Source organism: Lepidochelys kempii, chromosome 12, assembly GCF_965140265.1.
Source record: "Lepidochelys kempii isolate rLepKem1 chromosome 12, rLepKem1.hap2, whole genome shotgun sequence".
NCBI classification, from domain to species: Eukaryota; Metazoa; Chordata; order Testudines; family Cheloniidae; genus Lepidochelys; species Lepidochelys kempii.
This window is the reverse complement of record NC_133267.1, coordinates 11,115,088-11,232,670: the sequence shown is the minus strand read 5'-3', so window position 1 is coordinate 11,232,670 and position 117,583 is coordinate 11,115,088. Positions and strand designations below refer to the sequence as shown.

Below are 117,583 nucleotides of genomic sequence, written 5' to 3'. Positions count from 1 at the left end.
ATGTCGGTTCGCCCCTCGAAACCTCAGTTAACACTTCTCTTAAATAATGTTCCTTTTACAGGGCTGGTGGACACTGGAGCTGACGTTACGGTGATTCGTGATCCGGAGTGGCCGGTCGGTTGGCCAACAGTTCCTTCTAAAGAGTTGTGGGGGATCGGGGGTAGCAAACCCGGGGCCAAAGTTTGTCTTGGGTCACGGTCTCTAAACCAGGAGGCCGTGCCCTTGCTATAATCCACCCCTTTGTACTCCCTGTCCACCTCAATATTTGGGGCCGTGACTTACTTGTAAAGCTGGACACCACCCTCGATATTAATATATAATGGCCCAAAATCCTCCCTCACCCACCTTGCCATCCGCATTACCATTGGTATGGCAATCCTTAGAGCCCATATGGATTGACCAGTGGCCCCTCCCCCTAGAAAAGCTGAAAGCGCTTCATTCACTTGTACAACAATATTTGCATGCACAGCACTTGGAGAGCTTCACTAGTCCTTGGAACTAGCTACTGTTATTTTGGCCTTTCAACTTTTTGCTGATTGTCCCTTTAATTTGATCGTGGACACCCATTATGTTTATCAGGTAATTGATCATTTACCCCTTGCCCTCATCACCCCTCAGGTCGATGCAGACCTTCTTCGCCTGTTTTTGTCCTTACAGTATCTCCTCACCACTCGTAATTTCCTTTATTTTGTTGCTCATATTCGCAGTCATACCCCTCTGCCTAGGCTACTCACTGAAGGCAATGCGCGCGCTGATCGCACGTTACGTGGTCAGGTAAATTCCCTTTTTTCTGACCCCATTGAAAGCCATTCCTTTTTTCATCAGTCTGCCTCTGTTTTGGCCCGACAGTTTCACATTCCTGCTGATCATGCACGTTCTATTGTTCGTTCCTGCCCCCACCGTGCCGCTGCTGCCCCTACCTTTTCTTATGCCGTTAACCCCAGAGGTACCGCAGCGAATCAGCTGTGGCAAAGGGATGTCACTCACGTGCCACAATTCCGCCCCTATTCGTTTTTACATGTTTCCATTGATACCTATTCGGGATTCCTCTGGGCAACCCCACAGCGTGGGGAAGCCACTCCCAAAGTTATTCACCATTTGCTAGCCTGTTTTGCTGTTATGGGTCGCCCGAGCCAGATAAAAATGGATAATGCCCCAGCCTATTGCTCCACAGCCCTCTCCACCTTTTGTGCCCAATGGGATGTCTGTCTCAAACACGGGATCCCTTATAATTCCACAGGCCAAGCTATTGTTGAACGTGCAAATCGCACGCTAAAAACCTTGCTCGACAAACAATTAAAACAAGGGAAGCTGCGTCTCTGAACCTTAGGAGACATTCAGCAACAAATGCATATCCTTTTGTTTACTTTAAATAATTTAACTCTGAATGTAGATCAGCAGACCCCCACGGATTGGCATTTTCATAAGTCCGAGGTACTGGAAAGACTGGAAAGTCTATTACTGTCAGCTGCCCGATCTGCAATGGCTGGGCCCAGTGCCTTTAATCACTTGGGGTCGGGGATATGCTGCTGTGTTTCTCCCTGCAGGAGCGTTGTGGGTTCCGGCCCGGTGTGTGCGACCAGCACTGAAACAGCATGGCGTGGCACCAGGGGCTATTGAACCCCATACCGGAGTTTCAGCTGACCTTGGAGGAGAACGCGGTGCCTCCCGGGTTGACAACGGCGAGACGGAGACGGAGGAGGCGTAGCATCCCAAGCCAGCCCATGACATGGGGAGCAGTAAAAGCATTGGTCGCTGCGGCTCAATGAAGACTGGCAGCAAACCAACAGCCAGAGACTCCTGAGACTTTGTTTGTGGCAATTCTCACCCAAATTACTGCTAATTCTGTATTGATTGTATGCCTTTTGTGCCTGCTATTTCCTGTAGGGGTTGGCTCGGGAGCGCTTCCTCCGTTACGGGCCCGAATGACATATAACCTATGGGAAAGATTGGCTTCAAATGTTACCCACTTTTGTTTATCTGATTTTGTAGCAGCTGAAGAATTGTTAGGTACGTGCCTTATTCCAGTATGTCATCACCCTGAGGAAACTGGGAATGAGATGATGCTCGCTGCTTACACGAACCTCTCTTCCCAGTACTCTAGCATGGCTAATTGGGGCCCAGCCAATTACACTTTACCTTCTTAAGCTTATTTTTTGCTGTTGCTGTGTGCAATGTATTTCCTTTTTGTTAAGGCTTTGTCAAGACCCGCCCTGGCAGGCTCCACGAGTTATGACCTTGTCTGTCCGGGAGTTAATTGGCTTGCAAAAGCAAATTGATGGCTACCATGAGATGGCCGAGCACAAATAAAAAAAGAGGGGATGTAGGATTCATACAAGGTTCAGGCACTCGGCAACATTCAGGGCACACCCGGAGTGTTGCGTAGGAGCTGTGCACACACAGCTCCTCTCAAGGGCATGAACCTTGGAATCTCACCCAGATGACATGAACCGTGGGAAGCCTCCCAGGTCTGGGCTCAAGGCCCGAGAGCAAGGAATGCGGTAGATAGAAATTGGTAAATAAGAATGTTAAACAAAGCCGCTGTATTCCTTTGATCTGTTGGAGAATGTAATGCGCGGGGGGAGAGAAAGAATAAAGGAGAGGGTGGAAAGCTGACAGGACCAGTCCGTTGGCAGACCAGCCTGTTTGCTTACTTAAAGCTCTGTGCTGTCTTGTATTTGAACCGCAACAGAACCTGTCTGCCTGAGCTGCTGTGGTGTCTCCCAGGAGTTGGAATCTGGGTGCCACATGCCCCCATTCTCCTCCATAAGCCTGACAACCCAACCAGACAACATTCCATGAATGATCCACCACTGTGATTCAGCCAGAGAGGAAATTGGTGTACCATGTGAGTTGTAGCATGGACAGTGCACCCAGCCAACAGAAGAGAAGGAGGACATAAGTCACCTGAAACCCCATAAAGCACCGTGGCATCTCAGAAAGATGAGAGATGGTGTTAAAATGACCCAAAAGTTAAATGGTTCAGATTTTCTCCAACAGAAATCTGAAAGATATTGGCAGAAAGAGGTTTCTCCAATGGAAACTTTTCAGTTTTGTAGATGTAACCCTTCTGCCTGTCAAAGTTGGCAGCAACAAGGGCCGAGTTCAATATCTAGGGGATCCATTCCAATAACACAATGCAAACTGGCTCGAGCCCCCACCCAGTGACCTGGGACAAATATATACCACCCCCGCTGGGCGCCTCCAAGAGGCAATACTTCCCCTCTCGCAAGCACATAGTCTGAGTGTAGCAAAAAGCCTTTTAATAACAGAGAGAAACAATGTGGCATTATGTTGGGGAAACAGCACCAACAGGATTCATAACACTACCCATGAGCAAAAAACCCACCCCAAGGAAATTGGGGCATGCCCTTTCCCTTTGGTTCTTGAGTCCAGCAACCCCAAATCACCCAAAGTCCCAAAAGTCCAATGACCCAAAAGTCTCTGTCCCTGGTCAGGGCAGCCCCAGAGTTCGAAATTTTATCTGCAGAGCTTTACCTCCCAACCTGGGTGGAGATGGCGGGGGGGGGGGGTAAGAGGCACCTTACAGGATCTGAAGCTGACCGCCCCACAGCTCCATAGGCCTTCACTCCGCTCCGCTCCACCAGCCGCCCCACGAACTGCTTCGCTCTGTCCGCTCTGCGGCCTACAAGCCGCAATAACAGAGACACTGAGGATCCCACAGCAGCCAAAGTGACTATTTGGGCAGCTATGGCCTCATTCTAGGTGGGGTGGGTGTGCCTATGCAAATGAGATCGGCCCCTGAAGTTCTTTTCCACAATTTGCCACCACCAGATGTCAGGGTGGAGCTCATCCTGACACTGCTTACATAGAAACCACATTTTCCATCAAAAATCATTGACAGAAGATTCCATTGTGGACCAGATCCTCATTTAGTAGAGGTCACTTTTGACGCCACTTGTCAAACCAGCATAGCTCCATTGAGGACTTGGGCCTGCTTCTCAGTGCAAGGTTGAGTGCCAAGCAGCATGTTCATGGCCAACTACATAGGGACAGATATTGTGTCAATAGTATGTCATTGAGCGCTTGCAGTTAAAACTCCCTCCATTTTGTGAGATTACCATTACATGGTGAAACTGGTAAGTTAGGGAATCTCAAAAAGATAAATGTCTTCTAGTTTGAAAGACTCTAAACAGGCCAACAGCTACTGTGGTCATATTAGAAATCTCCCACTCCCCACCCAGAAAAGGTATATGGGAACATACGCTACATCTCTGCTTCAGTCTCAACTCGCATACATACTCACATGAGGGTCATTCTGCTCTGTAGCCAGCTTATGCAAGTCCAGCAGGGCCTGGTTCAGAGTCTTCTCCAGCTGGAGGGCACATTGCAGAGCCTCCAGGCTGTTCCCCCACTCATCCCACTCTGGCTTCTGCACAAGCCCAAACAGAAAATTATGTGCCCTTTCACAAATGGCCTTCTAGCTTCACTTACTGAAGTCTGTGCCTTCTGTAGTATGCAATACCTCTGTTTGGCCAAGCCCCACTGCTTCACCCATGTGCTTCACTGGCACAGGGAGTTCACTCCCCTCACTGGGCTTTTGTTTAACTTGTTTTCTTAGTTATTCCTACTTAAAGATATATCCTCAATGCTGTATCAGACTGTGGTAACACCAGTTAGAGCTAAAATTTACTCAGGCTGGTGTGCTGCAAGCGTCTTGCACTGGTAGACCTGTATGACTATCAACTTGGCAGGACATTTACCTTGGTTTTCTCATCCAAACACTTTCCTCAAAACACCGCCTCTTTACCACAAAGATTAGCAGATGCCAGCCACCCCTCTCCTCCAAGAAGAGACACGAATACACCTATTTCTGAAGCCCATACCTCTTGTCAGAAAGCTAGGCAAATGGGTCAGACAGCTTTCTAAATATTTGGCTGTTACTTTAGCTCATCGGTCACATTCATGTAGGAGTCCATCAATTACAGCCAAAAAGTATACCTAAAACAAATATTTAAACTCCTTAGTTCCAGAGATCCTTCTCTTACATCCTGATTTGTTTCTCACCTTTATGTCCTGCAGAATAATACGTCCTCCTCGTCTGTTCTGGTATTTCAGGAACTTCTCTGCATGTTCCCTTTCCTTGTGGGACTGCTTCCTCTGGAACTGGGCCATGTACCTCAAGGCCACGTCATCACGGTCAAAGTAACAGGACTGGGGAGAGGGACAGGAAATCAGTGGAGGAAATTAGACCTAAAGGGAGAGACTATATATTCAGATCTGTCATTAGACATGGATCCAGGTGAGGCACGAGTTGTCAGTTAAATGTTCAGCTACCTATTGAATGCCATGTGTAATAAGGTGTGTACGCAATGGACATTGTCTGAACACTAGTGTAGGAACTGCCTAACTCTATAGCCCATCTAATCCAGTATCTCGTCTCTGACAGTAGCTAGCATCAGTTACTACAAAGAAAGGTCCAGGGACCCCACATTAGGCACGGGTGATGCAATCTGCCTCCCCATGGATGTCTCATCCTAAAACTAATAAGAAGAGATTTGTTTAAATGCTGAAGTATGAGGTTTTTATCCATTCCAAAACTTCTGTATTAACTGTTTCAAACTCTAGGTATTCTTGTTATCCATATAACCATCCAATCCCTCTATGAATAATAATAAATTCTTGGCCTTGACAACATCTGTGGTAATGCATCCCACAGTCTAATTACACATTCAGTGAACAAATACAGCCTTTTAAATCAGTTCTGAATTTGCTACCATTTGCTTTTGTTGAATTATGTCCCCCATCTCCATATAAGAACACTCTGAGCTGCTCATTGAGCAGATAGCTTCATCAAGTTATCCACAATGCACGCAGCCACACCATTTTAAAAGCAATTGAAACATTAAAGTGCAATAGGCACATATATTCTTAAGTGATTATACAATGGGAATTACAGTGACAGCCCCTTCCCTGCTACTGCCTCAGCCACCTCAGATTTAGAGCTCTCTTTTCCCTACTTCCTCCTTCACACTCTGGCCAACCACTTGCTTGGAAGTGCTGAATGGCCACAGTGTAACATGGGAGATGTAGTTTTCTATTTCAGACTCCCAGGGTGGACTACAACTCCCATGAGGCAGCTCAGGCAGATGCAGGTCATTGTCAAACCAACCTGAAACAAAACATTTTGAGTGTCCAGGCAAAATGTTACAGTGTTTCCTAATTGAGGCTTTTTGTTCTACAAAAATCTCACAGTTTCATCCTAATTCAAGACAAAAAACAAATGTTGAAATATCAGTTTCTCCTCAGAAGAATAAAATTCTCATTTTCAAAAAGGCTTCCTACCTGGTAACTGCATACTGCTACATAGTAACAATATACAGTTCAAATCTAAACTACACTTGTAACTGGATAGTATTTCCCCTCTATATATGTGTGAGCGCCCCATGCCAGAAAGTGGTGCTCAGTTTTGAGCTGCATATTTTTCAGAAGTTGTAGGAAAACTAGCCTGAGTGGAGTGTAAAGCAATAAGTATTTTGGGGGGACTAGATTAATTAAATTAGAAATATTAGAAGGGCTGAATATCTACAGTTTGCTTTAGAGAGGACCAAGCTAGGGCAGACAGACATAGCAAGTCTATAGATATTTGACAAGTATAGACATCAAGTACGACAAGACATTTAGGCTGGTGCCTTGGAGGATAGCTAGGAATTATGTACAGACATAGACTGAATATCACAAAAGACTTTTGATAAGATTTATTAGCCTGTGGAAACTATGATTTAGGGCTTTGAAAGCTGTACAAACTATCCACCAAATTTAAAAAGATAGAAGTATGATGAGAAACCATCCTGATTTAGCAGAGAGATCTAACAGGTCTCCCCCCCCCCCGCAGTACTTTTTAAAAATTAAAAAAAATTTAAAACAAAAAAACAGCTTCTAAATTTTGCCCCAGACAGCTGCAGTTCAGAGCATTGCTCAGGAAAAGAACTTTTAGAAGTGCTTCTGTTTTAAACCATTAAGCATACAGCCAGCACTCACCATAGAGAGATATATATAGCTAGCATACAGTTCCAAGTTCACATCTGACTGATGGCAGCCATGCATTCACGATGAAAGTTTTGACGCAACTGGGACTCCATTACACTACTACTCATAGCTAGATATAAATTTCCGTATAAACTAACAATTTAAACACCACTGAACCCAGAGTTTGGGTTATGTTCCACATCTGGCATTAATACTCTTCAGAGTAGGATGGGTGTTCTTGTCATGGGCTCTCCAACCAATTGAAATTTCACCCCTCAGCCAAAAACCAGTCAGCGTTCTGGGGATGGTTTGTAACAGCATTGCCCCAGCTGAGCGGATGATTCAGAAATACAGAGCACCTGTTGTCCTGTAACTTTAGGGATTTACTGATACTTTCTTAGAACAGCAAAGTCACTAAAGGAAAATCTCTGGTTTTCTTGCACTGAGTCCAAAGAAAGGGAGTTAGTAATTACACCCAATTTCCCAAGGAAGAAGTGCTAGCATGAGAAGTTTGAAGGAATTATGCCTGTAATGAAATGTCTTATTGTTTCCAATACTATCTTTTGAATGGTGTCAAGGTTACTTACCTACTAGAAAAGCTGTTTGATAATCTGCCTATTATATAGAAAGCTCTGAAGTCCTACTTCCCCTGAACCACTTAGTTCAGGGGTCTAGATCTGGAATTTTGGATTGACCCATTCTAGAGTGGAGCCAGCTGCAACATCCAGACCCAGATCTGAACATCCTCAGAGTTCAGGTATTTTTGGATGTGGGGTTTTGGTTCAGACCCACCTCTAGTTTCTGTAGGTTCAGATCAGCTGATGTCTGTCACAGAACACAGAGCAGTGATAGCAGGGATATCAGAGAGTAGTGATGTGAAATCTGTGGAAGGGACAAAGGAAAGCAGCAAAAACAAGAGGAAGTGGCAGAAACAATCAGGAACTGCTGAAACACTAGTAAGAATCTGATGTAGCTGACAGGAGCATCTTCAGAACACAGAGGAGTAAGAACAGTCAAGACACAGAAGGACAGGGGAAAAAATCAAACTGAAGTGGGAATAAGAAGAACGTGCCATGATGTGACATGTGCTAATGCATTTGTAAATATCAGTAGTTTAAGTAAGTAGAAGTGTAGTGGCCACAATGGTTCACACACTGGGGATTGAATTGGAGAACCTCCAGAACTTAAAAATTGAGCGACTACAGTTTGAGTTTAAAAGCTAAAGCTTTCTCAGTGCGGCTGTAACAGACTCACATCCTCTATGAAAGGGACACTGTGCAGACCTGTAACACACGCTCACCTGGGGGTTACATGGCTGTGTTTGTAGTTCTTGATATTACAGATGAGTTCTTCAGAGGGTACGCTCTCTTTTTGGATTTTCTGATGGTCGCTGCAGAAACAGAAACATCCATGGCCAATTTTCTAAGAACACCAGAAAATGGAGCTAATGGATCTATTGGAGAAAACACACTCCAATATATTTTTGCAAAAAAGGCACCAACTCAAGGAACCCTCATTTCATTTATAAAAACATTTTTATTTATGTGTATTATGCATATGCTGGAGAAATTGTTCACCGGGCACATGGTGCCATTGGATTCATTCTGCACTGTAATTTCCTCAGCTCCCCACTATTTGATTTCCTTTCTCAGGAAACATCCGTTCACCCAATAAGTCCAGGCCTAGTTTTCAGGAACAAACTCTACAGAACTCACTTAAACAATACAATTCAGACTTCTATTTAAATAGGTTATAGACCGTGTGAAGTAAACAGCTGGGTGGAAAAACTCAGCTGCCTACCCAACCCTCATTTCTCCCCCAACTCTTACATATGCTTTGGGGTTGTATGATTACATAAACCTTGAGTTTATGCCATCAGAGCCTCAGAACTTCCACGTCCCTGGAGTTAATCATGGATTTCCCAGAATTCCATCATGTAAGGAATTCTCCCATATGGAGTTAATAGTACTTGTCTTTCTATTAAGAGACCTGGATGTACAAGTTACTGTAATTCTGTGTTTGTTGATGTATGATTTTGGTACAAGCCATTAGCAGAGGAGTTTTTTAGTCAGTGTAGTTCTCCTCAACAGTGTCCTTAAATAGCGATTGAAAATGAGCTGAGTTTGTTTTGTATCCTGAAAGATCTAACCCAACAACCTCCATGTCCTTACTAAGGAGAGCACACCTGTATTCACTTACATGCTTACACCATTAAGAGCTACTAATCAAAGAGTACTAGCCCTAACAAAACTTGTTATCCTCAACCAAACATCTTTACAAGAATTTTCTTTTTGTCACATGTCTACAATGCATTGTACTCTCTATTTTAGAATACTAAAAGAAATAAGGCCTTACCACTGACAAGTAGATATAGCTAGCATATAGCTCTAGGTTCACTATGTGATTAACAACAGCCTCACACTCAGAGTGAAAGTTCTGACACACCTGGGAGTCCATATCTCTGTCTAAAAAAAATATAGGTATAAAATACAAACTTAGAACCTGTTCTAACACTACTGAATGAAGAACACATCCCCAGAACAAATGTAGATGCCTCTACCCTAGCACAGCTGGTACTAATACCATCCCCAACAAGGTGGGAGTGTGACTGGCAGCTACTGCCACCCAATGGAAATATCCTTCTTCATCAATGCCACTCAGCATTGTGGGTGGGGCTATGACAGGATTTCCATTGAGGAAAAAAGGACTCCACTGTATAGTTAGCTTGTTACAATGACACGGCTGAGGAGAGAAGGACCATATCAAACAGAATGTTCTCTGGTTTCTTGGTTCTTTTTTAATGCATTATGCAGGTAATGATTACAAGTCACCTAATAAATGTATCTGCCCACAGTGGGCTGCAATGAGATAACTAAAATGTAGAGCGTGGGAGTGTGCATGGCGTTTTTTGTGATATTTCCGAGGCATCCATACAGTTCCTCTATATGGTTGGTAGTTCTCTGAAACTTTGCTTCCCTGTTGCAGTGGAAGCTCTGGAGGGTCTTCACTGTTAATTTAGCTCTCCCTACAGTAAGGCCCCTTACACACTCATACCCTGGGGTCATGGACGGTCCACAACCTGATGACAAAAGGGACAGTTGGCAGCTAGCATGCCAGAAAACTAGAGCAGAGATAAGTGCTGGCAAGACTCCTTAAATTCTCTAGTAACAAGGATGATGGGGGAGGAGACAGTTAGCAAGTGGGTTTAATCTTACCCTACTACTTGCAGGAGAGGGACATCTGATATGGCTGTGATGTTAGATGTGACATTGGGGATGGACCATATGAGTATTTAAGGTAAGTAGGAGATGAGAGAAAGGTGTCATATTAATAGCCACGACAGAAACATTTATATATAGTTTTAATAGATACCACCCATCTGGGATAGCAGGATTTTGCTGGTACTAGCGCCCAAAGACAGTGTGGGAGGAACGGGCCTGGTATTTCCAAATCTGAAAGTTCAGATCCCCCTAACAGAGCACAAGCAACAAGATGCATTTACTCCAGTCTGTGTCAATCACTTGAGCAAAAACCTTTTGAGAATGTTTTCCTGGTTCCATCCATTTGTAATGTGTCTTGGTTTCTGTTGGTTTACTGATTCTGTAGAGTATGAGGTTAGGCAGGCACAGGATAGTAGACTAGCCAGGAGCTAGTGGGAATTATTTACATATATTGGCTGTATTTTTTTAACCATTTCTGAAATAAGTATCTGCTTTCATGAAGTGAGTAACCTGAAGAACTAAAAAGACAGAAAGCTACAATATATAGAATTTAGCATAGCAGAGAACAGTACAGTTTGATATTAGCATATACACTAGGCAAGGTTTGGCACTCTAGCACCTTGTTCTCTGTAAGGTCCCAGAGCAGCAAACACATTGAACTTTACTAAGTGACAGTGAAAGCAATAGAAGTACTCCTGGTAGTAAAGTTAAGCACGTACGTACGTGTTTGCAGACTGGGGCCTTCATCATAACTCACTGGGGGGAAAAAAAAATCTGTGCTTTGGAACTGAAAGTCTCCATCTTTAGTCTTAGCCCAAAAAGTGAGTTTCCATTTTCATGGAGGGAAGAAGAGTGGGGAGTTCAAGGAAAATGCCCATTTTCCTTTGTATTATGGGACATGGAATAAAAATTTAAAATTATACACAAAATGTTAAAAGAGACCCAACTTTCAGACTTGGGTGCCTAAATCTGTACTTTGGCCTCAATCTTGCAACAAGCTCCCCTATTTCCACACACAACCTCATGGACCTCCATGGTGTTCTACATGGGTAAAAGGATTCACCAATGCAGGAGTGGGAACTTAAATACATAAGTTGCCTGATATTCCGGAGTACTGGCCATCTACAACTCTCTTTGGCATCAAGACATGAGCCATGTACAATTGAAAATTACACCCCCATGTTTTATAGATACTCATGAACCCAAGAAGAATTTTTCACTGTGCACACATATCCTCTTGAAACAGTTTAAACAACCTTCTGTCACCATAGCCAGCATTGTGCTGGCTGTGGGTATACATTTGACCCAGGAAGACAACACACACAAGTGGGATTTGATTGAAGTTCTACTTTGAAGATTTCTTTTGAAGAGACAGAATATTAACTGAACAAAGTAAATGAAACCAGAACAGCCACAAAGTGTGATCTAAAGGTTAATAGCAATAAATCATATTATCAAGAGATCAAACACTTTAAGAAATAGAAGACAGCATTCTATAAAAGTCCATAAGGGATAGGATAGAAATTCTATATATAAGTGAAGGGAGTATGAACAGCTAGTATAGTTTTACAGCCCAGTTAAGTTTATTTGTTAAATTACCCCAATAGTGATTTTAAGTGGAATGGGGACTTATGGATTATCTTCCAGCTTCTTCAATCCATGTCCCTTATCCACTCCACCCTATTCGCCTTGTAAAAGGGAACTACAAAAAATGGATTCACTTCTACCACTAAGAAGTCTATTTCCACTTATTGCAATAATTGCACTACAGCACACTGAGTGGGGAAACAAGAAAGTAGTAACAATGAACCAGGTTTGAGAGAATGAAACTACAGTAGGGATACTACATGCCCACCAAAAGCACGGTCCCAAGGACAATCCATGCAGCTATTGACTTCCCCAGGGTTATACTGGGCAAGAAGGCCCTTCTTGTAGCTATACCCTGTAGAACATTCTCACTGCCAAAAAAAAAAAAAAAAAACCCACACACACCACACTTGCTTTATTTCATGAAAGCAAATGACCTCACCCCTTAACCTACAGAAACCAGAGGAAGTTGTTCTTTCAGAAAGGCTCCTGATCTGATCCTCAGTGCACAGCAGAAGATAGGCCTCATGTGTGTTACTGTTAATTAACAAACTTTTATTAAAAAAAAGAAAGTATGGTTCATTTAGATGAGTGGAAATAGGTCTCATCCAACCCAGGAGTGCATTTAAAGGATGATGGCCTAGTGTGGAAGGAAAGTGAGGGGGTAGAGCCCAGGAGCAGGAGAGAGACAGACTGCCCCAGGGCAAGAATTGTAGTTCCTACTACCACAAGTCTATGCTGCAGTTAGATGAGAGTCTCTCCCATCTCTTGGGGAAGACAGTCTCTCAGTGAAGATGAGCTCCAGCCAGTGCTGGACTTCAACAAGATAAGGCCCCATCCTGCTGTGGGTTCCAGAACAAATATCTGATGAGGCTCAGCACCTCCCTTTGCTGCTATGCCTGTCAGGTTTCCTTCTGAGGAGGTTGGGGGGGGGGGGGGGTTAGAACTCCTTTGGAGGCAATGAGTCTCAGCCCACCCCTTCACTGAGTCAGATTCCAAGACTATAAAGGAACCATTGTGATCATCTACTGTGGTCTTCTGTAGAAGACAAGCCCAAGAACTTCCCCAAATTCCTGGTGCATCTCTCTTTTTCAAAAAAAGACCCAATATCTTCTAGAAGTTGTCAGTGATGGAGAACCTACCACAACCTTTAAGTTGTTCAAGGATTAATTATGCTCACCATTAAAAGTGTACACCTTATTTCCTGTTTGAATTTGTTGTAGCTTTAACTTTCAGCCATTGCTGTGCCTTCTAGAGGTATTGTGCCAGCACCCACCCCTTCCTGCATTTGTCTTTTAGGGTAGGAGTGGACCTGAGTAACAGCCACAAGTGGCTTCACTCTGCAACAGGTGCCCAGGAGGGGAGGTGGTCCTACACCAGAATACACCCTTTTAATGCATAGTTAGGGCAGGGAACATAGGTTTCCACCAGCCTACCCTGGTCAGAAAACTGGAAGCTGTTGATTTGTTCCATCTAAAAATCAGAAGGGGCAGGTGTCCCTTCTTGGTATATAACCAGCTGTGCTATTCCAATGCAGCCCTGATACAAGGCCTCTCAAACACTGAGTGACCTGCCAAATTCTGGTTTTATATGGAGGACACTAGCTAAAGTGCTACAAGACTCTGCAAGGAATGTGGAATCTTCCCTCCATCATCCCCCATTTAGGTTGGGTTTTTTCCTGGTACCTTAAAGAGTGTATCATAAGGGACAAACCCTGTATTTTAGGTCATTTCCTGGAATTAGTTTGCTTTGTACTAGTTCCTAGGGAAACTCTTCCTCTTCAACACTGCTCTCCCAAATGAATGTTGCCATTTGTAATCTGAGCACCATCATTCAAACCCACTTAGGAGCATTAAGTCTCCACCCCATTTTCTGCTGCCACCACTACCCATAGCCAGTCCCACTCCTGGGATTTACATTTCTATTGCTGGCTGATCCAATTAATACTTCATTCACAGGGATTCCTCCTGATCTTCTGAAAGAGGGAGGTACACACACACTTGCTAAAAATCTATCTGTGGAGGTAGACTGCATGAATAAATGCCTCACAGGGTCACGTCTGTTGCTGTATAGAATGTTAGTTGAATTTCTTGGTCCCTCATTGTTGTCACCTTATGCCCTCCCTTGCTTTGTTCCAATACAATTTAGAGCATCCTATATATGCCAGTGAATGCCATGTTACAGCCAAAACAGCTGTTATTCCTCTTTATTTTGAGCTCAGGTAATACATATTCCTTCTAAACACAAGAACCTGCACTGCATTCAGCTGCTCTCCCCCAGGGTGAGCTTGTCAAACAGGTACTCTCCCATGCCATTCTGGGGCACTCCCAGGCGCTTCAGGTTGGTGACATGGTCTCCCAGCTGCTTGATGGCCTTCACCTGCTCCTCCAGGTACTCAGACTCCAGGAAGTCACAGAGCTAGGGGAAAAAGACAAAAGGGTTGGAACAATCCACCTCCACTATAAAAATGGAGATAACACATTCATCTCAACAAGTCAATATTGAGAGACTCCATAGTCCACTGGGGGCCTGGAAAGGAAGACAGCATGGAGCCCCCATTGCCAACCTCAGCTTTGAGGAAGTCACTAAAGTATGGGCAAAAGAAATCCATTCCCACCATAGTGGAGAGTGTAGAAGAATGTGAAATTAGCTTACTCAGCTGCACCTGATCTGCAATGGTCAAGCACCAAAAATGAGGGAGCCACACCAGAGTTTTAACAAGCTTTATGCTACTAAAAGTTAACGTGGAAGAGTATTGTAAGCAAGGCAAGGAATAATTCCTCTGCTCTACTCTGCAGTTATTAGGCCTCAACTGGTGTATTGTGTCCAGTTCTGGCCACCACATTTCCAGAAATGTGGATAAGTTGGAGAAAGTCCAGAAGAGAGCAACAAAAATGATTAAAGGTCTAGAAAATGTGATCTCTGAGGGAAAATTAAACAAACCCAGTTTTTTCAGTCTGGGTAAGAGACCACCAAGAGGGGCAACAGCTTTATGTACTTGAAAACTGCTGTTACGAGGAGGCGGGAGAAGAATTGTTCTTCTTAACCTCTGAAGACAAGACAAGAAGCAATGGGCTTAAATTGCAGCAAAGGAGGTTTAGGATGAACATGAGGAAAAACTTCCTAATGGTCAGGGTGATTAAGCACTGGAATAAATGGCCCTAGGGAGGTTGTGGAATCTCCATCATTGGAGATTAAGATCAGGTTGGAAAAACCTGTCAAGGATGGTCTAGATACTTAGTCCTGCCTTGAGTGCATGGGACTGGACGAGATGACCTCTCAAGGTACCTTCCAGTTCTGTGATTAGTAAAGAAATTCTTATCAGTACTGCAAGGTAGGAAAGATACTGTAAAGTTGTCTCATGCACATGGCATGAGACTGCACAAGCCTTTCCCACCCAAACATCAAGGTAAGAGGGAGAGAGAAGAGCTGGTAGTTCAAATCAGTCTCCTCTGAGCCATACACCTGCATTTCCTTGTGCTTTATTTCTATTGTGGCAACACTGAAGGACACCAACCAGGGAGCAGATGCCCACTGTACAAAGAGTCTGCTCTCATAGAATCATAGGATATCAGGGTTGGAAGGGACCTCAGGAGGTCATCTAGTCCAACCCCCTGCTCAAAGCAGGACCCTCCCCAATTAAATCATCCCAGCCAGGGCTTTGTCAAGCCTGTCCTTAAAAACTTCTAAGGAAGGAGATTCCACCACCTCCCTAGAGGCTCTGATGGTCTCTTAATTTACAGTTAACCTAGTACTCACATGGGGGTCACTCTTCTCAGTAGCCAGCTTGTGCAGGTCCAGTAGCGCCTGGTTCACAGTCTTCTCCAGGTGCAGGGCACATTGCAGGGCCTCCAGGCTGTTTCCCCACTCATCCCGCTCTGGTTTCTGTCAAGGCAACCAGCCATAGAAGACAAGACATCCCACTGGTCTCATTTCTGACTCACAGATAGCAGGCTCCTTTTACAATACACTGCACCATTTCTGAAGAAGAAACTCAAGCTATGTTGAGCTTTTTATTTCTATGAGTTACTCCATTACTTAGCAGGTCATGTAGGGGGAAAGTAAGCCAAACTCAGGGCCAGTTAAGCCTACTGTAGGATGCTCTGCCAGAGCTGCTTACTCCTGATCCACCACCTCCCCAACTGTACTACTTACGACATTCCCTACCTCTACCTTCATCACCAGAGTGTGCACTGCAGGAGAGTGGGAGCCTCAAGAGGCCTTAGAATGCAGCTCCACTCAGATGTTTTTGAAGAAACATAATTGCACAAATAAAGGTTAGTCATCTTTTAGAGGAGCAAATAGACTACAAATCCATTTGCCACTAGTAACATGCAGAATAACCCCCACCTCTAGAGTTTGTCATCAGCTGCTTTCTGGGTACTCACTGAAATATTTATTCACCTTGATATCCTGAAAGATAACTTGTCCCCCTCGCTTGTTCTGGTAGGTCAGGAACTTCTCTGCATGCTCCCTCTCCTCATAGGACTGCTCCTTCAGGAACTTTGCTATGTGCCTAAGGGCTACATCATCACGGTCAAAGTAGTAGGACTAGGGAGAAAGTAATGCAGAGGATATTTTCCTTGCAGTATCTCAACTCCTTGTGAGTAGTTATAAAGGGGAGGAATCTTGTGTGCATCCCATATCACCACCTTCTGCCCCAGAAAGAGTTACAGGATTCCAAATCAGTCTGTAATAGCAATCAATCACCCCCACAACCTATAGAAAGAGGTTAGGTCTTTGAATTTTAAGAGTTACGCTACATGAAAGGTGGTGTAACACCTGCACATGATACACTTCTCATACAGCACTTCACTCTGAGTGAAAAATTCTGCAACATGCTCAGGTGACAACAAAAATGTTTGTTATTGAGATGGTTTACAGCATCAATGGAGTTGTCCCATTCCCACTTCCACCAAGGTGTCTTTACTGTTGATTTCAGCATTCTAGAGTTATCCAAAAAGGAAGTAGCTGCCCAGAATTCTAGAAGAGGGACAATTGGAGCCCTCACCACTCATGAAAGAGTAAGGTTGCTTGCAATAAGATAAATACCTTGCTATTTTTTGCTCCCTTCGGCAATCAGAAGTTAGTAACCTTAACATTTCAATTGCTATTAAGTTTGAAGGAATCACATGGGGAAATATACCCTCTTTTGAAACCACCAGCACATTAGAAACATACTTCTCCAATAAATTACAGCTACAAGATTAGAGCCCTATTCAAGACAAAATTTTATATGATTTTAAGACAAAGCTACTCACCATAGACAGGTAGACATAGCTAGCATACAGCTCCATATTCACCATGCGGTTCACAGCAGTCTCACAGTCAGCATGGAAGTTCTGACACACCTGGGACTCCATTTCCCTACCTCTAAGGTGTAAAATACCAACAGAAAGATCCTCTACACAACCACTATTGAAGCAAGAGCTCAACCACACAAGGATATAAAAGCCTGTCTCAGAGCACCTGGTATTAATACTGTTCTGAGAAAGACAAAAGTATGACTGACAAGCTGCTGCCATCCAATGGGAATTTCCTTTCTCACCAAGGACCCAATCAGCATTGTGGGTGGGACTATTGCTGAATTTCTACAGGTGAAAGAGGTTATTAGCCATAAGACACACCTCAACAGTTGTTATGAAACCCTTGAAAAGCAGGGAGCAATGGATACACTCCGAGAACAGCCCAATTGACCCGTTTCTTAATTGAGAAAAATGTGGCTCACTATCACTTTTATAGGACTCAACAATGCCCATTTTGCCCTAAATGGGAAGATGGTACAGAATGGAGAACTTGAGAGACTAATACCTCCGATCCACCTAGCTTAACGTTATGTGCAATATTTTCTTAGGTATATCAGGGCCTATACAGAAGCTCCTTGAGCTCAGGAAGTACGGGTTGCTATGGCTTGTTATATCAAGAGCTCTGGAATTCCCGCCGTGGCATCATGATCTATCCCCATATCCCAAAGTCGTGGCATAGTAAATACTGCTGCAAGGACAGAAAAGGGGCATCTGAGCGAAAGAAAAAAAGATTTGCAGAGACCAGGGGAATACAAAAGGGAATCACAAGATACAGACACAAGAAGCATGTCCTGGAAAATGATAACATCATGAAGGCAGGATGGGACCAATATGTAGAGAGGGATGTGGTTTGGGGCATTTGGCTCATGTCAGCACATCCTGTAGGGTTCCTTACAGGTCCATGTTGGCACTAACAGTCCAAGAGCAGGACCCACTGCCCAGATGTACATCTTGAGGTTGGACTGACCTCGCTTCAAGCAATCTCATCTCCTTTTGAGTGATGTATGCATGAATGTTTTGGAAACACTCAAATGGCACAACAGAACTGGCCGTCTATTTGCTTTACGATACGGAGTTTCAAATTTCTTTACCATAACTACAGTAAAGCAACATTATAGTTAACATCCTGCAGTCCACAGTCAGCATAGTTATGTGTTTTTCTGCATAGCAACAAGGCAACTTTTTGTCCATTTATCACAAAGGCAGCACTAGGATGGCTTTACATCCTACTGCATTTGGCCTTCATGTGAAAGGCAGCACACACAGACCAACTGCTTGGAGAAAATAAGTTTATATTGTGACAAGCAGATTTAAATCTTTACCATTGTTTGGTCTGGGGGTTTTTTTATATCTATACACACACACACACACACACACACACACATCAATTAAGAAAACAGAGAACAAACACTTTGTATTAACCACCTGGGTTGAGGTTTTCAGTGCAGTACTGCTTACAGGGCAGCAGGCTGCATGCATATCACTATATCCGGTTTCACCATGAGGCGTTTTTGAGTCTCAGCATGGTGGAAACTCTGCTTGGCTGGAAGGCAGTTCTACAGTTTGCCCAAGCTGTACAGTATTGTTAGCATCTTTGAATGGGTTGGTAATAAGGAAGTCCTCTTTTCCTGAGGGTGGATTAAACCCTCCCGGAAGTGGATAGAAATGAAAAGCTAGAAGATGTGTCTTGTCTTTAATCTGGCTTGAGAAGAAGTTTGGAACACAAGGATGGATCCCTTGTCAGATATGGGCAAGTGGACCCTAGCATGCGTGCTAAGCAGAGGGCTGTTGTCTAGCCAGCCAAGGAACAATGGGAGAAGCCTATGTACGGCAGAGCCTGCTCACATGATATTTACACTAAAGCTTCTAATTCATGTTTTGGCCATCACCTAGAGTGAGTGCCACAAAAATGAGACAGGTTCGTGAAGCAGCGACAGCGAGATGTTGTACATTTTAGAAAGCAAGCGTTGCGTTGCAAGAGGTAAGGAAAGATAGCTCAAAAATAGGTTTCACTCACCAATTCTAAATGTGGGCTTTTGTCATTCCCACAGCAGCTGCATTTATTGTTACAGGTGAGTTGGGAGTTCCTCTAACAGCCCCTGAAGGGATCTTTTTTAACAGTGATGGTAAGCATCTCAGTGTTTCCGCTATCCAACATACTTTGATCACTGCAAAGAGGTCTGATTTTGAGAAAGCATGAGCACCTACCTTTTGAAAGTCAGGCCTTTTTAAGGCCTCATACTTAGCAGAAAACAGACAAATTACTCTGCCAATGTTTAGCCCTATAATCTGAGGAAATGGACATCAGTAATGTAGTGTGCTTTATTCAGCTCAATTTCACATTCATTGTCTGATTAAGCAGCTATTAGACTACTGAGAGGACCAACTGATGAGTAAGGTTAACTGATTAAGGGCAGAGTAGAGCCTTATAATTATGTAGTCCAACATCCTGTCTGCCACTGATGAGTACTGTTTCCCAAATGCAGCCACCAGGGAATTTTTCTGCAGCCACAACAGCCCCCAGGTGGAGATGAGCATGGGCAAAGCAGCAGCCCCTCCCTGCAGCACCCAGCTGTTGCTCCTGACTGCCTTGCTGTTTGTTGGCACCTCCAGCAGGAGCCCAGCAGCCTGCATCACATTGTCTCTGGGGGGGACTCGAGGCAGCACCTCTCCAGACACACAGGGCCAGCGTGTGTGCTTAGTGGTTTCAGGCCATGACAACAGGGGGTCAGGTTTAGAAAAAGATTCAGAGCAGCCACTAGTGAGTGTTATTGGCCACACTGAGGCCACCAAAAAAATAGTTCCAAGAACCCCTGCACTAGGGAACCTCACTTCATAAGGTTAACCAGAGACCGATAAATTTACTACCATCGGGTTAGTGAGAGTTTTGCATTAAGTTTGACAGATATTTCTGTGCTGTAGAAACTACTGCAGCATATTTACCTGCTAGTTTAAAGCAGCTTTGTGGTCCTTACCCAGGGGCCTGGTTTTAGAGATTATCCATATGTCCTAAAGATAGGAAGGGCCTCATAGCTTCCCTCTCACTGTAGTACAAGATCACACACAGAGAGAAGATTTTGCAGACAAATTGCAGCAGTTGTGCCAGTGAAACTATTTCCCTCACCTACTAGTCTTCCCCCAGCTGATTTTTTGAACCTATTTCTTCCCTTCAGCTACTCAGCTTGAGCCCCAGATAGAAGACAGCATAGCTACAGTAGAGCGAGAAAAAAAAATAAAAATACCCACACCCCCCAGATTTTATTCTCAGACAAAAAAAGTCAAGCAACAGATTTCAGCTCCGCTATGGGTGCTAGTCTTCAGGACCAGCATGCAGCTGCTCCCGTCCAGGCTGTACTTGTCAAACCGGGACTCTCCTGTACCATTCTGGGGCACTCCCAGATTGGTGAGGTGGTCTCCCAGCTGCTTGGTAGCCTTCACTTGCTCCTCCATTAGTGGGACTCTTAGAGTCACAGCTGCAGTAAAAGAAGAAACCCAGTCCAGCCCTTTTGCACTTCACAGTCATGATTAGACCAGGTCAATATTTTGCCACCTTGTTACTACAGAAGATAAAATGCCAAGGTTGGTTCTGCCTCAAGGTCTGGCTGCACTAGCTAGTTTGAGGACTAATGAAAAAAGCCACTGGAAGTGATGAACAGCTGATAGCCTACTGCTCAGGCACCCTTGACCCAAGTCCATGCAAAAAATGGAGACAACTGGTACAGGAGTTGCTTCGTAAGTAGGTTGCTACATCTCAAAGGGACCTGGGCTTCTAGATGGAGAGTAGAACCTGGGCCACTGCAGTGAGGGTTGAGAGAACCACATAACAGGTGAAAACTGCAGCCCATGTATAACCGGGGCCAGAAAAAACACTGGAACTTCAGCTCTAGAAATAGAAGTGTGTGGGGTGGGAGGGAAGATCAGATCCTCCACACTGCAAACCTCTATGTTAGTAGCAGATTGAGAATGGACCCAGTCTCCCCAGAAAGCAACATGTGTCTTCCTTTTGTCCATTTGTTTCCCCCTCCCTTCCCAATATCAGGGTCTCTCTCACACACCCACCCCCCTGCTGGGAAGTCAGAGGTGTCATCACACAATGCTAGAGGCTCACAAGACTCCTCCCTCTTTGATCCATCCCAGTGGAACTAGGAGTTCCCTTACACAGCACAGATAACAGTAGGGAACTTTAACTGCATAACCTTGCTTCTAGCTGCAAACACATCCAAGGCAGTGATTCTCAAACTTACATTCCCCGCCCCCCCTCCAGAAACCATACCTTATGGCCACCCAGCTCTGAAGGCAGTGCTGAGCCAGCCCAGGAGTAAGGGAGGCACTCTTTCACAGCAGGCTTAGCACCCTATTGCCACCCTTACTTCTGCCACCCCAAGTCTTGCCACCTACTGGTAAGTGATTGGGGTGGAAGAGCCATAGCCCAGGTGGCAGGGCTCTGGCTGTCCCCTTTATCCCTACTTCCCAGGCGTGTGCAGCCCCTCTGCATGAGCCCCAGCCACCCAGAGCTCTTAGAATCATTGAGCTAAGGGGAACTCATGCTGTGATTTCACACCACCATCCCAAAGTCACTTCCTGGCAGACAGTTCCCTGCACCATTGCCCCATGGAGACACTGACCCATCATAGCTCTTCTACCACCAGTTCTTTAGTCTCAAAAGACAAGACACCCCACTACCCAGGAACATGCCTCAGTCATTTCCCCCCCCCCCCACCTCACAAGATGCCTGCTCTTCTTAGCAAGTCACTACACATTAGCATTCATCCACTACAGCGTGTGTGGAGAAACCAGCCTGCATCCCCACTTTGAGTAATATCACATGAACCAGGTTACACCAGAAAGCAGAGATTTTATTCTTGGTATTTAGGTAAGACAAGGCATCTATTTTCTGATCTATATCCAGAGTAATGCAGCTATGACATCATGATCTACACTATGGGTCAGGTCCCTAGTAGGGAGCTCAGCTGCTCTCCCCCAGGGTGTGCTTGTCAAACAGGTACTCTCCCATGCCATTCTGGGGTGCTCCCAGGCGCTTCAGGTTGGTGACATGGTCTCCCAGCTGCTTGATGGCCTTCACCTGCTCCTCCAGGTAGTCAGACTCCAAGAAGTCACATAACTGCAAAAGGAAAGGGACTCACTCCTGCTCCTATAGGCACAGCTGCCAAACTTAGAAGCTACAACAGTCTTCTAGTGGTTCTCAGGCCTGCCTATACTAGTCATGTGTTTAACTCAAGACTTCACCCATTGGTTAACTGGCCCTCATTTCATAAGTTTCTATTTCACCAATTTGACTTTTGAGGATGCTCAGTGGCTCAGTCACTGAGCAAGCAGACTTCTACATCAGAAGAAAGTATTAGGGCCAGCTCTTGTAGCAGCTCCAACTCTATAAGACTCAAAAGGGGCATGTCGAGTCCAGCAGAAGGGTAAAAATATTCCATGTGTCAGGTATGTATACCTGAACGGTCAGAATGAGCATTTGTGCAAGTTCCTTCTTACCCACCCCTGCACACTCATCCATGGCCAGGTCTGAAGCCTCAGGGTAGGTCTCTTCCCCTCCCCGACAGCAATCTAACTAAAAGCAAAAAACTTTTGCAGGGGCAACTTAGCCTACTGATACACCCTGGTCAGTGGCCACACACCACATAGTTCCCATGTGGGAGCAGCCTGTTCTGGTGCCAACACAGGGATTGCTCCTAGGGAAGAGGTGGCTAACCAGACAGCTGTAGAAGAGTTAGGAAATGCAAGAGATTATTTTGCAGCTCTCATATCTTTACCCTCTCCTGCCCTCCCACATTAGGATTTTTCAGTCTGCAATTAGGGGGGAGGGATAGTTCAGTGGTTTGAGCAGAGGCCTGTGAGTTCAATCCTTGAGGGGGTTATTTAGGAATCTGGGGCAAAAATTGGGGACAGGTCCTGCTTTGAGCAGGGGGTTAGACTAGATGACCTCCTGAGACCCCTTCCAACCCTGATATTCTATGATCTATCTTCTAAAATGCTGGTCCAGACAAACCTACTCTTCTGACACCATCAACCCACATAAAACAATTAACTCACATGGGGGTCATTCCTCTCCATAGCCAGCTTGTGCAGGTCCAGTAGTGCCTGGTTCAGAGTCTTCTCCAGCTGCAGGGCGCACTGCAAGGCCTCCAGGCTGTTCCCCCACTCATCCCGCTCTGGCTTCTGTAAAGGAGTGGCCACGGAGGAGAACCAGACATCACTCTCCTGGTTACCAAATTGTAGTTTTGCATCCAAAATAGCTTTCCACCCCCACCAAAAACAGCACTATTCATCCTTGTATTTAAGGTTCTATAATTATGAACTAAAGCCATTGCTTATGAAGTGATGGAGCAGATGGCCTGGTCACAGCTAAGCAAACCTAGTCTGTGCTTTTAGGCTTATCAGAGGCCCACCCATGCCTTCAGATACCCTTTACTAGAGGGTCAAAGGCTGATGTTTTTGAGACATGCAGCTCTAATTTACCACAGGAATAACTCCATTTGGGATAATCAGAGGTCTCCCAAGGAAGGCCCATTGCTTTCCCCTTAGAAAAAGCAAGTTCTACCTCTACCCCCACACATGGTGATTAACCTCAGTGTAGCGTCCACTCCCCCACCCTCCCAGGGAGGCACATTGATTTGTTACATACCTTGATGTCCTGTAGGACAATGCAGCCCCCTCGCTTGTTCTGGTATTTCAGGAACTTCTCTGCATGCTCCCGCTCCTCATGGGACTGCTCCTTCAGGAACTGGGCCACATGCTTCAGGGCCACATCATCACGGTCAAAGTAGTAGGACTGAGGAAGAATCCAGGAGTTTAGTGAAGGTACTACAGCCTCAAGCTGACAACAGCATATAATCAATCCTTAAACTTAACAAGGAACATATCTGCTCATATGAACAAGTTTTCCCACAAAGAAGCCTCAGAAATGGCTTGTAAGAGTCAGACTCAGAGGCTTCTCCACTAACAAGTCACAAAACCACAAGTGTCAGAAATAGTCTTATCCCCTCACTGCTCTCCTGTATTGTCCACTTGTACAGGATAAGAGGTACAGCATACAGCTAGAGTACTTTACAAAAAAAACATATAGTAGCAGACAAGCTAGCTCTCATATGAGAGAAAACAAATGGATTTGAAAAAGCCTAACAGCACAGCTCTTGTACTACACTCACCAGGGACAAGTAAACGTAGCCAGCATACAGCTCCAGGTTTACCATGCGGTTGACAGCAGCTTCACATTCAGGATGGAAGTTCTGGCGCACCTGGGACTCCATTCTTCTATCTGGAAGATTTAGCTAGAAAGGATCTCAAGAAATTTCTAGGGATACTAAACACTACCAAGAACAGAGCCCAGTAAAATACCAGAAATGTTCTTCTTCACAGATGGTATTAATGCTGTCCAGAGCAGGGAGTGGGTGTGATTAACAGCTGCTGCTGTCCAATAGAAATGTCCTTCTTCCCTACTGCACCAGTCACCTTTGAGGGCTGGATCCTAACACAGTATCCACAGGTGAGGGCATGACTCAGCAGTAGGACCATCCTTGTTGCCACATTACCCCTGGAGCAATGGGGGAGATTGACAGTTTGTTATTAGATGAAAATTAGGAGTATTCACCAAATTAATTCAGTTTCCTACAAACCCTTCGGATACAGAGAAGGTGGCAAATGGAAGGCTTTATTTCTTACCCCTTCCCAAAGTGTCCTTAGGTCAGTGTTTCTCTAACGTATTACACCTGGGAAACCCTGGTCATTTTCTTCCAGTATTCAGAAGGCTCTCAGACAACCGATGAAAATGTTATTAAAGACACGGAGGCCCTGTCATCTGAAGACATATTGAAACTATTTAGTCTGGAGAAGAGATGAAAAAAAGAGGGGACCTGAGTGAGACATAAAATAAAGAAGGTATGGAGACTTTAAATTGGGTGCTCTTTCATCATTAGAAGAGAACAATGAGATATCCAATAAAATGAAAGAGATTTAGAATGGATGAAAGGAAATGCTTCTAGGCACAGTACATATATATCCTGTGGATCTCACTGCTGGAAGATACAGGATTGAGGGCAAAAGCTTAAAAGGATTTTTATAAGATATTAAATATGTATATGACTGAGAACATGCAGTTTCTTTAGATCAGATAAAACATGGTTAAATGGGGGAGATGGCCCTTCATGCTTTAGGGCATGTACCAGCTGCCAGCGTCAAAAGTTACAGAGTTGATTGGCTCATGCCTTTTTCTTTAAAGAAACAGAAAACTGCAGAGTTAACCCCCTTATTCCACCCAGAACTCTGAGTAGAACCTATTTTGGGTCCAATAAAAGGCAGCAGCTTATTTCCCCCTGTTAAGTGTAATCTAAGCATTTTGTATTGCTGTACACTTCTCTCATGCTGGAAGAGAGATTGTCGGGGGTCAAATTTTACAGGCACCCATGCAACCTAATGCAGAACAGGTTTTAATTCCTGTTAGCTATGCAAAAGACCTTGGCCCTTTCAGAAGCTGTTTAGCAAATAAGGAAGAATCACCCCCTGGGTAGGGTATTAACTTGGGACCTCAAAGACCTGGGTTCAATTCCCTGCTCTCCTATAGGCATCCATAGGTAAGTCATTTAGTCTTCCTGTGCCTTCTGTAAAATGGGGATAATGTACTTTCTTGCCAGGGTAGGTGTGGGGTGTTCTGAGGATTAAAACATTGTGAAGTGCTCAGATACGACAGTAATAGAAGCCAGATGAATGTCTTAAATAGGGGGGCTGGATTATATGACTTTGGTTATTTCAGCAGTGTTCTATGGCTTCCTTTCTGTTTTCCTCACCTTGGTAACCTTGAAATATTGCAAGAGTTAGGGCAGAATGCATAGTCCATGGGAGAAGTTGAAGGCAAAGTTGAAGCTCACTTTATTTGACCTACTGGTTACAAATATATAATCTCAACTATATGGTGTCCATCATTGCATGGTTTGAAAAATCTAATACTGACGTTTCAGTGCTTATTGGACACATCACTTCATCTCTTTCTGCCTCTGCTAACACTCAGTACAATTTCTATCTTATCTCCTGGAGAGTGGAGGTTAGAGAAATAATTATTGTTTGTAAAGCACTTTGGGAGCTATAGCGAATATATGCTAGAGAAGAGCAAAGCGCTAGCTATTAATCTGTGATCATGTTTACACAGCAGTACTCAGCTTTTCTATATTCTGCTTGTGACTGAGATGTCTCAGCCATTTTGTTTCTGGATTCTTTTATCTCCACTCCATTGTCTAGAATATAAGCAATGAACACAAAGATTAGTCAATTATTAGCTGCTGCATCACCTAAAATATGGGCTGCAAGATCCTTTGGTCTTTTTATTGCCGAAGCAGTTTTTTCCAGAGAGAAGCATTAAGGGACAGCACCTCAGATGGTGCTCAACTGAATATCACTGGCTCCTGTCTTAGATCTCTCACAGGGGCACTCCATTCCTGTATCCGGAGCTGCTTCTTGTGCGACAATTTGAAGACCCATTTTTCAGAACCCTTTACTATGCTGCTTTCAGATGTAGTCTTTTTGGGACCTATTCAACGCTCCTTACTCACGTAACAGTCCCATTAAAGGCTACAGGGGCAAAACGCAGCACTGGCCTACAAGCAGGCACAATTCCCAGTGCTGTTAATGGACATTGTGCCCATTCATACCCATACTGAATTTGGTCCTGCAAAGTTTATCTTTATAGAGTGCTGGATGAGGCTTGTGTCTGGTTCTTCTCATTGCTGAACTCTGCCATAGAAAAGGGTTTTCTCCTTTTATTACAATGTGGTTGTGCTTTTCCCCCACCATTTTATTCAAGCACTGGGGGTGACGATTGCAGCATTTATGCTGGGTTGTAAGGGAGTTGCCTTTTTTTAAGTGCCACTGATAGGAATACCAGCTTTTTACTAGGGTAGACCATGTCTATGGGGCAGAACTGGAGATGTTTTCTATCCTGTGTTTCTGCTAAAGCAGCAATAACTCAATTAAACCTGGCAGGGTCCCTCTGTCCTTTGGAGCATAATGACTATGGGAACATTAGCACAACCATGTCTGACACATTGCTACTAACTGAAACAGGAGCTGGACATTTCTATTGTCATCATGTGTTTGCTTCTCTACAGTAAACCAGGAAACATGAAGAACCAGGAATTTGTACCACTGCACTGAGGTTTCAAATATCAATGTGTAATTCTGGGAGCGGGGGGGGGGGGGGTTGGACACAGCAGCTTCTTTAGCAGTAATGATGCAGGAAAGCTGCTCAAATGGATTTGTACTCCCCTTTTTTCTGGTTTCATGTCATCTCTATTTGTACTCCTTGAGTTACCTGTAGAGCTGGTCTTACACACTATAACGTGCATCCAGGTCCACATTTCAGCCATTAGGACTCCCCTCCTGCCCCCCCCCACAATTTGCTTGACACACAGCTCAGGTTTGCTGAAAGTGCCACCAGTCTGCGAGATCCTCGCTAAATCTCAAGGCTGTAAAGAAACTTGAAGCCACAAGCACTGCTTTAGCGGGTTTGGAATCTTATTAAAACTATTTTATTCAGGTCTCTTTGGTGGTGCCAATAAATCAGTCAACTGAATAGGCTTGTACCAGGGACTAAAGAAAGCCCAAAGGATCAGTTACAAAGTTCAAAAAACACATTTCCTTTGCCAGTTTCATCATCCTGATACTGTGACAATCTCTTTATCTTAACACATAAGGGGATTTCAAACTTATAAAAGAATATTTTAGAGGCTTCAATCTGTCAAGTGTGCAAATTTCTTGTTTTTCCTTTCCCCTCCATCTATCCATTATGTTGGCAGGACTGTCATTGCCACATGTTTTTTGTTTTAGGAAACTTTCACAGGTCCCCCAGTTTGGAGACACTATTGAATTTCCCTCAAATACGAGGTCAAGCAAGATGTATTAGGCAAGATTCCATTGTGGAAACACAGTTAGTAATGAGACTAATTAGATTTTGATACTTCAGACTGGTATGGGCAGGGTCAGTCCTCTGATCTTGTTAGGTTTTAAAGGGATTATGGGAATGACACTTCACCACCACTCCTGCAGTATTTCTGCACTATAGGCCACCTCAAGCTCCTCTTTAAATACAGTGTAACTACAAACAGATGTAGCTAAAGTTTGGGTACATTATGCTGTTTTCTAAAGTACAGAATCACCAATCATTTTTAATTTTAGGGAAGTAACTGTACTGACTTGCAATATCAAAAGAGCAGCTGAGGCTGCTGGATTGTGTCTCCTCCTCCCAATACAATTAGAATAAACTCATAATTGCCCAATTCTTGGTGTTCTCAGAATTGTCCAATTAAACAAGCACTCTCAAGTCCAACTGGATTGTGTTCTCTGGCTTTAGACCTCTGCTGTAGCGGTGAGTGGGTAAAGAAATGAGTATTTTCAACATAAGCTTATTTCTGAGATTTCTGTGACTTTCTGCTCTTGTTTAGCCCAGAGGTAACAGGTAAAGAGCCTCTCTCTCACTATGGCAGCACTTTTGCTTCCAGCCCCATGCAAAAGCAGAGTGGTCGGGAAACAAACAAGAACGGTGCTCTGAACACGTTGTACCATGGCTCTGAGGACATGTCATCTTTTCTGACCACATGGCACTGCCCCTCGGCCCCTTCCCAGAGCACAGGCACTAACTCTGACTGTCCTGGCCAGATTTTGGTAGTAACGTTATCTGTCCTCTGCAGTTTGAGCAGCATAAATTGTTATGATTGCTCCTAACCCTTAAACAATTGTCCTGTGTCACCCAAGCAGATGCAGATGGATGAAGTATCCTGTGGCTATAGCTGAATCTCTGTCGTGTTACTGTTAGGGACCCTTGCAGATGAAAGATACTATGTAGAACTAAGATATTAGAAAGAGGATAAACCCACTGCCCCACAATTAACTCCCTGCAAGGCCTTCATTCCATACAATCATTGTGCCAAACCTTACAGTCTTTTTGTGATGACCCAATAACTAATGTGTGTTACATAGCAGAAGGTACAGACACTGTAAATGGAGTATTCATACAGCCCCAAGGCAGTTTTCACATTTCTATTATGCCTCCTAAAGATCTATGGCCTGAGTTTCAGAGATGCTGAGCGCATGTAGCTCCTATTGCCGGCAAAGGCAGCTGGAGTTTCTCAGCACGGTCTGAAAGTCAGACTTACGGTTTTACCCAGTTATGGCTGTTTTAGACCTACTTCCTTCCATGCAAATACTGACTATAGGCCTGCAGGAAGAAAACCTGGGTAAAGGGAATACTAGGCACAAGGAGAAACACACAGCCTTTAAAATCTAATATTGCATTTTAGATGGACAAAACCAGAATGGATAGGTGGCCATGCGCAACTGAGAACTCTTGAGCTGTAGCCATAGCAGTGTCCTTACAGATTGAAAGACTCGGGCCCAGGGGGAATTTAGGTTCCTAACTTCAATTAAAATCCTGTATTAATGGAAGTTAGGAGCCTGAATACCTTTGAGGACCTCAGCATAGAGAAGAACAAATGCATGGGAGTTACACAGCTAAATCTGCCTATTGTATTAATTTAGGTGGAATATATGGGCTCAGAGAGTCAAAGGTGTTAACATAAGCCAGTCACTGTCCAACATTAAATAGTTTTCAACCAGGTTCGGGTTTGGTTATACAGAGACTTCAGCCTGCTTAGTACCATGGCAAATGTCTGCAAAACCTTTTACTAAAGATGCAGAAAAGAAGGAAAAACGGTTCAAGCATTTGAAATGTAAAGTATTAAATAAGTCTTTTATTTTATCAACACCCTTTATTCCCTTTCTCTCCAGCTAGTGGGTGAGGGGGTTTATAAGGCAAAATCCCTTGTTTGACAGTCTTTTAGATGGTATTTTACAACTGTTTTACAGCAATGTTGTAAAAATATATAGTTTTGGTCAGCTAAGCCAGACACAGAAGGAAAAAAAGAGAGAGATGGGAAAGAGGAGAAATAAGGGGGGAGTAGGTCTCATGTCCCAGGTGGTCCCACGAGTCAGCCAGAGCCAGTGGAGGTGGCAATATCATCTGGGTCCCTCTTTCTGGCCCGGCTAGAACAGCTCTCAGGATCCGATGACAAAGATCCAGCAGTGTTACAATGGATCCCAGCTTCTTTCACTCAGTAATTGTTGCACTCATGCTTCTCCCCCTGATTTTCAAGTATTTTAAGGACCCCCAAAGGAAGAGATGGGCAGAACAGTCCATCCTCTCATTATTTTATCCACTAATTAAGCCTAATTTCTGATACATCGATTTTGATGCATTGATTTCCAGTCCCACACTCCCTCTTGTTTACCAGGCATGACACATTCCTTGAATTACATCAGTAGGCTTTTCTATTTAGACTAATTCAGTCAGTCTCTCCTTTGCACCTTTTCCCATCAACATTTACCGTTACAGGTTATTGTGACACTTCATAAACTTTCTGAAAGTTGAGCTAACAATTAAGGTAAATATGAAGATCGAATTGCAGCAACATACCATAGGGAATAGGACAAAGGAAGGGTAGAAGAAAGTGCTCATTTGATTTGTATTTTAAATATTCATTTTGGTTTGCTAGCTCAGCTGTCCACTCCTTTACGTTGGGAAATGACCTACATTAATGCAGACAAGTTGTCAAGAATGGTAATGAATGGAACAGCACCTAACACACCTTTTATGAAAGGTAGTGGTTAAGCCATTCTGGCAAGACAAGAGTTGTGCTGGTTTAAAGTCTCCAGACAATAAACAGGGCCATGCTTTACCCCTGGTACAGCTGGCCTCTGAGGAAGTACATTGTGCTTGTCCTTGAAAGAGAAAAGCAGCCTGGCCCACAAAGCATTTTATTATGGGAAATGCTTATGTGGATTCTCAGGTGAAAGCAGATGAAAGGGACCCATGGAAAAATACATTCAGCCTTGAATATTGCCAGCTTATTATGAGGCAGTGTAGTTACATATTTTATTTAGCTCTTTAATGTTTCTCTGCCCTTTCCCCCCCCCCTTTTTTTGAGCTCTGGTAACTGCTGTTTTCCATCTGAGAACCAAATTGAGGGTTTAACTAGTAAAATATGAAACTGAAAGCAGAGCATGCTTTTGTTATAAATTCAGAAAATTGTTTCAAATAAGGAGACATTTGACAGATACCCTGCGTATTCAGTTACATAAAGAGGGCTGTGTCATTTTTGCAAAGTGCTACATTTAAGTCACTTATTATTCTCATTAAGTCTTTAAATTAACGTTTGTATAACTGTTTCCAGGCCCAATAGTTCTTGCGACCGAGCAGTATATTCTGATGCTGTCTGTCAAACCTTCAGGGAAAAGTTGATCTGTAGCCTGCCTTAAGGCAGTCATCCAACAGCATTTTGAAGTCCTGCCAGATGATGGCCCATTTCTGTTCTCAGTCATACAAAAATAACTTATAAGTAGGCAAACCAGCTGAGAATGTACACATCAAGACATCCTCACGCAAAGCTACTTTTGGGTGTTCAAACCTTTATTTATTTAAAGTTTTTCATTTCCACACTCCTGGGTGTAGTGTCTGCTGGTGGCTGACACTGAAAAGAAATACCTAAAGGTGGATACTGAGAGAGCCCATTCCTGAAGCCCAGTTGGCCCAGCTGAAAAGCAAGAAATGTTATGAGGGGGCATGGTTTTGTGAGATTTCCTGCATGAAGTCTGGATTTTTATCTAAGCCTCTAGACTCTGCAACATGAAGGAATTGATCTAAGCTCCCAGAGCATCAGTTTGCCCATCCTATTCCAATTAATCGAATCTCTACCATATAAAATGTCAGGGGCTCCCTAGCGTACTTGCTCAACATGCCCTCCTAACTATATTTAAGCCACATACTTGACCAAGTCGTTAACATGCCATCATTCCACCGGCAATGGGATGGACAGCTTGCAGCACTAATATGACTATGCAATACCATTTGTTGCAATACCGCCAGATTAATGATAACGGTGGGACCCACCCTTGGCTGCTACCCTCTGACCCATTGCTTCCAGGGTGTGCCAGACTTTGACTTCCATCTGTCCTACAAAAAAAGGGAGGCACGAAATGGATGATGTCAGAGAACAGCCTAACCCCAAAAGTAAATGGGCCAGCTCTCTTTGCACTTTGTGTTGAGCAAATGGAACACAACACCCCAGTTGTTGGAGCAGAGGTGGGCAAACTACGGCCCATGGGCCACATCCGGCCCGTGGGACTGTCCTGCCCGGCCCTTGAGCTCCTGGCCAGGAGGCTAGTCCCCATCCCGCCCCCTCTGTCCACCCTTCCCCGCAGCCTCAGCTTGCCGCGCCACCAGTGAGGGAGGGGGCTGCACGGCGGGGGCAGGGGAGAGCAGGGAGGGAGGCTTGCCTGCAGCCCCAGGGGAGCAGATGGGCGGTGCCGGTGGTGGGAGCGCGGCAAACGCGGGCAGGGGGCTCAGGAGGAGCACTGGGCGGCCACACAACCGGCCGGAGAGAAGCGGCACTTTGAAGGGGAAACCGTCGTTTCTCTCCGGCTGCCCCTGCTCCTCCTGCGTCCTCTGCCCATGTTGCAGGGCCGCATTCCAAAAGGGGCTGGGGGGTGGGGGGGATGGATAGGGTTGGGAGCCCGGGGGGCCTGTCAGGGGGCGGGGGTGTGGATGGGGTCAGGGCAGTCAGGGAGCTGGGGTCCCAGGAGGGGGCGATCAGGGGACAAGGAGTGGGGGGGTCGGGAGTTCTGAGGGGGGGCAATCAAGGGGCAGGAAGTGTGACAGGGTGGATAGGGTTAGGGTTTGGAGCGGCACAGCCTTCCCTACCCGGCCCTCCATACAGTTTTGGAACCCTGATGTGGCCCTCAGGCTGAAAAGTTTGCCCACCCCTCTGTTAGAGGCTGGAGCCTGCGATGTGAGAGGCTATAGGGAGAGATTGTCTTCAGGCCTGTCACCTGCCATGTTGTGTTGTAACAACTGCTGCGGCCTGCCATGACCAAAACTCACTGTAGGGGGGCACCTGGTATTTGGAGTAAGGCAGCCGGCATTGTTTCCTCTAAAATTACTGAGCTTTGAATGACATCTTCTTAGCTACTTCCTAGGCCTGCTGTAAGTTTGTGCCCAGTTTTTACAAGAGGATTGTCTTGGAGATTGTTATGCCTTCAGCAAGAGCTGTGCTTGTTGAATACAGAAAACCAACCACTCCCCTGGTTTGAAAGTACAGCTCTGAATTTAACCAAGCATCTTAGCCTTGGCAGTATCTTCCGATAAAACAGTGGCTAAATGATGAGGGTATAATTGCTCCAGAGTAATTTTAATCTGTCGACCTTCAGAGCACACCACAAGGCACTCCTAAACAAACAAATATTGTTAGGATGATGCATGGGGAAATGGGGAACTTGATTTATTTTTGTCTGAATGAGTGGGAGTTTTGTTTCTTTATCTAATTAATTACATGCCAGGTACCTACAGTAAATAACATGAAAAATTCAATAAGAATGGAGCCTCAGCAGTGGTTTATAAACAATCTGAAAAACTGCCTGTTTCTTCAAGTGAACAAAACTCCCAAATGACTAGCACTCTAGTTCCCTCTTGTGGATTTGAGTGTCTAAACTTCAACAGTTTTGCAGCATCTCTCCCACTATAAAAGCTAAGTTTCAATAGCAGAGTCCCACAGTGGTCTTCAAGGAAAATACTGCTCCATTGTGAGTTTCGTAAAAAATGGTGTCTACGAGTGACAGCAGAGATTCTGATGCTTGTAGTGCATTAACATCTCTCTTGTCCCAGGCAGGGGGAGGACGTGCAAATATTGGTATCTTTTCTTTCAAGTGACAGTAAAGATTGCCATTTGCAATTTAAAATGCCATCTCGGCCTATAATATTTACATTTTTGATAAACAATAGTTTGCCCAAAGAAGAAATTTCACCTGTGAGCTTAGTCTTAGCCCCAGACTTATGCTAAATGTTTGTCAGCTTGTTATAAACTGGATCATTGCCAGTGTGAACAAGTTTTGTGCATCTCCCCCATTACTGATGGTCTTGTAAACATGATCTGATGTGAACCCATTACATTAAAGTTAAAACACAACACACAGGAGAAACATGAATAAGTGCAAGCTTTCTGCTTGAAAGAGAAATCTGGGTAGCTTAGGAAGGGAATGAAAATACCCATTCAGTTCCTCAACAAGCAGCAGCAAAGGTGATTCAACTAGATTATACCTTTTTGCTTTGAATGTTTTCCTGTTCTGCCTGTTCCACTCCATCTCTCCCACGAGTTTGCACTGGACTTCTGCCCCCACCCCCCCTTACATCCAATAGGAGAGGCTGAGAGATTTGGGGAGGCGGGACTAAAAAAAATTAGAGTAAACACTTTTGAACCCCCTATAGTAATGGTTCTCAATTATCCATAACATTTACTAAATAGCAATGACCAGACCCAATTTTGTGTTTGCTGTCTGTATATTCCTTAGAAGTCTTTTTTCTTTTTTTTCTTTTTTTTTTGGGGGGGGGATGCTTTGCTCTTCCACAACATCATTCATGGGAGGATTGCTTTACAAACGTTACTGTGCACTTCACATGCTCTACCTTTTCAACTTGTTCTAAAACAAAGAGTAAAAATGATTCATGCTGCCAGAGCCTGGGCTCCAGTAGAGTTAGCCGTTTAAGCAAAAAATCAGTTCTCCAGTACAGAGCAAGCCCCAGCGTCCTTAATTGTGCCAGTACTCTTCAAAACTCCATCCCACCCCAGACATATTTCACTGGGAGGGACCCGTGTCCTTTTCCTGAAAGGGAGCACTTCCTTAGACTAGGGTGTGAATTGTCTTAGTGGACATTGCTCCTTGGAGGGTTGAGAAGGGGGAGAGAACAAACATGGAAATGTGAAGAGCGGTTCAATGTAGTACCCACCCGTCAGTGACTTGACATGCTGGATTGTTTTGCCAGAGTTCTGGCATACACACACCGATTACATCCGGGATACACTGACAGAAGTGGAAAGAGCAGGAGTGCTTGCAACAGGAAGAGGAGATCAGACAACCAGAATATTTGATATAATTCCATAAGGATACCTCTGTGCCCACACTGGGTAAGACATCTCTATCCACCCCAGGTTATACAATTCTCACTGTGCTCCACACCATGGCAACCCCAATATACACAGGGATAGAGATCAGCATCTCCTAATTAAAAAAAAAAAATCACAGCCCCTGCTATTTCACTAAAGGATACTTTTGTACAGCATTAATTGTAACCATCCAGTAAAAACACCTCGGTGTCATTATGACCAAGTCAAAGAAATATTTGCATAATGTGAAGTGGCACATTATCTTTCTACAATAGAAGAAGAGGGGAAGGAAAGAAGTTAGAGGGTCACACATTTGGAAACTAGTAAGTGTTTAATACAATGTATCATCAGTCTGTGGAACTCACTGCTACTAGAAATCAAAACATTTATATGATTATATCAACTGCTATCCTAGACAGAATTAAAAAATGTATCAAGTGTATCAACCTTAATGCTTCAGTATATGCCAACCACTAACAGTTAAGGTGAAGAGAAAGTCCCTCCTGTTCCTCCCATAAATATGTTAGCGCACAGTTATCTATTATGGGGTAATATATACCAGGCAATGTCAGACAAGACTTTGGCTGGGGTGTCAGTTCTTATGTTCCTTTAACAGTTAGCAGTCTATACAGCTGTAGTTGAACAATCCCAATTCCATACAATAGAGAGAGTGGGGTGTGCATACAGCATATAGAACTCCACATTGTTTAATAATTAAGTGTATGCAACATTTTATTGAAAAAATATGATCCTTCTGTACAGTAAGTATAATTTAATGGGCTTGGTAAAAGACAAGCCTACAAAAAAGCAGCTCCTGCCCTTGTGCAGGTGCAATCCATCGCTGTGTGCAATGCAGCACCTCTATTTCCATGTACTGGATTCTCAGTATACTCAGAATCATACAATGATGGGCCGGAGGAATTTAAAATGGAGAAGAACTGCACAGGACTTCTCTTCAATCCGCTGATGGTTTGAAATTGATTTAAGAAACCTCTCTGTGAAACTCCTAGACTATTTGCATCTGTGTTTCCAATGTTTCTAACAAATAAATATAAAAATAAATAGGGACCTGCCTCCTCCAGAAGTCTCAGAAGCTACACACTGTTTGTAGCAATCTACATACATAATCAACTATATCAACATAATTTATTTAAATCTATAAATGTATTAAAGTATAAATTCTTATCCAATACTCGAACTGTAGTTCTGGAAACGAACCCACAAAACTGTAGCTTTGTCAGTCAGTTCTTACAACTTCGTGTTTTGTTTAGAAAATGCATTATAGCTGAACTTCAAAAGAAACTAGCTGCTATATAATGTAGTCCTATCCCCATAAACAAATATAAAAGCTTTTAAAATCTTGTTACAGTAACTGACTTTCGAGCCCTAACTTTATACACAGTTTCTAAAAACACTGCATGTTAGCACTGTTTTCTAAAAATAGGTTTAGTGTTAAAACTACATTCACAAATGCCAGAGTATCAAAGCAGAAGCCGAATAATATTGTAGATTCATGATTCACTTGTGTTGCCAGTTGGATGGTGTAGTACTGCAATACAAAAGATATGTATGTAGCAACTGGAGTGTCACTTGACAGAAAACCAATGGAATCAGTACTAAGATCTACGGCATAGTGTAAAGGTTGGTGAGAAAAGTCTAGTAGTCATTCAGGAGACTGGGTGGATGATGGAAAGTCTGTGTTTGTTTGAGGGAAGGAGGAGAGAGAGAACCTATTTTCTTCTCCATTTACAACTGGAATGTCCTTTGTCATCAAGAAGGTAAATGTGCGATGGGGCAGAAAGCCATATTAAATCAAGAGTAAATGGTGATGACTTCACGACCACCTCCTCTAACAAGTAATACTCTCTCCAAGCCCTCTGTCAAAACTTCCAGGAATTCCATATCTGTATCAGTGAAGTCAAGGACAAAAGATATTTTATAACTTAAATGCAGACACTGAGTCACTAGTGTCCTTTTTACTGAACAGTAATACAATAGCAATAAGCCTAATACATTGAGTGCAACTAAAAATCTTGAGCAATTTCTTCAAACAATCCTCCTAGATTTCTTAAAAATAAATTTATTTGTATGTCAGCTGCAACCTTGGGAGATTGAGTTCTTCTCAATAGTATGGGCAAACTTTTTAAAGAACTAGTAGAGTTGTAGAGTTTAAGTTTCTTATATTGATATAAACATTCCATATTCATGGCTCAATATACTTTGTAAATGTTTATGCTTTGAAACCAAATGAAAGGCCAAATTACATTTTAGCAGTAAATTAATTTATTGCAATTTGACTGAATCTGACAGATCTGCGTTGTCTTTGTGGACCAATATAGCATCAAGCACAAGATGTATGGGATGCCTCAGCCATATTTTGAGTCATGTTTCATCCATGTTTTTCAAACACTGCTCCCTTCAAACTGGGTCTATAACAGGGCAGGAGTGGACAGTTGTCCACCATGAGATTTTAATCTAAGCCAAACTGTAGGGGGAGCTAGGGAAAGCAGAGGGACAGCTGATTCACAGACAGTATACTACCGAGAAATTTCTACCAAGCTGCATCTATTCCTTAAGCTGTGAGCAATAGGAAGCTATTTTAGTGTCTCACAAAAACTCAACATTTTCCCTGCTTTAGCAACATACCTGAAGCCACAAAACGTCATATATTACCCAAGCCACTTCCTAGGGAGGATGTCCATACTGGCTCCTAGGAACACGCTCTCAACCTCTCTGAAAATGTGAACCTCCCTGGAAGTGCATCTTACGCCTTGTCTTCACTGCCACTTTACAGCACTGCAACTTTCTCACTCAGGGGTGTGAAAAAACACCCCCTGAGCACTGCAAGTTTCAGCACTGTAAAGTGGTAGTGTAGACAGTGCACCAGTGCTGGGAGCTGCGCTCCTACTGCCGGTAGCTACTCCCCTGGTGGGGGTAGGGTTTTTATAGAGCTCTCTCCCAATGCTGGTGCCTCAACTACACAGACACGTTAAAGCAACGCTTTAACATTGCTAGTGAAGACATACTTTTACTCACCCCTACAGATTCACAGACTGGCTAGATTTCAGTTGTTATGAAATTACAAACCTAGGGCCAAACAGATGATAGATTTGAAGTTACCATGTCAGAAGTAGATCATTTGTTAGTTTAATTATACTAAATGCCTCTTTAGAATCCATTCAGGAAGCGTTAACCCTTTTCCCCCACTCTCCTTCTTGATTTTTGTGTAAAGGAATTCATTCTTAGTAACTGCTTCAGCGTACAATAAGAAAAAGGTAGCTACTATTCCTTGAAAGAGCAAAACATCATTTCCATGTGAAGTAATGTCAGATTGTTTAGCCTTATTCTGCAGGAGGCAAAACTCCTGCTACTGAATTTCCTTACCGTTGACAAAGCTTATGAAGGCAAGCCCATCAGAGAAAATGAAACTAATAAAGGAGTGTAGACAAGACAGGTCAGGCCCTATGACAGGTGACGTTAGCAAAGCATCCTGGGTACAAAACAGGAGAGTGGCAAGAGCAGACGTGACTTTCCCTTAAAAGTATTTACTGTATCTCAACAACCATGATTTACTACTTTCATACACAAATAGAACACTAAGTTACACTTATTTCGGTTTAAATAAATATCTTTGATAGGCAAAGTATAAAACCTGGTTAGATAGAGAGATGCATATTTTGAGTATCGCCTTGGCTTTCCTTCAAAGGATACAGTTTTCATCACCATCTATGTTCTTTGGAGGGCCAGGCATGTTGAGAAGAACAAGTCTGGCATCATGAGATCTATTTACAATTACTTCATTTAACTTCACTGCAGTGTGCATTCTTCTGACATTTGACTGGTTCCTGTTGAAGAATCACATGTTTACTATTAGAAAAAAACTGTAAAACTGAACTGGAAAAAAAATCACTAGAAAAATACCTTATAATGATCATATCTACAAAATGCTATTTAAAATGTCACCTAATCAAACATGCACATTTTTTCCAGATTTTATTTTAAAGGTACAGAGTTATTTGTACCTCTACATGTTTGGAGTTAATACTATTCCACTAGTTTTTGTGATCTGTGTTCTGAAGGCATCATTTAACTTATTTCCCATTCCACTGCTGTCCTTGGTCTCTCCTAAGCAGCTATTGCCAGATTGCATGAGATAAGAAATTCACCTTAAGATCACCAATACAAATATAAACTCTATTGCACTGAGGGCCTCATCTACTTACTCATTGATGGCAATGGTAGGAGTCTCATTGACTTCAAGGGGCTTGGGATCAGGCCCAAACTGAGTAAGACATGGGCTGGAGTGGATGGTTATTGACTATTAAAAGTGGAAAATACCACGGTCATCCACTGTGACCTCAGATTAGAGTTGAGCTAGAATTCTTGAAGTGAGTGTCACAGTCAACGACTTGTAACAACGTAAGGAGCATTCCACCAAACCAGCAGGGCTTTCAAGCAGGGCCTTATGCTCCTACAGCAAGGGATAAATCACTAGCCCTATGCATCCGCCCAAGGGGAATAAGGCACCGCCCCCTTCCTCACTTGCATGGGCCACCCATGACTTGAGTATCAGTGCAGAAAGGAAAGCAGGCTCTACAGAGCCATTACTGCTCCCTTGCACAGATGTCTCTGCTCCTGCCAATGCGCCAATCAGCAAAGCCAGCAGCGCAGGTGTGGTACATTGTGCTGAGTGTAAGCCTGGCAGAGTTTACTTCTGGTCCTTGGGTAGCATAACTACATGCGGCCTCTTTCTCAGGGCACATTGCAAAACAATAGCCCAGATCACGCTGACCAAAAATCCCCCACTCAACACACTAAAGTACAGAAAAAATCCTCAACTCTGAGACTTCCATGTCTCACAGATAACTCCAGAATAGGGTGACAGCAACACCAGCCCACATTTCTAAGAAGTGCACCTGTGTTTTTTGAGCTGCAAAACACTCATATCCTCACAAAAAGCGTCCAGGCTTTATTACACTGAAAATATGATCACATCAAACCAATCCATGCTGAATAAGAACTGGAGAGTCAGGGAGTCATTTTTAGGCAGAAGATGTCTCCTTCCAATACGAAATTAACTACTACTGTGGTTAATAAGGGCTAAAAAGGGAGAACAAAACAAAAGACAGACAGACAGATGCAGACCTAAAGGAAAAATCAATTATCCTTTGCAACTTGGATAATGATTTCTTTATTACTATTGATGCTTTTCAGTCAAAACCAGATATTTTAGGGAAAGGGGTTAGATAAGAACCCATTTTACATGCTACAAATTATGGTAACAGGCCTTACTGAACTCATTTCTTTTCTGGAGGCTTTTTTGTTTTTGAAGTCAGTTTAATTTTAGCTTTTGTCTTGTGATGATTTATGGGGCTGCATGTTCATTGACATTTCGTAAAGGAATAAACTTCCCAAAACATTCAGGAAGTGGCAGATACACTGAGATGACTCATTTACACCACCTTACCAAGAGACAGTGCTGCTGCAGAGAACTATTTAGGGGCAAGATTTACAACAGGGTTCAACTTGCCCCATTTGGAATACTTTCCTTGTGATGTCATGCTATGGGCGCAGGTTTTATTGAAAAAGTGAGCACAGCCTCTGCCTCTTCCATGTCAGAAACAGAAACGTCACCGACAAGGGAGGTAGGACATCATTGTACTACAACAATGGGAGATGACGAAGGAATTGTTATTTTTGTATTTGGAAGAGATCCAAAGAGACAAAAATAAAATTTCAAGGTGACCCTTAAAACTGGCATCTATCCAGAGAGCTGAGAAAATGCCATTAATTGTGGTGTAGGCATATAAGGAATGGTTCACCCAGCCTCCAGGAGAGACAATGAACAGTGTGATTCCTCTGTTATATGAGCAGCCAATGAGAGTTTGGTCTGAGGATGTACAGCTTCTGATTGTGTTGACACCTTTCCCTCTAATTGATGTGTAGACATTTGGGCTGGGGTTGGAGCCCTAGTTCTGGGACCCTGCAAGGGTGGAGGGACCCAGAGCTTGGGCTCCAGCCCAAGCCCGAACATCTATAGAGCAATTTTTAGCCCCGCAGCCCAACCCCTGCAAGCCCAAGTCAGCTGACCCAGTCCAGTCGCAGCCATGCCGCAGGGCTTTTACTCCTGTGTTGATGTACCCTTAGGGACAACTACTCTCCCCAGCTGGGCACTAACAATCTGTGAGAGGTTGGGAGGGGAAAGGCAAGAAAGAGGAATCGCACCACTCCCACAAGTTACTGAGCCAGCCCAGAGCCTGCTGCTGCAGCCTATGACCTTCGTGTCCTCTCAGCAGTTGGGGTATAAAGGACTGGAGGATCCAATGAGCTGCAGTTCTTCCAGACCAGCACAGCCTGCTACAATCCCCATTTGTGCCCCGTTGTGCAGGAAGCCCTGGTGGACCTGATGTTCCTTTGGGGACAGGATTGGGGGCACGTGTAGACAGAACTGGACTTGAAAAGAATCTCATTTCAAGCTGCTATGCAAGCTATTGCAAACAATGGAGAGTAAAAACATTCAAACGATGGTAAAAGCACTTTGACCGTGTCTTTTGCATATCATATTTAAGCTTGTGACAAAACTACAAAGAGCTAGAGAAGTTCAAGTCAGCACTGTCCTGAATTTCTGTCCTGTACGACAGGCTGAACTTTGGATTTCCCACCATCTGATATTGTGTCCCAACAATAACACACACCCTTTGATCACCCACACGGCGGTATGCCATTCTTGAAAACACAATTAAATGCTCAAACCTGAAGTTGTTTTTCCCTGAGTCAGTCCTGGTTAGACAGAGTAACTCTTGCAGACTTTGCTTTATGCTATTTCTAAGATACCTATCGCCCTAAGAATTAAGGACCCAATCTTGCACCCTTTAAAGACAATGGCAAGTTTCCCCTCAACTTCAAGCATGCGGGATCAGGCCCATTGTACAGCATCACATGTAGGCTAATAATGTCATTCCTTTTCATCTAGGGAGAATTCTTGATCTTCTCATTCCCATCCACAGAAAAGCATTTTTAAACAATTAGCAAAAAAACTTACAGGTTTTCCCACTCTCTGAAAGCATGAAAGGGAGGTAAGAGTACATCAGTTTAAATTTAAACACAAACACAGAATTTCTATGGCTTTTTAACAGTAAAATATACTAGAATTACCTATACCAATGAATAGGAATTTCAAACACTCAGGAATTCTCACTGAGTTACTTAGCAGTAAGTGATATGATCATCTGCCAATAAACTAGTTCTGGATGGTTCAGATACACACATATTACAGAAGGGATTACAGACAATTCTTCCGTATTATAAGAAGCCACAACTTAAGGGCCAATTCTAAAACTTTGGGGATACTTTTTAGTATTCATAGCCACATCCCACCTTTAATCTTAGGGTGACTAACTCTGCTGACTTTCCACTATTAAAGCCTCTAATGTTTAAATGCAAGAGAGACCTGAGCAGTACTAAATCATTTTTGTTTTAAAAGGAAGTCAAGTTGTTTTGTCATTAGGGATGGCATACAGTGGACAGCAGCACAACCGGACTTTAACCCAAAGTGGTCTGAGATATCGGCCCCAATGAGACTCACGGTTTAATACTGATCAGTTCTCTGAAGTTTTCCACTGCAGTGTTCCGGTTCCGTTTTTCAGAGTCACATTTCTCTTTTGTCCATGTCATCTGAATTTTATCAGGTACTGTCTCCCCCTCATCTTCTTCATCCGAGTACAGGCTTTCCAGCCGTATTATAGAGTGTCTGTCCTTTACCAGCTGGGCCTGAGAAGTGTTTAAATGGCAAGCTGAGTTCTACTTTCACAGGTTAATTTTATCTTTTCTGGATCCCTTTCACCAATTAAATAGCTCTCATTTCATTGTACTCTTCACCTGTGTTCAGGAGAGGAGCCAGAGCAGTTCACTAACACAAAGAGCAAAGAGGGTTATGGTGAATATGAGTCAACCAAAATTTGGACCAGTTGGGGTGTCTCTATACAGAGAAAGAGAGAACTTGACATCGTAAGGTAGTATGGAACCTGGCAGCCCAGACTGACCCCAAGCTGATGAAAACTGTTCTGCTCAGATGGAACAGGATGATACAAATTGAACAGCTTTGGTGGCCAAGTGAACTAGTTGCCTAGTTCTACCAGAATCCAAGACACGACATAAACCCACACTAGCAAAACAGGACGTGTCATGAAATGGGACAAACCCAGGATATCGCATGTACCGGAAACTCTTGAGACTTTCAAGAAACCTCCTGAGACTTACATTCTGAACTAACTGGACACCACATAATCATACAGGGAAATGCACAAAAGGCTTTTTACAGGTTACGTGACCGCCATGCATTCTTTCCTAGGACAAAGCATTTCTAGCATGGCTCCATGGCAAGATGTTAACCAATAGGAATAAACCTAGTTTTCAGACATTGCAACTGAAAAGGCTACACTGAATGTTCGTTTTCTTCAAGATGTGGGAGATGTCTGTATTAATTCATGGAAGTTTTACTATGCTATATGAAGGATATGAAATGGTGCTAGGAACAGCGCTTGGATTCATCCACCTTAGCTTTTTCTATAGTGAATGACATACCTCCCTTTCCCTTTCTGTTTTGGTCAGTCTCATTTGCCTCAGCATCTGAGATCTCTGCTCCATCATTAGGGTCCGCTCATAGGTATAAGCTGAAATATCACTGTTTTGCTGCAGAAATAAGAAAAATATTCTTCTTTGTAATCAAATAATTTACTAGCATTCAAACCTTAAGGAGAAATAGGATCAATCCCTTACCATTTCTACAACTTCCACCTCTGCCTCTATTCGTAGGTGATAAAGGAAAGTAGCCAGGTCCTTCTTCATCTGAATGCTGTTGTCATCCATCTGAGCTACTGTGAAAATTCTCATTTTACACTTTCTCCAGACCTATGGGGGAAAATACAAGTTCTCAAAACATGTGAACCAGCAACTTCTTTTCTGCACAAAACAGAACTGTAATAAATATAGCATCCTTGTTTTTCAGCAGAGTTACTGTACTGGGCTCTGTGGATTTTTTTTTTAAACACATCCATACTATTGACTTTCCCATCAGAGCAATCAAGCATAGTTTAGGAGCACTGCTGATGCATTGTGTTGACAAACTGAGATGATTATCAAGCATGACTTTAACAAACAGGGTTAATGAGCCATTAATGCAAGGCAGGCCCTAAATTTGTATCCAGCCTCTCTTTTGGCTTAAAGATAACAAAGAAAAGCCATATGAGGCCAGCCCAATGGTCCTATGAACTACAACATAAGAAAAATCCCAGGTAGGTTTTTCACTGCTATGTTTCCCTTGACAAAACCCATGACCTGTTTTTTTGTTTGTTTTTTTGAGGGGGGAGGGGCTACCTCAATAAAACATTATTCATTCACTCTGGTCTGCTGCTGGTGAGACTGCCACAAAATCTTGAAATATTTCATTCTTCCGGGGTGTTTTATGATCTTTATATTCTTTTAAACTTTAAAAGAAACTAAACTTAACACTGATATATTATATGCCAAGGGTTGTGAGATTAATTTTTTTCTTGTATTCTTGTCACGACAAAACCAATCATAGCCATTACATTGGCTGATAAGTGTCCTGGCCACATCAAGTGACCCCACTGGCCAAAGCTGAAGTGGCTCCAGCAGGCCTAATATCTTCCCATCCAGCCTAAAGCCATAATGTAGGAGCCAGCAAGTTACCTGCAGAGGACAAACTGGGAAAAAGTCACCAAAAAAACCAAGGTCAGTGTATTTTAAAATCACAACATTTTGGACACAATGCGCATAAATACTGTCTTATTTTTAAAAGATACTGTACTATTTAAAGACCTTTTCAATCTCCTTATTTTAACCGTCTCTCCTCATGACAGAGAGGTTAGTGGACTCCTTTCACTTAAGGAGACCTAGGTTCCTCCTCTTTGTCTTTAATAACCACCACACTCTGAGTGCTCAAAATTTCTCAAAATAATCAAATTTGATGAAGAAGACTATAGTTTTCATAATTTGGGGTCATTTCTCAACCAGCTGTACTACCAACACTACTGTGGTCCCTCATCTTCATGATCATATTGACTTTGTTAAATTCAGTTTAATTTCTGGTACTACACCCACTTAATACAAATGAATTCTTTCTTTGCTTAAATAGTACATCATCTTCCGAATTAACACTTGCTTCATAACTTGACAGTGTTCCTCTTTTGCATGCATATAATCCAATTATATTGCAATGAAATACATCTAGTGTCTAAAATTAAGACACTCGTTAGGTCCTATAGCCCTTAGAATATCAGGGTTGGAAGGGACCCAGAAGGTCATCTAGTCCAACCCCCTTGTGAACATGGTATCCATAAGCAGTCTGCTGAGTCCTTTATGATACACATCTTATTAAATTTACATAGCTATCAACAGAAGACTGAGCAAGTCTCAAACACAGCTCCAGGAACTCTGCCTTTTCAATGTAGTACCTTTCATTTTTTTTAAAGGTAAAGATTTGTGTGTTTGTATGACCATTCCTGCTATGATCACATAGGAAATATACATTCTGCTAATACAAGAATGCATTGTACATGAGCAGAATGTACATGTGAGTCAAAAAACATTTTTTATAAATATATAATACAAGAAAAAACTTATTGAGAGAACAGTATGAGGATCTTCACTTATTCTTGGCTCACTGTTCCACACCATACACTGATGCATACAAAGCAGTTGGCAGACAAATTTGTTCTCTAGCTCTTTTCATCCTTACTTTATGCTGTTTCAGTAGAAAAGGAAGCAACATCAACATGCCTCCATCATGCACAATCCACCACACATCAATGTTGCCTTCGTTGTAACGCTCATGGTTGCTGGGATAGAAAGACACGTTTTTGGGCACCAACAGAGCCAGATGGGCAGCAGTTGTACAACGCACAGTGTCTGTGGGGAAGGGGAAGAAAGCAAACAGTCACTTTTCTATGGTACTGTAAGAGAAAATGATAGTGGAAAAGGCTATTCAGTGAGCAAGTGCCACTTACCTATAAAATCGCTGCTCACATTAAATATATGTATTTACTCCTTTTGTGTAACTGTGCAACTGTAAAGGCTTTTTATTTGAAAAAATTATAGTGTTTATTAAAAACCATTTGAAATGGCCTATAGACACATATACCTGTCAATGAGTGCCATTATTTTACATTTTACTTTTTTTGTTAATATTCATGCAAATAGTGGGAAAGTGATGCGGAACTTGCAGAATAAATCTGTTCAATCAAAAGTATAGTGTGTGTAGAGTAGTACACAGAACTTGGTTCTGTGTGTCTAACCACATGACATATCACAACTAACCAATAAATGTTTTCCAGGCTCTTGCATCTTCACTTTGTCTCCAGCCATACGGCCATCCCAAAACCACAGTGTTGTGTTTCATGCCACCTAGTCCACAGGACTGTATCAAGTGGGCAATTCCTTCTCGAACCTTGGTGGCTACAACTACTTGACAAAATCCTTTCACTTTCTCAATTTCAATCATGTTCTTAATAGTCTGGAAGATAGGCAAGGGAAAAAAGTTCTCCATTAAAATGAACTCAGGTCCTCTATATCAACTGATTATACTTCTTATGCATGTTCATACTGTAATCTACATATACTCATCAGGGGCAAAAGTTTACTACCCTATTTTGAGTAATGAAGGACAGGAGAATCATATGTAGTATAAGGCTTCATATGCTATAAGCCATTATAACAAGGCTGCAAGATATAAAGAGAACAATAATTTCATCCTTAGCAAAGATATTATCCCAGAGATATATGAATTAGCTTTCCATTTTTAAAGTACTGTCTCCCACCTCTTCAAGAGCTGCTGGGGGGGCAGGGGTGCTGGGAATGTCACGGTATGCTGTTTCTACGCAGATGTAAATGATTAAGCATTAGGAAGGGTGAAAAGGACTTTATAAGTCTTCTACCACTACATCGAATAAGCAAAATACAGCAAATGTGATGGGTTCAGAATAGCTACTGTGATGTTCAGAAAATTACAGAACACATCATCCTTTACGTGAATCAGTCAACATCATGAAACATTAGTTCTCTCAGTTTGGTGACAATGTGTCCTGTTAAATGAGTTAGAGATGTATACACATAAGATCTAGAACATAATGCAGCAGCCATGACTGCACTTAGGCATGTCTTTAAGCACTTTGGGCAACAGGCATACAGTACGCTTGTGTTTAAGAGCTTTGTTTTACTGGGGCCTGCTTTAGTTTCCACAAAATTTAATAAAAATTCACTACAATTGTGTAAAATCATTATTATATGTCAATATTTAAAGCACGCACCTGTTCAGCAGCTTGGGCCTCTCCATAACTCTCCAGGAAATTCCCTTGGATCACTGTCCCTATGATAGTCAAACCTTTGCCAGCTTTCAGCTGAGAAGCAAATGTTAACAGCCTCGGATACTTCACGTGCAAATCTTCATCTAATTTCAGAAGCACCAGCAATTGAGGCCTAGAGGAAAAGAAAAAGCAGTCTGGGTTATTCTTATAAAACTTTTTAAAAAATGTTTGCCTCACTAATTATCTTAATTATGCTTTATCATTAACACTGATACCCACAACAGTGAAGTACTGTCTCTGTACCATATGCCCAGAAGTGCACTACTTGATATTTTATTTCTTTAGACAAAGCAAATTTGGAATACTGTCTGGAGAGTCTTCTTCCATGTGGTTTTGAAGAAAGGATTTTACTAGTCTGAGTGGTCTGCATTAGCATTTTACTTACAGAAACTGATTTTCAAGAATCTGCCCAACACAAAATATATTGCATACTTCATTTATGCAATAACGCTACCTTCTAGGTCTATATGGATATTATGTACCAAACACGTGGGATTAAGATTACATTCCAAATAGACAAATGAATTTTACTTTCTTCTGACATGTGAGATACATGCAACTTCAGTCTGACATCATCAACATTTGCAAAAAGAAAAGGAGTACTTGTGGCACCTTAGAGACTAACCAATTTATTTGAGCATAAGCTTTCGTGAGCTACAGCTCGCTTCATCTGATGCATAAAGAAAGCTTGTGCTCAAATAAATTGGTTAGTCTCTAAGGTGCCACAAGTACTCCTTTTCTTTTTGCGAATACAGACTAATACGGCTGCTACTCTGAAACCCATCAACATTTGGATTTTCTTTCCCAACATTCAGCTATGAGTAACGGAATATCATGATGTATAGGATTTTGTTTGTATTATTTAAGGTAGACTTCTACTCCTCTCAATAGCTGGAGGAGTGCTCAATATCCCTATACAGCAGTGCTAGTTAGCAACATAACAGAAGCTAGATTGAGCTATGCACTTCAGAGGTGAAAGTCATGGAACAGTACAAGCTTACCTTTCAGTTAATGAGGATTTCTCAGCCCCCTAAGCCTTACTATTTTCCAGCAGCTGCACGTAGAACTCAGCTCTCTCAGAGCAAAATGCATGTTGCCCATGTAATCTGGCTTCATGCAGCAGAAGTGCAGAGGCTAGAGGGAGAAATCCTTGGCCACTATTCCAGTTTTAAAGATGGAGCCACATCAGCAACCTCTGTGCCACTACTGCAGGATATTAGGCCACTGCATCCCTGGAATCGCACGTCTTGTGTGTCATTCCCCAACTCCACTTTCTGAACTAGCCTACACTGGGCCTGAATCGAGACACCATCCACATCCCAGACAAGACAGGCTGCTGCTCTGTCTCTGCCAGGCACCCCCAGTGTAGTTAATGTAGCATGGAATATCTTACATGGGCTGCATGCATTTCACACTAAGTGTGCGGGACTTACTCACGTGCTTTGATTCCCATTAAAAGACTGAGTTCTTAAAATTCTTTTGTATTTTAAGATAGCAAAGCTCCTGTCCAGTGTCAAGCTAGATTACTTACATGTAAATTGTGGGCATTGTTTTGAACCCTGCACATGCAACCTGAAGCTCAGCAAAATCTGCATTTTGCACATCCAAAATGCCTACCTCCAGTTCTTGGTGTGGGGAGGACCTTCTTCCAGTCTTAGCAAGGCATATCTGGCAGCACTGAGTGACAGACCCCGAATACCATCGCCCCATTCCTTCTCTGCACTGCAAAGAAATCACATATTTTAGTGAATACATGATTTGAGATCTGCTGATGAAAAGCGGTATATATGAGCTAGGTAGTATTATTTCAGCAGTGTTTATCTTCCTTGCTCTTGCATGGAAGTCATAATTACTTTACAACAAATTTACGGATGTGCTTCACAACCTAATGTACTCACAGGGATGAACTGCAAGATGTATTTCAAGCAAACACATCAGGTAGAGAATCATAGAACTGGAAGGGACTTCAAGAGGTCATCTAGTCCAGTCCCCTGCACTTAAGGCAGGACTAAGTATTATCTAGACCATCCCTGATAGGTGTTTGTCCAACCTGCTCTTAAAAATCCTCAATGATGGAGATTCATTCCACAACCTCCCTAGGCAATTTATTCCAGTGGTTAACCACTCTGACAGGAAGTTTTTCCTAATGTCCAACCTAAACCGCCCTTGCTGCAATTTAAGCCTATTGCTTCTTGTCCTATCCTCAAAGGTTAAGAAGAACAATTTTTCTCCCTCCTCCTTGTAACAACTTTTTATGTACTTGAAAACTGTTATCATGTCCCCTCTCAGTCTTCTCTTCTTCAGACTAAACAAAAGCAATTTTTTCAATCTTCCCTCATAGGTCATGTTTTCTAGACCTTTAATCATTTTTGTTGCTCTTCTCTGGACTTTCTCCAATTTGTCCACATCTTTCCTGAAATGTGGCGCCCAGAACTGGACACAATACTCCAGTTGAGGCCTAATCAGCACGGAGTAGAGCGGAAGAATTACTTCTCGTGTCTTGCTTACAATACTGCTAATACCTCCCAGAATGATGTTTGCTTTTTTTGCAACAGCGTTACCCTGTTGACTCTCATTTAGCTTGTGATCCATTATGTCCCCCAGATCCCTTTCCACAGTACTCCTTCCTAGGCAGTCGTTTCCCATTTTGTATGTGTGAAACTGATTGCTCCTTCCTAAATGGAGTACTTTGCAAATTATAAATCACTCCTGTCTGTGGTTGAGATTTCCTTGGAACATCATCATGCATGAACCACACCATGTGCTTCACCATCTGATTTGTGAAGATGAAGTTATGCGGCCAAACTACCAGTCTAAGAGACTGAGAATAGTAATCTAATGCATCCCAAGCAAGGCTGAGTTTGGGTGCTGGTTATCTCCCCAAGACTCTCTTAAAAACCTTTACCACGTGACCAATTTATGAGCCACGTGGAATGGCTCTAGAGAGGGCTGCATTCAGGTCTCCTTGGCTAGAAGTAGTCAAAGGTCAAAGAGGGTAAAGTGGAGCAGGGAACTAGATGCCCAAAATAGACCTCCAGTTCCCGCTATCACACAGATTTCAAGAAACATCTTGCAGATGCTTACCCAAGATGCTTACATCCTGATCTAATAAATTCTTTTTGGAATCATCACCACAAAGCAGTTGGAAAAATACTCCCATGTAGAAAATGAATACCATAGACACAAGGCAATACCCATTCATGTGCCGAACCAATAAAGGGTAAGTAAGTCCAAGTCTCCTCTTACCCTGCTCCTTCTGAAAATACTTACCCTTGATATTCAATGTACTTGTAAATCATGCCTGCAATGAGCATAGCCACCAGAGCATAATACCAGGATGAAATGAACATCAACGCAAGACAAATACTCATGCCTAAAAATGATAAAGCCCTGGGAGGGGAAAAAATAGGTATTAGCAAGTACCTGGGGAAAAAGAGCTAAAATCTTGAAGTATCTGCTACAAACCCACTGGTTATTTTAATTGCTTTCCCCCTTAAAGTTTTTCACCTTCTGTATCCTCTCTCCTGAAGAGATGGCAATAAAAAGCAACCAATAACTCCCATCACCACTGCTGTAATATACTGTATTGTGGGGATGATGCTATTACTACATTAATCACCACAATTCTGGTCCACACTAAACAGAGGAGTTTCTTCCTGCATCCCTGACTACTACCAGATGGATAGAAGAAATCCAGCAGCCTTAACCAAGTCCCTCCTGACAGCCCCAGGGCACTGCAGAATCTTTCCATCTTCTCAGCCACCCAAAGGTGGCCCAAGACACAATTTCAGTAACGAGGTGCCTTCAAGACTAGCTGCAAAAGCCACCTACAGAAACACTCCATGCCCGTGATCAGCAGCAGAAACACATACTAACATCCCCTCTATTAGGAAGCTCTTCACCTCATATGAAGGGTTAACAACAGTCTTCCAAATCCCTTCAGTAGACCACAGAATACGGACTAGAGTAGACCAAAGTCTACACTGAGTCATTTGCTTACCAATGATAGTATTTAAATCGGGGCCGCCAATTTGGAGTTCTTAAAAGTGTTTGTACTGCACATGCCAGATTGACAAAGAGGTAACACATCAAGAAAAACCTGTAGAGAAGGAACAATTTAGCACACGTTAGTTTTTGACACAAACTGTAAAAATGGAAAGGTCTGAATGTCACTCACATAACACCAAAACCAATATCTGTTTTGCCACAAGAGGCTATACCTCCAATTTGTTACTAAAGACAGGCCTAAACTGTTAATACTAATTAGGTGTAAAGGTTAGAGACTCTTTACGAATGAATCTAATCACATTCCTTCTGTCCAGTTGCTGAGCACCAAACATGATACGGTTTTCTAAAGGGAGGCCCAATCCAGCTTTGTCAGAAAAAATGTTCACTCATGATATATTTCAGAGGCATGACAATTGACATGTTAATTAAGATGGATGTCAGGTCATTTGTAGTCCTTAAATAAATGGAACTTCTGTTCCAGTACCTATTGTATTTATCTAAAATTGAGGTTCTAAAAGGTAATCACATTAACAGAATTCACAGTGACTTCTGTTAATCTTGTAACAGTGACTCTGTTCCTTACATAGAGAGAATTGGAGCCACCATGTCAAGGGAAGCTATAAGAATTCCGAGTTCAGCAATTAATGCTGTTAGCAGAAGCGCCCATGTTGGTTCACCATTTGCTTTCCCATGACCGAAAACCTAAACAAAAAAAAAGAAAAGGAACATTATTTATTTGTACTATCACACTTGACTCATAGCTTAACTTGACACTGCTTACAAATATGTTCAGTAACAGTCTAAAACAGAATCTATTTCCCACTTCAAAGATAGCATGCAGCGGGGGATTTTCATATCTTTCACTGAAGGACAAGGACAGAAGTCCAGCTAGCCGCTAAATCCAATCCCTACTCCATTGAGTTTGATGTCAGACTCCTTAATGATACAAAAAATACTCATCTAAATCCTCCCTTCAACGCACACCTGCCTTTTTTTTATTTTAAGCACAGACCCTCACTTTGAAAAGGGGCAGTGTGCGAAAAATCTAGTTTTAGAGTGGGGAATCCTTGTCCGATCTCCCTTTCTTCCCCTTTCTAGGAAGAACCTTCCCCTGCTTTTAACAAGATTAAGCAAGAAGCTAGTCAGAGAAGAGGCAATAGTGGTCTGCAACCAGTAGACAGCAACTAAGAAGTGAAGATATGGCTCCTGCTCCAATGCATGAAACCTGACTGAGGCCCTACTCTAGGAGCAACACTGAAGAAGGGTGAGAGATGACCACTGACTCTCAAGGTCCAAATATCTCATAGCGAGAGGGGCTGGAGGATTCTCAGCAGTCCCACCCCTCCTAGCACTAGATCAAAATGTAGGCAGGGTTAGTAGTGGGGCTGGTAGGCTTGAGAACAGGGACTGGGAACTTGAAGCTTAGTGGCCTGATTTCTGTATAACCATCCTGCAACTTGGCAATCAGGTTTCTGATATCTGCCAAATACATCTACATATTCCAATTTCCTTCTGCCAGTCTCAAGGAAAATAACCTTACCCCACTGGCTAGGTCATGGGGTTCGTGTATGCTGCGTACAGCACAATGAATGTTCTTTAATATTTACAAACCCATAGGAAAGGAATAATGTTGTCCTTGGCTATAGCTTGCAGTAGCCGTGGGGCTCCAGTGAGGCTCTGTAAGCCTGCTCCGCAGGTAGAGAAGAATGAGCCTATCACAATGACCCATGGTGAGGGCCAAGAAAGTGTGCCCACCACTAAGTTCTTGTTCACCGCATCACCATACCTGTAGGATAAAGAAAGGTTAGCCAGTCCTATATTTCACTTGGACAGAGTCTGTCTTATCCAAATGTAAGCCAACAAGAAGTAGGTTAGATTTTATTTAACAAAAATTTCCAGCAACTTCTTGAACAGAAAACTGCAATATAGGAAAAAATCTGAATCAGTAGCCCAAGCGATCCCCTACAAGATAACCACTACTGGAAAGAAGGTTGCACCCATTTTCCAAGGACAACAATCTGAAAAGTCGCTTCTGTCTTTAAGTTATTGATAACACTTCTACTGCCTTGTTAACCAAGCACTCGTTTCTGTTCATCTGCTGAGAAGCCATCCTTATTACATTGAAACCGAGCTCTCCTGTTTATTTAAACAACCAGTGACACCTACGTTTTTCTGCCCTAAGTCTTTTAGCATGCAATAACCACCATTAAGTACGGACACTGGTTGTACAATCCCCAATATCAGACTCATACAAAAAGCTTCAGTGACGTTAGACCTTTCCAACCAGATCATAGCCTCATGCCAAACTTTATGAACAAGCAGTTCCCTGCTTGTCCCCTGACAGATGATCCTCGTGGGAGCTTTCAGAAATGCTGTGTGCAGATTCCAGCATTAGGATAACTATCATTACTCGATTTACAGGGTTAAGAACCTAAGGGTAAGAAACATGATCATCAAACATGGCAACATTTTCCTAATTATAAATGGCTGCTTGGATTTGACCATGTTCATGTCCCCTTTTTATTCTTAATTCACAAGCAGAATTTTGGTCACAAGCATTTAAGAGAAACAGCCGTATAAATACCCGTATGTGAGCAAGACCACATATGAGCAGACATGATCATGCACTATCTTAATGAGCAGTCATTCTGGATTAAAAAGTTTCAGCCATTCAATCAAAGCATAAAAAACATTATCCTCCAACTTGTGCCCACACTCCCCACGAGTAACAGAGAGCAAACTATTAATTTTAACAACTATCTGCTAAGATCACATTGGCCCAAGATTGTCTATACTATTAGAAAGAACAGGAGTACTTGTGGCCCCTTAGAGACTTACAAATTTATTTGAGCATAAGCTTTCGTGGGCTACAGCCCACTTCATCAGATGCATAGAATGGAACATATAATAAGTATACACATCTATATATACAGAGAACATGAAAAAGTGGAGTAAGAGGCTAATTAATTAAGATGAGCTATTATCAGCAGGAGAAAAACACTTTTGTAGTGATAATCAAGATGGCCCATTTGGACAGTTGCCAAGAAGGTGTGAGGATACTTAACGTGGGGAAATAGATTCAATATGTGTAATGACCCAGCCACTCCCAACCTCTATTCAAATCCACGTTATGGATCCACGTAATGGTATCTAGTTTGTATATTAATTCAAGCTCAGCGGTTTCTCGTTGGAGTCTGTTTTTGAAGCTTTTCTGTTGCAAAACTGCCACCTTTAAATCTGTTACTGAGTGGCCAGAGAGGTTGAAGTTTTCTCCTACTGGTTTTTGAATGTTATGATTCCTGATGTCAGATTTGTGTCCATTTATTCTTTTGCATAGAGACTGTCCGGTTTGGCCAATGTACATGGCAGAGGGGTATTGCTGGCACATGATGGCATATATCACATTGGTAGATGTGCAGGTGAACGAGCCCCTGATGGCGTGGCTAATGTGATTAGGTCCTATGATGGTGTCCCCTGAATAGATATGTGGACACAGTTGGCAACGGGCTTTGTTGCAAGGATAGGTTCCTGGGTTAGTGTTTTTGTTGTATGGTGTGTGGTTGCTGGAGAGTATTTGCTTCAGGTTGGGGGTCTGTCTGTAAGCAAGGACTGGTCTGTCTCCTAACATCTGTGAGAGTGAGGGATCATTTTTCAAGATAGGTTGTAGATCTTTGATGATGCGCTGGAGAGGTTTTAGTTCGGGGCTGAAGGTGACAGCTAGTGATGTTCTGTTATTTTCTTTGTTGGGCCTATCCTGTAGTAGGTGACTTCTGGGTACTCTTCTGGCTCTGTCAATCTGTTTCTTCACTTCAGCAGGTGGGTATTGTAGTTGTAAGAACGCTTGATAGAGATCTTATAGGTGTTTGTCTCTGTCTGAGGGGTTGAAGCAAATGCAGTTGTATCTTAGAGCTTGTCTGTAGACAACGAATCATGTGGTGTGTCCTGGATGGAAGCTGGAGGCATGTAAGTAGGTATAGCGGTCAGTAGGTTTCCGGTAGAGGGTGGTGTTTATGTGACCGTTGCTTATTAGCACAGTAGTTTCCAGGAAATGGACTGCTTGTGTGGATTGGTCTAGGCTGAGGTTGATGGTGGGATGGAAATTGTTGAAATCATGGTGGAATTCTTCAAGGGCTTCTTTTCCATGGGTCCAGATGATGAAGATGTCATCAATGTAGCGCAAGTAGAGTAGGGGCATTAGAGGATGAGAACTAAGGAACCGTTGTTCTAAGTCAACCATAAAAATGTTGGCATACTGTGGGGCCATGCAGGTACCCATAGCAGTGCCGCTGACTTGAAGGTATATATTGTCCCCAAATGTGAAATTGTTGTGGGTGAAGACAAAGTCACAAAGGTCAGCCACCATGTTCTCTGTATGTGTGTGTATATATATTGTCTTACTATATGTTCCATTCTATGCATCTGATGAAGTGGGCTGTAGCCCACGAAAGCTTATGCTCAAATAAATTTGTTAGTCTCTAAGGTGCCACAAGTACTCCTGTTCTTTTCGCAGATACAGACTAACATGGCTGCTACTCTGAAACCTAACTATTAGACAAATTCTCACAAATAGTCAATACATTTGGAGGAATCAAAAATTAGTTTCTCAGGAGGAAAAAGGGCTGAATTCATCAGATAATTTATTTGCAAGGAAAAATTTCACCAGGTCTAGTAAGGAGGCAGAGAGGGAGAACAAGGGAGCAAAGATGAAGTTCAGTGTTCAGATAACATCAGTGGGTTTTTGATTTTCTAGGAAGTCAACTGTAATGGCAAGAAATTGATCTTTGAACCTAGTACCTCTTGGAACTCAAAAGGCAACACGTGATGCAAGGCAAAATGGGTAAAATGTTCTTCTGAAGACCCTACACTGCTAGAGATTGGAGGGAGCAGTCACACAAAGCAAAGGGAAGTGCAGAACCCATTCGTCCAAAGTATTCTTTACATTTTGAATGCAGATATGCCTAAGAGACAGCTCTAGTCAGGTGTGAAGATGAAGGCAAAGACTAAAAGATTCATTGGCCAAAGCCAGGGCGCAACCTCCCCTACCATGTGATAGGTAAAATATTTTCATCTTACTTACTTATCTCTAAGAACAACACCCTCTATGCAGGCTCCAAATAGTAATACACTGCTGAAATCTTGAGTACAGAGTACATTAAGGAAGGTAATTTTATTTAGACATGATAAATCAATGCAATTATATTGAACATCCTTAAAGCTCTATGTTTGCCCCTGTGCAAATGATTATGATACAGTGGTATCCTCTATATAGTCAGATATCATGATCACTTGAGGTATGCGGGGCAGTGAGTTGTTAATATCACCCAACGTACATATGTATCTTTAATAGTTAAGAGACAAATATGATTAAATTGTTGTTCCAAAATTCAAATTTAAGAAAGACTGGATTAAAGAGACATGGTTAATGTTTTTAATAAAATCAGTTTTCCACTTCAAAACTCCCCAGTGGGAGCTGAAAGCCCTAAAGGAGACTGCTTTGAACAGGACATTAACAGACCAAGGGAAGCGTAAGCCAGCAACCATGCCCCAAACAGAAGAGCTCCAGTCTGGTAGGATGTGACCCAGCGAAAGTGTAACTTGGAGTAGATCAATTACTGATCTAGACACTTTGACAAACCCCAAGGGTCCTGGATGGGGACCAGGTGGAGTGGGCCTGGGTCGCCCTACCATGCCTGCATGGTCCCTTGTAAAAACAGAACTAAGGAGGGATTGAGGCCTGCTGCATACAATTTGGCCGGGACGCCCTCTGAATGACTACGCCGCCAGAAACTGTAAGGCCACTGCCTGACCACTAAGCCAGCCGGTCACCAGACTGTCCCGTTACATCAACATACAAACAACAACTTCTGGAACAAAAAGGTCCACTCCGGAAGTGCCATATGGGAGCTCTCTGGAAGACAGCAGGAGTATGACATGGAGTACATTGTCCCTTTGACAATCCCCTGATCTGCAGCTTGGCAGATGTGCCAGAAGACACTTGCAAGCTACAGTTCATGTGCCATCCTGGTTCACATTTAGTTTTCAGAAGAGCTTATTAGCAGAATATCAGCAGCTAATTTTAGAGTTGTCTGGTCTACACTGATTCCTTTTATTCTAACTTTCCGTCCCCACCCCAATTCCATTTCTTATTCAACAACCTTGCTACTATATCTTGCCATCTCTGGCTACTTTGATGATCCTTATGTGCCCTTTTACACAGACATTTGCTTACAAATTATTAGACAGCACACATTGCCCTCCCTTTACTCAAAATTAAAAACCTATTTGTTTAAAAAGGTACTGTGATCTAGAATTTCCTGCATTTAAGGTTCTTCCCCATCTTACCAGCTGGCAATGGTAATGGATCTCTGCATTCTGCCAGCCCAAGATACCACTGACTGCTAGTCAGCTTTATTAAAGGAGCAAATAACAGCAGCTAGAAAGCAAAGAGATAGAAAGGGGAGGAAGTTACATGCTCTCAATTGAACCAGTGTTTATGTTCTTTCACTGACATATGATAATCATAGGAGTATTTATAATCAACTGAAAACAGTGCAATGAACCAGGAACACAAATAATAATAAAAGTTCAATTGAGTCACAATGTGCTAGAATTCCATTCTACTTTTAAAGGATACAGACGAGTGATGTGGTGACAATCGCCAGAATTGTTCCAACAGGAATAGATTTTTGTGCATCTTTGAGGTCTCCTGATCTGTTTGAACCAGCCATGATACCTAAACATAGATTTCAGTTTAAGAAAATGTTTCTGGAAACACCACAAGAGATCAAAGAAAGTTAATTAAAAATCGCACAAAACCCTTTCCCAGTATTCACCAGTCACTGAAGGGAAGAAGATGCCAACTAGTACTGTGAAGGAAGTGGCTATATCCGCAAACACATAAAGGTGAAGGTTGCTTTTCAGCCCCGGTACATCAACTGATGGATGATCAGCTTTTTCCAGTATCTCTCCTTTCTCCATATAATTGCTCCACAGATTATCTGGGGGGGCGGGAGGAGGGCAGGAAAGGGGAGTTACCACCACAAAAAGAGAGCAGTAAATACAGGTTAACCCAAACCTAACTTACTGAACTCTTAATTATCTACTCAAAGCAATAACAGGCTGGAGTGAAACATAGTGGGTTACTACAGTTACAAATCTAGACACACAAAACGTCCAAAACAGAAAACGTTTCCATCGAATTTTCATGCAAACTTTTTACAAGAGCAATGAACATGTTTGGATTATCACCACACAAACCAACTGCCTAGAAAGGTTTATGCAACATTTATTTTTTGATTCTATAAAGTTAACAAACTGATGTCATATCATTCTAACATACCACTTAAATAGACTTGCTCTAACCAAAGCAACATAAGTTTAGCATTGTCCCATAAATTAGGCATATTAAATGAAAGAGTGTACATAACTGAAGAAACCTAGGTAACCCGGACCAGATATCTGGATGGAAGTTATTTTATTTTTTAGGAAGTGGAAGTATTATGACACTGCATGGATTTGCATTTAACTAATGCTTCGACAATGCATGGAATAAGCAGTGAGTATGTCTGCTAATTTTCCTTGTTAAATAGGAACTTTATGAACATATAGACATCACCTGCACACAGCAAACTTTCCCTTTAATTCTTGTTTAGAGTGAGCATTTTGTAGTATTATATACTGTAGCTTTGCAGTAGGTTTGTAGAGAGCAAGGACACATAAATCACGCTCATGCACACACTTCTATGCTTCTTCCAGCTAGAATCTACTATGTTATAAATCTGAATACGTAATATCCTACCACTGCTCTCCAACCCAGACATTTTAGCCTGGTTTTGAAGAGTTATATAGTATGCCCAGGTTAATTCGCCCTACAATATTACTATTGTTGAGTTTCTATTGCAAATATCAGTCTCAGTCAGTCAGTTTAGTAGAACTGAAAGTAAGCCTCTTATCTAGAAAAGTGATTAACACCATCTACTCTACAGTATTCTAACAGTTTTCTTCAAAAGGGTTTTCTTAACTGTAATTACATTTCTTTGGTGCTTTTTCTCTACAAGCATAGAACAGCTCAATCCACCTCAACGGCTATACATGCCTCTTAACAAGAGGATATCCTTTGATCCAACCGTGTTTTGTATCATACCTTTTAAAATGCCACTTGCAGCTCCAGGAATACCTGCTATCTCCGTAACATTGTTGAGCAGAAAATATTCATCACAATTATCAGTTGTTAAGTTAGAACTATGGCAGAAGAGTTCCCAGAGCTTGGTGGCCACAGTCATATTGCCCACAATTGTTGTTTTGGCACAAACATCAAAATGATCTCTCGTCAGGGTCCTGTTGCCGAGCATGCAAATCCTGGAAGGGGAATGAGAGAGTCATTTAGAACCACATACTAAGCAAAGATGGTTACTCACATCAGATGTTACTTGGAAAGTGTAGCTTTTTCCTTTCCATACACTGCGATTTTAAAGTGGTTCTCCTCCCCAACAACATGTTCCAGATTTGAGACTCTCCTGGGCAGCAGAACCAGGAGTGTATATGTTGATGTTGTTTTGTTTTAATATTCAAAATGAAAATATATTTATTTCTCTCTCCATTGCCCCTCAGTGTCCCACTTCCAGGCTGCAGCTCGGGATATTTGCCTACAAGTAGGGCTGGCAGTTCTGAAGATCAGCAGCATCTGAAAGGTATGTGCCACCTACTGCCCCTTCCCCCATGAGGGGGATGCAGAACAGATGGAGGGAAAGAATTATAAGGCACAAGCCTTGGATTTGTGAGACCAGGGGGTCAATTTCCTCCTCTGCCACAGACTTCCTTTGTGTCCTTGGGCAAGTCTCTTAGTCTCTCTCTCTCTCCCCCTCAGTTCTCTATAAAATGGGGACAATAGCACTTCCCTATGTCACTGGGGTGCTCAAAGGATAAATACATGAAAGACTGTGAAGTGCTCAGATACTAAACTAATGGGGCCATATGAGGTACAGTCTGACCAAGCCTAGATCACCAGTGTGAATATCAGGTCACTACTACGTTTCTCCAGCTGGTTTGTCGGGAGTGGAGAGAAGAGAAATTCAGGAAGTTTCATTGTGGCTGTAATCCATGATAAAAAAGATATTAGCCAACATTTTTGCTCTACTTTTATGCATGAGTGACTGAAAGACCGTACTTAGAGTAGTTACCAATGGTTCACTGTCAAACTGGCAGGGGGGAAAAATGGGGAGTGTGTATACAATAGGGTCCCACAGGGGTTCGTCCTGGATCAAGTACTATTCAATATATTCATTAATTACTAGAACAACAGAGTGGAAAGTATGCTTATAAAATTTGCAGATGACACCAAGCTAGAAAGGGTTGCAAGCACTTTGGAGGACAGGACTAGAATTCAGAATGACCTTAACAAACTGGAGAATTGGTCTGAAATCAACAAGTTGAAATTCAATAAAGAGAAGTGTGAAGTACTATACCTAGCAAAGAAAAATCAAATACACGAGTACAAAAGGGGGAATAACTGGCTAGGCAATAGTACTGCTGAAAAGGACTGGTGGATCACAAATTTAATATGACCAACAATCCAATACAGTTTCTAAAAAGGCTAATATAATTCTGGGGCATATTAACAGGAGTGTCATATGTAAGACACGGAGGTAACTGTCCCACTCTACTTGGCACCGGTGAAATTTCAGTTGAGGTACCGTGTCCAGTTTTGGGTGCCATACTTTAGGAAAGATGTGAACAAATTGGAGAGAGTCCAGAGAAGAGCAACAAAAATGATAAAAGGTTTAGAAAGCATGATCTATTAGACAAGGATTTTTAAAATGGCCATGTTTAATCTCGGGAAAAGAAGGCTTGGGTGGATACCTGATAACAGTCTTCAAATATGATATGGGCTGTTATAAAGAGGACTTTCATTAATTATTCTCCATGTCCATTGACAGTAGGACAAAAAGTAATAGTTTCCAACAAGGAAGATTTAGGTAAATGTTAGGAGAAATTTTCTAACTATAAAGATAGTTTAGTTCTGGAAGAGGCTTCTAAAGAAGATTGTGGTATCCCCTAACTGAAGGTATTTAATAATAGATTGGAAAAAATCTGTCAGGGGATGGTCCTGCCTCTTGACTCAAGATCCTTTCCAGCCCCACATAAGTGCCAGCATGAGTAGACAAGCAGAGGGAAGCATTCGCTAAATAAGAGAAAGCCGCAGGGAGAGAGAAACACTGTATTTTTAATTTATTCCTGATCATTTGTATGTGAGTTTGTTTTTTGTTTTTTATCCACTTCCTTTGAAGTCAATGGTAAAACTCCCACTCTTCACTGCAATGGTGCAGACTGGGCTCTACATGCAAAGTGGGGGCCAGTAGAGGGTTGTGGCTACTCATTTAGCATGACACTACTTTTGTCAAGTGAAAAATTTGTCTGATTAAGCTACCCTAACTGCACGGCATAATCCCCTGCTACCATTGCCGGTGCTGTGCATTCCCTGGTACAGTGTAAGCCTGCATTGAACTTACAACACAAAAGACTAAGTCAACTGTACTCTGGCTCAGAACTAAAGCAACTTTGCAACATAAAATGAACTGATGCCATGTGAGGAAAGTTTATGTTGTATCTTGAGTATCTGCTTCTCTGTTTCTGTATGTGGGGGAACAGGTTAAAAAGTGTCAACATCCATCCATCTTCCTCTACCTGTGCAGAAGACACTATCCTAGTGGAATTGGCTGAAGATGGTAAAGGTTAACGGTGTGTTTATTTTAGGCTAAGGAGCTTTGTTTCATGGGTTTATCGAACTATGCTCACTGCAACATAAAATTTATCATTCCTAAAGTAAATAATTTTTATAGCACATAAGTGCTGCCATATTTGCTGGGTAACTTTAGTATAACTTCCATTGAATCAGGGCTTCCAAATGGCAACCAAAGATATTTCTGACTTGCAGGTTGACATACCCAGCCAGCAAGATTACTTACGGAAATGCAGGGGGATCGAAGATGGACTTGATAGCTCCAGCATAAATGGACAATATGGATATTATTACACAGGCCAAGAAGAGAGAAGCAAATTTGTTAACATATTTCACTCCTACAAAAACTACCACAGCCATAAAGGTGAGGAATATGGTTCCATAAACTCTCATGTTGTTCAGCGTAGCACTTGATGTATCATGGGCACCAGTGGAATGAAAAATTGCTGCTTGCGGTGCAATGTATGTCTGAAATAGAAAACAAAAAGTTAACTAAAGGCTGCAGTAAGACAACAAGAGTTTCAAATATACTTCCACTTATTGCATGTTTCAATTTTAAATAAGCATTACATACCCCGAAAATTTATTTCCATGTAAATCAATTCTCTATTTGCAAAATACATTGAGCTAGGATTCTTCACTTTGTAGAATAGTCAATCGATATGGGCAGTTTTGTAGTTTTACTTCCATAATACAATTAACTAACCTTAGCTATGTCACTGACTCACTGGGTGGCTTGGAATGAGTCACACTTCAACCTACATTTTCAAAAGTGAATAGTGATTTTGGGGAGTCTCTGTTTTTTGATACCCAAAATGAGACACCTTCAAGGGCCCTGGCTTCCAGAGGATGGACACTGCACTTTCTGAAAGTCAGGCCCCTAGAAAAGAATAAAAGTGGCACCCAATAATCACTTTTGAAAATGTAAGCCATCATCCTCTATGCCCCTTCAAAATGAGAATAACTCTATCCCTATAAGGCAGGAATTCTGCAGTAGTATCTACATGTGAATTGCCACATAAGCATTACTACTCACCAATAAAATCTCAATGGCACCAAGTATGTACATAGCTCCTGCAAACGTTGTTCCCAAGTAAAAGCACAGTCCCACAGCTCCACCAAACTCTGGACCTAAGGATCTTGAGATCATGAAATAGGAGCCACCAGCTACAAGACAGGAAAGGGAGGTGGTATTTTCCAGAATATTTTTCTATCACAAACTTCACATTTTAAAAAATCCAGAACACTCATACAAAGTAATAAATTGCATATCTAGCTTTTTTCAGATCTTTACCAGAAATAACTTTGTTTACACAATAGCAAACTACACAAAGATAGCTCTCATTTGCCTAGGCAGCATTCAGCAGAAATACAGGATATTAAATCAAGTCTTGTATCTTGGCTCAATCCAGGTTTCCTCCTCAGAAATGTATTTAATAGTTTCTGTCAACTAACGCTTCAAGAGATTAAAGTTTTAAATCTTTTACAGTTGGGGACAACTGCACAGGTGGGTGCGAGTAATTTGCAGTGACCGAAATCCTGAGCGTGCTTATGGTATTTAATCTTATTCTATTTTGCAATTTCCCATTCTTTTCAAATTTGTTAGACTCAAAAACAAATAATATTTTCACCCTCTTCAGATAAGAGAAACAGTCATATGGACAGATAAACTGGGTAAATGAAGGGTGTCATAAATATAAAGGGAAGGGTAAACCCCTTTAAAATCCCTCCTGGCCAGTGGAAAAATCCTCTCACCTGTAAAGGGTTAAGAAGCTAAAGGTAACCTCGCTGGCACCTGACCAAAATGACCAATGAGGAGACAAGATACTTTCAAAAGCTGGGAGGAGGGAGAAAAACAAAGGGTCTGTGTCTGTCTGTCTGATGCTTTTGCCAGAGACAGAACAGGAATGGAGTCTTAGAACTTAGTAAGTAATCTAGCTAGGTATGTGTTAGATTATGATTTCTTTAAATGGCTGAGAAAATAGCTGTGCTGAATAGAATGAATATTCCTGTCTGTGTGTCTTTTTTGTAACTTAAGGTTTTGCCTAGAGGGATTCTCTATGTTTTGAATCTAATTACCCTGTAAGGTATTCACCATCCTGATTTTACAGAGGTGATTCTTTTCTTTTTACTTCTATTAAAAGTCTTCTTGTAAGGAAACTGAATGCTTTTTCATTGTTCTAAGATCCAAGGGTTTGGGTCTGTGGTCACCTATGCAAATTGGTGAGGTTTTTTACCATACCTTCCCCAGGAAGTGGGGTGCAAGGGTTGGGAGGATTTTGGGGGGAAAGACGTGTCCAAACTCCATTTTTTCAGGAACCCAGATAAAGTTTGGTGGTGGCAGTGGAAATCCAAGGGCAAAGGGTAAAATTAATCTGTACCTTGGGGAAGTTTTAACCTAAGCTGGTAAAAGTAAGCTTAGAAGGTTTTCATGCAGGTCCCCACATCTGTACCCTAGAGTTCAGAGTGAGGAAGGAACCCTAACAACGGGCTACAACACAGATGAGCTAAGTTACACATAGTGCAAATCTGTTTAGTGTCCAATGAAAGGTTAGCTAGTATCACCATTCTGAAGAGTGAGCTACATTTTAAATTCCTGGATTTCACCTTTTGTATACACTAAACTACTTTTCTTCCTCATTAAATAATAATCGTCCCTCAATCTGCTGTGAAGTTCAACTTGATGGGATCTGAAGCAAAAAAACCTTAGAAAAATAGCAGTGAGACCATAGCAATGATATATATGTCAGTACAGAACATGTTTCAGAGTTGTAGCCATGTTAGTCTGTATCAGCTAAAACAACGAGGAGCACTTGTGGCACCTAAGAGACTAACAAATTTATTTGGGCATAAATTTTCGTGGGCTAAGACCAACTTCATCAGATGCATGGAGTGGAAAATATAGTAGGAAGATATATATACGTAGTACATGAAAAGATGGGAGTTGCCCTACCAGTTCTAACAAGACAATTCAATTAAAGTGGGCTATTATCAGCAAGAGGAAAAATCACTTTTGTTTTGGTAATCAGGCCCATTTCAAACAGTTAACAAGAAGGTGTGAGTAACAGTAGGGGGAAAATTAGCATGGGGAAATCAGTTTTTAGTTCTTGTAGTGACCCATCCACTCCCAGTCTTTATTCAGGCCTAATTTGATGGTGTCCAGTTTGCAAATTAATTCCATTTCTGCAGTTTCTTGTTGTTTTTGAAGTTTTTTTTGTTGAAGAATTGCCACTTTTAGGTCTGTTATTGTGTGTCCAGGGAGGTTGAAGTGCTCTGGAGTACACAAGTACTCCTCGTGGTTAGTACAGGACATGTTTCTCAAATAGGTGAGAAGCTGTGTTGCCAACTCATGATTTTAGCAAGTCACTGTGTTACTCAAAAACCTGAATCTGGGAGACATGTGATATGGGGAGAATCTCAGCTTTTGTTTAAAATAGTTATTAGCCCTTATGGTAGCAGATCAAAGTTTGAAAATGTGACCCACCCATACCTTTTCGGTAAGAAAGAAAAAAAACAGGTACTTTTAAAAAAAAAAAATCTCATGATTTTTAAGCCAATCTGATGGGTTCGGGGAGGCACCTGGCTCATGATATTTTAACACTTGGGGTTGGCAATTCTGGAGAAGGTACCATACAGTTCTTCACTTGACATGTCAGGATATTAGTTTGCCTTCTCATCTAATTTCAACGGAAAGCAACAAAAAATCTACATTTATTAAACCACAATCTTCTAGTTAGCATACAGATTTGCACATGTTTACAGTTGTACTTACAGACAGGAAATGTGAGTCAAAATGGATTACAGATACGCTATTCTGACTGAAGTGAGGAATTTGCTAATTACAATTACCTGGAACAACACCATTTGTTGCTATTGCACTCATTGATATGGCTGTCAGCATAGTCTGTGGAGAACAAGACAATGGATATATTTACATAAGTAACAGTCTCAAAAATACAATTCTTTCCCTGTACAGTAAAATAAGCAAAACAGAAAAAGTTGTCATGCTTAAGTATGAATTTACAGCATTCTGTTCTACCCCACAGAGACAGAACGTACCCCTGTATTCACACCATTTACACTACTTACTCCTGAGGGCATTCTGCACCAAAAAATTAAATATTCTGCGTGCATTTTAAAATTCTGCAAGTTTTATTTCTTAATTAATAAATTCAGAGACTCCAGCATGGCATGGGCGGCACAGGCCACTGGTTCTATGAAGGTGGGAGATCATCTGGGACACGGGCTCTGTGTGGGGGGATCCAGGTGTGGGGTGAGAGGATTCTGTATGGGACAATCTGGGTGCAGGCAGCTCAGTAGGGGGTCTATGTGGGGTGGATCTAGATGCACAGAGGTTTGTTGCAGGAAGATTCCAGGTGCAAGGGCAATGGGACTCTGCAGGGGCTTCCAGGTGAAGGATGTTGGGGCTCAGGGGAGGGGTCTGGGTGTGGGGGTCTCAGCAGGGAGGTCTGGGTGCTGGGGGAATGGGACTTGGTGAGGTGGGGATCTGGGTGCAGCTATTTGGGGATCAGTGGCATGGGGGTCTTGATATGGGGGCTCAGGGTGGTACAGTGGGATGAGGCTCGTCAGGGTGGAGGTTTGAGTGCAGGGAGCTCAGTGGGGGGTGGTCTGGGTGCAGTGGTGTGGGTCCGGAGGCAGGGGGGCTCCAGATGCAGGGGTTGAGGTTCAGTGGGGTGGGGTTTGGTATGGAGGGCTGGGGGGTTCCGGGTATATGGGGTGAGACTTCGTGGGGGTGTCTGGGTATGGGAGGTCCAGATGCACGGGGGTTGGATGGATGGGGGAGCAGCTCCCCGTACAGTGACCCCTCCCCCCACAGCTAAGGAGTGATGGGGGCTGGAAGCAGGGGAGGATGCTGAGCTTCCTGGAGCTGGGGGAGGTTTCTGGGGCCACTCTTTGCAGAGAAAGAGGAAATCTCATCCTCCCCTTCCTCCAGCCTAGCCGGGACTAGCAGCTGATCCCGGCGCAGAGTAGGAGCCACTGGCTGGGGTGTCCCCAGCCCTGCAGTGATTTACCTCTCCGCTGGCTGCTCTGGGTGCCTGAAACGATGTACCTGTGCAGCTAGGGAGTGGTGTGCAACTGCTTTTGCAGCTTCCCTTTGCATCCCTGTCAAAAAGTCATTTTTCTGCAGGGAAGCAAACAAATCTGCGGGCGACAAGAATTCTGCGCACGCACAGTGGCGCAGAATTCCCCCAGGAGTATCTACTGTAATAATCTTTGTACAAAGTATGCCTTGTAAGTTATCATTTGAAAACTCAATGTGTTGATCAGTATTGTTCTGATAAAATATGTGTGGCAACACTGAAGTTATAAGATTCTATTGTATGGTGTTATTACCAGATGGACCAAACTGAGGTTGGCAAACAGGTGTATCTTAAACAAACGAATGTATGCTCTGATTAATTTGCATTTAAGCAGTAAACAGAGTCATCAAGCAGGAAGGGAAACAAAGGAAGCTCAAATAAGTGAGGGAAAAGCAGCAGGGAACTCCTTTCCTACAGACTTTTTGTCTCCTAGTACACAGCTGGAAATGTTTTTCAAGAGGGGGACTGAAACTATAAAAAGGAGGGACAAACACCCCAAAGTACAAGCGTGCACATGCATGTGCGCGCACACACACATACACCCTGAAGCAACAAAGAAAGCATTCACTGGATTCTGGGAGAAGCGGTCCTGGCCTAGGGGATTTGGTCAATAAGAGAGCTGAAAGCATATGGTGAGAAACTTTGCTTGACTCTAATATAATTTGACAAGTTAGGCACTAGTAGCATTTTAACTTTATTTTCTTATAACCATTTCTGACTTTTATGCCCCACTACTTGTTCTTTAAATCTCTCTCTTTGTGGCTCTTTTGTTGTTTTACCTAATCCGGTGTGTTTAAATTTAAGTGTCTGGGAAACTCCATTTGGGGTGGCAAGTTGTGTGCATATTCTTTCTATTAAAGAAATAACACACACTATATAATTTGTACTGTCCAGAACAGGGCTGGGAAGTACAGGACATACAATTCTGGGGGGAGGAAATCTAAGACTGGGGGTGTGTTGGGGTCACCCGGAAGTATAACCCAGGCTGGTGAGAGCTGGCGTGTAACCCAATGTAGCTGTCCAGCTGCAGTTACACACAGACACACAGGGTGTGGCTTGCATGCTGAACGGCTGTTTGTGAGTGGCCCAGGTGGGAACTGTTTCAACCAAAGCATTGTAAGGCACCGAAGTTTGCAGGCTAGGGTTGCAGAACACAGCTGCTCATTAGTGTGTATTGTACCCTGGTATGTCACACCCTCCAAAGGTCATTTTCTCAATGCAGAAAACTCAATGATTTCACAACTCTTCAGCCTTTCATGTGGGAGATGAGCATGGCTTGCACGTACAGCGTAACAGATGTGCCAAAGAGCTGAACAACAGCCAAGGAGAAGAGCTCTGTAAGACTTCACACATTTACTGTCACATTTACTTGGACGGTATTGCGGGATCTGAATTTCCAAACCCCTCCTGCAAGAGCATGGCTGCGTAACTGCTTAGACTGCACATGCAATCTGAACAATTTATATTAGCACTGCAGGGTAGATTCTCCCATAGATCATGGCAGGGCTTCCTTCACCACTCTTCACTACCCAACGAACTTAGGCCTGGCCTACACAAGAACAGGTTTGCTGGCATAGCTATCCCAGCAAACCTCCTAGTTTAGTCGCAGCTTATACCAGCAAAAAAGTACTTTTGCTGATAGAGGTTACACCATTTCCCTGAGTGAAATAAGGCTGCATCTGAAGTGCTTTACCATCATAGGAGTGCCAATATGCTATACTGGCAAAGTGGACACAGGTATACCAGCAAAGCTGCACTTTGTAAGTCTCCCACCCCCACAAGCAAAATAAACATATCTGTAAAGCACCGACTCACTGATACAGCTGAAGATTCTGCCAGCCACAGACCTCTTCGCATCCTGACCAACAGAGCTATACCAGCAGAAGTCTAGTGTAGACATAGCCTAAGCTACACTGGCAAAAACACTTGTTCACCATTAAAACTGCATCTACATTAGGACTTTTACCATTATAGTAATGTTTACCATCCCCTCCCACACCCACCCAAAAAATATCACACTCCTAATTGACATTGCTTTGCTACAAAATGTTTCTGGTGTAGTCCTGGTCTTAATCCTACACACATGTATAGTAAACCCCCTTAGACGGGCATAGTAAAAGCTTTGCAAGAGGTGCACACGTGGTATGAGAAGTGTCTTAATTTGATCATGTACTCACACAACAGCAGCAGATTAAGACTATCAGGAAGGACTGTAGAACTCCTGCTGTTCCTACCATCCATGTCAAGCGAAGGAAGAGAATAACCCCAAAGATATTCTGCATACATGGAAGGTACACGCCCATCAGGGTGCCCATGCTGGGTGACTGAAAATAAACACATACATCAACTTTCATTCGCTGAGTAACTCAAAATAAGGGTTTAGAACACAGAAGAGGAAAATAGATTTCAGCTATTTAAATGACATCATGTTGTGGCAGATTATAATAAAAAGATGCACAAATGTTACAGTGCTGTGCTTCCAAAAAACCTCAAGAGAATTGTTTAAACCAAAACCATTGGTTGACTGGCAAAAAAATTTGGACCAGGATGCTAACTCTTCATTTCAGCCCCGCCTCTCCAGCAGTTACCAACTGAACATATTTATATTATTTATTATTAGTACTGAGGTAGTACCTACGAGCAAGGTGCTGGACTCTGTTGCGTTAGATGCTGTCCACAACACAGAACAAGAACCCAGCCCCTGTCCAAGAAACTTACAATCTAAGTAAAGAACAGGTTTATCCCAACAAGTTCAGTGTGTTTCCAGTTACAACTACCAAAAGATTTGGAAACAGCTTTGAGAAATGTGCCATACATTTTCCATATCTTTAAATTTCTCTTTGTACAGTAAAAGCTGTGTTATCCAGCACTTTACCAACCGGAAAGCTCTATAAACCGCCATTTCTGATCTTCATTGAAAGTCCAGTTTATAGTCCGGTTGGCTCGGGGCCGGCAGGCTCCCTACCTGGCTCCGCGTGACTCCCCAAAAGTGGTGACATGTCCCTACTGCTCCTAGGCGGAGGAATGGCCATGAGGGATTCGGAGTGCAGGAGCGAGTGCGGGGCGTGGGCTCCGGGAGGGAGTTTGGCTGTAGGAGAGGGCTTGGGACAGGGAACTGGGGCACAGGGGGGGTTTCAAGGTGCCAGATCCGGGCGCTGCTCACCTCAGGCAGCTTCCTGCAAGCGGCAACATGTCTCTGCTGCTCCTAGGCAGAGGTGCAGCTAGGCAGCTCTGCACGCTGCCCCCACCCCTCCCCAAACACTGAAACTACCAACTGCCTTGTTTTCAATAGGATTTTGCATCACGTTGCTAATGTGAGGTAGCTCCACACTTCTAGCGAAGACCAGGCCTTAGAGCATGGGCTGAGCAATTCTCAAGGAGACATTTGGGAGGCAGGAGGGGGAGAGACCAAGTCTAAAGAGTCTTAGACTGGATTTTGTGATGTTTATTTTGAGCTCCTTCTGTAACTCAAGCCAACCCAAGTAATTTTTTAGCCATTGCAATTTGTGTGGACTGTTTGGAGCAGGGGGTGGGAGGGAGTGGGAAGGGGTAGCTACTTGTTCTGTTCTATTAGGCTGCCAGAATGTGGCTGATTAATGATGCAGTCAATAACTGTTACTTTGCTGCACCCAGGTCCATCAGACAAAAAAGCTATCATTTGTGTAGCAAATAGTTATTGTACTACAGCACTAACAGAATCAATGTGGCCCACTATGAAAATATGTTTTGGCTTTTCCTTAGTGTGTATGAAGAAGCAAGAGATCATTGTCCCATGATGCTAATGGAAGCTGTGCTTGTGTACAGACATCCTAATTAGAAGTGCCCTAATTCAAATTTCAAAAAAGCTGAACACTCATTGGAAGAGCTGTTCAAATTATTTGTTACAAGGCTCTCGGGAAAAAAAATTATGAGAATATTCTTAGATGCTTCCTTCCTTTACTGTTTTATCTTAAATTGTGTAGATATTAAATCTAGGAGGGTGCTATGTAAGGTGGTCTCTATTCATTGGACTGAATGTGCAAAGATCCAAAGACTTCCAGATACCATACTAATGTCTCTGATTTGAAATTAACTGCCCTTGCATGCTCTGAAGCACAATCTGGTACATTACACTCACATTTTAGTATCCCCACTCAGTCTGACAATCTGGATAAAAAAATGTATGTCTATTCAGATACTTTATTTTAAAGGTCTTACGCTCACTAACAAGAGAAATGTCTTAGAAAGCATCTAATTAGAATGACCAGAAAGGTTGTCATGCTGTATGTAAATTACACAAAACATTTAGTCTTTGACATGAAACCAAGAGAACTAACTTTCCGAGAATTTTCACTGTACTAATTCCCTAGCATACTACTTTTGTTTACTTGCCCCAAGGCCTGCATCATTTCCTCTGCTAATTCTGGCTTTTGTTTTAAATACTCACTCCTTTTTCCCCTCCAGAAACCAGGATGGTATGAGGTGCTTGATATTGTTCAAGGTTTTTAAAACTTCAACCAAATCTGTGTGCATATAATTTGCATTTGAACATGTTTGAAATGTAGTGTATAACTCAAGGATTGATTTGCAAACTAGACTGCCTGGCTGTGGCAGCAGGAGCTAAGTTTACAACTGCAAGGTTTTAACAGAGCATGTTGAAGCTTTCAGTCCATATTGAAGCTTTCAGTCCAAATCACCCCTAACAGCGTTGTCAACTCCCAGCCTTTGAGGTGTTTTTCTTGTAGCCCAGCAAATAACGACCAAAAAATTATCGTTTTAGAAAATCTCATGTTCTGGAGTGCCTGGGTCACAATTTTTCAACGCTTGGGGTTGCAATACTATAAAAAAAGATAACTTGTAGCAGCTGCCATTAAATTTGCAGAGCTCAAAGCTGCAACGCAGTCTACTCTCCTTTGGCTAGAAAATTAAACTTCACAATGACAGAACAGTGAGTAAAATTGCCTTTGGTTTACTTGACTATCTCCCCCTCCCCATTCATTCAGAGCACTAACACAATCAAATTGAGGCTCAGTACTGCACTCCTCCCTGGTCCCAACACCTTCACCCCGCATTGTTTGTGTGCTTTACAGTAGCTTGGGCCACCCCTTTCCCCCTGACTGGCAATTTCCTGCTTCCACCTCCTCTTCTCTGATTGGCATCTCAACTCTCTTGCTCTGGTTCCTCTTCCCCCTCCCTCTGCAGCCTCTGCTACACCAAGTTACAATCTCAGTCGTAAAGGGAAAACATTGTGCATTTATTGTATACTTTGAGAATGGCAAAGCAGTACAGCTTAAGAGATGCCCAAATCACAGCATTACTAAGTGCACCTCAGACATAAGTCGTCACTGGGTTGTTGGTTTCTGTACCCAAATAAAAATGCCGCAAACAAAGACATGAAGCAGGAGAACAGCTTGCACCAGCAAAACATTTCTATCAGTGATTTGCAGTGACTGAGCCCTTTTCTACATCCTCTTATATCAGCAGATGCCACTATTGTAAACGGTTATATGAAACTAGTCAATAGAAGCAAAAAGAAAAGGAGTACTTGTGGCACCTTAGAGACTAACCAATTTATTTGAGCATGAGCTTTCGTGAGCTACAGCTCACTTCATCGGATCCGATGAAGTGAGCTGTAGCTCACGAAAGCTCATGCTCAAATAAATTGGTTAGTCTCTAAGGTGCCACAAGTACTCCTTTTCTTTTTGCGAATACAGACTAACACGGCTGTTACTCTGAAACTAGTCAATAGAAGGCAATCAGAAATAGCAAGGGCAATATTATATCAAAAACAGATTTGTCAGTACCAAAAGGGAAAATTGAAATACTACTCTAAAGTTTGCACGGAGCTAATAAGATATTTCAAGCAGACATACTGACAATCGGCAAATGGTAAAAAAAACCCTCATATCTTCTATGAAAATTATCTGTTTTCAGCCAGGCAGCCCATGCTTCCACATGTGTGGTATCCACTTTGATCAGCTTCAAACACGTAACTGACGCAAGTTATTGATTTGAGTTAAAGGACACCACTCCCCTTGTGCTAGCCTGATTGGTTTTCCAAACAACTGGCTGCAGGGCCCAAAGAAATTGACAACTGCCATTACCAGCCACGCAATATAAGTAACTGATGATGCCACAGAGCAGCCCCAAAAGCCATAACAGACATTTGCATAAAGCTGAACTGCCCAGTTACAATGTAGAAGCTGAAGTAGTTCATTTGATCTCCAATATGGGAAGTAGGAGTTTTATTATTCATGAATCATCGGTCTGGAAGGGATCTCGAGGGGTCTTCTAGTCCAGTCCCCTGCACTCACGGCAGGACTAAGTATTATCCAGACCATCCCTGACAGATGTTTGTCTAACCTGGTGTTTGAAGCACCATAACTGTGTCATAACTGTGTCAGTACTTTACTACAGACAGTATTCATACTAACCTAAAAAGCAAAACAAAACCCCTGCTGCCCTCTTAAACAGAGAGAGGGTAATTGATAATGTATCTTAACACAGGGTATGTCTACACTGGAAACTTCAAAGCACTGCCACGAGGGGATGAGCTCCGAGCGCTGGGAGGCCAGCTCCCAGAGCTCGGAGCCTGTCTACACTAGCGCTTTAAAGCGCTCAGACTTGCTGTGCTCAGGAGGGTGATTTTTTCATACCCCCGAGCCAGCAAGGTAGAGCGTGACAAAATGTAAGTGTAGACAAGCGCACAAAGCGAGGAGCTACAAAACAACGTAACACTGAATACGAAAAACTTATGGCAATACTGAAGCAAGGTGAAATAGTTACAGTGAGCCATACTCCATTTAAGTTTGTCTGTTCTTGACACTTTCACAACTGAGCAGGTTTTCTATAGGGGATTTTCTTTTCTTTTTTCTGGACAGAAATTCCATATACTGTATTTTCCACACTGCAAGTGTTTGTGAAAAATTTTCAGGTTTCCTTCAATCTTGTAATTTCAGTAAGACCAGCAGGACGCAAAATTGTCTTCAAAGCCGAAAGCACCACATAATCTAGCAGCTTAAGCATACGATTATCTTTCCATGTCTGCCATTCACAGGTCTTTAATACTTTGCATTTGCATACAAGTGGGTTTTTTGATTTTAAGTGGCAGTGATTTTGGAAAGGAGAGTCTGCCTGTGCTAATATGGCTCTGGTTAAACCGGTTGATACCGACAAGCATAGCAGGAAGCAGAATTCACTGAGAGATTTGTCCTCTGTTGGCAGTTTGTGGAGATATAATTTTTATTTACAGAAAAGACTACATTATTCATGCAGCTTGGCATGGCACATCCAATGATCAATTTAGGCATATTAGATGAGGAGGTGGAAAAGCCAGACCATTAAAAATTCACACCTGCAACATGCATCTAACAACACATATTGAGATTTTAAGGAGCTAGGCAACAGAGATTCACAAAGTCCAAACCAAAAGAAAGCTCATATTCCTGTTCCAGCATTTCCCTATGGAATGTCAATTCAAATGACTGAAGAGACAGGGTGGGTGAGATAATATCTTTTATTGGAAAAATAAGTTCTCTCTCTAATATCCTGGGACTAACATAGCTACAACAACATTGCATAATTCAAATGACTGACATGTCAACACATGCAACTTACTTTCAGCCGTACTAGGTAAGTACATTTGCTGGATGTATCTGGTGTATCATCCAGCAACAAATCAGTTAACAATGCTAATATTTAATAGCAGAGTGTCAAAATTTAACTCCCAATCAAGATAAGTGGGGATTTCATGCCTCGGTGCTACTGTTTCCTTGTGTCAGTATTTACACTTCAAAAGGAGAACTAGAAACTTTTTAAAATAAAAACCGGAAGCCTGTAGGAAAATCCCATTTCCACAGTTTCTGGAGGCTCTCTCAATGCAGGGGACCTCCATTGTCTCTGCCCATGATTTTGCATTCCTTTTTGGTGACTTGAATTAGAATTTCATGTCTGTATTCAACTCCCTAGTTTTAAATTCCAAATGACATCTGACATCCTCACAGCTTTAATGTTATTTGAATTCCTCCCCCCATGCCAACTACAATTAATTTAGATTACACACAGTGGGACCTTTACTGTAGTGTCCTTCACAAAAGACAGACACTCTAGGCAGAAATTCACTAACTGGAGTTCCAGCATACACCGTGTACTGAAACACTAGTTCAGGGTAATGTTTTCAAAAGATTTGAGTTACCCAGAGACTACAATACAAAAATTTAACACTGTGAAAACAGATGCGCCAGAGGCTAATGCAGGAACAGTGGGTTTTTTTGTTTGTTTGTTTTCAAAAAGTTCACTCCTACCCATACAATGAGAACAAAATGTGCTTTAACCATGTCAAATTCTACCATGGCAGGACCACAAACCACAACAGTATAGCTTAAAATGGGACAACTGAGACTTAGGGCTTGGCTACACTTACGAAAAATCACCCCGAGCTCAGCAAGTCAGAGCACTTTAAAGCGCTAGTGTAGACAGGCTCCGAGCGCTGGGAGCTAATCCCCTCGTGGAGGTGGATTACCAGGAGCGCTGGGAGAGTTTCCCTCCCGGCGCTCGCACACTCGCACTTTGAAGCGCTGCCGCGGGAGCGCTTTGAAGTTTCCAGTGTAGCCATACCCTTATTGTTATCGCCCAGATGGAGTTTCACTATACACAAGTTCACTTTAAGGGCTTGTCTACACTTACTGCACTGCAGCTGCGCCGCTGGAGCACTTAGCAAAGTCACTACCTGTGTGGACAGGAGACCTTCTCCCATCAGCATAGGTACTACACCTCACTAAGAGGCGGTAGCTACATCAACGGGAGAAGCCCTCCCGTCACATAGTGCCGTCTACACCAGCGGTTAGGTCAGTATAACTACATCCTTCAGGGGATTTTCCACACCCCAAGTGACGTAGTTATACTGACATAAAGTGGTAGTGTAGACCAAGCCTAAGTGGGTTACACTATATATGCAGTATCTAAATACAGAATATTTGACACCACCATGAATTACTCTGCTAGGGACTAATAATACCTTCTCGGCTTCCTATCATTGCCTAATCTCTTCCCCATTGAGGCTGGAACCAGCTACCAAATTCTCTGAAGTCTTTTCCAAAGGGAAAATAAATGGCTGGCTTCCAGATGGCCAGTGTAGAATACCAGTGTGAGGTGTCATTTAATCATAAACCATCTTTAAATAACACTAACAATGGCCAAAAAAGGTGTCATTTCAAAAAGTTAAGGATTTACCCTACCCTATTTCCCTACATTCTTTATTAGAGTAATTTCTCCCAATTTTTTAGGAAGAACAGACTGAATAATCAGTTGAAATTAGGCAATCCAATAAATTCACAGGAAAAGACAACAGCTCATGCTTGATTTTAGTATTATGTCCAGACAAACAAACTGATATATATTCCCTTTTAGGCATAACCTTAACTTATATATATATTAGTTAAAGTTATGCCTAAAAGGGAATCCATATATGTTAAGGTATTAAAATGCACAGACACCGAAATAACCTAACTCTGTCCTTTAGCGATACCATAATAACCACAAAATTGAGACATTTTAATACCTGTGGTCCCAGATTAGAGTAAACTAATGTTTTTAACACCTGTTGGGTTTGGTGACTCTGTTGAAATCAGAAGGGACTACATGTGGAGTGAGGGTGCTGGAATCAGACTTTTGGCATGGATTAATGTGCATTCCCTTTGAAAGTGAATTGGCAATCTTCAGTGTTACTGCCTTTGTCTTTCAGAGTAACAGCCGTGTTAGTCTGTATTCGCAAAAAGAAAAGGAGTACTTGTGGCACCTTGGAGACTAACCAATTTATTTGAGCATAAGCTTAGTCTCTAAGGTGCCACAAGTACTCCTTTTCTTTTTGCCTCTGTCTTGTTTCAGTGGGTCAAGACTTCTGTATATATGGCAACACAGGATGACAATAAATCTGCACTGTTCAAGTTTCACAGCAGTTTACTTGAAAACCTTTTGCTGAACCTTTGCTTGAAAACCAGCAAGCAAAGCAGCAAGACCTTTAAATAGGAAGTTTAGCCTTAATGTGTTGATTTTTAGTACCCTGTTGAGGCATATGGCTTCATTTTCAGAGACACTGGACAACTGCAGCCCCTACAAAAAATAAAGGGAGCTGCTGGTGCACAGCACCCTCAGATCAGGCCACTAAATCTCACCTGCTAGAGTGTTATTAGAAATGGGGCTCAAACAGGAAGCCTAAACACACACACTTCTGCCTCTAAAAATGGTTTTGAAATCAGTGTGACAACTCACAGACTATGTTTCTATTTAAGGTGAATAATCGTGGCAGAAACAGGTTGTAAGACTTAAATGCATGATTTTTGTGACATTGTGACCTACTTAATCAAACTTCCTGAGAATAATACATACTAAGACTATCCAAGTGCACTGGAGTGGCTAGATTGCTTAAGCATTACTTCACCTCTGATTTTCTGAGGAAAACAGCTTCAGTCTAGAAACAAGAAATTACAAGCAACTCACTGTGTTCATTTGGGGCCCAGTCCTGCTGCCAATGAAGCAATGTCATGTCATGGCTTCCATGGCAGGGGTGGGGGGAAGAGGATTAGATCCGTATTCAGAAATGGTGACGAAGCACAAGGAATTTCAGAACTCTCCAACTGCACACACAAGCAATCTCAGTTACAAGCTGGCCATTGAGAGAAGTTCTACTTACTTTTGAAACTTTCCTCTTTGAACCTTCAGCACTTTCTGCCTCCTCATGTTCTTTGGCTCCCTGAGTGAGATTTGTGTAGTTGACCAACTTACCAAGTAGAGAAGATACCTTTGGTCGTATATCCAGTTCCTCCTGTGGAGGAAAACAACTTATGTAAGCCAAAGCAGTCAGAAAGAAGGGGTGGATATATACCTTCTTGGCAGGGCTGGAGCTGGTGATAAACTCACTGAAAGAGGCTGCAGTAGAATAAATGAAATATTAATTTTGTCTGATCTGGCTAGAGGACATTTGGGTTTTGAAAGCTGTCTTAGAAAAAAAGAGCTCTGAACTCCATGATTGCAGGAAAGTGAATGATTTACAGTTGGCTAATATGCATATCTTGGGTTAACATTAAAAAAACATTTTCAGGGACAATTCTTCAAATAAACCAGAGATCTGGTACCCAGAGTCCCAGCTATTGCAGTGTTATGGGCACATTCTGGTAGATTTAATATCAATATCCTAATCCAGGGCCTCCGAGAGGTTTGAGGTTAGATAAGCCTCCCAAAATCGGTATGTTTTGTTTGACTGTATGAAGGTTCTCGCGATCCCCTCTCCCTAAATTCCCCACATCCAGCAGGATCCCTCTTACCCTGTGCTTGTCTTTGAGGGTGGGGAAAGCCCGTGTGTTGGTACTTTGCACCAATGCGCTCGAGGAGCGGCAAGCAGGCACATTCCCGTATTGCAGCTTCATCCTGTCTTCTGGAGCAGTATGGCAGGAGTGAGCCACTTGTCTCATTTTTATACCAGCTGGGATCTTTTGCAAAGTGTTTAGAGAGTGCTCTGATTACTCTTACAGCTTCTCTTCTCTGCCTTCGCTCCGTATTCTTTCCTGCATTATCTCCTAAAGATCCTTAAAATAGTTCTGTTGTTCTGAACTTTCTGTTCTGCGCCTTCCCTTGTGCCTGCCCCACACGCAGAGCATGCCTGTCAGGTTTAAATTTTCTCAAGCGCCTACCCTACCCTTTCTCAAGCGCAATAACTAAAAATTAGGGAAGTCACCAGTGAAGCCAACATTCTCACCAACACCAATCTCAGCAATCATAATTTACCAGCCACATAGACCCACAGGCCCTGCAAATATACAAAGTCCCTTCGTTCTAACACAGCCATCCACAACACACCTGATTCTGCTCAAAAGCAAAACTCCAGCCTCAGGCAGATTATGATATCTTTCCTGGAAGACATGCCTTTGAGAGAAGCAAACATCTGTTATCTGTCCATGAACTAGCATGAAGTCTCAGTGAAGGTTCTGCTCAGAGCGAGAGTGGCAGGAATTGGAGGCAGGCATTGTGACTGGTTCTATCTTACTGGCACTAGACTTCCTTAGCACAAGCCTCTACATGATGGGTTGTCACTGTGGAAACAGGGTGTGCTAAAATGGAGCTTTTGTGACCTGATGGAGCAGCTGCTCAGCAGCAGCTAATCTAAATGGCCTGTTGGGAAAGCGAGTGCTTAAGAAAGCTTGGAACATGCTTTCTCATGAACTGAAGCATCTGGATGGAGGGCTGAGAATTCTCCCTTCAAGAAAAAGTCGAGGGTTCTTGCTTCTTTGGATTCTATGGGAGTGGCACAAACAACATGCAGTGACAGGAGAAAACTGGAAGCAAATGGGAAGATTAATGGGTTCTTACAATTATATTAGGGCCCTGGAATTACCTCTTTAAACAAAATACACACACACACTCAAAGATGACTACCTAAAGTTAGCCACCTGTGTAGCCTGATTCAGAGGCACTGAACAGCCACACTTATAATTGGAGTTGATAGGAACTGGAGGTGCTCAGGACCACTGAAAATTAGGACTCCTAAATAACCAACTTTTGGCACTTAATTTTGGCCTTCATTTATAGAGCTTTCCATTATAAAAATATGGCTTTCACCATGTAAATCAATGCCCTGCTAACCCAGCCATGCAAAACAAAAACAAAAACAAAAAAAACCAAGCCAGAGCAACTAATCTGCAGACAAAAAAGTGGTACTGGTATGAAGTTACTCCTCCTCCATTCTGCGTGAACCTCAGAACATACTCTCAGCATGTCAAACTTGCTAAAGGGTGAAGAGGCACACTATCATACACTGCCAAGAAAAGGAGTTGGGCATCGGAGAAGCCACCATCCAGCTAGCTGGCAAAAGCGAATAATGGCAGATGCTGGTAGACTGGGTCAGTGTGGTGCTGCTGTATTGAACCTGATCTTCTGGGCTCTTTAGAGCCTCCTGGGCATCAGAGCCCAAACATGCTATTTTTTCCCACCCTTCCCTAATCAGTAGCTCCTGTCATTCCTTGTTCCCAATCTCTGGAACCCATGTTCCCAATCTTCAGCCTTCTGGCACTAGGTCCTGACAGCTGAGAGGCTGAGATAGAGACAGTTACACGTGAGTGCATGGTACCTGGGATGCCAGCTGCTCTCTACTCCACACATCACCGGCCGAACAACCGCCCACAGACACTGCCTGGGACAGTGGCATTATAAGTGTATGTTAACGGGCCTGACCTACCAAAGGCCACTCAACACTTTAAAAAGATTTTTAAAAGGTATGAATGGCATGTAGGTGTCTGACTGCTTGACTTTAGATGGGAATTAGGCATCTACCTGCCAGTTGTAGCTTTGGAAGACTCCATCCCCTCCCTCCACAGAAGAGAGAGAAAGACCTCATCTCCTATTCTCCATAACTCAAGGTCAAGGATGCTCATGCCCAGTGGTCTGGAAAGCAAAATTAAAGTTTACCTCAAACAAGGCCAAGTTTCGATCATAATAATCGCTTCCCTTGCCAGCTTCAGAACTGTTGAGAAAAGGACTGTTTTCTTTATGGTTGCCATGACCTGCAGAGAGAATAAAGAAGTAGTTTTTGGTAAGTTTGGAATGGAGGTAAAATCTGAGGAGCATCTCAACTCCCCAAGGAAGATTGCTCTATACAACAGCTGTTCTATTCAATTTTTAAAATCCCAGTTTTTGTTCAGCATATAATTTTAAAATGGCATAACTGTGTTAGTTGTTTGATTTACTATGACACAGAGAAACTGAAACCATCATTGATATTGCTTTCAGAGTTGAAAGTAATCTTTTTTTTAAAAGACAAGGAGTAACACAAAACTGCCTCAAGGGGAAGTTTACAGGTAGGACTACTGCCAAGATGATGTCTTGGGCCTAATAACCTTGACAGTTTCCTTTTTACGTTTTTTAGTAGAGTATTATGATTAATCAGAAAAGACAAAAAGAAAAGGAGTACTTGTGGCACCTTAGAGACTAACCAATTTATTTGAGCATAAGCTTTCGTGAGCTGTAGCTACAGCTCACGAAAGCTTATGCTCAAATAAATTGGTTAGTCTCTAAGGTGCCACAAGTACTCCTTTTCTTTTTGCGAATACAGACTAACACGGCTGTTACTCTGAAACCTGTCAGAAAAGACAGTTCCTGAGATCACTCACAGTTAGAGATTATTGCTGATTTGTAACACAATTTTCTCTTTAAGCAATAAGTAAACAAATCAGATAGATCTAATCGGCCTGATTCAAAAAATATTTAGTAAGAATTGTTGCAGGCTAGTTAAGATAATACCACATCAACTAAAGAGTATTTTCCTTCTATTTTATTGCAAACTCTAAATTCTGTAAGTAAATATGCACTTTCTCAGTTGCACTAAACCAGTGGTGAGCAACCTGTGGCCCATCAGGGTAATCCACTAGCAGGCCGTGGGACAGTTTGTTTACATTGACTGTCCACAGGCACAGCCACCTGCAGCTCCCAGTGGCCGCAGTTCGCTGTTCCTGGCCAATGGGAGCTGCGGGAAGTGGCTCAGGCCGCAGAAACATGCTGGCCGCCACTTCCCACAGCTCTCATTGGCTGGGAACAGCGAACCGCGACCACTAGGAGCTGCGGGCAGCCATGCCTGCAGATGGTCAATGTAAACAAATTGTCTCGCGGCCCACTAGTGGATTACCCTGATGGGCCACGGGTTGCCCATCACTGCACTAAACCCTTCCCCATCATGTTGTTTTTGTTCATATAAAATTACAGGCTTTGGGGGATAAAGACTCTTCTTAAGAGTCTAAACTAGCATCTAGCACATTTGGATAATGTACAAACAAATAATTCATAGTTTTTATATACAGTACAATGTGAAAGAAAATTTAGCATAGCACAGAGGACCTAAAGAAAGTTTTAAAATAGTTTCAGTATTAAAACTTCTTAAGTGCAGTGCAGCATAAAATGATGTGATATTCTGCACAACTGAGCAATGGTTCAGATTTTCAGAAATTCTCAGCATCTGCAACTACCATTGGAGCTGTAGATGACCAGCATTTCTTAAATTCACATCTTTTCTTTAGCACTCTGAATTGCATTCCCTGCGTTTCCCAGGTCCAATACACAAGGCACAGGTGTTTACAGGTTCATATCCCAAAAAGAAAACAAATATAACCTAAAAGATATTGTAGTCACTAATTTCAAAAAACTAAATTACCAAAGAAAGTGAAAGAATATCAAAGACCATCTTAACAGGAACATATCCCTACAAGCTAAAAGACGGAATTGTATGTTGAATTTGTAAGAAAAAGCAGAAGATTGAGAAGTTGAAAACATTTCTTCAAAATTACATCTTACAACTAATTCAACTATGGTTAAACCAATTTAAATCAACTGGGTTAGCCTCTGTTGAATTAGCACTACATAAGTGAAGGTATCTGTTTTGATATTATGAAACCTGGACGTGTCTCACAAAATTACACCCAATTGGATAAGTAGTTGGCAAGCTAAACAGAAGGCTCCTATCTGTGTGCAGCATCACATGCTTTCAAGTGTATTTAAACATTCAACATGTTTAGTTGGATAACTGTTATAGTGAAAAGAATCCGTTCATATCTTGTTATTTCAGCACCATTCTCATCAGGGGAAGAGTTTGGAAAAAAGCACAGCTGGTTTGCTGGAAAGTAGAGACACATTGTGTGTCCACTTGTTTTGGTTAGTAAAAGCTAAACAACTAGCAAAAAGATATTCAGATATAGGCAAAGCAGTTTGTTTTATCCACCAAAAACAACGGATTGGGTGGCCCTTTTCTGCTGGAATTAAGTTTAGACTTCAACAGGTGCCATCACATCAACAGACACATATCATCAGGAAGACTTGAACCTTCAGATCCAGCACACAGACCTCTGCCACTTGAACTAATGGAGTTACTGGTAGCAGTAGTATGTTGCCATTCTCTATGTGGACCAGCACTAAAAGTTGATAAACTTTGCCAGCTAGTTTCACAGATTTGCTCGCAGGAATCTTGAGTTCCATTCCAGGATCTGGAGGGGAGTGTGCTCTAGTAGACACAAATTCTTCTGCCCATTCCACACCTCCATGACCACCTTCTGCCTTGAGCCCTCCAACCTGTGCCTGTCCCAGTCCCATCTCTTCCGTACTGTGGCTTCTTATCACAGTCCCCTTGCCCAGCTATTTCTAATTTCATCACCCCCAACTCCTCATACTATCCATCTCTCCCCACAACTCTGGCCTTCAGTTGAAACATAAACATGTCCACACTGGCTCCCAGTCCTAATCTCCCGTCATCCTCAGCTCCTTATCCCACTCTTTACCCAGCCAGTCCCAGTTCTCCCTTTCTACCCCAACTTCTAGTCAGAGCTGTCTTCCCTCCCACCTCCCCGCATCTCCACTCCCCATCCAATATTCCCTCTCCTAACCTACCATCCTCCAGCCACAGTTTCCATTCCAATCTACTCCCACCCACCTTCGATCTAACTTGTCTCCTTTGCATTCAGGTTGAGAGCACAGGAGAAAGCCTCTCTGCTGTCAGTTCAGGTTCCCAGATCCAGCAGAGCCTGCAACAGCTCAATTGCAGGGAAAGTCCTGTTTAGCTCAAGGTATGCCCAGTGCAGACGGAATCTTCAGGGAATGCGGCTGCTAAAAATCTAAGAAGTGCAGGTGTAAAATCTGAGCATGTGTAAAAAAAAAAATTTTTCTAAAGGTTTAAAAAAAAAATTGGGCAGATTTTCAAGGAGCTAGCACAAGACACATTCATGGCACAAAAGTCACACACACACACACCAAGTTCAAATCCCTGCTCTAAAGCTTTGGGGGCACTAGAGGCTTTTCAAAGAAAATGTCATCTGAACTTTTTAATATGGGCACAACATTTTGTCACTAGCCTCATTCTCACAAACAGCTCAACTGTTTTGTCTGAAACTTTCAGAAAAATCCCAACTGAGGCAGTCACTCAGCCTGGAAAATTTCAGTCCAAATTGTTGAAATTTGGCAGAGATATAAACAACTGAACACAGGGATTTATGAGAAGTGTTGAGCAACTTTAAGACGCAATACTACCAGAGCTGTCTACAATCCACACATAGTACATAAGACTTTTTGGAACTCTTCAAGTAAAGAGACCCTACATTAACAACACATCTATTACCATTATATCCCAAGTCCTGCAGAGATCATTAACTAGCATTTCTGAAAAGGTGGGTTCCAGAGGAGCAGCCGTGTTAGTCTGTATCCGCAAAAAGAACAGGAGGACTTGTGGCACCTTAGAGACTAACCAATTTATTTGAGCGTAAGCTTTCGTGAGCTACAGCTCACTTCATCGGATGCATGCAGTGGAAAATACAGTGGGGAGATTTATACGCACAGAGAGCATGAAACAATGGGTGTTACCGTACAGACTGTCACCAGGGTGATCAGGTAAGGTGAGTTTCTCCTGCTGGTAGTAACTTTTCTTTTTTCATTGAAAGGTTGCAGTTCATTTTGGGGTGGAGAATGCAGGCTACAAAACTAGATTCCCATCCCTCTATATTGAACTATTTACTTAGGGCCCCACACCACAGTGGTTTTACATGGTTACTTGGCTACAGGGCTCGATCATTTGAAGTGTTTTAAAAACAAAGCAAGTATTCTCTGTTTAGAATGGTTTGAATGGCAACATTTTAACTGGTAGGTACCCATGAAGGAGCAGCACCCTGCTTGCTGCCACCCAAAGTGCAAAAGATTCAGACTGTGATGACTATGGAGCCTGCATGAGTTTAAACAGGCTTTGGATAAAAACGGTAAAGGGCTAGGGTCTCTGAAGCCCCCAGATTTCTGGAGGTAAAATAATTTAGTTCTGACGTAACTGAAGTATAGCCTGTTCTCCAGAGGCATAAATTCAAAGCTGTACTTTAACTATTAGTTGTCAGAAGTTCATTAAATTGGAACTTGTGTTTCGAGACTCCAGGGTTCTCAGAACCCAAGAACTTGGCATAGTCAATGGAGCTAGCCCATTTAACAGGGCCTCCTAATTTCTAAGATGTACATAATCAAAACCACAAGTAAATTACCACCTGAAGGGAGCAGGGAGAATGTAATAATTTAAGTCAGAATGGTTGAATAAGTCATCTTAGAGTTCTCCTAAATGGAGATGGTAATGCCAGGTAGGTTTTCTGTAATTTGTTAGCATTACAAGTTCCCCAAATCATCTTTTAAATGGGCTAGTTTAATTATAGTGATTTTGAAGCAAGCCCAGGAGCTGTGCATGTTCCTTTTTATGGTTCTGCCAATGTACTGAAATCTTAATCAGTAACAGCTTCTGGACTCCTTTCACTAGGCTCTCCTGAGCGGACTACATTATTGCAAACCCCAACCATTCAAAACTCATGGATCATGCCTGTAAAAATGGTATGAGATTGTTTAAAATCTCTGGCTTCAAAATCAGTTTTATTTGCCTCTGGGTTTTGAGCTTCCAAGGATCTACATTTACAAGATTTCTACCACCACCTAGAGGACTAGAAATGTTCATTTTTTAAAAATGTGAAAGATTCTCACATAATCACACCTCTCCAGGAGCTTAGCTTTACGAGAAGACAAAATATCCCAAGATTCCATAAGAACACTCGGTTTGGCAACAGAGTGTGAAGCTGACATGAGATGTTTCTTGACTTTTTAAACAGAGGAAAGTGTCTACTGGAGACTAAACTCAAAGAACCACCCACTCACTGCACTTGTTATTTAAACCAGTTTTCAGACAGTCTGCAGTGGTGAATGATAATTGTAATAAAAATACTGCCCCACCTAGTTCCTCAAAATTTTGGACCACGCTGTAAGAGGCTATTTTTCTCTCAGACAGTTATTATAGCTTTGTCTCATGCAGTACTTAAATTGTCTTGATTATTTATCTTCTAGGGTTGCTCTGGTAGATTGGAAGTTTTAAAAATGAGCTAGTGGGTCATTTCTTAAACTGTACCTTTGCTGCTTGAAGCCTCAGGAAACCCTCCTCTGCAACAAACAGTTAGATTTTGTGTTTCTCTTGTAGCTGCAACATGCTACTGTCAGAAATATCTGCTGAATGGGATATGGGTTCATTTTTAATATCTCTGGGAATATTTCTAATGCTTTCTGTAGAAATGCCTGTGCACTTTTTCTCTATAAAAGTCATGTGATTGATCCTTTTGCTTTTATGTAAATTAGATTAAGTATGAACCCAACAAGTGACAAACTCTTTTGCCCTCTTTAGTCCTTCGGGCCTCTCATCACTTTTCCAACACTCTTACCCCAACCAGGGTTTCTCCAAACAAAAGTGGAAAAACCATTCCCCTACTTCTCCCTGGACCCCGCTCACATGATTAGTGTATCATTAATGGGCTGAAAATTTATGTTTCATTGCAGTATTAGCGTTTAGGGGTGGCTACACTTACGACATCTTCAGAAATAACTAGTACAATCAGCCAGAAATAGCACGTGATGCCCACCTTCTGCAAAATTATAAGGGTAAAGCAAAACCACATCTGGATCACTTTCTTCTTCTTGTATACAGCATTTGCTCCATCCGCTTGAAAGAGCATGCAGAAGTCACGAATTACTGATCGTGTAAATTATAAATGGGCTTCTGAACTGTATTCTTCCACTCGTTCAATGGTTAGCCACACTTTTGGTCCCACTTCTGTCCCTTCTCAAATACTGCAGACTTCCCCAATAGTAACCAAAAGCTTAGAGGTTTACAGTCAAGATCATTGCAAGGACATCCTATTTTAACCTCCATCAATAGTTAGATTTGGCTGCTGCAGAGAGGCAGTTTGATGTATTTGTTATACTCTCACTGGGAGTACTGAATTGCTCTATTAGATACATCAGTGGACCAAAATCACTTTCCGCACAACAACTCTTCCTGAGCAATCTGCACATTTTAGATGTGTTCTAAACCACAACACCAAAATGATCTCATTTTATCTGGTTTTTGCTTGCTTCCAATGCCCTGAGTAAGACCATGTAAACTGACCCCATTTCCTTTATAAAACAAGAATCAAACACATTTGTAGCGTAATTTTCTAATGTACAATGCAAAGTAATTTTCACAGTATTTGCCATACCGGAATAGAGCATTAGTCCACTACCTTGCCTCTGTTAATGGGAAATACCTAATACATTAAACAAAAAAACAAAAAAAGTCCTCTGTACATGTGGGATAGGAAAGGGGTTAGGAGAAATTCTTTTCTCAGCCCCACATGTGATCAGCTGACATTCTGAAGCATGAAATATATCTTAGCATTAGGACAGGCATCGCCACATGGTACTTTTTTTTTTTTTTTTGCTAAGGGTATGAGCAAGTGTTCAGTCTTAGGTAGATATATTAGGTGATAACAGTTTGTTATGGAAGGCTCTGTGCAGAGGTTTGCCAATTTCGGCCTGTGTAAGTCCCTAAAAAGTCCTATGATTTGGACATGACCAGCTGACCCAGGCACTCACCCAATTCCCATCAAAAGGAACCGACATTGTCAGGCTCTCTCCAAACTACAAAGTTTTGCGAGCATAGCTATGTCAGTTAGAAGGGGGAGGGGGAAATCACTCTATCACGCTTCCCAGGGTACCCATGACTGAGAGGCACCTCAGTGCCACCTGTCCTTAGCATGAGGAAGCCTTGCTGTGCCTGCCAGGGGATCAGCTCCCCAACTCCACTGTCCACAGACAACACAAATACTCCCCTCTAGGCCTGAGCAGGCCCACTCTCTTTCTACAGGTTAGCGATAAGCACACTCCTACCCACGAGCATCTCCCTGGAGTGTCCAGCTCCTGGTCCACTGAACACTCACAGTTATTCACAGATCCGCTGATCCCAAAGGAGCAGTATGTGCCAGCTTACCAGTTACACCTCGGATCACCATTTCATTTAACACACAGTGCTTAGAGATGTTCATTGTTAAATAATTTTTTACTCATCTTCACTAAGTATAGGGATGCAAGTAAAAATACTGGAAATAAATGGTTACATATAAAATAAAATCATAACACGCATTCTAGAACCTAGACTTACTTAACTAGATGCTTCCCCATCTTACAGAATAATGCTCACCGAAAGTCCTTTCAGCATTTTAAAGCCAGGCTTGTCTGTGATCTTCTGTTCATGAGACAAGTCGCCCTGTCAGTGGAAGATGCAGGATGTCTGTTGGTACCCTCAGATATATCAGCACAGTCCTTTGTCCAACTGGACACCTGTTGCTGATTGTTTTTGTTTTGTTTTTTTCCCCCTCCGGCCTCCCTCTTTTGTCAGTTTCACAACCTTTTGATAAGCATCAGGCTCAATATGCAAATAAGACCACCACTGTGAAGTTGACAATACACAATGACTAGACAGGGAAATAAGCATCTGTTACCCCCTGCCTGAAAGGAATCAGTCCAAGGCACCGGTGATCTGCCCTACTTAAGAACAGAGTTTGCAGTATATATACATAGCTTCTTAAATATTAGCCTTACATACACATCACAATTATGACAACCAGTGGGCTACTGGCTCTCAGTACAGACCTCACCCTTTGGTGAACTACTATGCAAATATGTGAGCCAGGGGATCCCTGTAAAACTCTATACACTCCCTGTGCTCTCTGCCAATTGGCATCAAGGGGTCCCTGGGTGTCACAAACTCCTATACGAGAGTATCCTATCTGACACAGCCATACCCCCGGTGCAGACACAGCTGTGCTCACAACAGAGTACTTCTGTCATCTTAGCTAATGTCATTTGTGGAGGTTGAGTACCTATGCTGGCAGAACTACTCCTGTCAGCTTCTGCAGCATCTTCATTCAGGGCCTCTGCTGGCATAGACATACCAGCAAAGGCTCTGTAGTGTAGACATGTCCAGACACACGCTTCTCAGGCTAAGACAAGCTCAGCAAAGCTTCTAATGTCATAATTACAGGGAGTCCCTTCCAGACTCACCTGATAAGGCAACTTCCTACAGTCTACAATGTGAGATGACTGCATATGTAGATTCCAGGCACAAGATGGGGAACTCATGTCTGCACTAGTGACTGACAGCTGTCAGCTAGGAGCATGTGACACATTGGTCCTAGCCAGCAGCAATAGCTACCTCTAGTTTCAGTAAGAAGGGACGATTTAGAAGCTAACTTCCACCAATTTTAGTCCTTGTTTTAACCTTCTCCTGCCCAACAATTCTACCTCAAATTTCACATACCCTGTCTTAGTCCAGAGTAGAATTAATTTTAAAAGTTTGGAGTAAACTGAAGAGTTTTGGAGATAATGACATTTTTGCAACACAAGAGGCTCTCTTGTATAAAGTTTTAACAATCTTTGTATTTAGGTCTTGCTGATTGTCAAGGAGACAACTTACTAGACCGTCAGAAATTCGGTGGTAGTCTATCCATCCATCAAATACAAATTTATCTCTCCAGAAACACAAAACCAAATGCCTTATTTGTGATCATGCTTTGCTTGTGAGTACCCCATTACAAACATGCACTGTCTGCTGAAAGACACCTTCATAAGACAGACTGCACACCAGGGACCAGCATGCTCTACTGTTCGGAGTTATACTAGTTATACTAGTCCAGAGGCTCTCAAACTGTGGGTCAGGACCCCAAAGTGGGTCGCCACCACGTTTTAATGGGGTCGCCAGGGCTGGCGTTAGACTTGCCGGGGTCTGAGGCCAAAGCTTGAGCCCCATCGCCCAGGGCCAAAGCCCAAGCCCAATGGCTCCAGCCCTGGGTTAAGGGCTCAGGTTACAGGCCCCCTGCCTGGGGCTGAAGCCCTTGGGCTTTGGCCTTGGCGTCCTTGCCTTGGGCAGCAGGGCTCAGGCTTTGGTTTGGCCCCCCCACCCAGGGTGCCTGGGCTTGGGCGGGCCCAGGCTTCAGTCTCCCCTTGTGTAGTCCTGTAGTAATTTTTTTTGTCAGAGGGGAGTCACAGTGCAATGAAGTTTGAGATCCCTTGTACTAGTCATTAGACACAGAGCTGGAGTGTCTACATATACAAACCTAGACAGGAGTATCACTTAGACTCAAACATATACATGTGTGAAAGCAATTATAAAACCAAATCTTTGTGGTTTCAATATTCTGCCTGCAGAGGTACAAGTACATTGCCTGCAAATTTAAGATTGGAATAGCAAACCCTTGGCAAAAGAGTTAATTTTGGTTGGGTGATCTAATCTCCAGAATTCTGTATTTTCTGATACAAAGTGGAAACTTAGTAGCAAACTCCCAACTTGCTATTTGTTTTTGAGAAAACTACAAAACTCTCCAAAAGCTTTGTTTGAAGTGATAGTGTGTAAATGAATTTTTAAAAATCTATTTTGTCTGAGAAATACAGAAATAGATACTGGACTCCACCTTATACCCTCCTATACACATTTATAAAAGAGATAGGGATCAAACAAATGCAATCCAGTTAGATATTGTTCAGATGCAAAAATTAAAGCAGTGTTCAGAGTCACAAACAGAGTTCAGCAAGTTAGCTTTAACAGGCAGTTATGGTTTCCTCCTACCCATCTCAAAAAAATATTGCTGATCTTTACTTGATTTTTTTCCAAGTTTGGTTTAAAAGTAAAAGGATAAAGGCATAGAACTTATTATCTCCATCTTCTCTGTCCCCCTCCAGTTACCAGAGGATCTTGGTATTTATGATTATTTTAGCCTCAGTCCTGTATCAGGCACTTTGCAGACATGAAGGAAGATACAGACACTCTCCCAAAAATCTTTATCCGCAGACCAGATTCTGCTCCCATACTCACAGGAAGTAGTATGTGCTCAACAAACAGCTTCACTGATTTCAGAGGAGCTACTTGATGAGTACAGTACTGCTTAATACTATTAAGATAGCAGAATCTGACCCTGAATCTTTGCCAGTATGTATGCCAAAAATCTTGGACATCATACTGTGGAATATTTTGACACTACAAAACTATTCAAGCCTATTGTTTAAAAATACCAGTGCACCTCAATGTTATGCTAACCTCATGCCTACGTAAAGAAACACAGTAATTCACAGATTCAAAGTGTGATGACCTACTCTATTTGAAGAATATACTTACAATAGTCACACATCGTGGTACTGTAAGGTATAACTGGAATTGGAACTGTCCTTTAACTGTTTGCTCTTGTTTACCAAACTTCTTCTGGTTCCATTACTACAGAGAATAGCATGAGGACTTCTACTGAATAAAGATATTTCCCAAAGCCTTGGTAAAATTCCATGGCAAACTATTCAACTAGCAATTGTTCTATTTTCTTCAGAGATTTCCAAATGTAAACTGCACAACTGAAAATCACATTATATTTATTTTTGAAGTTATTGGCTTTAAACTGCTTTAAAAGGCAAAAGAAATCATAATCCAATTATTTAAATAAGCTTCCAAGGTGACTAAACTATAAGAGAATAGAATTTAGAATCTATTAGAAAAACACGGTTGGTTCTCTCTAGTCAACAGTGAATAGTGTTTGCATTAAAATGTTTTACATAATGCAAGTTTCTGTCTATAACACATTTACACTATCTCTATAAACAGCTTACATCACAAATCTGATGAGGAATATTGATTTATTTTTGCTTCAACTGTATTTTGATCAATAATTAAATTGTCAGAGGCATTTTTCTTTAAAAATGTAAAAACAGTTACCATGGCTATACGATTAGATTTTTAACCTGTTTATATTTTTTCAGAATTGAAAAATATAAATTGTTACATCTTAAAGCAATCAACCTTTTGGTGATTCATCTCTGTAGGCTCCACAGATCAAAGACTCCTGTTGAAGTCTAGCATACTAAAGGGAATAAAGGGTTTAATGCTTTATTTTTTAAAATCATTACGTTAAACACATCTCAAATTGTGAACAGCAGGAAATAAAAATGGGACTTTATTTTATAGAATACAACTTTATTTGATATACATACTAAGATAAGTACTGACAGTGAAGTGACTGCAGGGGGGAAAAGAAGCCATTCTGAGTTCAGCAACAGCTCACCATCCTGGACTTCAGAACCCATTTCACTGAAGGAGAAGGTTGAGGGAGGAGCGGTTGTGGAATTGTTGACTGCTACTCCAGGTTTATCCTCTATTTTAAGACATGGTCACCGGGAAAAGCCAAATCTGTCCTGGATTATACCCCATGCACCAAGGGCAGCTGTACAGGGTATAGGATAGGGTAGACTTCGGCCTGGGATCTCTGATCTCTACCTGGGCTGCTTTTAAGCATGCAAAAGGAATCACATTGTACTTTAAACACAGAATTGAATTCCAGAGGTTACAGATACATTTACTCTTGTACATCATTATCACAGATGTGTCTCCATGAACCACAACAGCTTAAAGCCCAGTAGGAAAAACAAGCTATTAACATTTATAGATATTTTAAACAGACAAAATTGTTCACCACATCTTTTAGCCTACAATATAACGTTATCCATCCCAGTGCTGGGTTACCACTATAACCAAGACTTTGTACTTAATGGATGTTACCCGGCAAAAGAAAGGTTGATTAAGAACAGCTCAATTGCACATGACACTGCATATAAAACATGTAAGAATAATTTATGGCCAATAACACAGCTTTTGCATCTGAAAAGGATTTAGTACAAGCAAACCAGAAATTTACAAATGAAATACTGTTTAAAAATGAGCCACTAATATCTTTTGAAATATATAAACTGCAATTTCCAGTTAAATATTCCTTAAGATTTTTTTTTTTACGGTTTGTTTAGCATGCAGGTATAACACCAGCCCTATGAAATCACAGAATCCACCTTTCCCAGTATTTTGAAAGACTGTGATAATACCCTCACAGCCATAGCAACAACGAGAACTGCACAACTCAAGTGATTTAGCCATTGAAATGTTTGCGATTAGTGATTCAACAAGTCTCTCTATTTTACTCCTCATAAATAAGCCACACCGATGCCTTCAGAGCACTGCACCCCTTCATCGTATTAATATCACATGCTATACTTACCCCTTAGCAGTAATTCTTTGCCATTTTCTGTAATTTGGTTGATCATTCTTCTCTATTCTTCAGATGACATTTAGTCAGCACATGCTTTTTTAGGCAGCCCTGAAGGACCAGAACAACTAAAACAAGTAATACTGTACTTCCAAAGGAACTGTTCACTATTTCCAGGGACACACTGGCTGCTGCACTGCACAGAATTGATTTGGTTCATAAAGCAATATGCTTTCTCACAGGAAGACTAAGCAGACATTGATATATTCCTGAAACTATAATCCTTTCAACGGAGACGAACTATATAAATGTCACTAACATACTGAAAATGCTGTTGCTAAAATTCCAAGCTACTTATAGTCAGAAGACACATTGCCTACCATCTTCCTGTGGCAAAAATGAACTCTGGAGTTCATCGTGACCTTACAAATATTGGAGAAGTCTCTTTTCCTGGGAAATCCTAGTGGAGAACCATTAAAGACAAGACAAAATTCAAGCCTTAAATGAGAGAAACAGTGCCTATGCATAATTCAAGCTTTAGTCAGTATGCATAAGGAAGAGGTAAGTTTTAAGTACCAGCTCTGTTTCATCACATAAATCCCTCCCCACACTTGAGTCACAGGTTTTCCTCTCCAGCCTTGCACCTTGTAATATGGATGGCCCTGAAGTCATTAGCACTATCAGTTATGCCCCAATGTATTATATTCCCCTATTTTTCGGGGATGGTTCAGCAGAGTAGTTTATAACATCCAGTGCCTAGAAGCTGAAGGTAGAAATATTTAACAGATAGGGAATGAAGGAAACAAAAATGATTAAAGGTCCAGAAAACATGACCTCTGAGGGAAGATTGAAAAAAATTGGGTTTGTTTAGTCTGGAAAAGAGAAGACTGAGAGGGGACATGATAACAGTTTTCAAGTATGTAAAAGGTTGTTACAAGGAGGAGGAAGAAAAATTGGGGTTTTTTTAACCTCTGAGGATAGGACAAGAAGCAATGGGCTTAAATTGCAGCAAAGGAGGTTTAGGTTGGATATTAGGAAAAATTTCCTGTCAGGGTGGTTAAGCACTGGAATAAATTGCCTACTGGGGTTGTGGAATCTCCATCACTGGAGATTTTTAAGAGCAGGTTACACAAACATCTATCAGAAGTGGTCTAAATCAAGGGAGGGCAAACTATGGCCCGCGGGCCAGATCCGGCCCATCAGGGCTTTCAACCCGGCCCACGGGATTGCCAGCCCCATGGCATAGTGGGTCTAAGGCAGACTCCCTGCCTGCCCTGGCCCCGCGCCGCTCCCAGAAGCGGTCAGCACCACGTCGCTGCAGCCCCTGAGGGAGGGGGAGGCAGAGAGCTCCATGCGCTGCCCTCATGTGCAGGCACCGTCCCCCGCAGCTCCCAGTTGTCGCGAACGGGGAACCGCGGCCAATGGGAGCTTTGGGGGTGGTACCCACAGGCAAGGGCAGTGCGCAGCAAAGCTGCCTCCCTCACCCCACCCCACCCCCAGGAGCCACTTCCAGACATGCTGGCCACTTCCAGGAGCAGCGCGGGGCCAGGGCAGGCAGGGAACCTGCCTTAGCTCCGCTGTGCGCCACTGCCACCCTGGAGCCGCTCGAGGTAAGCAGTGCCAGGCTGAAGCCCAGATGCAGAACCCCTCCGGCACCCTGCACTCCAATCCCCTGCCCTGAGCCCTTACCCCCCTGCCTTGAGCTCCCTGCCACACCCCTTCTGCACCCCAACCCCCTGCCCTGAGCCCCCTGCCGCACCCTGCACCCTCTCCTGCACCACAACCCCCTGCCCTGAGCCCCCTCCTGCACCCTAACCCCTTGCCCTGAGCCCTTCCCGCATACCATACCCCCTCCCACACCTCACACTTCCTCCTGCACCCCAACCCGCTGCCCAGCCCTACATTCAGGGCCCTGCATACAATTTCTCCACCCATATGTGGCCCTCGGGCCAAAAAGTTTGTCCACCCTGGTCTACATAATTAGTCCTGCCATGAGTGCAGGGGCCTGGACTAGGTGACCTCTTGAGGTCCCTTCCAGTCCTATTATTTCCAATCAGAAAAATGTATTTTCCATCATAGTAGACTGAGATATTGGAATTTTTTTAATAAAATTGTTTCAGTCTTTCCCCAAGCTGTCTGTATTTTCCCTTTTATATGACCAAAAGAAAAAAAAAACCCATCAGTAACCTCAGATTCGCAATCCAGTTATATAAATTGGACAATGGAGTAGCTGCTCACTACTATTCCTCCAAAGCGGAAAACATTGTTTTAGCTAATCCTTGTTACATTTTGTGCCAATTAACATCTAGAAGAGATTGTTCACTGTAGCCAGCCAAGCTAACGGGAAACTGCAGGGAGCACTCCATAATTAGCAAAGATGTTCTGAGGGAAGAACACCATATTTCATATGCACTACAGGAAGCAGGTCCAGCTCACCAAGTTCAGATTATAAATTCTCTGTGCAGTCTTAAGCACTCAAATAACAGTTCACATTTACATAGTGGCTCTAATCCTAAACCATTCCACATAAACCACCAGGGAAGCATCCCCACCACAGGATAAATTAATAATAATTTGTTTTGAATAAGATTCATCCAGCCAGGACCATCAAGGGAAGTTTTTTTTTTTTAATTAAGCTACCAGACTGACTGCTAAATATATGAGCCTTACAGAAGACAAGTGGAATGGATACTGCTCCAACTGATGCTCACCCATGATTTATTACTATTAGCTTTCTCTCTCTGCATAAAGTACCTGTTTAAATGCTGAGGTTTCTACCACCAGGCTGGTCATTTTAGGTCCTTGCCAGCTCTTCCATCTTCAGAGGAGCGCCTGGTTCTCAACAAAAAGCTGCAGCCCTTTGGCAATGGATGCTTGTGGCTCAGGTAGCATAACTTTATAATTGGGCTTTTTGTCACGGGAGCAGTATTCATCCCAAAGTTCTTTTCAAATTTAAACTTATATACAAGCTATACAGAGATGATTTCACACACCATTTTAAATGAAGGCCACAGCTGGAGTTAAACAGCAGCTATTTAGCACACAGCAATTTAAATAATTCTCTAGTAACACCTCACCTCTCTGGACTCACAAAATTACAACAGAAATTTTGATAAATAAGCCAAGAGACTGAATGCTTGAGAATAAAACTGTTGTGAAGACAGGTTTAAAGGGCAGAGTTCAACTGAGTCTGTTTTTCAACCACAATAGTCTCCCCAGGGGGGAGGTGCACCGTTCCTGGACGTACTGCAATACCAGGTCGATGCGTGGAGTGGATGGAGCAAGCTCCTATTCCATCTCCCTGTTTCAAAAATCCATTTAATATATAGTCCTCAGATAGAGGACGTATCAGATATTAAACTGATAAGAACAGATTTAATAATTTTATTAGAGGTAATGTTGAAATAAGGAACGGTACAGAGTTCAAGCATAGGAGTTTCTGGTTGTCAGGGGATAAGGTATAGATTATCAAGGGGTGCAAAATTCGATTTAGGAGCTGGTGGAGCAAGGATCACATAATAATCTGCAAATTCCCCGACTGGGTGAAAAGTTTAACCGGTCAGAGTACAGACATCGAGATATGGGGTAAGTTATCCACACAACAGCTACGTTCGGTATGCTGGGTATAGTGAGTGAATATGGGGGTGGGGATGGGTCTACCCTCATTTGGTGGGGTTTAATGTTCAGCGGGCTTACGGTTCCAGTTCATACGGTCCGATGGGGAAGGCCTCTCAGTCTCTTTCCCACAGTGTGTGCACAGTGTCGTACCGGCTCACTCCTCCTGGTACTGTCGGTGGCCGGTGATGTGCTCGATATAGATGTCCCTGGACCATCGGATGGTGTCCGAGACCATGAGGCGCCGCATGAGATAAGTGACAATCTAGGCCAAAAAGTTAATAGACTAGAAGCCGAAGAAGGCATTTGAAAGACAGAATTACCAGACTGGAATTTGACAGGGCTTGTGGAGTGCCTTATGAAAGACAAAAGGTAGACTGCATATCTTGAGGTCTGGTTTAATAATGATCCACTGATTACCTGGGCAACACCCTGAGTTTCTGTGGAGATGGTCTTTGCATACACTGCCCAAGTTCAAGGCTGTTTAGCTTGGAAGCACAGACAGGCTCTCAGCACAAGGTGGGGCTGTTATAAAAGTGTGTGGCTCCTAGGTATAAAATTTGTTTCTTACTGCAATCAGCAATTTAAAGTATGCAATAGCAAGCCTCAACAAGTCTGCCTTCTCGGAAAGTTACCGTAGCTCAGCAAAATAAACTACTTCAAATGGCATGTAATAATGGCATTTTGTCTTTGAAATGGAGATGAAAGGCAAAATTACAATGGTCTGACTCCCCTAAAGATATATTTTTTCGGACAACATCTGATGCCCTAAGTAACTTCTCATACACAGGAGTAACTTCTCATACACTGCTTAATAAAAAATGAATAAGAAAAAGCACTGGGCTGTAAGTAGGGATCTCAAAAAGATGGAGAGTGGCAGCTGGTTTGTAGGGGGAAAGTGTGACCTCTTTCATCTGTGATAAAAGAGAAGCTAAAGTCGTCAGTAGAACGAATATACTGTATTATTTAAACACATATCTGCTTCATCTATTTATCAGAGGTATTTACATGGCCCGCACTGCTATTGAATCTCTCCCAGTCAACTTCAGTCCTAGTTTTCAAAGCAATTAATGGATCGAGCCCCAGTTATACTGAAGACCAAATTTTGATCTGTGAACCAACACAACAGCTGCACTCCTCTGGGACAATGCACATCACCAGGACAAAGTATGTGAGATCTGGGAACAAAGCATTCTCGATGGAGGGGACTCAACTATAGAACAAATTTCTAGAGGAGATCAGGCAAATCCAGAGTGTTTAGGAAACACTGCAAAACTATCATCTTCAAAAAATCCTTTCCGCCATAAGAATGGGCACTCACCACTGACACCCCCTCTTACCCAATCAACCCACACCAAAAGAAAAAAAGGAATAAGACCCAAAATACAAACTCTAAGCCTGCCCCCACCCCCAGCCGAGATTTCTTTCCCCCCTTAAAATAACAGAAGTGATGGAGACGCCGTAAAATCCACTTCACTGTGACTACTGAATTTACATTGAAGCTGCTCTGATACTATGGTGATGGGCAGCAGTATGAAACCATAAGACTGAGACATCTGGATTCTATCTTTTTCTAACGGATTTATCTTCAATACCTCTTAAGTGTTAGAAAAGCTCTATTATCCCCATTTCAGAGATGAGGCACTGAAATCCAAGGGCCCTGTCTTCACTGGGAAAAAAGTTATATTTTAAACACATGTTGATAAGCTGTGTTAACATCTGAGGCCACGTCAACAACACAAAGTTCTGTCAATGCGAGTTACGTCTGTGTTCAGCTGCTGACCTTTGTATATCACTTCGGCATGTGCATACTTGGGTGCTTGCACCGACACTGCACTTACTCACCATGAGTGCTTGCATCGACGTAAAATGCAATGCATCAGGGGAAGGTATCCCTGTGTGAACCACACTGCCATCCGGCTCAATGCCTTGTGGGACATTTTTGCAGCGCTTTGTGAGATACCAGTGGTTCGCCCAGGGATTTCTGAGAGCTATGATCAAGTTCCCACCACTCCACTTTCTCCATCCCATAATGCTTTCCACATCCCATAATTTCCACACCTTTTTAAAATTCCACACACTGCTTTTTGGTCTCCACCATCTCTTTTGGTGGTAGCACGGACCTTGCATAGCGCAGCACAACTGTGGTAGAGCAAGGACTCTGGAGTCTGAAATTAGTGCCCTAATCACCAGACCATCCTTCTTGTCATGTCCATCTTAGTACAGCGATCACTGGTAAAAATTCAGCATTTGTCAAATACCTACAACACTATTTCTCCTCATTCCTATAATAGTACATAATAGTATATTAGTGTGACAATGGTGACAAATGCTCAGCACTGGTTTAGACATCATGCAGTAATGAGCCTTGAGGTGTGTGTACAACTTAGCATGGTTATCAATCAAAGCAACTTTGGAACAAGCTGGAGACAAATGCAACTGTAGCAATAGCTTTTAAGTCAAGCAAAGACCTCAGAATCCTGCAAGTGGTATCAAAAAGAAAATCCTTTCCCATACATCCATGCAAAAACTAATAATTTAGCCTTTCGCTCTTAAGGCTGCTACCACTTAATTTTCCACTCTGCCGGCCAAGCAAATATATGCCTGTGGGCATACAGAGCGGAACAATGATTAAAAGATCATCTGAAACTCATCATGACATTTTGTAGTGCCATATATTTCCATGGAAATGGATTCCTCACACTGTTCTAGGCAGCTGTCCTTCAAGGAAGGCATATACTGACAAACAGGGGTGCAGGGAAAAGGTCGGTTGGTACTTCCAAGCCCCACACTGGTCATGATTACAAAAGTTAAACCACTACCACACAGCAGCGGCCAGAATCCACTGAATTAGGTGGCAGTTACTAAAAAAAAACCCTACAAATATAGATCAGTACACAAAAAATATACAGACAAACTTCCAGTAAGGAGATCAAGGTAGATAACTTGAAGTCCACAAGAGAACAGATTATCATTCTGCCGCTTACAGAATTATATTGATAAGCAGTAGGTGTAACAGTCTCCTGCAACATCCTGAATGAACTTAATTCAATAAAGTTAAACCTTATTGAATCAGGGGGTCCGTTGTATTAAAACTGTACGTGTTATTGTGGAATTATAAGTCACTTCTCTAGGAGGAGGGGGATGCTAATATAGTTCCTCTGTTATCAGTGTGCGCGCACGAACACACACACACCCCCCCCTCCAGAGAGCAAGACAGTTCAAACTGGATTCTCCAGTGACCAAGAGCCTAAAAGGATTTTTGGATAAATAGCCTGGTTTTAAATTGGCTCATTTCCTTCTTCCTGACCTAGCAATGGACATTATCCCTGGTCCACGGAGCGCCCCAATCCTTAGAGTAGGGTTGGAAAGCCTGGGTCTACGGAGGCCCCATAGACTGGGTGCTAGTTCTGAGCTGAAGCTGTGATGAACTTTTGACTACAAAGGAAACCCTGTAGCTAGGGTGCTGAAGGATTGCTCCTTCCAGAGCCTATGCTGAGATGGTGTCTAGTAAGCTGATTAACATGCATGTAGCTTTGTAGTGCTTTTATCTTAAGAATAAAAGAGGTTTGCACAGAAAGAACTGTGTGCTAACTTATAACTGGAGCACTTACACCTGTTAACCATCTCTGAAAAGAAAGTAAGCAGCCTGTCTCTGCAGAGAATAACACAGTAAAGGCAGGGAACTGTGCAGCCAGGAAGTACCTCAGTCAGAAGGGAGTAAGACGAGGTCTCCACCCAAGAAAGCCAACAGCTGGGGAGCTGAAATCGAGTGGCCTTGATGAACCAATGAGGGGAAATACAGGTGCAGTTGCCCTGAACTGTGACAGTAGTATCCACAAACTCCACTAACATGTACCAAACCTGCTAAAGAACAAAGTCTGTGAACAGACTGGGAGCAGAAATACTTAAAGTAATACATATTCACTCTGTAGGATCTACAGAATCATCGTTTCATGCATGGAGGAGGAGAAATGCATTATATAACAACATTTTTTCCCCAAGGTACACCTACCATTAGCAACAACACTGCAGCAAAGAGCTAGGGCTATGTCTACACAACAGCTTTTATCGGCATAAATTATGTTGCTCAGGGGGGTGAATGACATCATCAGTCCAGTTTAGACAGTGCTATGTGGATGGGAGAGCTTCTCCCACCAACATAGCTTCTGCCGCTCACAGGGGCTGGAGTGGAGAGAGCTCTCTTAGAGCGGCTATATCAGACAGTTTGCAGCAGTGCAGCTGCGCCGCTGTAAACTCTCTAGTGTATCCGAGCTCTAAATGCTGTAGACTTCTCTTTTGGTAATTGGCTTGAAAGGAGCCAAAACCACAGTCCATCTGAGCGACTACCGCAAAGTGCAAAGTTTGGAACGTGGATGTTAAAGAGCAGCCCATCTCTAAGAAACTGAAGCTTTTGTTGTTCCTGCTGTTGGTCTTTTGTGATTTTGTTCCATAACAACTGGGATTAATTGTGAGGCAGAAAGATTAGCACACGTATAAAAGATTCTGAAGTATGCAAGATAAAAACTATACCAAAAAAAAAATCTTATGCCCAATTTAACATATTTTACATACATTTATAAAGTGTAGTCTGATAGATTCATGTAAATGGGCTAGTGACTGGAAGCAGTTTCACACACCTGGCAAGAGATTCCCTTACTTATGATATTCTGTAGAACAAACCCCTCCCCATAGCATGATGCCTTTGTAGTGTTGCTGCTATTTTGCATACAAAAATCACTTGAGGACTCCTCTATACAGCCAATAAAGCATTTGTAGAATAAGCAAATATGGCTGTTTGGACTACTATGAAGATTCCTTATTCTCTTCAACAGGGTCATTGAATCTAGTCCTCAACAGTTACCAGTAGTGCTTAAATTATAATGAAAAAATTTATTAACCAGAAAACATACAGAAATAAGATTATGATAGGCAATTTACAGGTGATGTTGTAACAGTCATGGGAATATCTTTAAAAAGTTTCCCCAATTTTTTTTTATACTGAGGACAAGTCCATACTCTTAAGGAGTTAGGGATGTAGAATTTAGAAATTATAAATTAAGACATCAATTGAGAGGATTTTTTTTTTGCTTCCTACAGTTAATCTGATAGCTAAAGAAAAGCCTCATACACCAAGACCTCTACACTGTAAATATTTGCAAAGGCAAGTTATTTCATAGAGAAAACTTGACACTGCAATCTAGAAGGTTAAAATACATTCTTGTCTGAAACTGAGCCATAGTGTTTTAATTGAACATTAGAAAACTACTACACATTAAAAAGAGGACGGAGAAAAGACATTCACAAATTAATTAAGTTACAAGACTTAGAATACTCACATACAGCATTCTGTCTTGCTACCTGCTTCAAAAGCATTAGTTCTGGAAGAATTTACTTGACTGCATATACCATAAGCAGACCTAAAGAAGAGCTCTGTATAGCTCAAAAGCTTGTCACTGTCACCCTCAGAAGTTGGTCCGATAAAGGATATTACCTCACCCATCCTGTCTCTCTTAATATGCCATAAACACTCAAATAATGTCTACCACAGCTGGCAGAACTAATTGTACACAGTTCTCTACATACATGGCAAAATACATGTTTCCTGAGGAATAACAAGAGGGGAAAACTATAATACAACAATAGCATTGATACCTTTCACTAGTCTGTCATAAGGAAGACAGAGAACAAACAAATTGTATCCATCACTATTCATGTTCAGCTCACTATTAAAGAGGAACAATTAAGAAATAAAGATGTTGCCAGCCAAATCAAACAGAAATACAAAAAAAAAAAAACCCATTGATCAAATAAGTCTGTTGCACTAACAGAAACAGTGGTATTTGCTTTACTGCATTACAAAAAAAAAATCTGCTTATTAAATTTGGGAAAGCTATCTTGAATGACTTTGTCAAGATAAATTTAAGTTTTTAGCTTGTTCCTGGAGTTTTATATTTAAAAAGAACTTACCACAAAGTGTCTTTATCTCTCTGTGACACTGAGTGTCCCCCATTCCGTTACACACACTAAAAAAGAAAATAATGAGCAGTAGGGTTTTTTTTTAAAACTTGAGTGAATGGTGTTTATGCCTGGCTGCATTTGCTGGCCAATAGGGCTGCAAAGTGTCTTAATCTCCACTTAGCATGGGGCTTCATGTGAAAGCCAAGTTTTAAAAGATCAATAAAACCATAATCATGAAACGTAGTTGTTGGAGTGGGGAAAAGGAGAAAGGATGCTACTGTTTACTTTTAATGAAGCCAAACACTGGCAAGCTGGGGGAGAGAGGGAAGACAGAATAAAGTTTTATATGAAGCAGAGATTAAGTGGGAAAAGACAAGTTGGGGATACCAGTAGCTGAGTTAGGATCCCTGAACAAGTATTCTGTTTGATGTAAATTTCCCACTGCTTCAGCATTTAAAGAACCTCTCTGAGTCTGACCTCTCTTGTTTGAAACATTCATTAGTCAGCAAATCACTGACAGTCGTCATTTGTGGATAAAAATCAACTAGAAAATCCATTTCTCTACATATCCTTGCTAAGCTTTCTAATCACAGTTATAAACATTGAGCAGTGAAGTTTTTGTTTTACACTGCACACACCCCAACAGACATATGAGAGGGTTGTTTTTAACTAATGTTGACGCATCAGAACAATCTTTCCTAGATACTTCCAAATTACTTAAATTCCAGAGAATCCAGAAAAAGGCACAGGTTCTTCTAAATTTAGCTAAGGATTCTGCTGGCAGCCGGCAAAGGGAGTCCTTCAGTGTACCACAGCTGCAGCTGCCTCAGCTACTGCGCCACAGAAATCAGAAGCCATATGTGAGAGGCGTATAAAACAGGCTAAACAGGGCATGGTTTTTTTAAAGTAAGCAGCTATATAGAGAGAGTAAGCATGACAAAGTGCAAACTACTGAAAAGCTTCAGAAACCTGACAAGTCTTCTGGGGCAACCCTACATGGGGTTCCCATGAGAATCTCAGGGCAGTATCTTTGCGTTCAGAAAAAAGAAAAGGAGTACTTGTGGCACCTTAGAGACTAACCAATTTATTTGAGATTGTCTGAACCAGAAGAAGAACGAATACGCCTTCTCCTCCACTATATTCAGTTGTGTTCAATTTTTGGGTAAGTCCTGAAGCCCTTCTCCAGTCTTTCCATTTTCCACATATCACAATCCTATCTTTATCAGCATAAGTCTGTAGACCTATGCACCTGAATGTTGCATCCTGAGTTTGGTACCATTGCTATAGTAACTGCCATCTGCCCATAAGCCGGACCATACACTTGACTTCATAAAGAGCAGAGAGATTTTTAGTTCAACCGCATACAATTTAGTCTCAGACTCTCAGTTTCCATTACAAGTTATTTTATATCCTGGATGGATGTTTACAAGGTGGTTCTACAGTATTTATCACTCTGGCACCTAAACACAGCGTGGCTCTGCATCACATTCATATTGTATTTGTAGCTGGAGGAGGTGAGCCAGATCAAAGCATCAGGTTGGAAATATCTCAACTTCTTTGATCCAAGGGTTTACATAATAAACATTTAGTAGAACTCACATTATATTTGTCATCTGAGACTTTTAAAGCACCTTACATGGCATCATTATCCCCACTTAACAAATGGAGACACCAAGAAAGTGAGTTGAAGTGATTTCCTTGGCAGAGTTATTCAGCCCTTTATCTCTGAAAAGTAGGTAAATTTAGACAAAGGCCCAGTAGCATTTATCTCTGGACAGTGGTAAAGAAATCACATAGGAGTCAGCTCCACCATTACTAGAAGTAACACTGTGCTCCACATTCCAAAGTTATTTCACTCTGCTTCCCTGTAGAGCTGCTTCCTAGAATCTTCCCCAACGCCCTCCTGTTTGGCTTCATTCTATATTTTTCGAGTAACATGAAGAATGACAAGAGTAAGTGTGTAAAAATAGGGTTGCCTCTTCATTTAGCCAAAAACCACATTTGTGTGGGGACTGGACTCTGTTTATCCATATGGCTGCTACTCTCAGCCCCTAAAATACCTGAATTTCAGTCATGCTCTTTTATGTATGTATATAAGAAAGACTCTGTGGGTACACACTAGTTAAGATGTCTAGTTTTATTACAAAGGCCAATTTTTCCCCTGTCTCCAGACTTCGCCAAAGGGTCAAGTCTTTGGAATCTTCTGGAATGAAAAAAATGCTACATACACTATAAGAATTTCATACACATTTTACATGAGCTGCGTTCCAAGTTTTAAGAGCTGTTACTTCAATAATTTAACCTATATTTAAAAGCAAATATTGTCATCAGATATTTAAAAAATACCTGTTTGGGGGAAAGATAAAAGTGAAAATATATGGTCTTGGTATCATCATTTCACCCTCCCGTTCCCCCAACCATTAAAAAAAAAAACAGCTTGCAACAAAGTTCTTTGTATTGTATCAGGCCACCATAACCTATTACTACAAAAAAACCAACCAGCCCACACATTAATACAACATGTAAGATTACTACTGGCCTGCCATCTCTGGAGGAGAGGGCTCCAGGCTGGTTACAGGACTGTTTCATTGAGTTCCATGGATTCAACAAAAGCTGTAATACAACTGGCAAATAAGCATGAAAGTGCATTGGCAAAACCAGAGTTGGTCACTGCCCAAACTAGGTCAGCGACACAAAGCTTATTAGTCTTGATTCCACACACATCACTGAAAGATAAACAGCTTCCTACAGAGCACATATCTGAAGTTGTCAGACTTGTGTTGGCAGAAGTCAAGCACGTCACAGAGATGAACAGCTCAGCCTTCTGAGGACTGGGAAGAGTAATAATCTTTATGAAAGATCAGCTTTAAAATAGAAGTTTTATCATCTTTCAAACCATTTCTTTGCCCCTTTTTAAATGAGCCCCCTACCAAGCCACCAGCTTTATCTCAAATGTTGAAAGGATACCAAGTGTGCATTCTTACTCTTGCTGACACACAAAGCAGGGCTCACACATTTACATCCCTCCTCCAAATGAAGGAAGGTGTCATGGTTAGTCACAAACAGTGAGAGGGATTTATTTTATTTACAAGTGAGTATTTAACCAATTGTTAGGATTAAATAATCACGTGTTAAATATTTTTGTTAAAATGCATTACTTGTGTTGCACTTTGTTTATTTGCTTATAACTAGTGTTGCCAAGAAATTGTAATGTTGAAATGCTATACCACCATAAGATGGCAACACATCCCATAAAAAACAAAATAAAACATTCAAAAGCAAAAAAACCCCATGAAGCAAACAGACAGGGACTGAGGGAGGGAAGGTATCAAATTAAGTTCTCCCAGACTCACGAAGTCTCACAGCTGTATTATAGCATGAGACAGGTGTTCAAGGAATATTCTGAAAGCCAAAGCCAGTGTTTTTTCTCCGTTATTTCAATATTACTATAGTTGAGAGTCAGCATTACCCTGATAACGTCATACCATAACTTGCATTTTAGGCCATCCACGTGATCAGTCAAACTGAGCTACCTGGAGCAGCATTTAAATATGGCTCTTACAAGCAAGCTGCCAAAGCAAGAGGTTCACAAAAATAACTGTACTTAGTTTTCACCACTCTAGCCCTGGTGGCAGGGATCATTCCACTGGGCCACATAGAGGAAATGGACAACGTGCCAGCACACTTATTGCCAGACAACCCCTCCACATATTCATGGATTGCCCATATAACAACACACACACTTTGGGGACAATCACCAACTAAAATTGTAAAGTGACGCATTCCAGTTACACAAAAGTATAACATCCTATCTGGCATCACGGCTCCCACCAACTGTTAGCATCCTACTCACAATCCATACTCACAACTGCCACGGAACACCCTGGAACATTCCTTGCGGGCCCAATTCTCCCCTCAGTTCCAATCAGCTCCCTTTCACAGGTTTCCTGCTGGAACTGCCAGCCTTTCACGGGAGCTTCCCTCACTCAGCATGTGCCTTGTTACTTGGCACTCCCCATCCACTGGATGCTCCCCTACACCTCTACATTAAGCTGGAGGGAGGCACTTGGAAGCAGAGAAGAGACAAAGGGAGTTGTTGTCTCTTCTGCGCAACCACAAAAGGATGGAACCCAGCAGGAGCAAAAAGGGCTAGGTGACTTCTCCCCAGACCTGGAGTTTCCCTTTGCTGGGCCCAGAAAACAGTAGTAGTAAGTGGGTCTTTACTTCCCAGGCCCTAACTACAAGGTTGGAGATCACTGGGAGATGGGAAGTGAAGCCTTTCCCCCTTCCTCAAGCCTCCAAGCTGTGGGTCCGGAGGAAAGGCGCTAGCATGTCAGTAGAGGTAGCAAGGCCATTCATCATCTTTATGCCCTGCTGATGTGACCCAGCCCATATAAATACTATAAGGGGGATACAGAAATGGAAAACGTTACAGCTAAAAACAAAACAAAAAAATATTGCTGAAGCACAACACATATTAACACAGAACCTTCGCCAGACATTTGTCAGCTTCAGAATATATGTAAGTCAGCTGTAGCCCTTTTGGCACATTTTTGTGTAACAGTCTAAAAAGCAACACACCCAGGGCCACAATGCATCAGCCTGCCAGTATGCAGGACAGACAGCTGGGGTTTTTTTCAAATGGGAAATGAAGTTGCCTTCAGGACGTCAGCAGTGGCTAAGTGCAGCAAGATGGACACAGCCAAAAGCCTGGGCTCTCTTCCCTTCACTACCCAAATGGAGCAGTAACTCCTAGTAGTCCTAGAGGTTATTCCTACTCAGCCCCAACATGGACGCAGGAAGTGATCAATTGCTCCATCCTGTGGAGAAGGTACAAGCAAGGCTCCACTACCCCATAGACTAACTCATGCTAAAACTACAAACTGCCTGGTCTTCACTTGGATTTTACCTCATGTCAGTTACCACACATTAACATGAGGTAAGAACACACTTTTTTGCCCAGTGAAGACAAGGCCTAAAGGACTAATACATTTTATGGGTTAATTCCTTAAATATATTTTTGCGGGAGAAGGATAATCCCTAAAAAGCACATAGGGCCTTTAGTAGTGAAGGTTTTCAGGATTAAGAACTAGTCCAGCAGACACCGACCCACCTGTCTAGCAAGCTGTTCAACAAGAGAAACAAGTTTTTGAATGGAGATCCCCCTGCTATACATGTGAAAGAATTTTTACTTCTGAAGGCATTTTACAATGGCACACTAATTAAGCATCTCAGAAGTGTGCACAGATATTACAACACACCCTGGTCTGGCACACTGGAATGCAAAGGTCACTTGCATCTGGAGCCTCACTGTTTTGATCACTTATAGAGCTAGATTATTATTTGTTTTGCCTGTCTAAAATTCCATTGTTGCTTGCAGGGTTGTTGTAGCCACTTTGGTCATGCACCCTGGATCTTTTAAATTCCATTTCCTTTTAAAAGTCACAGTGAAACATCCACAAAGGCTAAACAGTGACATCAGCAACCAGTTAACAGTAGCCTAATTAAAATTCTATTTCCCCACCATCAGCCCCCAGGGTAGGCCCCTCCTCCTTAAGAGATGGCCTTCTTTAACTAAATTAACTGTTAATAAGATGCAGTTATGCCTAACAGAAGCATGCCTAACAGAAGCAACTGTAAAAGTAGCCCAGAGACAATGCACAGAGTATTTGCTACATTATTTAAGCACTGATTTTACATTAAAAAATAGCTGTCAGACCAAAGGAATGAGAGTACATAACCACAATAGGAAAAGCTAACAGTAACATGAGATTAGATTATTTAGCTATAGTTTCTATCGTGAGTTTATTTAGTTGAGAGCACTTAAATAGTTACTCATGTCAGCTTTTAACACTCCCATCACAAATCATGAAAAATCCTTCCATGTGCAGGATTAGGCCATAAAATAAATTCTACAATCTCCCTCATTAAGAAACTTAATTTTCAAAACAAAAAGTAACAACAAGTGACTGAGAGCAAAAGTTGTTTTGAGGGGGAAGGAATGGGGCCAGGAGCAGAAGGACGGATTAGCTTTTTAATTGCAGGGCCATACAGTCTTTTTGCGTCAGAGAAAAACCACTGTAACTAAAATTATTTCTTCTCTCTCGCTGAATGTCAGTGCAACACAGACAGGCTAGCCATAACTACTATTTCGTGGTAAGCCACAGCATATTATTTAATTTTAAAAACCACTTCTAGATAATAGCCCATTACACAATTACATCAGGTCATGTCTAAGAAAACAGAACAAAAATAACTTTCATCACCAGTCAGTTTAAAGACAAAAATGTGACATCTGAATTGATCTTCACATTCTGTACTAACATTGCATTGACTCCATGCATCTGAAGAAGTGGGGTTTTTACCCACGAAAGCTTATGTCCAAATAAATCTGCTAGTCTTTAAGGTGCCACCAGACTCCTCCTAGTTTTTTTTTATTGCATCCTTAGGCTACATACAAAAGGCTAGAATGTTTAGTCACTGTTCCTAGGCAAGAGTTTTCACCCAGTAAATCTTTACAATGTCGTATAACATCACAAGCCTCACTATTACAGACAGATTTGCCAACAGTGGTAAGGAAAGATTTGAAAATCCAGATTCAAATATTCCATCCACATAACTTTTTAGTTAGCAACAATAAATAAGCATGTACAAATCTGTGAACCATTTCCATTACTGTATGACTCTTTTACTGTTGTCTTAGCTTCCTTAAAATATTTTGTGTTACTATAGTGGCCAAAAGGCCCAATGCCTAATCAGGGTCCTATTATAATAGGCACAGCAGGAAGACTGAAAGAGAGCAGACAATGATCCTGCCCACACTCAAGCAATGAGTAACTTTACTCACAGGAAGAAAAGGAGGACTTGTGGCACCTTAGAGACTAACCAATTTATTTGAGCATAAGCTTTCGTGAGCTACAGCTCACTTCATCCGGATGCATGTAGTGGAAAATACAGTGGGGAGTTTTTATATATGCAGAGAACATGAAACAATGGGTGTTACCATACACACTGTAACAGGAGCAGTCCCATTCACTTCTCTTTTAAAGAGAGGAAACGAGATTTTAAAGAGCTGCTAACAGGCCACCCGCTGGCTAGTGGAGGTGAGTCGTGAGGGGTTGGGGTTTTTAACTGTTTCACTCTCTCAATACCAGGACAGGAGAATTGGAGCGTCCAGCGTCAGCTGATGTAACTAGACATGGTCCCAGGCCAGCAGCTAGGCTTTGCAGGCGCACAGCCTCTCCTCTAAGGCGACACCACCCTCTGTCTGCCGGGGACAGGAATCGCCTGTCCCCGGGACACGGTGCTCATCCTGACAACAGTCCCCTCCATTCATATTGGCACTGGCAGGGGGGGAGCTCTGGACCTCTATCCAAATACAGCGCAGGGGAGTGGGATAGCTCAGTGGTTTGAGCAGTGGCCTGCTAAACCCAGGGTTGTGAGTTCAATCCTGGAGGGGGCCATTTAGGGGTCTGGGGCAAAACCTGGGGATTGGCCCCGCTTTGAGCAGGCGGTGGGACTAGATGACCTCCTGAGCTCCCTTCCAACCCTGATATTCTATGAGACGCCCCAGCCCGCGCCCCGTCCCTTGCTGCGCCGGGAGGAGCGAGGCCGGCCGGCCGGCCGGGGAAGTTGGGGGAACTTCGCCCCACTCACCCTCGGAGCTGGCGGTGTCGTAGGGGTCGGCGGGGCCCCGCGCCCCGCCCGGCTCGCTGTAGTCCACCCAGCTCAGCCCTTCCAGGCTGTCGTAGTCCCCGCGCGCCTGGTCCGCCACCGGCACCACGGTGAAGTGCGGCATCTCGCCGGGGCCCCGCTCGCAGCTCCGGCGCCGCGGGTCGCTGCCAGCCGGGCGGGACGCGCTCCCCAGCCAGCGGCGCATTCCAGCCCCGTGCGGTCACTTCCTCTCGGCAGCCCGGGCCCGCCACCGCTTCAGGGGTCTCCACTCTGCGACGGCGAGGGGGCGGGGATTGGGGGGGCTCCATGCTGGGAGGGGGGACTCCACTGTGTGAGGGGGAGGAGGGGATTGGGGGGGGCCTCCTTGCTGGGAGGGGGGACTCCACTGTGTGAGGGGGAGGAGGGGATGGGGGGGGGCTCCTTGCTGTGAGGGGGGACTCCACTGTGTGAGGGGGAGGAGGGGATTGGGGGGGGCCTCCTTGCTGGGAGGGGGGACTCCACTGTGTGAGGGGGAGGAGGGGATGGGGGGGGGGCTCCTTGCTGTGAGGGGGGACTCCACTGTGTGAGGGGGAGGAGGGGATTGGGGGGGGGGCTCCTTGCTGTGAGGGGGGACTCCACTGTGTGAGGGGGAGGAGGGGATGGGGGGGGCTCCTTGCTGTGAGGGGGGACTCCACTGTGTGAGGGGGAGGAGGGGATTTTGGGGGGGCTCCTTGCTGTGAGGGGGGACTCCACTGTGTGAGGGGGAGGAGGGGATTTGGGGGGGGCTCCTTGCTGTGAGGGGGGACTCCACTGTGTGAGGGGGAGGAGGGGATTTGGGGGGCTCCACGCTGTGACTGGGAGGGGGAGGGGATTTGGGGGCTCCATACTGTGAGGGGTAGCAGGGATTTGGGGGGATTCCACTCTGCGAGGTGGGTGAAAGAGGAGGAGGAGTGAACTTTGGGACAGGACTCAACCCAGTAATAGAGGGAAGCGAAAGGGGAATTTGGAGGGGGGCCCTCCACTCAGTAATAGGGGGTGGAGGATTTGGGGGGGACTCCATTCTGCAAGAGGGCTGTGGGAGGAATTGCACTAAGCAGAGAGAGATTGAGAGCAATAGGGAGAGGGGAAGGGACTTGAGGGACCCCACTCAGCCATGCCAGGTTGGGAGTGGGGATGCCATTCAGCAATGCTAAAGTGGGAGCAGAGTGGAAAGAAAAGGGTCTAAAGGAAGACAAGCAGGGTTTTGGCAGGAGAAGGGAAGGGGCAGTAAAAGGGGTCAGGGCAGAGGTGGGGAGACAAGGAGAAGTCAAAGCCATAGGGCAGCAGGCAAAGTGACTCAACTATGGCAGGACTGATGAAGATGGGCCTTTTCCCTTCTCCATCCCCTTTTCAGGAGAGAGGCAAAGGGGCCCATTACCCCAGCAAAGCACAACAAAGCCAGATAAACCACTTAAAGCAGGGGAACACTTAGAAGCAATGTCTTCCCCTCTGCTCTGCCAGAGCACCCCCTTCACCCCAATGCCCACTGACAGGGTCAAAGAGCACCTGTTCACCGCCTTGCTATATTGCATTACAGACTCTCTGTTTCCTGCAGAAAAGACATCCAGGGGTATGGTTATAGCCAGGGGAAGCCTCGGCCTGGCAGTCCAATGGGGAGAAGGGGCACCCCTACAGCAGGCCCAGGCACCTCAGAAACTTAACATTTTTCCTTTTCCTGCAGCTAGACCTGAGACAGTCAAAGAGAGGGAAAGGAATTAGTCTTCTCTGCTAAATAGAGGCTCCTGGGACAGACAGGACAAGAATAACCCTTCTACTGGGCTGATTTTTCAGATCAGTAGAGTAATTGCCCTAGAACCTAAGGGGGGTGGTTTGGGGAAAGCAGGAGACAAGCAAGCTAAGCCGGTTTGCTTGCAAGTCTCACAGCTTCCCTGTCTAAATAGGGAACAGAACTCCTCTTGCTGTGGAGAACAGACTCTACTACTGTTGTGTCCCCCTGGAGCTCTACTGTAGGGCCAAACCAGTGATAAAACCATGCCTGCGGCCCAACCCTCCCCAAATGGAACCTATCAGCAGGAGGCAAAAGCTAAACAGACCCAGCTGAGCTCCAGGGAGGCAGAGAGTGCTACAGCCAGTGGGAGTATCATTGGTCCTACTCCCCAGGACTTTAACTGGGGGGAGAAAGGGGGTCCTTAATTTGCAAGGGTTATTGGCAATAGCTGGGGAGGATGTTGCTGGACAGCCATGGAGCTGCTCAGTATTCTTTCCTCCAAATTCTGTATCAGGAACACTTTTAGTGCTGAACTGGTAAATATGGCTGAATCTGAACAGTGCAGCAGTATTGCCTACATTCAAATGTTCAAAAATTATGAGTCAGGCCACAAACAGAGATGATTATCTTACAAATAATGAGTTGGGTTTTTTTTAAAATTGTGGATTCTTTGTATTTGCCTTCTGGGCTTGAGTCTTTCAAAGTTTTGCAGCTGGGGATAAAAACTTCTTTTAAAAGGAAAGCTGAGATTCTCACGTAATCGCATGACTCATGGCTTTAGAAAATACCAAATATTGCAAGACTGGTGATAAAATTGCAAGAGTTTGCAATCCTAAAATTGTGTCTGATAGGAAAACAGTGGTGGTTCTGTACCCAAACTCTGCTTCTAATCCCGAATTTCAATCAGATTATCAGCAGTGAGCTAATTAAAGGAACACTGTTGATTTAAAATCTGGTGTATTTTAAATTTTAAAAAGTTTTTTTTGTACTAGACCTGTCCCCATATTTTTCTGTCATTTGTGGTGGTTTCACATTCATGTTTTTATATTTCCTCTCCCATTTTGCAGTCTGAAAGACCCACACAAGCAAATAGAGAATTGAGAAACTCACTATATGGGGGAAACAGGGAAACTGACTGCCAGAAGTGCTGTCAGCAAACAAACAAAACAGAGAAAACTTCTTTTTTCCTAATCTTTCACTTAAGTATTAGAGAACTTTTATTTTTAAGTGATAGTGTTCCTCTAATGGCTTCGAGATTGAAAATTCTATGATAAGGCCTCTCTATTAACACCCTACTTAAGCATTCACACTTCTTTTGGGAAATTATCTTTGACCTTATAAGGGTTTGATCTTCTTTTATTGTTGTTAAATTAATGGTTAAAATTCTTTAAAATTCATAAAGTCACCAGAAAAGAATGGGGAAGAGATTATATGGTTGACTTTTCTCTATTGGCTCAATCCAACCTGATTTTAGATTTAGGGCTAAAAAGACTTCCTCAGTCAGGAATCTGACTCTGTAAACTCATTGCCCATTTAAGTTTTCTGTAATAATGCACTTTTTAGTTCCTGCCATTAGACAGCAAAAGAGTTCTCAGGCTACACAGGAGCCCATGGGAAACACTAGTCTTAGGGCAGGAAGAGCGGAAGAAGGTCTATTTTAGAGATTTCCTGATCTTAGATCAGAGAGGTAGCCATGTTAGTCTGGATCTGTAAAAGCGTTGCTGCCTTGATCTTAGAGGAACCCAACCTTTTGGTGTTTTTTTAACCTCATCCTGCCTTCTGGAACAGGATTTTACATTATTAACAGAGCAATGTCCAGCTTGTCAAAAGATACTGGTAGTGAGCAGAAATGGGAGACAAACAAGAGGGAGAACTCTTTGTTCACAAGAACTGAATAACTATTCTACTTTTAATTAGCTGGGTTTAAGGATCCATGGCGACTGCTGCCAGGAGGGATGAAGGTTTCTCAGTTCACTTAATAAATGTATTGATGGGCCACCTCTGGGGAAAGCCAGAACAATTGCACCCCCTAGCAGTGATCAGACAGGCTTCTGAGAAAGGAAACAGTTTTCTATCATCTAAATTTTATTTATATCTTTTCACAGTGTTAACAAACAACAGAAGTGTATCTGTGTTTGGTTTGGGGCATTTCATTTGTTTTGCTGTGAAGCATCTTCTCACTTCCCTAGTTCTGGCCAGATAAATGTATTTTCTCAATAATTTTAAAATATCTAGAATATTTAGAGTGGGATTTTCATTGACCCTGTTGAAGTCAATGGGAGTTTTACCAGCAACTTCATTGGGAGCAGTTAGTCTGAGCACTTCTGAAAATCCACTCCTACTGTAGATTTTAGAAACTCAGGTATTACCACCTCAGATCAGGCCAGTGACAGTGTTCCATATAGCCAGTATCCTGTGTATGACAGTGGCAGGTATCAACTGCTCCACACGAAAGTGCAAGCATCCCAAAGTTGTCAATTATGGGATACCTGGCCTAATGGAGAATTTTCTTCCCTAGCCCTTCAATTTGAGGTTGAATCATGTCTCACACAAAATTAAAGTAGTTATTAGAACTATAATCATGTTTCATTGGATGCTGGATTAGCCCCAGAAGTTTGAAAGGAGGAAGAAAGGGTAATCTCTAGGGCACAAAAGCAGAATATTACAGAAAAGTAGGAAGATGATCAGAAGTGACTGTTCTATTCAAGTTCACATTTTTCTATTGTGTGGCTTCCATTTAATATCATTAGGCTTGAGGTGTTCCACACAACTGTGCTGTCCTAGAAAAAACAACAGGGATTGTAGTGACTCGACTCCTGGTGACAAAGTGAGGGGTATTGCAGGACAAGCTTTAATATCTGTGGCATCCCATGTAGCCAGAAGGGAGAGTCAGACAAGGAGCTTCCTTCTCCTCTCCCCTTTCTTCTGCAGAGGAATTGGGTCTGTGTAATGCTCCCCAGGAGTACCCCACCCCCTGCCATTAGTGTGATGTAGTTCTGGCTGTGCCTGCTGTGGTCTCTGCAACTAACAGCCTCTCCTCTGGCAGCAGAAGCACTGCCTTCCAGGCCTCTGCAAGCCTCACTCTCTGTACAGGTAGCAACAGGCACACCCCACCACCCAGCCCTCAGAGCATTCCCTGCATCGTACAGCCCCCTTATCCACAGAACACTCACAGTATTATCAGGCCTGCTGTTCCCAAAGGAACAGTACACAGACCACCTTGTACGCTTCGGCTCAAGAGCACCACTTTGCTTGACACACAACATTTACATATAGGTTTCAGAGTAACAGCCGTGTTAGTCTGTATTCGCCAAAAGAAAATGGCCCATCTTGATTATCATGCACATTGTAGGGAGAGTGGTCACTTTGGATGAGCTATTACCAGCAGGAGAGTGAGTTTGTGTGTGTGGTTTTTGGAAGGAGGGGTGAGAAAACCTGGATTTTGCTGGAAATGGCCCACCTTGATTATCATACACATTGTAAAGAGAGTGGTCACTTTGGATGGGCTATTACCAGCAGGAGAGTGAGTTTGTGGGGGGGGGGGGGGGGGAAGGAGGGTGAGAAAACCTGGATTTGTGCTGGAAATGGCCCAACTTGATTATCATACACATTGTAAGGAGAGTGATCACTTTAGATAAGCTATTACCAGCAGGAGAGTGGGATGGGAGGAGGCATTGTTTCAAGATCTCTGTGTATATAATGTCTTCTGCAGTTTCCACAGTATGCATCCGATGAAGTGAGCTGTAGCTCAGGAAAGCTTATGCTCAAATAAATTGGTTAGTCTTTAAGGTGGCATTTACATATATTTACAGCAAACAGAAGAATATGTTTATTATTAAAGATGAGAGATTCAAGTGGTAAGGGGTAAGAATATTGGAAATTACATGTAACAACAAAATCATAAAATGCTTTCCCAGGTTAACCTCTTATCTAAAGTTTATCTTGCCCAAAAGTTCCCTCCCATGTTTTCAACCACACCTGGTTAAGACCCCTTTTTCATGAAGCCTAGTTGATGTCTCTTTACTTCCTCAGTGAAGGGGACCTGAGTATCTTCTCTGCCCTCCAAATATAGTCAAGCATATCTTTGATATAGACCTCAAGATAAGGTTCTTTTCCCTGCTTTATTTCTCCTGTTAGTACCTTTCTAAAGTTCTTGCAATCTTTTGCATTCAGTTCAAACTGCTGATAAAAAGCCCATTGTGCATGAGGCAATAGTCAATTTACATGTAAACAGATGCAAGGATAAACATCTCGTTTGACTGAAAAACTGTTTTTCACCTTTGCTGGTGACCAAGCCCTGCCCTGCCCCGCCCCGCCCCCCGCCTGCACACTTTTAAGAACATATTTTATAAGTAACTTGTCACATAGTATCTGTACATTAATTTCATAATGATATTGATGACCAGTGTGACACCAGCTTTCATGTAAGATCTCACATGGCATTCTTTGGTAAATGAAAATATGAGACCCAAAGGATCCCTGTAACCTCTCTGCACTCTCTTGCCAGTTGCCATTAAGAGGTTCTTGGGTCATAACCTGGCTGGGAATTATTTCCCTTCTTCAGATACCAACCAGAGGCATCTGGGCTGCCTTAGAAAATGCAGGGCTTTGAAGAACCAGACTGCATGATTTCCATTCATAGAATTTCAGTGCAACTGCTTCATTCAGGTAGGGAAAACTTCTGCTTTCACACTTAAGCCCACAACTACCATTTTCTTGTTGAAGGGGAATTACACATGCATCTCTGAAGAGAGAATTTGCCTCTAGGAAACTGCAAATTTGAGAGTGAGATATTACTTTTGTCTAAAGTCAATGGCTTTGTTTACTGGTCAGAGGCTGGTCCATAAGTAAAGATAAGAGCTTACTTGTCCATAACAACTTTGTTTTGCAGTATCTAGATTGAAAGGGAACTGGAATTTCAAACCAGGCTATTAGGGATCTAATAACAGACTGAGCGTAGAGGAAAGGAACTGGACTTACTGTTATACTGGCTAATGCAATTTATTGTTCATCTTAATTTCTTTTCTTCACTGAAAATACTAATCCTTACTTATGAATGATACAAGTGGAAATTACATAGCTAGTAAAAAGGGTTGTCAGAAATGGGCAGGATCCATCTGTGGGACCAGATGCTCAGTTTGTCTACAGTGGTGTCATTCCATTTACCTGAGAGAACATCACCCATTGTCTCTCATCACACCAAAAGGGTGAACAAGAAAATTGTAGGTTACCTGCCCATTCATCTTAGGACCCATTACCAGCAGCGAGAAGCAGCCTTGATGTTATTTTAATCTATATGGGTCTGAGAACTGATGGGACAGAGAAAGCAGGAATGATAACAAAGGAAA

General features: G+C 42.6%; 4 protein-coding genes and 1 pseudogene across 4 annotated transcripts; all 5 read right to left on the bottom strand.

The window, feature by feature from the left end:
• Positions 1–3,359: 3,359 nt before the first annotated feature.
• LOC140896526 (ferritin heavy chain A-like) lies at positions 3,360–9,447 on the bottom strand. Its single transcript, XM_073308452.1, has 4 exons — positions 9,346–9,447; positions 5,029–5,175; positions 4,268–4,393; positions 3,360–3,646 (listed from the first exon to the last, which is right to left on the bottom strand). The coding sequence occupies exons 1-4, from the start codon at positions 9,445–9,447 to the stop codon at positions 3,587–3,589; spliced, it is 435 nt and encodes a 144-aa protein (XP_073164553.1). The 3' UTR covers positions 3,360–3,586.
• A 4,519-nt stretch (positions 9,448–13,966) lies between these two features.
• On the bottom strand, positions 13,967–17,256 carry LOC140896525 (ferritin heavy chain A-like). Its single transcript, XM_073308451.1, has 4 exons — positions 17,060–17,256; positions 16,203–16,349; positions 15,558–15,683; positions 13,967–14,216 (listed from the first exon to the last, which is right to left on the bottom strand). The coding sequence occupies exons 1-4, from the start codon at positions 17,159–17,161 to the stop codon at positions 14,061–14,063; spliced, it is 531 nt and encodes a 176-aa protein (XP_073164552.1). The 5' UTR covers positions 17,162–17,256; the 3' UTR covers positions 13,967–14,060.
• A 4,747-nt stretch (positions 17,257–22,003) lies between these two features.
• On the bottom strand, positions 22,004–24,579 carry LOC140896524 (ferritin heavy chain A). Its single transcript, XM_073308449.1, has 4 exons — positions 24,280–24,579; positions 23,757–23,903; positions 23,165–23,290; positions 22,004–22,226 (listed from the first exon to the last, which is right to left on the bottom strand). Exons 1-4 carry the CDS (start codon positions 24,379–24,381, stop codon positions 22,071–22,073), a joined length of 531 nt encoding a protein of 176 aa, XP_073164550.1. The 5' UTR covers positions 24,382–24,579; the 3' UTR covers positions 22,004–22,070.
• Positions 24,580–35,418: 10,839 nt separating this feature from the next.
• On the bottom strand, positions 35,419–110,627 carry SLC12A4 (solute carrier family 12 member 4). The gene is made up of 24 exons (XM_073307579.1): positions 110,471–110,627; positions 80,775–80,869; positions 78,007–78,138; positions 69,515–69,661; positions 66,085–66,139; positions 63,272–63,402; positions 62,462–62,703; positions 59,641–59,855; positions 58,331–58,495; positions 58,132–58,230; positions 56,575–56,632; positions 53,109–53,283; positions 52,081–52,199; positions 51,490–51,588; positions 50,760–50,879; positions 49,107–49,211; positions 47,433–47,601; positions 46,444–46,639; positions 45,866–46,035; positions 43,885–44,016; positions 43,690–43,797; positions 42,692–42,876; positions 38,818–38,951; positions 35,419–37,010 (listed from the first exon to the last, which is right to left on the bottom strand). The coding sequence occupies exons 1-24, from the start codon at positions 110,610–110,612 to the stop codon at positions 36,919–36,921; spliced, it is 3,285 nt and encodes a 1,094-aa protein (XP_073163680.1). The 5' UTR covers positions 110,613–110,627; the 3' UTR covers positions 35,419–36,918.
• LOC140896577 (U2 spliceosomal RNA) lies at positions 96,460–96,635 on the bottom strand (annotated as a pseudogene).
• Positions 110,628–117,583: the final 6,956 nt, after the last annotated feature.

Excerpts from the sequence above, each read along its gene's own strand:
- LOC140896526 (XM_073308452.1), bottom strand. The coding sequence starts at position 9,447 with ATGGACTCCCAGGTGTGTCAGAACTTTCACTCTGAGTGTGAGGCTGTT. Across the intron at positions 5,176-9,345 it reads GCTATATCTACTTGTCAGTG|TCCTGTTACTTTGACCGTGA; the intron begins GTAAGGCCTTAT and ends CCCTCTCCCCAG. Across the intron at positions 4,394-5,028 it reads TTATTCTGCAGGACATAAAG|AAGCCAGAGTGGGATGAGTG; the intron begins GTGAGAAACAAA and ends GGGCTTGTGCAG.
- LOC140896525 (XM_073308451.1), bottom strand. The coding sequence starts at position 17,161 with ATGGAGTCCCAGGTGTGTCAGAACTTCCATGCTGACTGTGAGACTGCT. Across the intron at positions 15,684-16,202 it reads TTATCTTTCAGGATATCAAG|AAACCAGAGCGGGATGAGTG; the intron begins GTGAATAAATAT and ends TTGCCTTGACAG. Across the intron at positions 14,217-15,557 it reads CTGAGAAGAGTGACCCCCAT|CTCTGTGACTTCCTGGAGTC; the intron begins GTGAGTACTAGG and ends TTTTTCCCCTAG.
- LOC140896524 (XM_073308449.1), bottom strand. The coding sequence starts at position 24,381 with ATGGAGTCCCAGGTGCGCCAGAACTTCCATCCTGAATGTGAAGCTGCT. Across the intron at positions 23,291-23,756 it reads TTGTCCTACAGGACATCAAG|AAGCCAGAGCGGGATGAGTG; the intron begins GTATGTAACAAA and ends ACTCCTTTACAG. Across the intron at positions 22,227-23,164 it reads TGGAGAGGAATGACCCCCAT|TTATGTGACTTCTTGGAGTC; the intron begins GTGAGTTAATTG and ends TTCCTTTTGCAG.
- SLC12A4 (XM_073307579.1), bottom strand. The coding sequence starts at position 110,612 with ATGCCGCACTTCACCGTGGTGCCGGTGGCGGACCAGGCGCGCGGGGAC. Across the intron at positions 51,589-52,080 it reads GTGGCTCCAATTCTCTCTAT|GTTTTTCTTGATGTGTTACC; the intron begins GTAAGGAACAGA and ends CCTTCTCTACAG. Across the intron at positions 47,602-49,106 it reads CCCCACACCAAGAACTGGAG|GCCTCAATTGCTGGTGCTTC; the intron begins GTAGGCATTTTG and ends CTTTTCCTCTAG.